This window comes from Anabrus simplex, chromosome 1 (genome assembly GCF_040414725.1).
Source record: "Anabrus simplex isolate iqAnaSimp1 chromosome 1, ASM4041472v1, whole genome shotgun sequence".
NCBI lineage: Eukaryota > Metazoa > Arthropoda > Insecta > Orthoptera > Tettigoniidae > Anabrus > Anabrus simplex.
Genome location: NC_090265.1, coordinates 1,533,626,060 through 1,533,770,238, shown reverse-complemented (window position 1 = coordinate 1,533,770,238; position 144,179 = coordinate 1,533,626,060). Strand labels below are relative to the sequence as shown.

Sequence of the window (144,179 nt, the reverse complement as noted above, 5' to 3'; positions counted from 1 at the left end):
TATGGGAATTTACAGCTAGATAACAACACCTTGGTATATATCAATATATCGATCAATCAATCAATCAATCAATCAATCAATCAATCAATCAATCAATCAATCAATCAATCAATCAATCAATCAATCACTGATCTGCATTTAGGTCTTTTGCCCAGGTGGCATATTCCCTATCAATTTTTTAACTAGTCTTTTAAAAAATTAAAGAACTTGAAAACTGATCAAACGTTTCCTTTGATGAGTTATATCAATACCTAATTTATCTTCCTGTAATTGATTATTTACCCCCAATTTGTGCCCTTGAATTCCAACTTTATCCTCATATTAAATTATATAATCTTTCTTATTTTTAAAAGCTCCACTACTAAAGTCATTCCTCTCCATCTATCGACAGCCTGGAACATACCGCTTAGTCGACCAGCTTGTCTCCTTACTCCTGAATATTCCGAGCCCAAAGTTCGCAATACCGTATTTTCATAACTCTACTCTTGTTGGAAATCACCCAGAACAAAACATGCTGCTTTTAATATCACAAGCATGAGTTTCGGTATCACATCATCCATTAGATTAACATTTGAAGTTGTTACAGACAATACCTTCAAATATTTTGAGAAAAATGTCAAGATTATTGTTGTTGGTGATATTTTTCATTGGAGATTTGGGCGACCTTGGTCATTAGCACAGCATTAATAAGTATAGACAATATGTAACAGAATATCCGAAAGCTGTTTCACTGAAATGGTCAGTAATAGCGTGTGTGCAACTGAAATTACTCGGGATCAGGACTGGGTCAGGTGTCCCAGAATCAAAATGACCTAGCACAGGACTTCCTGGAGAGAATGTTTTGAAATTGAATCACCCATCTTTATAGTTATACCCTGAATTTTGCTGGATGGCAGAGCTGGGCAACACACCATTTGGGTATTTGAGGTCTGATTAATAATAATAATAATAATAATAATAATAATAATAATAATAATAATAATAATAATAATAATAATAATAATAATAATAATAATAATACAATTTGGTTTAACGCCCCACTAATTGGTATAACGGTTTTTATAGACTCCGAGGTGCAATAATTTTGTCCCGCAAGTCTTCTGTTATGTGCCCGTAAATCTACCAGCACAAGCACGACCACCTTAAAATACCACCAGACTGAGATGGGATCGAACCCACCAACTTGGTATCAGAAAGCCAGTGCTCCCCTCTCAGCTCTACTTAGCCCGGCGATTTCAGGTTTGAATCCAGGTGTTAACATAATTATCCTGAGAGTGGAATTCCCTCACTCATTTCAATTAATATTCTGGACTATACTTATTTAAAGTCCTGAGATACTTAACCAGGTCTTAGATCAAGTAACTACAGTTTAAATACCACAAAAAATTACAAAAGAAAGCAGGTTTTCATCTGCAGATTTGATAAAGACCAAGTTTAGTCAAGACAATATAGCAGACCGCCCGACTCGCCTGAACGGTCAGCGTACTGGCCTTCGGTTCAAAGGGTCCCGAGTTCGATTCCCGGCCGGGTCGGGGATTTTAACCATTAGTTAATTCCAGTGACTCGGGGGCTGGGTGTTTGAGCTGTCCCCAACATCCCTGCAACTCACACACTTCACATAGCTCTTATCCTCTAGCACAATAACACCTACACATGGCAGATGCCTCCCACCCTCATCGGAGGGTCTGCTTTACAAGGGCTGCACCCGGCTAGAAATAGCCACAAAGCAAAGTCATCTCCGTACATTCCATCAAGGCCCTTGGAGGAGTGCAAGGTAAAGGCTTCTACTATCCGTAACCTGGTACTCATTTTTGGTGTAGGCTGAGTGAACCTCAGGGCCATGTGCACCTCCGGAAATGGAAATCTCCTTTCTTAAATTTTACGACTTCCTGACGGGGATTCGAACCCACGTCCTTCCGGGCGAGCCGAGTACGCCTTTACCGCCTCAGCCAGAGAAATAGCCACACGAAATTAAAAAATATATCAGACCTTAATGCAGCTATCGATATTCGCTAAAATGGTACCCCGATCGGTTTGTTCAAATGTAAACATGAGTATGTGCGAAGCCTCTGTTTAGTTCTTTCTGTTGATTTGGTTTGATTAGGAAACGTTACTGTAGTGATGTTTTTGCTGACATTTGGTTTTAAAACTATTTTGATATATTAGGACGTGATCGTATTGCATGCCTGGATGTAATTCATATTACAACAGATGTACTTACATTCAGATTAAGTGTACTTAATGCATCGTGACGATTTCGTAGTTTATGAATGAAGCCCCATCTTGCGGCTAGGGTAGGAACTGTGTCGGCTGCCGAGGCCTGTGGCACTCCTCGGGGGCAATGATTAACCCTCAAACACACGCGTATGGGTTGGAATCCACCCCAGGTCATATTATTTCCTAGTGAAATGTACAAATAACTCTTCTGTGCTCTCCCCGCTCTTGTACCTTTCTGGCTGGATCCCCGCAGAAACAGTCATCCTTACATAATCTACCTTAAAATCTCCAATTACTACAGTAATTCATATTTTACAATACAATGATATGAGGGGTGGAAAGCACCCCCACGCGTGTGTCTGCGTCCTGGCGCTTGAGGGTTAATAACTGACAGATGAAATGAAATGATAATGGAGAATGTTGCTGGAAGTAAAGATCACAGGGAAAACCGCAGTAGCCGGAGAAAAACCTGTCCCGCCTCCGCTTTGTCCAGCACAAATCTCACATGGAGTGAGCGGGATTTGAACCACTGAACACAGCGATGAGAGCCACGGAGGCTTCATATTTACATTCTAGTTGATTATATTAAAATAATATCCATTACAATAGCAAGTATTTGTAGCAACGATGTAAGCGAATCCAATGTTTTCGTTTTCATTTATGATTTATTTTTTGACAAATGTCTTGTATCACATTTTGTTGTTTGACGTTTATGCGCTTGTATATTTACTCGATTTATCTTTATTTTTAAATTGATTGATATCTTTTGAAATTCAATAAAATTGAGAAATAAATAAAATCTCTCACATTTTTACCAAAAGAAGACCCAATGTCCATTTAAATGGGCAGTCTTCATTTAAGCCTATGGCTTCAATATCAAAAAATTACTCAATGAAACTTCTTATTAACCTATTTCAATATATATAAAGAAGATTCATCAAAACTCTCAACCTGTAGTACGTTGGGCCTCAGGAGGATATGTGGTAGACCTGATTTGAAATGAACTTCCATAATTCCGATATTATATACTGCAACTAAAAATAATTCACCAACTGACTTTCTCACTCGGCTAGAACTTCGTAAAACCTAAGTGCTACCAGATATCCGTCATTATCTAAACATACAGCTCCATTCTGAACCTTGATGCTCATAACTAATTTACGCTCAGCATTCAGAGTTAATAATTAACTGCCACTCCCGGAGGTCCGGGTTCGATTCCCGCCGCTGCCACGAAATATGAAAAGTGGTACGAGGGCTGGAACGGGGTCTACCCATCCTCGGGAGGTCAACTGAGTAGAAGGGCCGGGGGGAGGGTCTATTTCCGCCTCAGCCATCCTCGAAGTGGTTTTCCGTGGTTTCACACTTTTCCTTCAGGCAAATGCCAGGATGGTGCCTAACTTAAGGCCACGGCCGCTTCACACGTCTTTCTCTATCCCTTCTATCTTCCCCATCCCCCCACAAGGCCCCTGTTCAGCATAGCAGGTGAGGCCGCCTTGGCGAGGTATTGTTCCTGTTTCTCAGCTGTAATTCAGACCCAAAGTCTCACGCTCCAAGTCAGTGCCCTTTAGGCGGTAGAGGTGAGATCCCTAATTGAGTCCGGTGGAAAACCATCCCTGGAGGGTAAGCAGATTAAGAAAGAAAGAATAATAATAATCGTTTGACCTCAGCTACTATGAACAATAATTTTGAGTTGACTCCATCCGGAGTGCCTGGGAGTAAATTTCAATATTCCGTCGTACTCTACGAAATGGCCAACCAGGTATCATTGGCAAATCTATGGATGAATTTTAATTAACTTTATAAAGTAAACACAAGATGTGTCACCCGAATTCTTTTTCTTAACGACATCGTACGACGTAGTGTCGAATGGACTTTCTGCCGACCTTCAAACAACCTCTGCTCGGTTTGAATCCATGACTTTGCGTTAATATAATGTAAAATAGGCCCACGAAAGAGCAAATATGGCGGACCTAAATAAGACTAGTTATGTATAGCAACGTGAATAATTATGAAAATCACCAAATATAACCAAAATAAACAAACTCTCAGTACAAATAGTAATAATAAAGATCCCCTAAATATAATATTCATAAATATTAAGATATAATCCAACAGCAACTATTTTGTTATATTTATTCTCGCATTCCAGTATTTTACTTATCTGGTATTACCCTAATCGCCTTACCATCATAAAGGAATATGAACGTGTTGACGGGTTGACAGTAGGGCCTACCTCACGTTAATATAAGAAATGATCTTCATTGGGGTAGTCAAATTAACTAACAAGGTTATAAAGAAAGGATACAGATATCTTCACATTGTTATGAGGGTAATTAATGGCTGTAATAAGGATGTAAATAAGATGGCATATAAGACTCTGGTAAGAACCCAATTGGAGTATGGACTCACAACAGGAATACTTCATACGAGAACTGGAAAAGATCTAAAGAAAAGCAGTAAGATTTGTTCTGGGTGATTTCCGATAAAAGAGTAGTGTTACAAAAATGATGCAAACTTTGGGCTGGGAAGACTTGGGAGTAAGGAGACGATCTGCTTGACTAAGTGGTATGTTCCGAGCTATCAGTAGAATGACGTTAGTAAACGAAGCTTGAGTGGTAATTTTAAAAGTAGAGGAGACCATAGTATGAAGATACAGTTGAAATTCAAGAGGACAAATTGGAGAAAATGTTCATTTATAGGACGAGGAATAAGGAATTGGGATCATTTATCGGGGGAAATGTTAGATAAATTTCGATTGATTGATTGATTGATTGATTGATTGATTGATTGATTGATTAATTGATTGATTGATTGATTGATTGATTGATTGATTGATTGATTGATTGATTGATTGATTGATTGATTGATTGATTGATTGATTGATTGATTGATTGATTGATTGATTGATTGATTGATTGATTGATTGATTGATTGATTGATTGATTGATTGATTGATTGATTGATTGATTGATTACATTTTGGAATGTACCAGGACCAGGACTTGCAATGATTTTCACCGCACGAAGATATGTATGTTGGCAATAGTTCAACTCATCGCAAATCACGAAAAATGCTATCAACATGCAAGTTAAAAGGTTACAGTAAAATATTTTAGTGGAAAGCAGAATGTCTTGAGCAAACGACCAGAATCACTACCTTCCATTGTAACGGGGAAGAAATGACAAGGTTTCTGCCTTAAGAACGACACCGACTTTCATAGTAGGACACTGTGTTAGTCGTTGACATCCTGGATGTTCAATATGGATGACGTCGGTGACATTAATTTAAGGGTGTTGTTTAGGGACAGCTCCATGCCGTTAAACAGCTAGCAAAAATCCACAAGTTCAGACGGTTGAGACGCTGGCCTTCCGACCCCAAATTGGCAGGTTCGATCCTGGCTCAATCCGATGGTATTTGAAGGTGCTCAAATACGTCAGCCTCTTGTCGGTTGATTTACTGACACGTAAAAGAACTCCTGCTGGACTAAATTCCAGCACTTCGGCGTCTCCGAAAACCGTAAAAGTAGTTAGTGGAAGAATAGCCTATAACATTAACAAAATCCACAAGGAGACGAGGAAGTGCAAAAATATGTTTGTCACAATTTTGATCCTCAAGCTGAATTAGCCACCAACCCATACATATTCTTCGGAAAGAGAGAAAGAGAGATACTATGTCATTTAAGAAAAATCTCAAATTATTTTCTTGTAATTATTTCACTTGGAGACATATGGCTTGATAGTAAATCAGTTTCGTGTACGTGAAACCACGTGAAAATTTAATAAGATGTACTTCTGTACATCGTGTATTTGTAAGTAAGTTCATAATAAAAATAAGAAGAGGAAGAAGGAGGAGGCCAAACGCAGACACTGCACCATAAGAGTAGGTCTATGTCGAGTGCTTGGATCTCACTCACCAGGGTGGGATAGAGAGGTTTCAAATTAAAGAGAGGAAATACCTAAGGCAGATCCTCGGCTACGTCCAAATTCTAAGGGGGAATATTGCTTGAGGTCAAATTCATAACTGTAGTCTAAATTTGGAAATGTCTCACTCGTTATGTGGAAGCGCCCTCTATGTTTTGCGGTTCTCTCTATTGAATGCCTAAAACCCGAATGTCACGCAGAATTCTCGATATTATCATGACTTGGAAATGTACCACTCCATGGTCAACTGCACTGAAGGAGGATCTGACAGGTGCTTTTGATATACTGGCCTAAGAAAGAAGTAAGTTCAGGACCAGAGTGTACGGGATAAAAGATCTTCAGGAAAGTTTGAGAAGAACAGGCAATAAGTTGTCCAAAGGGCGAAGAACTGTATTCTCCACTGAGAAGAAAGTGTACTGGAATTTCAGGAAGGCTCAGTATATTGAAACTAATATTATTGTAGGCATGATGCTGTATAGGCTTTTGGGCTTATGCCGTGTCAAGAAAATAAGGTGAAATTCGTAACGTTTCGCAGAGAACTGTGCTCTGCATCCTCAGAAGAAATCTCGACTGTCCACGAGAAAGGCTTCTTAAACAATGAATTTGGACGTTATAAGAGAAGTGGAAATGGTACGTTCATTCGCCACCAGATGGCCCCCAGGACGTGGCACAACGCTAGCGTTCGAAACGGAAGCCGACCGAACCATCACATTTGGACTAAGTGGTTCACATAACGTGTTTGCGTAACATATGATATTGAGAGGTGTATGATGTAGACGCAAGTCTGGAATGAAACATATGGCGACGAGGAACGCACGAATTTGGAAAACACCGTGACGAAATAACAATAGTGAAGGGACAGGGAAGGGAACTACCTACGTAAATTCTTAATGGCTGGCAACCAAGTATTACTTAATTGATAGCCGGTGTTAGGATTTATACGTATTTCCACAGCTTCCGGTATAATCCTGGACCTGTAGTGTCTAGTGTGGGTAAGAACTCGAGCATCTTGGAACATGACATCGTGACCCGACGATAGAGGTGCTCAGCTATTGCCGATTTGTCTGGTTGGTTGAGACGAATATTATGTTCATGACCTTTGATACGGGTACCAATGGACCGGCATGTTTGGCCGATGTATACTTTACCACACGTACAGGGAATTTCGTATACCCCAGGATGTAAAAATGGGGACAATTTGTCCTTGGTTTTACTCAGACTGTGAGCAATTTTAGTGGCGGTGCCAAACACGGTATTTATATTGTGTTTGCGGAGGACCTTGGCAATTCGATCTGTGGTGTTGCGGATGTAAGGCAAGTAGGCAGTTCTTCCTTCTGTGAGCTTTTGCTTGGTCGTTTCTCTGGGATGTAGGGCTCTATGAATCTGCAAATCGCTGTAACCATTACCCTTGAACGCGACTTTGAGCGTGTCCATCTCCACCTGGACATGTGATGGCTCACAAATTCGTCTCGCCCTCTTGGCGAGTGTCGTGAGAATGAATTATTTTTGTGGTGGATGGTGGTGAGAATCTGCATGAAGATAGCGATTTGTGTGGGTAGGCTTACGATAGACGGTATGTCCTAAGAAGCCGTCCGGTTTCTTTCTTACTAGAACATCCAAGAAGGGAAGGCATCCGTCCGACTCCATCTCCATAACTAGTGGACAGCAGCATTCCTTAAAAAATAGGTCAGATATCTCGTCTTGACATGCCAGCCGCAGTCATATTGTTTTGCCTTCCCTATTCAATAGTTTCGTGAACATTTAATACCGGTACATAATGCTTGATTTGTTCGTAATTTGGTTTATAACATTTATTTCCATACAACATTCTCCGTGCTTCGACCATTCCACCGTATCTGGATCTTAACATTTTCAAACGATCTTGCCCGAGATAGTGCAACATACAATATTGGCGGTGGCTGAATACTGATTCGGGTAAGTAAACACCCATTTTTTCAAGCGTTTATCCCCGCGTTTTATTAACGGTCATACAGAAGGCTAGTCGACTTGATACCTTCCCGTCTGTGCGTACGCATACTGCTTTCTATTAGCAGCGTACAGTCGAATTTTCAGTATCTCGAAGTAACTTAATCTTCCCGGCCGTTTGTCCTGTACATCGGATGTATTTAATTTATTTGTCTATTACTCGAAATTCTGGTACACAAATTTCTCGATATTTGGAAGCAAACATTTTCTTCCTTGAAGAAAAAATACTCTGTAACTTGAATTTTGTGAAACATTAACTGTGAAATACGGCATTTATGGTTTGTGAGGAACAGTTAACAAGTAAAGAAAGGGTTACAGCAATGATGGGAGCTAATATGACGGGAACAGAAAACTTAAAACTTCTAATGATCGGAAAATCGGCAGAACCTCGCTGTTTCTCGGGTGTGAATTAATTACCGGTCACGTACGAAAGCAACCTCCGAAGTCACGGATGACAAGCTCCATTTACGAATCCCGGCTGAGTGGTATTGACGAAAAGTTTCAACGTGAAGGAAGGAAAGGTTAACAGTAACAGACAGAAGAGACTAAATGGATGTTTTCCAAAGGTGTTAACCGAGGTGTCTTTCTTGTTTCACTACTGAATGTACTGCATCCTATCTTATGAAATGTTACTGTAATAAGGGTTATAATTAAACTCTTTAGTTTGTTTGTGTATTTTTAAATGCTGTTAAAAATAATGTATTCAGTATAAGCCCGTACATACAAATAATTCAATTATGTGATCCATATGCTCAAAAACAGTATTCTCTATATCTCGAAATTTCGATAACTTGAAATTAAATTTAGCACCTGGGGGGATTGCCAACGGCCGTAGCCGTGTTGAAACACCAGATGCCGTGAGATCTCCGAAGTTAAGCAACATTGGGCGTGGCCAGAAGTTGGATGGGTTGCCACGCGCTGTTGGTGGGGGTAAGGGAATGGAACTGGCCACCCTACCGCACGTAAACTCCGGCTCAGGAACACCTCTGCGGAGGTGCAGAATAACCCTTACCTACCTGAGGGGATTCGAGATATCGAGTTTCCACTGTATAGGTTTTCTGGAACGCTGTGACATCTGTTGAGTATATTCAGAAGCTGGAACGGTCAGAGAATCAAAGAGTATCTAGCAGAGAATAGTGTTGCTTCCATCATCAGAGGAAGTGTATTTATTAAAGAAAGCGTTAATCGTTTAGCAACCTGCTAAGTACAGAATGTATTTCAGGTTAGGGTAAGCCCTCTCCTGCAATTATTGGAGTGATCATTTAATTATGTGATCTTGAAAAGAAAACTATTACCGTTGAATTTTCAAGAAATGAAAGATTATTTCTGTACTGAAAATGAAAACCTACAACCTGTTTTCCAATCATTGACCGGGTCAGGGATGTAATGAATGAAACATATATAGGCTGTTATTACAATGGGGTCGCCACTCCCAAGGTGATTTATTAATGAGTGATAAATGCTATGAAATGATAATGGAGAGTGTTGCTGGAATGAAAACCGGAGTACCCGGAGAAAAACCTGTCCCGCCTCCGCTTTGTCCACCACAAATCTCACTTGGAGTGACCGGGATTTGAGCCACGGTATCCAGCGGTGAGAGGCCGACGCGCTGCCGTCTGAGCCGCGGAGGCTCTTTTTCTGTACTATTGAGACGATTTAAAAGATTTTGGTACAAACCGCTCCTTTTAACTCCCTTCGGTTTAAGAGCTTGAGTTTTGTGAAACATGCACGTTAGCGTTTTATATAGATAATAATAATAATAATAATAATAATAATAATAATAATAATAATAATAATAATAATAATAATAATAATAATAATAATTTTATTTGTTTAGAGTTCCGTACTTTTAATGCTACATATTTTAAGAGACGCTAGGATAGAATTTCGTCTCACAAGCAGTTTTCTAAGTTCTAGAAGGCAATGATACATATTTGGCACATGTAAGCAGCCTCTAAAGCCACGGAAGGACGACTAACGAATTGCGCCACTGAGGTCAACTAATTACTATAATTTGTAATTAATTTAAACCATATCAAAAGTAAATGACGTTGACTTTGAATCCTGCTTGTCTACTGTGGCCGTGAGTGCTGTACACATCCGCAGTGTAACGGTTATCGTTATTAGATGCTGTCCTCGGTGGCTTGGATTCGATTCCAGGTACTGCCAGAAATATCAGATTCAGATCTCGTTAACAAAATGAATGAAATCATATGTACTGCCGAGAAGGTAGCATGCAAGTGGTGGAGGTGAAGAATGCTATGAGCTAGCCACGAAGATTGAATAATTACTTTTTTTTTTTTTTTTTTGCTATTTGCTTTACGTCGCACCGACACAGATAGGTCTTATGGCGACGATAGGACAGAAAAGGGCTAGGAGTGGGAAGGAAGCGGCCGTGACCTTAATTAAGGTTCAGCCACAGCATTTGCCTGGTGTGAAAATGGTATACCACGGAAAACCATCTTCAGGGCTGCCGACAGTGGGGTTCGAACCCACTATCTCCCGAATACCCGACACTGGCCGCACTTAAACGACTGCAGCTATCGAGCTCGGTATTTTTAATAACTTCAACAATACCACTTGTTGCTATTTAATGATGGTACGATGTAGTAGTGTTTTCTTTTTTCATGTGACTCTTCGTACAAACAGAGTTAAATATAGTATCCACCGAAGTCGCAGTCTCCTTTATATCTCTAGTATAGAAGCTGCTGAGGTATGGATGGTGCTGAGTAATGACATTCGGAGCACGGCCAGCGCATCTAAGTGTAATGAAAAGCGCTACTCATGGAATCAGTAGCGCTGCAATAATGCATACTGGTCCAGTGAGGAAAGCAATGGCAAATTATCTCATTCTCATAGTGCCTAGTACGCTTGATTTCAGCACCACAACCTTTTTTTTAATTTTTTTGCTTTTTTTCCTGTAACCGAATAAAATTTCCAGCCAACCTTTGGGATCATGACCTAACAGTTTTGAATGTCTATTTTACGATCAGAAAAAGATACGTGACGATTATGCAGCTTTCTTCACATTTAGAAATACAGTTCGGTTAAATTTTAATGGAGTAAAGTGCTGTAGAATTATAATTCCATACATCCATCACAACTAATCGTGTTACTGAAAATAGCGACCATGTGCACTGAGAGAGAATTCTTATTCCCGAAAGTACTTACTACTACTGATATATTCAGTGGTATAGTGAATACAGTGATGTGCCCCGCTGGGTGATTCAGTCAACGTGGTTACCAGAACTCTAAATTGTTTCATATTTTGCCGAGAGATTTGTCTACATGGTATGGATTTTGTAGATGTGGGCCTGCATTCTGGAAATACTGGGTTCGAACCCCCCGCAGCCGTGAAGATGATGGTTTCCCGTTTTCAGTCCAGGCTAATGGCGAGACTGTACTTTAAAAGATATGGTCACTAACTTCCCTACCTTAGTCCTGTACGATCTCTCTTTGTCCTGTACGTGGAGCGTGGAATATATCCGCGTCTTTCGTAATACGCGTCAAAACTCTATTTGGAGCGTGGTTGGTGACCCAAAGGTTTCCCAACTTATTCTCACATTATTTGCGCTTGTGGAACAATTTTCTTATCTGGTTTCCCTTGTTCTCATCCAACTTGACGATGTTGGGTTTCCGAGGTCTAGGGACTATTTCAATTTCACCCCCTTCGTGGTCCTTCACTGTTTTGTCGATACTCTCATTCTTATGTTTTTACAGTTGGTTTTACGTCACACCGACACAGATAGGTCTTATGGCGACGATGGAATAGGAAAAACATGGTTTTCCGTGGTTCCCCACTTTCACACCAGGCAAATGCTGGTACTATACCTTAATTAAGGCCACTGCCGCTTCCTTCCCATTCCTAGTTCTTTACTATCCCATCGTCGCCACAAGACCTATCTGTGTCGGTATGACGTAAAACAGATTGAAAATAATAATAATCTTATGCTAATTCAATTTCTTCCATTGAATTCAGCGGTAATTCCCCGTCACCTAGCTTTAGAAAATATTCAGCAAACTGGCATTGCGCCGAATTAACACGCATGTTGAATGGTGACCATAAATAACATATTTTAATGGAAAGATCTAAAAACTCATTTCTGTTTCCTCGTGACTGTACAGGAAGACATTGACAATATGCTTCTCCCAGTACCATCACTTTGCCACCAAAAGGTAGATTCCGACCACCAACTCTTCGTAAGATTTGATCCATGAAATTCAACCGTATTTTGGAAGCATTGGAGTTTCATCCATAAGAAAAATATCTATTTTTGCTAATTACATGGATTTGAACGATCTTGGTTTGATACTCAAAACTGACTCTGGTGTTAGTGATACTTTGAGTCCAAAGGTTATATGAAAAGTACAACCATTAGGTTGTAGTATGGATGCCATACCGGAAAATGTCGTAGATTTTACGTTAAGATGTATTCCAATAAGCTTGTAAGAGAGAGTTTTATAGATAAATGTCTTCCCAGTGCCACCTGGACTTTCAACGAAAAAGCATTTTATTTCAGCATCTGCATAATTTACTGCACGAAGTATGGTATTGACGATTACCATTTGTTTCCCTCTGAGAATCCGATACATTTGCTCTCCCAGTGCCGCTGATTGGTCGGCATTCAGAATATCCTGATTTATTTCATTCTCGTAATCGCCTATGTCCTCAAAGCCAAACGCTTGTACCCAGTATGTATATTCCTTCCTTTTGTTGCTTCAGTGTTTAATTTATGTGCAATAATCTAATAAGCGCGCTTAATTGCGTCTTCTGTAGACTGTCCTTTTCACCGAGCTATATGTATAAAATCTTCTGCCAGATTTTCTTTAATGTTTCCCAGAGCCACTTAGGATTTTCGAGAGATACAAAGTTTAGTCTAATATTTATATGTAATAAAAGACTTCGCATCGTTGTGGGCATTTTATATGGATCAGATTATCGTAATCCTTCAACCCATTGCTGATAATCGTAGGCTACACTACGAGCTAACGAAGCTTGTTTGTATGTCTCACATCGGACACCGTTCACAGTTCGATGGTCTTCAAAACTTCCTGCGACTTTTACATGATAATGTAATATTCGCAAGTGGTATAGTTCCAATTGTGCAATGTACATTGTGAATCCTACTAATGACTTGCAGCTGGCGAACTCTCTGCACTCGATCTTCCAATCCATCTGAAATTGTCAGGCTTCTGCCTGTATTAACAACAGGGAACCAGACAACGAGGACGAGTACCAACGCGATGGATTGACATGGTGAACGGCCCTCTACAGTGTTCTCTCATAGCAACCACATTGAAAGCTTTAGATAGGGAAGAATGGCGCAGTATGGTTCATCAGCTAGAGGGCTGAATATTATGATAGTCACGACGCCTCAGTCACGAGGTAAAACGAAGAAGAAGACAGTTTAAAAATGTAAAATTAATCGATTGATCTCTTCTTGTTTGATGTTTGTATTATGTCTGAAGTAATCTTCCAATGTTGAACTTCTTTGACCAGTAGCGGCTAAATCTTCCTCAGCTTGTTTAAAGTTTGCGATTCCATATCGACCTGGTAAGTGTATGTTCAAGCTTTGAACACCGTGACTGTTCATTTGAATTTCAAACGAAAATAATCGCCAACATGCTTCTGGTGGTGACACACCGTCCTTCAATGTATGTGTTCGCTTTATTGTAAATTACTCTTTGTTCTTAAACAACTTTAATTGCTGTACTGTCATGTCCCTCATATATGAACGTAGTACTTCACAGCCAGAAAAAATCCCCAGGTACTCAACGTTAATATGATACACGTTTTCAGTAAATATGCATTGTAAAGGGCTACATGGCGATCATGTCTTCTTATTCAACGACTGTTTATGTCCCTGCCGTAAACGGAATGTTCGTGTGAAAATTCGGAACTATGAGACTCCAACTTCGTGTGTTAGCGTCGCCTGAAAAATTTAGGGTAGTCGAATCGACACTCTGTTCGTCTACTTCTGTTAAGCACAGCCTACACGTCACATTTGGATTTAAGTCTCCACATGGATTATGAATCATACACTTGAGTACGAATTCTCATAACTGTAAATCACTGTTTCTGGGTATTACAGCTGATATCAAATTGTCTAGTTCCTCTGGTCATCTGCAGTCATATTCATAAGCAAGTGCATATGCGGGGGTCCTCCCTTTTGGAATTATATAGTACATACAAAAGCGGCGACACTTCCAAAGGCGTGACGTTCGTCGAAGTCCTCTATTATGTGATCGAATTTCAATTTAGCAACTCTGGCCACGATATCAGGACGATTTTGTGGCAGCTGCTCCAAGATAGTCCCGTCTTGTAAAGAAATTCGCAACCCTTGTTTTATTTCCCGCCTGCTAGGATTTGACGTCAGTGTGACAGAGAAATCAGGGGTCCAATCCGTCGAACGATAGCCATCGCATCTTCAAAATTCTCCAGGTTATATCGAGTTGATCCTGAAAACGAAGATGGTAACATATTTTTTTCAGCTACTGTGGCATTCTTTTTTTTCGGGTAGTTCATTAATGAAAGCCATTGCACCAGAGGGAAAAACCAACCCTGGAGGGTAAACAGAGAAGAAAGAAGGAAAGAAAGAAAAAAATAACTCCTACCGGAAACATTTCTGGCACATCAGCGTCTGCGGAAACTGTGAAAGTAGAAAGAAAGACATAACACCAATTACATTATTATTATTATTATTATTATTATTATTATTATTATTATTATTATTATTATTATTATTATTATTTATCATTATTATTATTCCTTTCCAACACCTGTGGGGTCTCGGGGGCGAACTGTGCCGCACATGTTGATTTGGTCCTGTTTTACGATCGGATGCCCTTCCTGACGCCATCGCCAGCCCTTATGTGGAGGGATATAACCACTGTTGCGTGTTCTGTGGTGCTTGGTAGTAAGGTGTGTTGTCTGGATATGAAGAGGGTGTTGGGAAAAACACAAACACCCAGTCCTCGAGCCAGAATAATTAATCAGACTCGATTAACATCCCCGAGAATCGAACCAGAGACTCTCTGAAACAAAGCCCTCAACTCTGACCATTCAGCTAAGGAGTCGGACATTATTATTATTATTATTATTATTATTATTATTATTATTATTATTATTATTATTATTATTATTATTATTATTATTATTATTATTCATCATCTGTTTACCCTCCAGGTTCGGTTTTTCCCTCGGACTTAGCGAGGGATCCCACCTCTACCACCTCAAGGGCAGTGTCCTGGAGCTTCAGACTCTCTTGGTCGGGGATACAACTGGGGAGTATGACCAGTACCTCGCCCAGGCGGCCTCACCTGCTATGCTGAACAGGGGCCTTGTGGAGGGATGGGAAGATTGGAAGGGATAGGCAAGGAAGAGGGAAGGAAGCGGCCGTGGCCTTAAGTTAGGTACCATCCCGGCATTCGCCTGGAGGAGAAGTGGGAAACCACGGAAAACCACTTCCAGGATGGCTGAGGTGGGAATCGAACCCACCTCTACTCAGTTGACCTCCCGAGGCTGAGTGGACCCCGTTCCAGCCCTCGTACCACTTTTCAAATTTCGCGGCAGAGCCGGGAATCGAACCCGGGCCTCCGGGGGTGGCAGCTAATCACGCTAACCACTACACCACAGAGGCGGACATTATTATTATTATTATTATTATTATTATTATTATTATTATTATTATTATTATTATTATTATTATGAATTCCACAAAACATTTGTCCTAAACGATGATGGAAATAATTCAGTAGCTACATTTCTATGTAATTTATTTATTTATTTTTTATTTATTTATTTATTTATTTATTTATCTATTTATTTATTTATTTATTTATTTATTTATTTATTTATTTATTTATTTATTTATTTATTGCACGATTTTGCTCGCTTCTTGTAGTCTCCCAAACGAAAAAACATCAATTCGATAGCCTTTTTTTTTACAACTTGTTTTAAGTCACATCGACACAAATAGGTCTTATGGCGACGATGGGATTGGAAAGGCCTAGGGGTAAGAAGGAAGTCACCGTGGCCTTAATTAAGGTACATCCCCAGCATTTTCCTGGTATGAAAATGGGAAACCACGAAAAACCATCTCCAGGGCTCCGGACAGCGGGGCTCGAACCTACTATCTCCCGGATGCAAGATCACAGCTCGATGGCATTTAAAGATTCCTAAAAGGAGATAGTTTCATAACGATTCCCCTACCAGCATGTAAACAAACGCCTAATAGTGCGTTTTCCAATGTGCGATTGTAGCCGCAACGGTGATTTAGCCGTACGGCGACAGCAGTCTCCACCTCCGCGCATGCGTAGGTTGAGTTTGCAGTTTGCAGTGAGCAGTGCTGGCGGCCGCAGTCTCTGCGACAGTTGATATAGGTACCTGTTATATGTAGTAGTTAATTACTGATTTTGGGTACGATGTCGAACCGAGGAAAAGTCGAGGGAGTGTTCAGTCACTCGCATGATATAGCTCTTTGCCACTTAGTTGTTTCCGAGCATAAATGTGTGTACGACTTAAAAAAAAAAAAACTTGTTCATGTCTATTACGATCTTAGGTTTACTGATCGTTATGTCTTTCTGTAAAAACATTTATTCAGCTGAGCTAAACACTGTTAATATAAGATTAAAATGTCCGTACCTAGTAGTGAGTGCAGGTTTCTCAGCTGGGCTGATAAGCTTCTTGTAGGCCTACCGATTGCTCATTTTATAAGTTCGAGAATATAACTAAACTGACTAACTCAGTCTGAAATACTCCCTGAGCTTTGTCTCATCACTTAAAAGATGCTGTTAATTAAAATGTTATAGCATCTTCCTCATAGTGCGATGCAAATATACTGTTGACTTTCCTTCTTTTCGTGCCGAGATACCACATTAACAATATTTCGTCATCTTCTTCCATTAAAATGTCAAGGAAAGCCCTGCCACTAACGAAATCGCCCGTGCTCTCGTCCATTTCTGACGGACTGGGCTGCGCGACTGGTGGCTGGAGTCGTGTCTAAAAGAAAATACCCCACATGCCCGTCGCTTGCGGCTGCTGTCGCCAACGTATATGGCGACCCCAGTCGTGCTGCTCTGGCCGCCGTGGCGGCTACAGTCGCACCTTGGAAAACGCACCTTAAGGGAGTGCATTCCAATTGCTTGGAGAGTGTGTAATCCGTAAATAGATAATATGACGATTAACACCTGTCATTGATTATATGTTTAGTACATCTGAAGCTTGCCTGCTGCCATTTCTTGATGGATACAGTACTTTTGTATCCATCTCGTAGCACAGGCCAGAGTAAAGTGTAGCTTCCACCGAAGTCCCAGTCTCATCCATGGCTGTGACAATATGGAAACTGTTGGGGTATGGGTGGTGCTGAGTAATGACATTCAGAGCACGACTAGTGCATCTGAGTGTTATGAAAGGTGTTGCTCGTAGGGTCAGTCGTGCTGCAATAGCACTTTCTGACCCAGTGAGGAAAGCAATGGCAAACTACCTCACTCCTCGTCTTGCCTAGTACGCCTCATTTTGATACTGCCATTGGTTTTTGCGGTTTCCTTATAACCACATAACCTTTGGTGGTGCTAGTTGAGGATCCAGCCAGCCTCTGAGCTCATGATCTAACAGACAGACAGACAGACAGACAGACAGACAGACAGACAGACAGACAGACAGACAGACAGACAGACAGACAGACAGACAGACAGACAGACAGACAGACAGACAGACAGACAGACATTGGAAGCATTATATATATATGATGAAACGGGAACGCCATACGAGCATTCACGTTTCATTCTTTTATTATGAGGAGCTCGCTAACACCCGGCCGTAAGCATTTAAAACTTGCGCCGAGCGCACAGGCATAGTGGGAGCTGCAAGCTCGCGATGTTCTAGAACACCGGCCAAGGACAAGCGACGTCACGCAGAAGGTTCCTTCGTGTTCCATAGCATTGCTGCATGAACGAAATATAATATCAATATTTCAATAACGTCACCTTGCAGGCAGGAATAATGAACGCTGCTAGCCGAAATTTCGTGTCAATCGGTGTGAAGATGGCCAAGATATAAAATTTTCTTGGGGCCCACATGTGTAGCCACGCCCACCGGCCTTCGGCAATATAAGCGAGTCGCCAGCCTGGGGTAAGGCAGAGAGAGAGTGTGCAGTGTGCCGTAGGCAGTGAGTGAATGGAGTCGGCAGTAAGCCGTGAGTTCAGTGAGTGTGTGCAAGTAAGCACGTCGCGACATAATCGTCACTCGGTCCGGCTGTATACTTGAGTTCAGAACGTTCGTGTTAAAAGCTTTCTCCGTAGTCTTGATTTCATTTAAAGACTGTGTTCTCGCATAAACTGTGACAGCCTTGATTTCATTTAAAGGCTGTGTGAAAACAGCGGTAGTGTTCCAAGCCAGCCTTGATTTCATTTAAAGACTGTGTTCTCGCATAAACTGTGCCAGCCTTGCTTTCATTTAAAGACTGTGTGAAAACAGCGGTAGTGTTTCTAGCCAGCCTTGATTTCATTTAAAGACTGTGTTCTCGCATAAACTGTGCCAGCCTTGCTTTCATTTAAAGACTGTGTGAAAACAGCGATAGTGTTTCTAGCCAGCCTTGATTTCATTTAAAGACTGTGTTCTCGCATAAACTGTGCCAGCCTTGATTTCATTTAAAGACTGTGTGAAAACAGCGGTAGTGTTTCAAGCCAGCCTTGATTTCCTTTAAAGACTGTGTTCTCGCATAAACTGTGCCAGCCTTGATTTCATTTAAAGACTGTGTGAAAACAGCGGTAGTGTTTCTAGCCAGCCTTGATTTCATTTAAAGACTGTGTTCTCGCATAAACTGTGCCAGCCTTGATTTCATTTAAAGACTGTGTGAAAACAGCGGTAGTGTTCCAAGCCAGCCTTGATTTCATTTAAAGACTGTGTTCTCGCATAAACTGTGCCAGCCTTGCTTTCATTTAAAGACTGTGTGAAAACAGCGGTAGTGTTTCTAGCCAGCCTTGATTTCATTTAAAGACTGTGTTCTCGCATAAACTGTGCCAGCCTTGATTTCATTTAAAGACTGTGTGAAAACAGCGGTAGTGTTTCAAGCCAGCCTTGATTTCCTTTAAAGACTGTGTTCTCGCATAAACTGTGCCAGCCTTGATTTCATTTAAAGACTGTGTGAAAACAGCGGTAGTGTTTCTAGCCAGCCTTGATTTCATTTAAAGACTGTGTTCTCGCATAAACTGTGCCAGCCTTGATTTCATTTAAAGGCTGTGTGAAAACAGCGATAGTGTTTCTAGCCAGCCTTGATTTCATTTAAAGACTGTGTTCTCGCATAAACTGTGCCAGCCTTGATTTCATTTAAAGACTGTGTGAAAACAGCGACAGTGTTTCTAGCATAGACTGTGCCGATCTTCATTTCATTTAAAGACTGTGTCTATCCGTTGAACTGTGTTCATAATAAACTGTGTCAACATTCCCTCTTAAAGACAGTGGAATGCAGTATCGTGATTTCTTTCCGAGGAACCATGTCAATTCCCATCATAACCTGTTCAGAATCACGTATGATCTTAAGTGCCAGTGATAATCTTCTAAAATTTACGACGTAATGGAACTTGGACTGTCATTTATTTCAACAAGTGTATTGTGCTGATGGAGTACAGTGCAGAGACTGTACCCGGTAAATTTACTTTTCTTTATGAAGTGCTTAATCACTGCACCTCGGAAGGTCCTAGATTGTTTTCGTTTGTTTATTATTCCAAATACGATAATTCCTTCCATCTTATCCTCGTGGAACTGTAACCCTAACTTTATCCTTGCTGCTAAAGTGCGTTCAACATCATTGACTGTGGGAACTATTTCGGCGTGCTTCGCCTTAGAGAAGTGTCACACCAGTGTCCCATGACGTCCAATGTGGAAGCTCCACATTTCCCCGTTCCTGCCTCAGGTTCGAGTCATCAACACTAATACAGAGAAAACCCCAACAACGGAAGACAACGCCGACGCCGACCGCAAGACGACGCAGCCGCCGCAGGACGACGTCCTCTCCAGGCCTTCAGGGACAACTCCACGATTCAGCTGTAAAAGGTGACATAATTCTTGCATATCTATTGAATAAACTGAAGGATCCACTTAATCATGATTTTTTTTTCACTACCCTTCTCTCTCACTCTCTTAGCATGGGCCGTACACGCCTTGTCGTTCCTCATGCTCTCCGATAAACTGAAGTACGGGCGTTCCTGTTACAGAGAGAAGGTAGTGAATAGTGGCACCCGTGACGTTGGGGCCAGATTAAAGAGAGTAAAGTGATAAAAATGAAATCAGTGATATCTTAACTTACCAATTCAAATAAAAGTGCATAGTACATACGTTAATTCCAGTTCAGTGAATGTGTTAAAATTTTACGAAGATCAATTCAATGACTTTGACGAAATTTTAAACTTTTGGCACAGAACTCTGATTAAGTTTATGGCACAAGTGATTATTTTTTTTTCTTTCTCTTTCTCTTCTTATGTAAAACATTTCAGGCATACTATTCATGCACAGTCTCATATAAAATTTTGATATTTATGTCAGTGAAACATTGAACTTTACCATTGGACAATAATGGTGATATTTAACTTTATACACAAGTGTTTGATATTTTGTGTTGGTGAAATTTTGAACTTTACCATTGGACAATAATGGTGATATTTAATTTTATGCACAAGTGTTTGATATTTATGTCAGTGAAACATTGAATTTTACCATTGGACAATAATGGTGATGTTACGTATGAGGTGAATGATTGTATTTTCTGCATTTTGTGAAAATAACGACATTAATATGGAAAATATACTAGCTGCCATTGAGGCTTTAAAAATCAGTCTAAATGACAGGATTACGGAAAGTAACACTAATCTCGGGCGTAGGATTGCTGAATCTAATAATACTTTAGGAGCTCAACTTAAAGAATCTAACGCGGCCTTGGACTCAACTAAGGGAGGCTAATGAAGTAACTAATCGTAGTATCACTCAACTAAGGGAGGCTAATGATGCCAACATTGTAAAATTGACAGAATCTGTTGATCAAAAGTTTGCAGAGGTTAATAATAATTTGGAACGTAGGCTCAATAGTGCAGGTGCCGAAATTGAAAAACGATTTAAAGAATCTAACAAAAGAATGGATTCTAAGTTTACGGAAATAAATGAAAGATTAACACGTGACTTAGAAACCATTAAGCAAGATATAAAATCACAAGTGGCGGAGGACTTAAAACTTGCTTTCCCGTCTTCTTCTCAGGAAGTCCTTAAAGAAGTAGAAAGCCTAAAGGAAGAATTTCAAGAGTCCCATGCTCAATTATCTCTTGCGCAAACTAAAATCGCTGCTATTCAAGACAAACTTCATGAATCTGTTAAAAATAATTTCATGAAGTTGGGAGACGAAATTACTCTTCTGAAAAGTCAGCAAGAGGAGGCCGATAAACGTGTCAAGACTCAGTTAGATAATGCTCACACACAGATTACTCGTATCTGTCGCGATGTAGCGGAAGTCAAGACCGACATAGAAAAGGAGGTCAAGGAAATTGAGAATTCCGTACAGGGGAAAATTAAAACCCTAAAACTTGAACTCCAAGGAGGTATAGAAGCTCTCAACAGCAAAGTATCGCAAATCGAACAGGATGTTTCATCATCTAGCCTTCACAACACTAGTGGAGAATCCATGAATGTTTCCACAGTTTTTAAAATAACTGAGGAAAAACCAGCCAAATTTTCGGGGAAGGAGGAGTATACTGCTAAGGAGTTTCTCCTCAACCTCGAAGAGTTCTTTCAAGAAAATCACGTTAAGACCGACCGTCGTTTACGAATAGCATCTCGATTGTTAGAAGGCAAGGCGTTAATGTGGTTTACCGCTTTTAAATTCAGTATTAACACTTACGAAGAGTTTAAGGAAGCCTTACTTAGACGATTTTGGAGTGCTGAGGCTCAGCACCTGATAAAACTTCAATTATACTCCAGAAAGTATAACACTTCCGTTAATTCCTCGCGATATTCAGATTATCTCATATCTCAGCTTAAAAAGATGCAGTTTTTCGACCCTCCTTTGCCGGAGCAAGAACTTATTCAGGACATAACGCTGCAATTTCCACCAAATGTTCAGGAAATATTGGTGGCAGCAAACGTCCAGGACTTGGAGCAGCTCGATGATGTCCTGAGGAAACTCGATACTGCGCACACTCAGAGCGCAGCAAAAGCAGGTCGAACCAAAGAAACTACGACCAACTTTACGGAAATGAAGACTCCGGTTCAAGTAAATCCAGGACCGCGAGAAGAAGGAGTAACTCGCCGAGATATTCCGTTTCGGTACAGAAGATCTAGGAATCGTCCCTACGAAGGGAGGGCTAAGTTTCAACCTGGACCTTCATGGAGGCAGGCAGCTAACCAACCCAATGATAATAGGAACTCCCAGCGGGAAGAATTAGAGAAACGTTGGAGAGAGACTACGGAATATGTAAGGAATAAGAACAGGGAAGAGGGCTTACCTGGAGCAGCTTCTTTGGAATACCAGGCTGAGATGCAGAGAAGAAATGAGAGAACGGAAATGGATCCAAGAGCTACGGGTACCAAAAAAAAAACTTTGTCGAAGCAATAAAGAGATTGCCTGAAAACCCGGAGGGAGGAGAAGTAGTATGTAGTGCACTCATTAACCATTGGTATTTAGAGGATGCAGATTTACTATATGAGGATTCAACGCCACGACAGCCTCAGATACAACGCGGCTTACCGACCATTATCATTAAGTTAGGCAATATGATTGTCCACTCTTTAGTAGACTCAGGATCGCAAGCCTCACTAATTTCGCAGAAATTAATAGATGTGGCGCAGGAGACGACCTACATCTCCATCTTGCCGGTTGCTCAAGTTAATGTTAAAGGCATAGTTCCTGACAAAGCTATTAAATGCAAATTCCAAGCGTTTCTTGAGTTAGAAATTGGTGGTGTTAAGTTCCAACATCTGTTTTTGATTTTGACACAAATGAAATTTGACTTAATTCTTGGATCAGACTTTCTCATTCAACATGGGGGAATCATTGATTATCCCGCTAATGTAATTAAATTTTTTCACGTCGAATCTGTAGGGATACATTTGGTTACTTATAATGACGTGAAGAACCCGGAATGTGAGACCCCGGTGGACATAGTAGAAGGCAAGATGAGCGAGGCTCCGCCTGTCGAAGAAAGTGTCCACGAAGAGGGGCGACCCGAGGAATTGGGACCCGTAGAGGACCAGATGGCGTCCATTATCGATGATGAGTTTAACGAGGACCACTACAACTTCACGCTTTACGCCAATGTACCTGAAAGCCCAGATTACGATGTTGATGAAGTAATAAAGGCAATCCAAGAGCTTTTCAAGAAGTTTCCAGATGTATTTTCCGAGAAACCTGGAGTCATTAAGGGTTTAAAGCACCACTTAGATGTTACTGACACTTCACCTTATAAGAAACGGCCTTATCCGGTACCCATGAAGTACTTGGAAGAAGCACGGGTCATCATTAAACAGATGGAGAATGATGGAATCATATCAAAATGCGTCACACCTTACATCAATCCTCTGGCTATAGTAAGAAAACCAAATGGTAATCTGCGCATATGCCTCGATGCGAGGGCTTTGAACGATAGGCTTGTGCTAGAATATGACCACCCTCCCCTACTCCGGGATGTAATTAGGAGATTTCATAACATGAAAGTATTTTCTGCTATGGACATGGCTTCTTCATATTTTCACATTTTATTGGATGAAGATAGTCGGAAATTTACCGGATTCATCTTTGATAATGTCACTTATGCCTTTAACAGACTCCCTTTTGGCATTAAGAACTCTGGTGCAGTTCTTATCAGATCCTTAGAGGAACAACTCTCCGATGAAGTAAAGGCAATCATCACCATTTATGTGGACGATATCATCATCGCGTCCGAGTCCCTGGAACAACATGTACGAGATGTTCATAAGGTGTTGGAGGAATTACAGACCAAGAACTTTAAAATTAACGCCAAGAAAAGCCAGTTTTTCAAAACTGAAGTTTTGTTTTTAGGCCATCTTATTGGAGGGAATGGGATCAAGCCCAATCCGGCTAAGATTCAATGTATTCTAGAATTTCCCAAACCCACAAGAATGAAACACATCAGGCAATTCTTAGGCCTCTGCCAGTTCTTCGCGCAGCATTGCCCTAATTTTACTGAAACGGTAGCACCCCTGCAGCAGTTATTGAGGAAGAACAACAGGTGGAAGTGGACTGATGTCTGCGATAAAGCATTTGTGGCGACAAAACAGATGTTGAAAGACAATGTTCAACTGGCCTATCCTAATTATGAGCTACACTTGTATATTGAATGTGACGCCAGCCGCATAGGGATCGGTGCAGCTCTTTTCCAAATTGATCCAAGGGAACCTGAAGTTCGCATCTTTCTCTCGTTCATGAGCCGCAAGTTGAGACCCCATGAAAAGGCTTATAAGATAACAGAGTTAGAAGCCCTTGCCGTAGTACATTCTCTCATTTACTGGAAGAAAATAATCTTTGGATATCCGGTGATTATTTGCACAGATCATCAAGCACTGACATTTATTCTCAAGTCAGACATTATAAGCGAACGGATAACTCGATGGGCGCTGTTTATACAGCAATTTGATATCACTGTTGTTCACAGGCCTGGAAGGAAAAATATCCTAGCCGACGCATTAAGTCGGAATCCGACAGATGAGGTTTCGATCCATGCGATTGAAGTCATGAATGATGAAGATGAAGAGTTCTTGCGACGACTAAAGTATCTAGCGCAAGCTCAAGGAAGAGATCCTCTAAGCCATGAGCTGATTCGTTTTTTTAAAGGATTTATCCCTCAAGACGACGACGAGTATCCTCGTATATCTAGGATAGCTCAAAATTTTTGCTACCATGATGGCCTACTTCACAAGTACGTCGGCCTCGCTAGAACAACAGATCGTATTTATGCCCCTCCTCGAATAAGGACTGCTATTATATGGCATTGCCATTCCATTTCTGGACACGCCGGTACGGACAAAGTCCTAAACCTGATTAGAGAAAGGTTTACGTGGGAATACTTACGCCGTGACATCCGTAACACCATTAGGACTTGTGATATTTGTCAAAGGATCAAGCCCAATAACAGGCTCCTCCGGGAATATCCACGACCTTTAATACCTGAAAAACCTGGCCAGATCTTCGCAATGGACCTATATGGACCTTTGCCCAAGGCGTTACGTGCCAACAGATACATTGTTGTCACCATAGATGCATTTTATAAATACACTATGTTGCTTCCAATTCAGAAGGCAAATACCGGGAACATTCTCCGCAGGATTCGTCGAAACATCATTCCCGAGATGGGCAAGCCGGAATTTCTCTTAACAGACCATGGAAGTCAGTTTACCTCCATGGAATTCCAAGTTGCACTGGAAGAACTTGAGATAAGGCATATCATGAACTCCATCCGACACCCGGAAGCCAACCCAGCCGAACGGGTTATGCGAGAAATTGCCAGATTCTGTAGATTGTATTGCGGACAACAGCATTGGAAGTGGGTTGAAGTTCTGCCCATTATGCAAAGGATCGTCAATACCACCATGCATGAGTCTATTCAGGACATCCCTTTGAGTGTACATAAAGGCCTAACTCCTGACAGACCTTGGGATCGAGTTTTGCCTGATCAACCCGACGCAGCAGTGAGCCAACAAGCTCGCATTACCAAGGCACTTCGGCAATAACGACATGCTGCTCAAATCCGAGAAAAGAAGTTACGACATCACAAGTTTCGACAACCCTTACAAGTGAATGACCTAGTATTAATACGCAAGCCTGCAGTTTCGCACCCCGACCAGGGAATTTACGCCAAATTTTGTCCCTTATTCATAGGACCCTTCAGGATACTTACCGCACTAGATAATGATGCCTATGAAGTAGGAAGGGCAGATAGCGACATTGAGGGAATCTTCAACTCAGCCAATTTCAACAAATACTTTACTAGGAGATGAGCGAAAAGAAAATCGCCCAGCAATTTTCTTTTTCCCGAGCAGGGGGGGAGATGAAACGGGAACGCCCTACGAGCATTCAAGTTTCATTCTTTTATTATGAGGAGCTCGCTAACACCCGGCCGTAAGCATTTAAAACTTGCGCCGAGCGCACAGGCATAGTGGGAGCTGCAAGCTCGCGATGTTCTAGAACACCGGCCAAGGACAAGCGACGTCACGCAGAAGGTTCCTTCGTGTTCCATAGCATTGCTGCATGAACGAAATATAATATCAATATTTCAATAACGTCACCTTGCAGGCAGGAATAATGAACGCTGCTAGCCGAAATTTCGTGTCAATCGGTGTGAAGATGGCCAAGATATAAAATTTTCTTGGGGCCCACATGTGTAGCCACGCCCACCGGCCTTCGGCAATATAAGCGAGTCGCCAGCCTGGGGTAAGGCAGAGAGAGAGTGTGCAGTGTGCCGTAGGCAGTGAGTGAATGGAGTCGGCAGTAAGCCGTGAGTTCAGTGAGTGTGTGCAAGTAAGCACGTCGCGACATAATCGTCACTCGGTCCGGCTGTATACTTGAGTTCAGAACGTTCGTGTTAAAAGCTTTCTCCGTAGCCTTGATTTCATTTAAAGACTGTGTTCTCGCATAAACTGTGACAGCCTTGATTTCATTTAAAGGCTGTGTGAAAACAGCGGTAGTGTTCCAAGCCAGCCTTGATTTCATTTAAAGACTGTGTTCTCGCATAAACTGTGCCAGCCTTGCTTTCATTTAAAGACTGTGTGAAAACAGCGGTAGTGTTTCTAGCCAGCCTTGATTTCATTTAAAGACTGTGTTCTCGCATAAACTGTGACAGCCTTGCTTTCATTTAAAGACTGTGTGAAAACAGCGGTAGTGTTTCTAGCCAGCCTTGATTTCATTTAAAGACTGTGTTCTCGCATAAACTGTGCCAGCCTTGCTTTCATTTAAAGACTGTGTGAAAACAGCGGTAGTGTTTCTAGCCAGCCTTGATTTCATTTAAAGACTGTGTTCTCGCATAAACTGTGCCAGCCTTGCTTTCATTTAAAGACTGTGTGAAAACAGCGATAGTGTTTCTAGCCAGCCTTGATTTCATTTAAAGACTGTGTTCTCGCATAAACTGTGCCAGCCTTGATTTCATTTAAAGACTGTGTGAAAACAGCGGTAGTGTTTCAAGCCAGCCTTGATTTCCTTTAAAGACTGTGTTCTCGCATAAACTGTGCCAGCCTTGATTTCATTTAAAGACTGTGTGAAAACAGCGGTAGTGTTTCTAGCCAGCCTTGATTTCATTTAAAGACTGTGTTCTCGCATAAACTGTGCCAGCCTTGATTTCATTTAAAGGCTGTGTGAAAACAGCGATAGTGTTTCTAGCCAGCCTTGATTTCATTTAAAGACTGTGTTCTCGCATAAACTGTGCCAGCCTTGATTTCATTTAAAGACTGTGTGAAAACAGCGGCAGTGTTTCTAGCATAGACTGTGCCGATCTTCATTTCATTTAAAGACTGTGTCTATCCGTTGAACTGTGTTCATAATAAACTGTGCCAACATTCCCTCTTAAAGACAGTGGAATGCAGTATCGTGATTTCTTTCCGAGGAACCATGTCAATTCCCATCATAACCTGTTCAGAATCACGTATGATCTTAAGTGCCAGTGATAATCTTCTAAAATTTACGACGTAATGGAACTTGGACTGTCATTTATTTCAACAAGTGTATTGTGCTGCTGGAGTACAGTGCAGAGACTGTACCCGGTAAATTTACTTTTCTTTATGAAGTGCTTAATCACTGCACCTCGGAAGGTCCTAGATTGTTTTCGTTTGTTTATTATTCCAAATACGATAATTCCTTCCATCTTATCCTCGTGGAACTGTAACCCTAACTTTATCCTTGCTGCTAAAGTGCGTTCAGCATCATTGACTGTGGGAACTATTTCGGCGTGCTTCGCCTTAGAGAAGTGTCACACCAGTGTCCCATGACGTCCAATGTGGAAGCTCCACATTTCCCCGTTCCTGCCTCAGGTTCGAGTCATCAACACTAATACAGAGAAAACCCCAACAACGGAAGACAACGCCGACGCCGACCGCAAGACGACGCAGCCGCCGCAGGACGACGTCCTCTCCAGGCCTTCAGGGACAACTCCACGATTCAGCTGTAACAGGTGACATAATTCTTGCATATCTATTGAATAAACTGAAGGATCCACTTAATCATGAATTTTTTTTTTCACTACCCTTCTCTCTCACTCTCTTAGCATGGGCCGTACACGCCTTGTCGTTCCTCATGCTCTCCGATAAACTGAAGTACGGGCGTTCCTGTTACAATATATATATATATATATATTGAAAATCCACAGCCCGTTTCCAGTGATTTGACCGGGTCAAGAATGGAATGAATGAATTTAGCGCCGAGGATAGGAATCGTGCCGGCTGCCGAAGCCTGTCGCACTCCTCTAGGGCAATGATGAATGAATGATAGACAAATGAAATGGCGTATGTCTTTTAGTGCCGGGAGTTTCCGAGGATAAGTTCGGCTCTTCAGGTGCAGGACTTTCCAACTGACACCCGTAGGTGACCTGCGCGTCGTGATGAGGATGAAATGACGATGAAGACTACACATACACCCAACCCCCGTGCCAGCAAAATTAACCAATGATGGTTAAAATTCCCGACCCTGCCGGGAATCGAACCCGGGACCCCTGTGATCAAAGGCCAGCACGCTAACCATTTAGCCATGGAGATGAATCATGATAGATAAAATGAAATGATATTGGAGAGTGTTGCTGGAATGAATTATCACAGGGAAATCCGAAGTACCCGGAGAAAACCGGTCCCGAATCCATTTTGTCCAGCACAAATCTCACATGGAGTGACCGGAATTTGAACCACGGAACCAGCTGTGAGAGGCGGGCGCGCTGCCGCCTGAGCCACGGAGGCTTAATATATAGACTATATATACTTCTACTCATCTACAACTTCAATAAATCCCACTATATGAAACTCTCATATCTAGATCGGGGCTTCATTCATTCCATTCCTGACCCGGTCAAATGACTGGATAAGTGTTCAGCTCCATGGCTAAATGGTTAGCGTGCTGGCTTTGGCCACATGGGTCCCGGGTTCGATTCCCGACTGGGCCTGGAATTTTAACAGTAATTGGTTAATTTCGCTGGCACCGGGGCTGGGTGTATGTGTCGTCTTCATCATCATTTCATCCTCATCACGACGTGCAGGTCGCCTACGGAAGTCAAATCAAAAGACCTGCATCTGGCGAGCCGAACTTGTCCTCGGACACTACCGGCACTAAAAGCCATACGCCATTTCATTTTTCATCCGAACAAGTCATGAAGGACTATCGAGTAGGGGAAAGTAAAGGTTTCGACTGCAATTAATTTCGGAATTCAGTAGGATAGAGCATTCATTGCTATGCCTCAACCCCATTTATAACCTAGAAATAATCTTGTGTCCGCCTCTGTGGTGTAGTGGTTAGCGTGATTAGCTGCCACCCCCGGAGGCCCGGGTTCGATTCCCGGCTCTGCCACGAAACTTGAAAAGTGGTACGAGGGCTGGAACGGGGTTCACTAAGCCTCGGGAGGTCAACTGAATAGAGGTGGGTTCGATTCCCACCTCAGCCATCCTGGAAGTGGTTTTCCGTGGTTTCCCACTTCTCCTCCAGGCGAATGCCGGGATGGTACCTAACTTAAGGCCACGGCCACTTCGTCCCTCTTCCTTGCCTATCCCTTCCAATCTTCCCATCCCTCCACTAGGCCCCTGTTCAGCAAAGCAGGTAATGCTGCCTGGGCGAGGTACTGGTCATACTCCCCAGTTGTATCCCCCGACCAAGAGTCTGAAGCTCCAGGACACTGCCCTTGAGGCGGTAGAGGTGGGATCCCTCGCTAAGTCCGAGGGAAAAACCGAACCTGGAGGGTAAACAGATGATGATGAAATAATCTTGTACTCCTTTTTGTAGTAGTAGAACGGACTCCATATTACCAAGAAAGTGGTTTGCATGGTTTGGGTCACGTAGCTTGCAGCTTGCATTCGGGAGATAGTGGGTTCGAACCCCAATGTCGGCATCCCTGAATATGGTTTTCTGTAGTTTCCCATTTTGACACCAGGCCACGATCGCTTTCTCCCCCTCCTAGCCCTATGCTATTCCATTGTTGCCATAAGACTTATCTGTGTCGGTGCGACGTAATGCAAGTAGTAAAAAAAAAAAAAAAAGAACACCACATTCTTCTGGGCAAATCGAGTACGTGTAGACTGCCACGAGAGGCCCTCAGATCACACTACTATTTCTTACCGGAAGAGTTAACCACTGTATCCTACTTTATGCCGAGATTACGGATGGTGGAAATCTTCACAATGCACTCCTTCAAGGACCACCATAGCCAACACGTAGATTGCTTTGCTTACCATGCTTTCTGTTTCGACAATGGTCCCAACTCCGGTAAATGGAAAGCAATATCCTAGTGGTTCACATTCAAGTTCTTTTTTTTTTAATTTCGTGTGGCTATTACTATGCGAGTGCAGCCCTTGTAAGGCAGACCCTCCGATGAGGGTGGGCGGCATCTGCCATGTGTAGGTAACTACGTGTTATTGTGGTGGAGGATAGTGTTATGTGTGGTGTGTGAGTTGCAGGGATGTTGGGGACAGCACAAACACCCAGCCCCCGGGCCATTGGAAGTAACCAATGAAGGTTAAAATCCCCGACCCGGCCGGGAATCGAACCCGGGACCCTCTGAACCGAAGGCCAGTACGCTGACCATTCAGCCAACGAGTCGGACCACATTCAAGTAAAGACTATGCATCCGATGATTTATGGATTGAAATAAATATACACGAAACGCCGAACGAGATGACTACGCGGCACGCGTCGTTACATTGCAGGTTCAAACTCGCATTCGGGGGATGGTATGATCCGGTGCCATCGTTCACAGGCGGTGGTGTAGGTGGTGGTGATTGTTGTTATAAGAGGAAATAAAACTAGGCAACCATCCACTTATCAGAGAGAAAAAGGGAAGGGACAGGGGTCACCGAGGGCGTGAAAATGAAAGACTCCCTAGTCAACGAATGCTCTAATAGCGTCGGAGTCGGAAATGAACAAGAGTTAACCTAGGGAGGACAGATAGGATGTATGAAAGTGAGGAGCCTGACACATTTAAGTGGAAGCAATGCCAGGACTCAGCTAAGGACCCATCGTTCACTGACCCGAAGATGATACTCTGTGGTTTCTCATATTGACACCAGGGAAACGCTGAGTCTGTACCTAAATTAAAGACCTTGCCTACTATTTTTTTCTCCCTGTTACTCTCCCAGTATTGCCGAATCCCTGTCTGTGTTCGCGCGAGGTTAAACACATAGCAAAATTTAAACAATTATGGAAGAAACCAAGCTGATAATTTTCCTTTCATGTCATTTCCTTCCTTTTTTAAATATTGTTTTTTATTTGTTGCTCCATTCTTACCGGCTTCTTGGCTGAATGGTCAGCGTTGTGGCCTTCGGTTCGAAGGGTTACGGGTTCCACTCCTGGATGGTTGTGGATTTTAACTGTAACGGTTAATTTCTCTGTTTTGGGGACTGGTTCATTTTTTGTTTCCATACACCCATCTTCATCCATACACATTCCACCACACTACCAACCACTACAAAAACACGCAATAGTGAACACTACGTAGAGTTGGCGTCGGTCATAAGAAACATCCGCACCCATGAAGTGGCGGAAAATGAGATGATTATTTATTTCTCCATAATCGAGAGTTTCCTTACCTAGAATTTGACCAATTCACAATCGTTAACGGGTCCGATATTTTTGTACGTTACTTACATATTTCCTGTTCGAAGCATGATCGTTTTTCCTGAATACTTGGCAAAATTAGGAAACGAGAGAATTTTTTTGCTAGTGGCTTTACGTCGCACCGACACAGATATGTCTTATGGCGGCGATGGGACAGGAAGGAGCAAGGAGTGGGAAGGAAGCGGCCGTGGCCTTAATTAAGGTGGTTCGAACCCACTATCTTCCGAATACTGGACACTGGCCGCAATTAAGCGACTGCAGCTATCGAGCTCGGTACGAGAGAATTTAAAGACAATGAACAGTAAACAATATTTCCATACGAAGTGTCTAAATGGAGGCGGGACGACTATTTTAGCAGGAAGTCTTTGAATACAGACACATCCTCGCGGGAAATTTCCTGAACATAAATTCGATATCACGTGACAGGCATCATCATTCCACTTCTTTCAAAAGATCTTGAAACGATTTCATTAAATACAGTGGGTTTGTTAAGTCGTCGAATGACATAGTCTGCTGAGGTGGCACTTTCTGTACATGCGTGGATACACAGCCACCGGAGAAAATGAACAATTAGTGAGGCTAATGACAATGCAGAATGTAAACAAATGTTTTCGGTAGTAAGCGGAATGACTCAAGAGGAAGGAACTGATAACAGAGGGAAAAGAAAAGGTAAAATTGGGCTGGACAGCAAGAAGCCAGTTCACATTCTCAGGACAGGTTTCCAAGGGCACCGTGCGCCTTAAGTCAGTTGCTTCGTCGTAGCCAGCGGAATGAGCACTTCACATCAGTAAGGCTTGAAATGGCCGCGAGAACGTGCGGAAGGTAGCGTGTGAGTGTGCGTTAAATACACACGAGGTACGTACGTGAATATTTTGTATGTATACGGTTTCAGTGATTGCTGTGTAGACAGGTGTGGTGTTGGTGCCTTTGTGTTGACATGTAAGTTGTGATACTTCCACCTTACCAGTCGGTTATGGATGCAAGCAGTGTATCATTCCTTTTGAATATCGAATTCTCAATATAGTAAGTTTTTATACCAAATTAGTAACATATATTCGTGTTCTGTGCTGTATGAAGGCTTAAGCTGAGTGGGGAAGGCGCAATATAGCAACTTAGTAGTAAAACTGCGTGATCTCTTCATTGTAAAATACGACCTTTGTTTATCTGGAAATAATTGTCTAGTATTACAATGTATGTATATTCAGTCCTCTGGTTGGATCCTCAACACCTCCGCCATCAGCTGTCATACAGTAAATGGCCTAGGCATCATTCAAAAGGAGTACTAGGGAATTGAGGAGTGATATTGTTTCCAGTTGCTTTCCTCGCCGAGCCAGAAGTTGCTATTACATTTCAGTCTGCCAAGAACACTGAAATGAATGCATCAACCGACCCTACATTTTTACACCATTCATAGAAGGGGCTGGCTGCATAAGGAATGGCATTACTAGCATCGCTCATACCTCAGTCACTTTCATAGAGTCAAAACCAAGGATAAGACTGAAACAGGTCAATATATTATTCATTATATGTTGTAACACTACGCAAGGGCTTTAATATACAGTAATCGCCGGTATTCGATCCGCTGTAGGCCTAATTGTAGAATATCAAAGGATTGTGTCAACATGTTCTCAACAGTGTTATCAAAACTAAAGCAGTGATTATTACTATATAATAATCATCATAATGATAATAATAATAATAATAATGAACTAAGCAAGTAAGTAGGGCATAACGATGTAATAATAATAATAATTGTTGTTGTTTAAGGCGGCTTTAACTTCTATTTATTTCAACATACACCAGCGTTTCGAAATATTGTCGCGAAATAGTCCTTAGACGTTTCCTTTTTTGTTTCTTTCTTAATCCGTCTACTATCCAGGGTCGGTTTTTCCTCCGGACTCACCGAGGGAACTCACCTCTACCACCTCACGGTCAGTGTCCAGGAGCGTGAGACTTTCGGTCGGGGATACAACTGGGAATGAGGACCAGTACCTCGCTCAGGCGTCATCACCTGCTATGCCTTATGGGGAGTTGAAAAACTGGAAGGTATAGACAAGGAAGAGGGAAGGAAGCGACTGTGGGTTTAAGTTACGTACACTCCCGGCATTCACCTAGAGAAGTGGGAAACCACGGAAAACCGCTTCGAGATGGCTGAGGTGGGAATCGAACCCCTTCTACTCAGTTGACCTCCCGAGGCTGAGTGGACCCCGTTCCAGTCCTCGTACCACCTGTCAAATTTCGTGACAGAGCCTGCATTCGAACCCGGGCCTCCGGGGGCGGCAGCTAATCACACTAACCCCTACACCACAGAGGCGGACCATTTTAATTATTTATGTTTAGTTAATTATTTATTTTTAGTTAGTCCTTGGCCAGCAAAGTAGCTATGTTGAAAGTAGATCGCATGATACCCTCTAAGTTTATTTATTTATTTATTTATTTATTTATTTACACACGACAATATTTATTCGCCTCCCTTACAGCATGTTACTTTTACATTATGTCAGTACTATCACGCCTTATTAATATTAATAATATACTATTTTAATAATACTAATCATTCATCTAGAAACATTTTAATGGTGTTAACTAGCTGTTGTACCAGTGATTTGGTACGGCATTCTACACTGTATACGGAATTCTAAGTGGAATAGTGTACACGTTGTAAGATTCTTTAAATTACATGGCTTTTGACACTACCCGAGAAACACGACGTAGCGGTCGTCATGCGTAAAAGCTGGGTCGGGGAGTTTTCATTTTAATTATAGGCTCCCTTGTCTACTACCTGTTGCAATCGACTTGTGGAGTTTTCATTATAATGGCAGACACTCGCTGCTGCTGCTACTACTACTACTACTACTACTACTACTACCAAAGAATTCGTTCCGACCCTGATGGAATCGGCGGGCCTCCATCTTTCAGGCCAGGGAAGTTTGTATCGGAGGTGTCATTTGCGGGGAAGGTGTGGTGGTAGAATAGGAACTGACCAGGAACTTGCCTTAGTGCAAAGAATGGAAAACCACGGAAAACTACTCTCAGGATTACCCCTTACATACAAACAAACTCAGTCCCTCTTTATGTATTAGTATAGGTTTAACCTAAATTTCACTTTAATCTTTTAAGACAATAGTACAGTAATGGGGCAGCAGTTTATATTTTATGTAGGCCTACGCCCTGAAGGGAATTTTGCATTATTCTGTTTTTAGAAGGTCTTTGTACAGTTATCTAAAATTTCATCCTTCGAGAATCGTGAGTGGTCCGCCTCTGTGGTGTAGTGGTTAGTGTGATTAGCTGCCACCCCCGGACGCCCAGGTTCGATTCCCGGCTCTGCCACGAAATTTGAAAAGTGGTACGAGGGCTGGAACGGGGTCCACTCAGCCTTGGGAGGTCAACTGAGTATAGGTGGGTTCGACTCCCACCTCAGACATCCTGGAAGTGGTTTTCCGTAGTTTCCCACTTCTCCTCCAGGAAAATGCCGGGATGGTACCTAACTTAAGGCCACGGCCGCTTCCTTCCCTCTTCCTTGTCTATCCCTTCCAATCTTCCCATCCCCCACCAAGGCCCCTGTTCAGTATAGCAGGTAAGGCCGCCTGGGCGAGGTACTGATCATTCTCCCCAGTTGTATCCCCCGATCCGATGTCTGAAGCTCCAGGACACTGCCCTTGAGGCGGTAGAGGTGGGATCCCTCGCTAAGTCCGAGGGAAAAGCCAACCCTGGACAATAAACAGATTAAGAAAGAAAGAAAGAGAATCGTGAGTGGATGCAATGTTTTGTGCAATTTCTAGACGCTTTGAAGTTTACTTTTATTTTTTGCTAGAGGCTTTACGTCGCACCGACACAGATAGGTCTTATGGATGAAGTTTATTAAGAAAGCGAAGGATAGTCATTATTGCGAACTGCACTGTTGTAGACAGTAAATAGTCAGCGGAGAGAATAATTAGCATGCCATAAATATGTTATTGGTTTCAATTTTCATTAACTACTTTTACTGTTTTCGGAGACGCTGAGGCCCGGGAGTTTTGTCCCGCAAGAATTATGTTACGAGACTGCAAGCACGCCGACATGAGACTGGCGTATTTAAGCACCTTCATATACCACTGGGTTGCACTAGGATCGAACTTGCCAACTTGGAGTTAAAAGGCCAGCCATCTATCGTCTGAGCTACTGAGCCAGGCAGAATTAGCATGAGCAGATGTTCTATCTCCGCTTGATACCTACTGTATATTTATTCTGGAAATGGCCTTCAAATGTGACATTTTAAAGTGTGTCAGAAAATCAGATTTATAAACTCTACCATTTAGAGTTCTGCAGCTATATTTCATGAAATATTCGGATCTCTAGGTTACTCAAATTTGAAATTTAAAGGAAATTCGTTATAAATAGGTATGGTGACATTTGAGGTTATACTGCAGACCTTTTCTTGTTATTTTCAGAACTCTGAGTAATAGCTTCTGCAATTTTTCGTAAACGTGGTTAGTTGGACGTGTTTTACGTGCCTGGAAATGAAAATAGGAAACTACAGGAAACCATTCTCTGAACAGCCGACGGTGGGTGTTCGGATATACGCGTCTCCCGAGTGCACACCTTGGCTTCGTAGCCATAGCGTGTCAACTCGCGCCGCCACTCCACTCTATAATAATAATAATAATAATAATAATAATAATAATAATAATAATAATAATAATAATAAAGCTACATTCTACATTCAGTACAATAATAAACTAAAGTGGAGTGGAGAAATATGTAAGACATTTTTATACATTAAATTCAACATTATTTTCATTTCATCAACGTGACTGATTTTCATACATTCACTTCCAAACAATTGTTAACACTATATTCTTTGTTCCAGTGTTGTGTTTCAGTTGTAGTGGTAATAAACATAATTAAAATACCGAGAGTCCGCCTCTATGGTGTAGTGGTTAGTGTGATTAATTGCCAACCCCGGAAGCGCGGGTTCGATTGTCGGCTCTGCCATGAAATTTGAAAAGTGGTACGAGGGCTGGAACGGGGTCCACTCAGCCTCGGGAGGTCAAATGAGTAGAGGTGGGTTCGATTCCCACCTCAGCTATCCTGGAAGTGGATTTCCGCGGCTTCCCACTTCTCCTCCAGGCAAATGTCGGGAGATGGTACCTAACTTAAGGCCACGGCCGCTTCCTTCCCTCTTCCTTGTCTATCCCTTCAATTTTCTCATTCCCCCACAAGGCCCCTGTTTAGCATTGCAGTTGAGGCCATCTGGGCGAGATACTGGTCATTCTCCCCAGTTGTATCCTCCGACCCAATGTTTCACGCTCCAGGACACTGCCCTTGTGGCGTTAGAGGTGGGATTCTTCGCTGAGTCCGAGTGAAACACAACCCTGGAGGGTAAGCAGACTAAGAATGAAAGAAAGAAAATACCGAGAAATTGCATTTGAATAACCATTCTTAAAACAACAACCAACCACCACCCGTTTGATGAAATCTTGCATACGCCACTGGGTAAGGCATTTAGATTTCATTTAAGTTGTCCATTAACTTTAAGAACATCATGAAAGGAAAGTTAATTCCAAGTATGGCATTATTTGAGCAACAATTTTGTCTACGTCAGAGAAAGTTTGACCTACGCCACTAACTTATTTAGAATTCTTTCTTTTTGCTAGTGGTTTAACGTCACTCAAACACTTCGAATGTTTTCGACAAAGCTAAGATGTCACAGGGTTATGTTTGGAAAGGTAGTGGCCGTGACCTTAAGTAATTAAGGTACGTCTACTTTAATATACCTTTTCACTTTTATTGACAGGCTGTACATTCATACTCTTTTTTGTACTGTACTGTGACTGAAGGATTCTGGGTTACCTAAAACCAGACCCCAAGTTGGTTTGGATATAAATAATATGTTACTGGTACACATATTTGGCACTTTTTCCCCATCGTTCAGTATTAAACTCATGGCTTCAATCTGATCTCATTAACCTAAGTTCATATTTTTTACACATTATCTTCCTTTTTTTTTCATTACCGTTATAAGCAGAAATTTTATCCTTGGCTTTGACAAAATGAAAATGACTGAGGTATGAGTGATGTTAGTAATGCCATTCCTTCTGCAGCCAGTCCCTGCTATGAATGGTGTGAAAATATTGCTCATAGGGTCGGTTGGTGCATGCATTTCAGTGGGCTTGGCAGACTGATATGTAATAGCAACTTCTAGCTTGGTGAGGAAAGCAACGGGAAACTACCTCACTCCTCCTTTCCCTAGTACGCCTCTTCAGTGATGCCTAGGCCATCTATGACGGTTGATGGCGGAGCAACATTACTTGCATAGGTTGGACCAATGTGGTTTAATTTATAACTTGAGCGCTTTTTTTAGGCCAGGGTCTGAACACCCTACACCATTGTGGCCCTAAAGACTTTCAGCGGGGCAGATGACCTTAGATATAGGCCCCTTTAAACAACAAGCATCATCAGCATCGTCAATACCTTTAGCTTTGTCTTGAATTTCTGGGAGCTACCCTTCGTCAGGAGTTTAAGGTCGGATATCATATTTTCAGGTAAAAATTTCACTCCACAGTCTATGTTCCGAACCTTAATCTTCAAGCTGGAATATCGCCTGTTTAGATAATAAGGTGGGTCATTGCGGGTCGGATCCACTGATTGTTTTAAGATTATAATCATTGTTCAACGTCGTCTTTTTGAATTTGCTTATCACACCGTCCCGTTCCCTAATTTGTTAATAAATAAATAAATAAATAAATAAATAAATTAATTAATTAATTAATTAATTAATTAATTAATTAATTAATTAATTAATTAATTAAATAAATATACCAAATTGCATAATAATAATAATAATAATAATAATAATAATAATAATAATAATAATAATGATAATAATAATAATAATAATAATAATAATAATAATAATAATAATAATAATAATAATGGTGGTGGTGGGTTTGCCTCCCACTAGCTACTTTTACCGATTTCGGAGACGCTGAAGTGCCAGAGTATTGTCCCACAGGAGTTCTTTTACGTTCCAGTAAATCTACCGGCTAAAAGTTGGCGCATTTCAGGACCTTCAAATACCATCAGACTTAGACGAGTTGAACATTCCAACTTGAGTTCAGAAGGCCAGCGCTCTGCACTCTGTCGTCTGAGCTTCTCAGCACAGGGTCGATGACGTAGATGTTAGGCTTCTTTAAACAATCATCATCATCATCATCATCATCAACTTGTCAGCCCAGTCATTACCTTACACGGCATGGTCATACAACAGAGAGTTACAATAATTGAAAATTGAAAAATTGATACAGAAAATGAAGCTGATTTCTTGCAATGGTATATGGTGTAACTAAACATTCCGTGCTCCAAATGATTTCAGAGTCGAATACTGGAAATGAAAGATAATTTGAATATACTGCAATCATTAAGAGAAGAGAGATAATCCGAGGAAAATTCTTCTTTTTCAACTATCTCTTCTATCGCTCACCAAAGGACTCATTATTTAAACCTTTTTTGTTATTTGTTTTACGGCGCATCGACATAGTTAGGTCTGATGGTGACGATGGGATAAGAAAGGCCTAGGAATGGGAAAGAAGTGGCCGTGGCCTTAATTAAGGTAACCCCAGCATTTTCCTGGTGTGAAAATGCGAAACCGCGGAAAACCATAAAAATTAAAAAAACGTTGTATGAAAGGAATCGCGCCAATAATACACAGTTAAAAAATTAGAGAAACATGTTTTTGAACGTATACCTTGCTCCACAAAACAATACCTCACACCCAGGCATATTACCAACTAAACATTTATTCTTTACCGTAGAAGTATACGAAAGAACACCGATGGATTCGCGTTCATTTTCAGAACACAAATGGAAATGTCCAAATAGGGGCGAAAACAAAGTGATAACAGTCCTCCAGGGTGGATTTTTATCACAGTTGGAGAGCTTCAGTGTGGTGTATGTCCTCCACGAGCATTTATCACATCTTGGCACCTACGTGGTATGCTCCGTATAAGTCGACGGAGGTCACGTTACAGTATCAGGTCCCATTCTTGAATGAGAGCCTGTTCAAGGTCTTGGAGAGTCTGTGGTGGTACAGGACTCCCACGAACACTTCCGTCAAGCCTATCCCACACATGCTCGATGTGATTAAGATCAGGATTCACTGCTGGCCACTCCAACTCTTGAATGTCCAGTTCTCGCAAGACAGCTCTGGTGATGCGCGCTACATGAGCCCTGACATTGTTGTGCATGAGTACGAATTCAGCGCCAACACCGTATGCAGCAACCAACACATGCTGTAGCAGTATCTGCTCGTTGTACCCCGTAGCGGTAAGATTACCACGGACGACAACAAGATCCGTACGGCCATCAATATTGATGCCACCCCACCCCATCACAGAACCTTGTCCGAATTGGTCGCCTTCCTGGAAAACATTTGGCATGTACTGCTCACCGTGGCGTCTCCATACACGTTGACGTCCATCACGCTGTGTCAGGGGAAATATGGACTCGTCTGTGAACAACACAAGTGTCCATTGGTGAAGTTGCCAGTTGACGTGGGTACGGGCAAACAGAAGACGAGCTGCCCGATATTGCTGCGTTAAACGGTGTAGCTACTCGAACAGGACGTTCTGGGTCGTAAGGACACTGCTCATAACCTGTTCCTTACTGTCTGGTCAGACACCGTGACTCCAGTGACCCTCCTGAGGTCTTGTTGCAGTTCTCTGGCAGTTGCTGAACGACGCCGCAACGCACAGATGGTCAGATATCGGTCATCCTGTGGAGTTGTCATGCGTACATGACCTTATCCAACACTCCTTCTGAACTGGCCTGTATCACTCTAGTGATTCCTCAAGCGGTGAATAACTGACGGAGAGTGAGATCAACAGCAACACGACGAAAAGTCCATCCTTCCTGGATCAAAGTGACGGCCCTTGCGACTTGAAACTTGTTAAGATATCTCGTATGTCTCACGTACAACGTGCTCAAATGACCGCAGTAGTCTGTGTACCTCAGAACGACAAACCGACGCACCACTATTCACTCTGAGGGGTCACCTGACAGTTTAATGCATGGCTACGCCTACAGATTGAGTATAACTTCGACCATTGGAACCCCATTTACCAAATTAACGTTCACATACTAGACGTTACAAAACATGTTCCCCTAATATTTTGAACTGTGTATAATCATTAGCAATTCGTATACACCATGCGATTAGGGTGGAGAGCTTGGAGAAATGTATCTTTAGGTAGGTAAATGGGATGCTTTTAGAAAAGACCGCATGCAGAGAATTAGCAGCCTAGATGAACAACTTGGAATAAGCCATTCGCATAATGATTAGTTGTATCGCCGTGAGGGCTTAGGTGAGGTTAAGGCAGGTCCGAACCTTCGCAGAGGTGTACCTGAGCCGGAGTTTACATGCGGTAGGGTGGCCAGTTCCTTTCCTCTCCTCTCCTCCATTCCCTTACCCCCCACCAACAGCGCGTGGCAACCCATCCACTTCTCGACCACGCCCAATGTTGCTTAACTTCGGAGATATCACGGGATCCGGTGTTTCCACACGGCTACGGCCGTTGGCTGGGTGAGGTTGGCTAGGTTAAATACAGACTTTTTGTTTGGATAACCTCAGTGACTTTAGAGTCACTCACCGGTGAGTGAAGAAGATTTATGGAGGAAAATATGGACAAATTTGAAGTTAACTATCAATGAAAAAATCTTAAACAAGCAAACAAATAAATCCCACGGTGATGAAGCCCATACGGGAATTGGTCTACGAAGAGACTACTGCTCTGCCCAAAGGCCTGCAGATTACGAGGTGACGCGTGGTCAACGCGACGAATATCATCAATAGTTATTCTTGACTTTCTTGACCGAGGCCGCTGTCTCACCGACCGATAGCTCCTCAATTATTCCCATGTAGGCTTAGTGGGCCTCAAACCAACCCTCAGACCCAGGTAGAATCCCTGGCCCATTCGTGAATCGAACCCCATCCTTACAGGTACGTGGCAGGCTCTCAACCCTTAGACCTGGTGGCCAACTGGACGAAGACTGAAGTGCTCTTAAATGCCAACTAAATACGCTGGAATTCTATCCGGCAACATGGATACTACTGACCTTCAGTGTAATTCAAATTCAAGAGGAAGTCCCCAAGGTCTAGCACTCTTGAGAACTGCTTGTATGAGCCCATTACACACATGACAATTTGGGCAACACCAAACTTCATATTGATGACGCTCTTCTGCAGTACTTCGGACATCACCTGTCATATCCAGAATTAATAGCGTACCTCCCTAAACCGTTGACAGGGCAAGTACACGGATGCGGAAAAGGCTTGGAAACGAAGATTTTAAGATCTGGAAAAATCACTCCTAGAGCGTAATTCCGTTTTCAGATGTCTTTAAGACGAATTAGTAGAATCTCTTCAATCTGTCTGCGTCGACACTAAAATAATTGGCTTCCTTCTTAGCATACGAATTAATACTGTAGGTAGACAGCAACGAAGGGTTGTGCTGATCTTAGTGGACGAATATTTTGAAGTTCCCAAGCACACTTCGAGATGTAGTAGACGAACTTCGGCCTGAAGGTTCCTAGAATTTCCGATGGACGTTTAGAACGGATAATACTGTGCAGTTGACCGATGCATAGGAAAATCAATGGTACTGACCCCCAACTACCCGTTTTAAGAAAGAACAAGATCAGGCGTCTCAAGTGAACTTCGAAAACAAGTTATCTGCGAACCTTACTTGCCCTAAATCTCGAACCATAAAATCTGGTCTGCAATAGAAGTACTATTTGAAAGTAGAGAAACTGTTCCTAAGAATATCTTTAACTAGGCTATATAACGAGCCATCAGATATAATTAATTATATAATTCTATTGTTTAAAATGATATTGTTAAGAATTTGCTGTGAATACTTCACCAACGTTTGTATTTCAAAGGATGCTAGGGGCTTTACGTCGCACCGACGCAGATAGGTCTTATGGCGACGATGGGATAGGAAAGGCCTAGGAGTTGGAAGGAAGCGGCCGTGGCCTTAATTAAGGTACAGCCCCAGCATTTGCCTGGTGTGAAAATGGGAAACCACGGAAAACCATCTTCAGGGCTGCCGATAGTGGGATTCGAACCTACTATCTCCCGGATGCAAGCTCACAGCCGCGCGCCTCTACGCGCACGGCCAACTCGCCCGGTTTTCAAAGGATGAGTCACCCTGCTATAATCGCGTACACCATGATAACAAAGACATTACTCCATGGTTATCAGTTCATGATATACAAGCTACGCTAATGTGAAAGGAAAAGAATAATTTAGACCACAAGATTTAAGATATGGTGTGAGACCTAGAGAAGGAGACCAGAAGCGGTGTCTGGTCCGAATGGGGAGTGTGCTACTGCGAAGAGGTTGAGTGCTATGCTACTCAAGTAACAAGGTAGATCTTTCATCTATAACCAACATATAATTCTACAAAACTTCTCCCTAGCGACAATTACGTTAATCATTTACTATTCGATGCTGATCTTTGATCATATACTAGTACACAGTAATGCAGGTACTTCTGTGGATCAGTAGTAGAGTGTCGACCGGATCCCAAGATCATGAGTTCAAACTTGCAGAGATCCTCAAAGCATTGAAAGCTCCATTCAGCAGTCCATGTCATTCGATGTCAGCATGAAACATTCGTGAATTAAATTTCAGCCACCGGGCTGAGTGGCTCAGATGGTTGAGGCGCTGACCTTCTGACCCCAGCTTAGCAGGTTCGATCCTGGCTCAGTCCAATGGTATTTGAAGCTGCTCAAATACGTCAGCCTCGTGTCGACAGATTTACTGGCACGTAAAATAACTCCTGCGGGACAAAATTCCGGCACCTCGGCGTTTCCGAAAACCTTCAAAAGTAGTTAGTAGGACGTAAAAAATATCATTATTACTAAATTTCAGCCATGAATCATCCCACAGAGTTCAGATTTCTCTTCTGCAGCGTCAGGGGACTGTTTCCTATGTTATATATTGAAATATTATTTTATTATTATTTTATTGTTATTTGCTTTACGTCGCACCGACAGAGATATGTCTTATGGCGACGATGGGATAGGAAAGGCCTAGGAGTTAGAAGGAAGCGGCCGTGGCCTTAATTAAGGTACAACCCCAGCATTTGCCTGGTGTGAAAATGGGAAACCATGGAAAACCATTTTTAGGGCTGCCGACAGTGGGGTTCGAACCTACTATCTATTTGCAATACACTGCTTGCTCAGTTTACATTATAATTCCGCCCATAAACGCTCTATGTGGCTGAAGCCTGGACACTGGATTGGTGTCTGCAGCACATGAGGTGTACTGTAGAGTAGCCATTCCCTAACATCACACGCAGTGTGCGTAGGGTCATTATCTTGCTGGAAGAAGTACCCATTATCAAGACCTAATTTTGCTACGCTGGGTGTTATGCGTTGCTTTAAAATATTCAGGTACAACATCTTATCGATCTGTCCAGGTATTATATGGCAGTTAACTACCCCAGCCGCCGACATACACCCCCATACCATAATGCAGGGCCTCTTAGAGTGCATGCGCCCGTGCACTGCACGGCGCAAGGTGCAGGAGACGACTTCACTAGTTTGACCAGAGTGCAAACTCTCACTCCAATTCCCCTACACCTGTCTCACACATTCGGCCTGCCTTCGCCTTCTCCACCTTCTCCACTGAATCTCACCTAGCTGCGAAATGTTCATGTGCTGTGAACGGTGACACTGTGGTATGGAACAATGTTACCGGTGTTAAAACACTCTTCTTTCAATTTGGTTTAAGCAGACAATTTATCTTCTCTAGCTCTTCTTTTCCTTTACCTTTGCAATGATACCAGTTATGCCTGGAACAAGGGACTGGCTGACAGCAATTCTGAGAGCCTTCTTTAAATTACAATCAGAAATTATTCTACACGCACGTAATCTAGTTTTCGTTAAGTCAAAACAGGAAAAAATACCTTTCACATATGCATGTGGAACCAAACTTAGAAATAATCTTAGCTGCTTCTGGATGCAGCTTAGGAATAACTTTCTTCGACGAATTCTCGTAGTATTTGAGCAAAGCCTTGTATTGGAAAATGGATCTTTTTGATTAACTTATCACATAATTATTGTCCACAGATTAAGCATTTGGCTTTATCGTCACGACTGAGAAAAATACGAACGTTCCCAATTCGATTGAAATGAATTTTTGGAAGTCTTTGCTTTCTTCGAAACAGGTTGCTCCATTTTATGTTGTTGTCTTGCGCTTATCCATTTCACTGACAAACAAGCCGTCTATCACCGAACGCTTCGTCCCCCTCAGCACTACACCATCGGAGCCAAGCCGAGTTGAGCCGAGTCGGACCGATTCACAATGCACGGAGCTCTTGCGCCTCGGTATGCACGCGTGAGATTTTGGGCGTTTAAGAGGCCCTGCCATAATGGAACCTTATCCATATTTTACGGTTGGTTGCAGACTTTGATTTTGGAGCTCGTTGTTCTTCTTTCACCGTACACGTCGCTTTCCAGAGCAATCATATGAAGAGAATTTGCTCTCCTCAGTAAACAACGTGAGTTTCCGAAACGGCGGTGGCGTCTAACGTTACTCTTGGTGAACGCCAGCCTCCTCTTACGGTTCACCTCACTCATCCAGGGGCTTCTTCCGTCTTGTACGGCCCAGCAAACCAGCTCTGTGTAACAAACGTCGTACGATGTTTGTGCTGATGTTCTTCCCACTGTAAACTTGTACGTCTATTCGAAGCACAGGTCCAGATACATGAGGATTTTGCTGGACGGTGCGTGCATTGCTTCGCTCTTCTCGTGCTGTCAGCTTTCTTGGCCGCCCAGTTCCCGTTGAGTTCAATACAGTTGCACAGGTCTTACTGTATATAGCTGAATGATACTTGCGACTGTCGTTCGCGGTATTCCTATTTTCTCAACAATTAGGTACTCTATAAGAATTTGGTGGAGTTGGATAATTCGTTCGGGTTCAAGCCGGACGAATTATCTGACTTGATATTTTCTTCGTACTTCCTTCCAGCATTACGCCGATCTTAGGCGCACTTAATTGTGGATTCTGTTTTACTTGTTTCACAATATAACGTTCATCTCGTCTATTCAGTACCTTTTCTATTCTTTTTCTTGGCAAATTATATGTGGTTCCTCTATATCTGAATTTGTTCAATACATAGTGTATTGTGGAATGCGGTTTATTTATTTTGCGTCCAATTTCACGGAGAGAATAACCTTGCAACCCGAGAGATACAATTACATTTTTTAGTCCGTCACTTAACTCTGTTCTTTTACCTATTATGTAATACACGGCCGGGTGCACTAACTGCAAAACCGTACACCCTAGCACAGCATAGATACACACCAGCTAACTAGGAGTGTTCCCCAGTGAATATGAGGTAGTGAACGTGTACATACAGGACTGTTGCAAGCAAAAATGTGGCGTATGTCTTTTAGTGCCAGGAGTGTCCGAGGAGAAGTTCGGCTCGCCAGATGCAGGTCTTTTGATTTGACTCCCATAGGCGACCTACACGTCATGATGAGGATGAAATGATGACTAAGACACTCAGCCCCTGTGCCAGCGGAATCAACCAATTATGGTTAAAATTCCCGACCCTGCCGGGAATCGAACCCGGGACCCCTGTGGCCAGGCCAGCAGGCTAACCATTTAGCCATGGAGCCGGACTGTTGCATGCAAATAGGCCACTACACAACGTATTTCACTCCTATTCTTTTAAAATGATGTACCGAGACTTTTGATCACTAAAATGAGGTTCTCAACACCTTGTGCAGTAACTTATCTAAGTCTCGTGCATTGGTTATGTACTGTTTAGAAATTACAAAGACATTAGTCCGCCTCTGTGGTGTAGTGGTTAGCGTGATTAGCTGCCACCCCCGGAGGCCCGGGTTCGATTCCCGGCTCTGCCACGAAAATTTGAAAAGTGGTACGAGGGCTGGAACGGGGTCCACTCAGCCTCGGGAGGTCAACTGAGTAGAGATGGGTTCGATTCCCACCTCAGCCATCCTGGAAGTGGTTTTCCGTGGTTTCCCACTTCTCCTCCAGGCAAATGCCGGGATGGTACCTACCTTAAGGCCACGGCCGCTTCCTTCCCTCTTCCTTGCCTATCCCTTCCAATCTTCCCATCCCTCCACAAGGCCTCTGTTCAGCATAGCAGGTGAGGCCGCCTGGGCGAGGTACTGGTCATACTCCCCAGTTGTATCCCCCGACCAAGAGTCTGAAGCTCCGGGACACTGCCCTTGAGGCGGTAGAGGTGGGATCCCGCGCTCAGTCCGAGGGAAAATCCGAACCTGGAGGGTAAACAGATTTAGCAGTCCATATTTTTCTTTATAATACGAAACTGTAGGATCGTAAATACCCTTCTTCTTTAATTCCACTTCTTTCGGTTGACCAGAATGCGATTCAAATCGCACAGTCGGGTCAATGATCATTTCGTTCTTGTTTCCCGGTTTAAACGCTATGATCTTTACTCGTCTGGTGCTTCCATATCCCGCCAATCCAGACACTTCCTTGTAGACTGTATAGCCTCATACTTTGAGGGCGCCGGCGATCATATGTCGAATCTTGCGGTGTCGATTATTCCTTAAAACATCTCCGAACGGACAAGCACCCAGGGAATGGGCAAGTGTTTCGTGCTCCCTGTGGCTACGCCAACACAGGGTGCTGTTCTGGGACCTGCCTGATAGGGAGCGACCTGTGACAACGTTAGCTGTCATTATGACTGCTTCCCGCCATTCTGAACATGACAGACCATGGTGATCAGATATCCACTTATTAGTTAGTGTGTATTCCTTAAATAAAGTTACACCCTCATCTTTATGGTACAATTCACACCAGTGAAAATTTTCGCATTCTCTTAACAAAATGCCAACTAACTTCTGATGGTAGGATTTTTAAAACCGTACGAATACAAAAAAAAAAAAAATAAATAAAAAAATAAATAAATAAATACAGTAAAATTACGAAGTGACAATTAAATGTGTTGCTATGAATATCTCACTTTTAAGCTCTGCAGTCTCCTTCAGAATGTAGTTATTTATACATCTTAAGATTCAACTATTTTACCATTAATCTGAAATTCTTAGTGTGAGGGACACGTTATTAATGGGTGGTTAGATGCACGATGAAAATATATACAGGAAAGTTTACCACACACACACACACACATTAGTGCTTATAACCAGATTCGAATTGGCATCCTACAGCGAACTCAGTTATGAGACTAATGCCTTCACTGAGAGCTATCTATGTGTCTTCAAGAACATATCGACTCTGTAAGCAAGTCGTAGCCCACCTGAGGTAATATTTGATTAATGATTACCTGAACCAGGTACGTGAGTCTAAGTCTTTGAACCCGCAAGGGACTTCAACTCTAACCTCAACTTTTTAAATTGGGTCTTAGGACATCCTATACCCTGTGAGTGGAGACAGTATTGAACACCCACGGTATTCCCTGCCTGATATAAAAGGCGACCTGCCGGGCTGAGTGGTTCAGACGGTTAAGGTGCTGGCCTTCTAACCCCAACTTGGCAAGTTCGATCCTGGCTCAGTCCGGTGGTATTTGAAGGTGCTCAAATACGACAGCCCCGTGTCAGTAGATTTACTGGCACGTAAAAGAACTCCTGCGGGACTACATTCCGGCACCTCTGCGTCTCCGAAGACCGTAAAAGTAGTTAATGGGACGTAAAAGCAAATAGCATTATTATTATTATTATCATCAAAAGGCGACCTAAAGGGGTTATCTCTGAGGCTCTCAAATTGGGAGTGTGGGTTGGCTACCCCAGCAGTGTGCCCACTTAATTGTCTCAGGGTACTTACTTTCATTTCTTCCACGTGACCTTCCTTGGTCAGCTCTTGTTCTCTTCCAACCTCTCTCATTCTCTCACAATTTGGGACCTTCTCTTTCTTTCACAGGTGATCATATACTGGCGGTGCTCATATGGCAGTTAACGACCGTATAAATAGAATATATCCTGATTCTTGTATTTATTTTTCGATATGTTACTGCTCTAGGTAGAGAAATTAACAATGTAAATATATAAGCGATTTAATGCATCATAAAACGAAAATTCTGCATTTCCAACGCCAAGGGCGTTGATTCGGTGCACAGAACATTACAAGCAGAGAGAACTACACAGAGTGTATTTATTCTTATTAATTTACTGGTCTCCATGAAGGAAATTTAAGGCGATAAATGCCAAAAGAAGTTAACACTGTCCCTTAGAAACTTTTTATGTACCAATCATTTTTCAGTTTGATTTTTTAAGTCGCACCGACACAGATAGGTCTTATGGCGACGATGGGATAGGAAACGGCTAAGCGTGAGAAGGGAGTGGCCGTGGTCGTAATTAAAGTACAGCCCCAGCATTTGCCTAATGTGAAAATGGGAAATCGCGGAAAATCTTCTTCAGGGCTGCCGACAGTGAGGTTCGAACCCACTATCCCTCAAATGTCTCTGGACTACATATATTAATTATTTACATATGTTACATATATACATATATTAATTATTTACTGACTAGTCACACTACAATACCCTCGGAACGGCAAAACATCGTCATAGCAACGGCGCACACTTTTGGAACCACTAGCTTTCGAGAATCCAAATGAGCTAGGTCCTAACACTGTTCTAGCTGTTCCATCTGGAACGATGGAGGATTTTTTCTGTCTCGGTGCAATCACTCACCAAGGTGCTTCCGGCCCGTTTGACTCACCTTTGAAACCACAGCTGAAGGATATAAACTCGATTGACCTAATTGATCACGTCTTAAATGTACGAACTTATTCAGCCTTTTCTCTGAACTATCTATTTTACATCCCACCAAGTACAGTCACGACGAAAGCTCCTGCAGGATTTGAGTTATATATGTGTCGGTAAATCTACTGACACGAGGCTGACACATTTCAGCACCTTCACATGCCACCTGACTAAGCCGGGTTTGAACCCAGCAACTTGGGCTCATAAGGCTGACTGCATCTACCGTGCGAGAATTTTATTGTGGTATATTTGTGTTAACTGCCTTGTGTATATAATTCTACGTCATTTTGTTCATCATTAGCCTGTCCATAGGCAGTACTACTATCTTTCAAATGAGGGAATTAATTCAATCTATTGCATGTGGGGAATTACAGGAACTGTAACTGAGAAATGAAATACGGAAGTTTGCATCATTACACGAATACCACGCTATTCTTGACAGGCTATTAAATTTGTTATAGATACGCGTCAAGAAATGTATTGAAGATTACTTGAGCTCCAACGTTTGGTCACTACAAAGTGCCTTCTTCATAACAGCAATCAAGCAGTCGGGAGCCTTAATGAGCTTCTACTCTCCTAATAGCCTTAAAAGTGTTTGAGATACTATTTCTAATATTGTAGAATTACGCATGTGCATTTATGCGTCACAACTGTCCTTCAATTAACAACATTTTTGCCTCTGGGCTACTCCTCAATCGACCGGGAAAGGTGAAAAAATATCATAATTCCGTGTTGAAAGCCCCCGAGTGTTATTCCTTAATAGTTGTTATCAGAAATAACATGTGGGCGCGAATACGTTGTGTCTGAGATTGCAAAACATCTTCATAGCCGTTCTGATGTTTGTTCGTAGAATGTCGATTGAAATATTATTAAAAAACGTTACTAAACCAATTGTCTTTAGCTTATTCCAGGTTTTCTGGGGCATTGGAGCCACCTGGATCATTTTGGGTTTTGGCCGGGGATTTAAGGTTGAATGCCCTACCTGGTAACATGTGATTTTTCTGGTGAAAGTTCCACCCCCAGTTCCTATTGGTAATATATAATGATTTTCGAGTGCTAAGACGGAATGAAACTGATGTTAACCTTTACAGCCAGACAAGCGGTTCATGACTGCGGTGCGATTTTCGAAGAACGACGTTAGCAAGAGGACCCAATCTTGGACTTCGCGCTATTATTCTGAAATCGGAAATGAGCAATGTAGGTTTGTTGCACCTAGAAATATTTTAGTACTTTAGGCACACTATCCCCGCTAACAACCGGAAGGCCTCTGATAACGGCAAGTGACAATGTTACCTGAGAAGTGAAACCTGTTCTTTTCACCGCACCAATAAGCTGCGTTCATTTGCCTCAATCTCTAATAGCTCTGTTACAAGAGTATACAGTACTGTATTTTGCATGTACAGTATGCTGAGGGAGCGTTGCAATATTACAGGATGATTGAGGGGCATATAGCGGTGTCCACAGCAGCTCCTTCTTGTTGATTGCCTGGCTCTACGGCTGAAAGGTCAGCGTCTGGGCCTTCTAGTCTTGGGACGCCGGGTTCTATCCCGGCTTGGTGGAGGGATTTTAATCCTGAAAGTTTAGTTCGGGGACTAATTATTTACGCTGTTACCAACATTCCGGCAATTCATATACCACATACAATACTATCCTCCTCCATACCAATGCGCAGTTTCCTATACCCTCGCCGGAGGGACTGCGCTCGGCTATCGGTAGCCAACCGAAATAATAACAACAACAACAACAACAATAATAACGTGGCCATTTAGACTTCTTGTTAACAACCGCATCATATGAAAAAATCAGAAACGTTTGCAAGTTTATAAAATGAAAATCGGAGATAGACAAATTCTATATACTATGAGGTTTCTGCAGACAAAATTTCATAAATTTCCTTCACCTTTTAGCCCATGGCTCCAGTGATTAATCAAGCACGTATAAGAATATTAGAAACTTCAACCAGTCAACAGCTTTATTTCGTGACACTATTATCGATTTCGAATTATCGCAAATATGCACGTGTTCTTTCATGAACCGGGAGAGTTGGCCGTGCGCGTAGAGGCGCGCGGCTGTGAGTTTGCATCCGGGAGATATTGGGTTCGAATCCCACTGTCGGCAGCCCTGAAGATGTTTTTCTGTGGTTTCCCATTTTCACACCAGACAGATGCTGGGGCTGTACCTTAATTAAGGCCACGGCCGCTTCCTTTCAATTCCTATGCTTTCCTATCCCATCGTCGCCATAAGACATATCTCTGTCAGTGCGACGTAAAGCCCCAAGCAAAAAAAAAGTTCTTACATAAATTCATCAGAATATCGCACTCTTTATAAATCTATACGCTCCTTTCTGTAATATAGTGCTTGTGTTTAATTCAATAATACTGAGCTTGATAATTGCAGTCGCTTAAGTGTGGCCAGTATCCAGTAATCGGGAGATAGTGGGTTCGAGCCACACTGTCGGCAGCCCTGAAGATGGTTTTACGTGGTTTCCCACTTTCACACCAGGCAAATGCCGGGGCTGCACCTTAATTAAGGCCACGGCCGCTTCCTTTCAACTCCTAGGCCTTTCCTATCCCACCGTCGCCATAAGACATATCTCTGTCTGTGCGACGTAAAGCAAATAACAAAAAAAATCAATAATACGCACATCCAGCATACTACATTTGCATACTGCCACCCTATGAGTTTATATGTAAATATTTATTTATTTAATAGTGTAGTTATTCGCTAAATAGTCACAATAAATACAACTGGAGCGTGTAAAATTTATAACAATAACTTAATCCATCTAAGTGTTGTTTAGAATTACTCTGTCGATATTTACCTTTAATGTGGCGTGCAATATGCCATTGCTGGGGAGACCTAGTGGGCTGGAGCCTCATTGAACTGTCTCACTGTTATCCTTGGCTGACAACATGAAAGTGTCCGGCTCCGTGGCTAAATGGTTAGCATGCTGGCCTTTGGACACAGGGGTCCCTGGTTCGATTTCCGGCAGGGTCGTGAATTTTAATCATAATTGGTTAATTTCGCTGGCACGGGGGTTGGGTGTATGTTTCTTCTTCCCATCATCATTTCATCCTCATCACGATGGGCAGGTCGCCTACGGGAGTCAAATCAAAAGACCTGCATCTAGCGAGCCGAACTTGTCCTCGGACACTCCCGGCACTAAAAGCCATACGCCATTTTTTATTTTTTTTAACTTGAAAGTGACTGATAAGAGCGATGCTAATTCCTTATGCAGCCAGTCACTGTCATGAATGCTGTAAAAATTTTGCCCATAGGGTCGGTTGGTGCATGCATTTCAGTGGGTTTGGCAGACTGATATGTAATAGCAATTTCTAGCTTAGCAAGGAAAGCAATGGGAAACTCACTCCACATTTCCCTAGTACGCCTCTTTATTGATGCCTAGACTATCTATGACAGCTAATGGTGGATCTGTTGAGGATACAACCGGCCTTCGGGCTGGTTTATAATATCTCCTTATTACGATTATTAGGAAAATAATTCCAAACCGATGACTACGATCTCAGAACCACGTGTTGTTTGAGAGAGTACCATTACCATTCCTAGGGGTAAACAAGGTTTCGGACGTAACAGTTTAAAAATAAATTGAAAATAGTAACTTAATACTAGAACTGTATCAAGTGTAGAGCCAATGAATATACCAGTACCTGCGCTGGATATTTTCTTGAAATTTAATACACATAGTGTATTTTGATGTAGAATATTAACCATACAAATAATGAATATGTGGACAATAGGATTGGCCCACTTCGCTGACCCACAATGAGTCCAGTTCTAAGCCCTTGCTCCTATGGCACCGCGAATGTACTAAAGCAAGAAAGGGTTCCATCTCCTCCATTTGTGGAGACCAATCCTCTGACATCAGTACACACGATGTACATTATGCTGCATATAGCTTATTTGTAGGAATGGCACTTCACACGACACACACGTTGAGAATACATAATATTCCGTGGCTGTACACATGCCACATGCTATATATATATATTTTTTAATATAGCAGATAGGGAAGAAAGAAATGACCCAGCGGTTCGAGTGTTAAGGTGCGAGTACCGTTTGGAGAAAAATTGCTTATAGTATCTGTGAAGTAGTGCAGCCTCCGCGGCTCAGAGGGCAGCGCGTAGGCCTCTCACCGCTGGATACCGTGGTTCAATTCCTGGTTTCTCCATGTGAGATTTGTGCTGGACAAAGTGGAGGCGGTGCAGATTTTTCTCCGGGTACTCCGGTTTTTGCCTGTCATCTTTCATTCCAGCTACACTCTCCATTCTTAGTTCATAGCATCTATCAGTCATTAATGATCAATAGATCATTTGTAGTGACCGATGCCAGACTATGGAATTCCCTGCCAGCTCAGGGCAGAGAAACTAGCTCTTTGTCAAGATTTAAGGTCGCCTGCCGAGACTACCTGCAGAGGACAGCTGACTGATTGCTTGAAGTATGAATGTGTGCGTGCCTGAAGATTAGTCATTTTGAAGAGTTTTAATATGAATTAGTTTTATATTAATTTAGTTCGTAATTTATTTAATTCGTTTTTCATTTCTATTAATTGTTGTAGGTTTAACTAGGCCTATATTAAGTATCTCAGTATTTTATTTAAGATTTTGAGTAGAATGTGATTAAGTGTATAAGAGGGCCTCGAGCTCTAACTTCGTCACAGTAAAAAGGCACTAATAAATAAATAAATAAATAAATAAATAAATAAATAAATAAATAAATAAATAAATTAATTAATTAATTAATTAATTAATTAATTAATTATTATATCACATTTGGAGTGGCGACCCAGGGTATTAATAGCCTATATATGGTTCATTCATTACATTCCTGACCCGGTCAAAGGCTGGAAAACAGGTTGTAAGTTTTCATTTTTTTCGTCTGTGAAGTAGCGACCCGTTACACTTGTAACCGCACCTTTCTCCGTGCCGCTATAATCAGGATGGACTCCTCCCCTGCAACTTGTGACTTTCTATTTCTCCTGCTGTGCCTTCTGAATAGTGTTTTGCCGGCAGAATAATTCAGTGCAGGGAATCCCTGGATTTGATAGATTTGAATTACACTACCAGGTGTTCTTGAAATCTGTATCCATGGTTTGCGCTTCAACTCCATTCAAATGCTGGGATCATATTTTTCTTCATAAATCTCGTATTAAACAGAGACGTATGTTAACACAGCTATACCATCAAACGTATTTATCATATAACTGGAAAGAGCAGCTCAGAGCAACCTTCTGAACCAAAGATTTGGGTTTGGACCCGGCTCAGTCCATTGCTATTTAAAGGTGCTACAATACATCAGCCTCGTGTCGGGAGACGCGTAAGGTAACTCCTACGGGAAGAAATGCAGGCATCTTGTCGTCTCCGAAAACCGTGAAAGAAGTTAGTGGAACGTAAAAAATCAATGTAGAACAAACATTCAGGATTATTTCATGCAGAGACCGTATTTATACGATTGTAATACACACCTTTTTTGAGAAAAAGTAATGTGGAAAACTAGAGGTCTTCTTCCTGGCGTTTTTCCAATTCATCGGGGTCTCCACTTGCTGTGGATTTTGTCCAATTTTACGGCCGGATGATTTCTTTGCCTTCAACACTTTGCGGGGGATGTATTCATTATTGCCTGTTTCGGCGTGGTGACTGGTGTGTTCTGTGTTACTGAAGACTCGTGCATGAAGACAAATACAAACACCGAGTCCTCGACCAGGAAGAATGAACAGTACGTAGTAAAAATCCCCGATCCGGTCAGGAATTGAACCCACGGCCCTCAGAACCAGAGACCAGTATGCTGACCAAGAAGCCAATGAGGCGGACAGAGTCACTTCTCTCACAAGGAAAACCTTTCATCTCTAATCTCTGATCTCTCGTCGCCATAAGACCTATCTGTGTCGGTGCGACGTAAAGCCAATACCAAAAAAAAAAAAAAAAAAAAAAAAAAAAATCTCTGAACTGATTGAGATTTGGTACGACTTCAGTAGGAATGTTTTATTCAGCCATATCAAAATTAGTTGCCCAATCGTATATTTAGTACCTGCCGTGGGGTGTTAGAAGTTCGCTCATTTGAACATCGCATATACAGGAGTGAGCGGCGGGAAGCAGGTAAAAGCGGCGCGGCCGGCCATATCATCTGCCACGCTCTCCCTCTTCCTCGCGCGCACATTACTTCCTTAAGACTCGTCCAGACTTGCAACAGAAACTCGTAACGTAACCGCGTCGCGCTCCTGTCTGGACGGTACTGCGTAACTTAATCGCGTAACCTTTGCCCGCAACATGAACGACACGGAACGAGGTTCCCTGCGTTCCGCTGCTTGTCGGTTTTTCCGCGTCGTATCCAAGAGCTACACGCGAGGAAGTTACAGCAAGCTTGGACGTACACAGCACCTCGACGCGCAACACGCGTTCGCCTTTGTTTGATCAGGAAACATGGAGTAGACCGAACAGAACCCACTGCATTTTATTTAAATGTACAGATGTAAGGAAATTCTGTGGCTAGCTGGCCATGCCAGGCATTTCAACAAAATATTAAGGAATGATGATTTGGAGGAGCTGGCGACGGAACTGAACACGATGACGGAGGAATGCCAGAAGAAAATGACGTCCTTGCTTCCTTCACTTCGAAAGCGATAAAGGAAAAATAAAGAAGAGCGTGGGAACAGCGCTAGGTGTGTATAAATAAAAGTGTATAATAGTACTGTACGTATAAAATATGGCATCAGACTGTAATGTGACACTCCGGTAACATTTTTATAATCCCTATTAACTGTCTGAAACTTCATGTCAGTCAGCAAATTTGCACCACCATGTGTAGTTCTTTCTTTCTTTCTTAATCTGTTTACCCTCCAGGGTTGGTTCTTCCCTCGGACTAAGCGAGGGATCCCACCTCTACCGCCTCAAGGGCAGTGTCCTGGAGCTTCAGACTCTGGGTCTGGGGATACAACTGGGGAGGATGACCAGTACCTCGCCCAGGTGGCCACACCTGCTATGCTGAACAGTGGCCTTGCGGGGGGATGGGAAGATTGGAAGGGATAGACAAGAATGAGGGAAGGAAGCGGCCGTGGTCTTAAGTTAGGTACCATCCCGGCATTTTGCCTGGAGGAGAAGTGGGAAACCACGGAAAACCACTTCCAGGATGGCTGAGGTGGGAATCGAACTCACCTCTACTCAGTTGACCTCCCGAGGCTGAGTGGACCCCATTCCAGCCCTCCTACCACTTTTCAAATTTCGTGGCAGAGCCGGGAATCGAACCCGGGCCTCCGGGGGTGGCAGCTAATCACACTAACTACTACACCACAGAGGCGGACCATGTGTAGTTCTACGTGTATATAACAGGGTTGCCAACATCACCTGTGTTTCCGTCTCGGTTTGCTTACATAATGCAAATAAATATAGGTTCTTGAAGATATCTGCATGTCTGAAAGCTGTACTAGCGCAATTGGCAGAACGCTGCGCTGGTAGGTTATGAGTTTGCGCGGTGGAAAAGTTTACCTCGCAACTGCGATGCGTATCACTGCCCCGTTTAACCTTGGTGCGCGACGAGGTTACGTTACAGAGTAGGGAGCGCATGTCTGTTACCCCGTCTTGAAGCCTCGGCAATCATTCCCTCTCCGTGCTGTGAATGGGACCACGCGATCCTGTGTACACATATAGTATGTAAACACTGGCACACTAACGTGTAAGGCAAACAACAGTTATTGCCGTACAATTATTATCACTTTTTTGCTTTACGTCGCATCGACACAGATAGGTCTTACAGCGACGGTGGGATAGGAAAAGGGCAGGAGTGAGAAGGAAGCGGCCGTGGCCTTAAGTAAAGTACAACCCAAGCATTTTCCTGGTGTGAAAATGAAAAACCACGGAGAACATCTTCAGAACTGCCGGCAGTGGAGTTCGAAACCACTATCTCCCGAATGCAAGCTCACAGCTGCCCAACCCTAACCGCACGGCCAACTCGCTCGATACGTAGAAGACTGTTTTACTTGGAATAAGTATTCTATTGCAAAACACTTCCATTACACATTCTGTTACACATCACATATTTGAATACTGTAGAAAAGAAATGCATTTCCATTTTCCTTTTTGTAGGAAGTAGTGATTAAATTGAATTTATTTTTCGGCAAGCCAAGTTCTTCACCGTTACTCCCCGCAAATTCAATGGTATCAGCATCGGCAGTATGATCAGGAACAATAAAGTGTAATGAATCCACTGGGCGAGTTGGTCGTGCGGTTAGGAGCGCGTAGCAGTGAGCTCGCATCCGGGAGATAGTGGGTTCGAACCACACTGTCGGTAGCCCTGAAGATGGTTTTCCGTGGCTTCCCATTTTCACACCAGGTAAATGCTGGGACTGTACCTTAATTAAGGCCACGGCCGCTTCCTTCCCATTCCTAGGCCTTTTCTGTCCCATCGTCGCCATAAGACCTACCTGTGTCGGTGCGACGTAAAGTAACTAGCAAGTGTAATGAATCTTCTGTTAACACGTCAATGGACGCGTTGTCCTTAGCACGTTGTATGTCCTGAAAATAAATAAATAAATTAATTAATTAACACGATTTCTTTTCCCTTGTTATTGTTAAACGAATATTCGCAGAAATCTTACTGTATATCTCAAAAGCAAGATCAGCCTCTGCTTTGTTTATTGTAGTTTCCTGCCTGTCTTCTTAAGCAAATCATGTCGTTAGTTTTTGAACAACCGGGCAAGTTGGCCATACGGTTAGAGGCGCGCGGCTGTGAGCTTGCATCCGGGAGATAGTTGGTTCGAATCCCACTATCGGCAGTCCTGAAGATGGTTTTCCGTGGTTTCCCATTTTCACACCAAGCACATGCTGGGACTGTACCTTAATTAAGGCCACGGCCGCTTCCTTCCAACTCTTAAGCCTTCCCTATCCCATCGTCGCCATAAGACCTATCTGTGTCGGTGCGACGTAAAGCCACTAGCAAAAAAAAAAGTCTTTGAACAACGTTCCAGCCATTAACAGATAGCAGGATGTGGTCAATCGTTGTGATATCTGTTCGTAATAGAGCCTCCGTGGCTCAGACGGCAGCGCGTTGGCCTCTCACCGCTGGATACCGTAGTTCAAATCGCGGTCACTCCATATGAGATTTGTGCTGGACAAAGCGGAGGCGGGACAGGTTTTTCTCCGGATACTCCGGTTTTCCCTGCCATCATTCATTCCAGCAACACTCTCCATTATGATTTCATAGCATCTGTCAGTCATTCATAAATCCCCTCGGGAGTGGCGACCCCACCGTACTAATAGCCTATATATGTTTCATTCATTACATCCCTGACCCGGTCCAAGCCTGGAAAACAGGTTGTAGGTTTTCATCTGTCCATGGTCAAGAACAACAGTAAGCACTCACGAGGATAAATAGAAACGGCACAAATAATGCAAAAATATTGCACTGAGGGCCACGCAGACCCATTCACCGCATTTCCGAGTCTAGGAGGGAAATGAAAATGAAATGGCGTATGACTTTTAGTGCCGGGAGTGTCCGAGGATAAGTTCGGCTCGCCAGGTGCAGGTCTTTTTGATTTGACTCCCTTAGGCGACCTGCGCGTGGTGATGAGGATGAACTGATGATGAAGACGGCACATACACCCAGCCCTCATGCCAGCGATGATGGTTAAAATTCCAGACCCTGCCGGGAATCGAACCCGGGACCCCTGTGACCAAAGGTCAGCACGCTAACCATTTAGCCATGGAGCTGGACAGGGAGGGAAATAATGTGTGCACACACCGCTCACTTCTGTCTATGCGGTGCTCAAATGAGCCAACTCTGACGCCCCAAACAGGTGCTAAATATAGGCTACGATTGGGCATCCAATTTGGATATGGCTGAGTAAAATATTGTGGCGGCCCCGCGGTGTAGGAGTAGCGTGCTTGCTTCTCACCCGGAGGTCCTGGGTTTGATTCCCGGCCAGTTCAGGGATTTTAACACGGTCCTGACGGTTCGGTCGTGATCCACTCAGTCTACGTGACTGTGACATGGCGACTCCGGTCTAGAAAATTAAGAATAACGGCCAAGAGGATTCGTCGCACTGACCACACGTCACCTAATAATCTGCAGGCCTTCGAGTTGAGCAGCGGTCGCTTGTTAGGCCAAAGCTCGTCAGGGCTGTAGTGCCATGAGGTTTGGGGGTTTACTGAAGTGATTGTACTAAATCTCAATCAGATCTAAGATTTACAGGTGTAAGGTTGTCCTTGACAGTGTTAACGATAATCAAAAGAGCACAACTTCTCAGGTTATCAAATGACCCTGACATACGCTAAGAACACAGGGGGCTACTGACCACGATATCCCAAGGTGAGCATCGAACGTCGTGTTAAACTGGCTTCCTTTATCAAAAACGAGTCGTGCACGTGTTTTGTTGAAGAAGTTCAGTTGATAAGTGGTGGCTAATGTCTTCAGCAGATAGTGTCAAGTATAGTAATTGCCACGTAAGGAAATACCCCAGAAAGTATTATAAATATCGCCGCCCGATGCTCTTCTTTTCTCTTTTTTGTAATGGCTGATCACTGCTGCCAACCTGCCTGGTTACATATTAAAATCATCAGACATTACCATAACAAACTAACCTCAATGTAAACACCGATAATGAATGTTTCCCTACCCTAGTAAATGATAAAAGATAAGATGAAATAAATCAAGATAATTATGAATATCTCCTCAATGAGGAATTAAAGAAATAAACACACTTTCTCACTTAAATTATCTGACTTTATTTTGATATACAGTAGGCGTACTATAACCATATTCTTGAAAAGAGGGGCGTGTTAAACGATGCAATTTATTTAATAAGTCTTTGCAGTGCGATTTTCGAAAGTTCCAGACATCCAATGACTTTCCTTTCTTTTGCGCGAATATTTCCTTCTCTCTTCAATACCGGTAACCAGTAAGGAGAGAGATTATTGGGCATATTTTCAGCCTGCAGGCTGGTTATATCTTCAAGCTTATCAGGAAACATATAGGAATACTAATGTGCCAAGCTCCGTGAAACGGAATTTAGGTCAGCTTTCAAGTTCACTGCGGATTTGAAAATAATAATGTTATAAGTTCTACTGCCAAAATTTCGTCCCGCAAGAGTTATTTCATGTACCGGTAGATCTAGACATGAGACTGACGTATTTGAGCACTTTCATCATTTCACACAAACTATGTTATTAAATGCATTATCCGAACATGCCACAATCCTACTTACCTGGTATTAGCCAAATAGATTTACAATCCCACAGAAAAAGAAAATATGCTTTAAATATTCTCGCAAATGTATCACTACTGACTTTAACGGCGATGCGGTGGCAACACGCACTTCACGCTAGAGCAGTGATTGAACGTTGCCAACGTGCCAGATTAACGGTAAATGTAAGACGTCGTATCGGCAAGTAGGGTCCCTAAACTGTATGGTTAGCGACACTGAAAAAGACCCAACAGCAAGAAAAGTAACCATAAATCAATATCTTAATATTACAGGGGAGAAAGGGTAAGGTTGCACCCTTAGGGTACGTCCTTACACGGAGAGGACTATACTGTATTCCCTTATCACCGTTGAGTCATACATTTGAAACAATATCATGATATTACCCTAACAGCCTGAACCTTGTCTTACCCTACCATCAACGAATGTATGCCACAACAGAGCAAAATTCTATTTACACTTATCACATTTCCTTGAATTTATCGTCGGTGGTGACGCGAACATCCCTTAAACTCCATCATGCCAAGGCCAAGGCGTTTCTGTTTCCCACTTAACGACGTTATTACAAAATCTGCCTGTAGAAAAGTTTCATACAGAAAATATCTTTAGTTTTCTCACTGATTTGTGAAAAGAAATTATTATGATGTGCTGTAATTTATTCGGAAATATAGTTATATACATTCTATTTTATTCGAATTTGTTGGTTCACAAATTGATTATTTCGACTGAAACAGAATTGTAGATTAGGTAGCTGTGTTACATCACTTCGAATTTTTTGAATACATTATCCATACGAACTGTGATAGTTTATATAAGGCGAAAGTAGTTTAACTTGCTAGATAGCAAACGGAGCAAATCGAGGGCTTTAAGAAAACATTAAAAGATGCAAAAGAGGAGGCCACAGCACTATCCACAAATAGGGAATTAGGGATGCATTTAGTTAATTTTCTTTCATAATATGCTACACCCTAAACGCTACCGAGTTCATTGATGCAGTAAAATGTTTTTTTTTTTTTTTTAACTTTCTGTCCCCAAGAGTTGAGTCTCTACTCAGGTCAGTGACATTTGAAGGTGTTTAAGTAACTCCGAGTCGTTGGTTTCTGACGTGTTAAAGAGCTCGTGTGGGATTTATGGTATGAAATTATTTATATGAATACAAACACACATCAAGTCTATACATGTTGAGTAAGACTGATGACATCTGTAACCATACAACATGATCTGGAATTCAATAAAAGACCCTCGAATGTTTGTAGGTGCGATATTAAAGAAATCGAATATTTTGATATTTGAAACGACCGAGCGAGTTGGCCGTAGGTTTAGGGGCACGCAGCTGTGAGCTTGCACTCGGAAATATAGTGGGTTCGAACCCCACTGTCGGCAGCCCTGAAGACGGTTTTCCGTGGTTTACCATTTTTCTTGCTATTTGTTTACGTCGCATCGACACACATAGGTCTTATGGCGACGATGGGATAGGAAAGGCTTAGGAATGGGAAGGAAGCGGCCGTGGCCTTAATTAAGATACAGCCCCAGAATTTTCTTGGTGTGAAAATGGGAAACCACGGAAAACCATCTTCACTGCTGCCAACAGTGAGGTTCGAACCCACTATCTCACGGATGGAAGCTCACAGCCGCTGGGCCCTAACCGAATGGCCAACTCGCCCAGCATTACCATTTTCACACCAGAAAAATTCTGGGCTGTACCTTAATTAAGGCCACGGCCGGTTCCTCTCCTCTTCTGGTTTTTCCTATCGCATCGTCGCCATACGACCTATCTGTGCCGGTGCGACGTAAGGCAACTTGTAAAAACAGAAAACAAGCAGAAAAAAAGTATTTGAAACGAAAAATTATCATTGTGACTTTGGAATTACGACGAAGGATGAGACTTTGAAACACGTTTGAAATGTAGCTTTAGATATTAAAACAAACGTAAAAATGAATTTCTCGGTATGGAAAGCTAAGAATAACGGCCCAGATGAACCGTCGTGCTGACCACACCACACCTCGTGCTTCAGAAACAGTTCTAATATAATACGAAGTTAAGGTAGATAAGCTGTGGCCTGTGGTTGTTTGGGTTTAAATAATCTGATAAACTCACCAACATTCCAATCATGCTTAAAACCAAACCACCGGGCGAGTTGGCCGTGCGGTTAGGGGCGCGCAGCTGTGAGCTTGCATCCGGGAGATAGTGGGTTCGAGCCCTGTCGGCAGCCCTGAAGATGGTTTTCCGTAGTTTCCCATTTTCACACCAGGCAAATGCTGGGGCTGTAGCTTAATTAAGGCCACGGCCGCTTCCTTCCAATTCTTGGGCCTTTCCTATCTTATCGTCGCCATAAGACCTATCTATGTTGGCGCGACGTAAAGCAAATAGCAAAAAAAAAAAAAAAAAAAAAAAAAAACAAAAAAAAAAAACCAACATGACACTACAGCTCTTGAAGGGCCTTGGCGTACCAAGCGACCGTTGCTCTGCCCGAAGGCCTGCAGATTACGAGGTATCGTGTGGTCAGCACGGCGAATCCTCTCGACCGTTATTCTTGGCTTTCTACACCGGGGCTGCTATCTCACCGTCAAATAGCTCCTCAATTCTGATCACGTAGGCTGAGTGGACCTCGAACCAGCCCACATGTCCAGGTAAAAATCCCTGACCTGGCCGGTAATCGAACCCGGGGCCTCCGGGTAAGAGGCACGCACGCTACCCCACTCAGCCTCGGGAGGTCAACTGAGTAGAGGTGGGTTCGATTCCCACCTCAGCCATCCTGGAAGTGGTTTTTCGTGGTTTCCCACTTCTCATTCAGGCAAATGCCAGGATGGTACCTAATTTAAGGCCACGGCCGCTTCCTTCCCTCTTCCTTGTCTATCCCTTCCAATCTTCCCATCCCCCACCAAGGCTCCTGTTCAGCATAGCAGGTGAGGCCGCCTGGGCGAGGTACTGGTCATTCTCCCCAGTTGTATCCCCGACCGAACGTCTCACGCTCCAGGACACTGCCCTTGAGGCGGTAGAGGTGAGATCCCTCGCTGAGTCCGAGGGAAAAGCCAACTCTGGAGGGTAAACAGATTAAGAAAGAGAAAGAAAGAATAAGAGGAATTTTACTTTTCTTAAATAAATGGAAATACTGTCATTCCCATCCAAGGAATTGTAAATCGTAGCTTGTGCGCTTAAACCCTGTACCTTCGTAGACTGTAACGCAAAAATTGTAACGTGTCAGTTTTCTTGGAATGAACACATATAAGAAAATAAAACTGAGTCCGCCTCTGTGGTTAGTGTGATTAGCTGCCACTCCCGGAGGCCCGGGTTCGTTTCCTGGCTCTGCCACGAAATTTGAAAAGTGGTACGAGGGCTGGAACGGGGTCCACTCAGCGTCGGGAAGTCAACTGAATAGATGTGGGTTCGATTCCCACCTCAGCCATCCTGGAAGTGGTTTTTCGTGGTTTCCCACTTCTCCTCAAGGCAAATGCGGGGATGGTACCTAACTTAAGGCCACGGCCGCTTCCTTCCCTCTTCCTTGTATATCCCTTCCAATCTTCCCATCCGCCCGCAAGACCCCTGTTCAGCATAGCATATGAGGTCGCTTGGGCGACGTACTGGTCATCCTCCCCAGTTGTATCGCCGACCTAGAGTCAGAAACTCCAAGACACTGCCCTTGAGGCGGTAGAGGTGGGATCCCTCGCTGAGTCGGAGGGAAAAACCAACCCTGGAAGGTAAAGAAAGAAAGAAAGAAAGAAAAAATAAAACTGACTGTTTATATCGAGCGCAGTATAAATCAAACCGGAATATCTTGAAAATGTCAGTTTTCGTTGTTCCGATTATATGGTTTTATTTTAAATAATGTACCCCAATCAGCACTTCGCTGAGTAGTAAAGGAGAGCTTCGTAATCACAATCGAACGTCAATGCTCCCTCGTTTCCCTGCAGTGTGTTCGTTCTCTCGCTTCACTGTGACGTATGCTTTGTACGTAAGCTATCCGCATTTACGTCACGCCAGCCCAGCCGCACTGGGCTAGCCTCAACGGGCGCCGATACTCCACATACTCGGGCCACTGTGGACACTGCAGAATGCACGAAATACTACCTCAAGTGCTGGAACGTTGCAGAATTACTTCTCATTATAATTTACGTCACAATATAGTCCGACATTTGAGAGCGAATGGTGTCCGATCTAAAAGCCGTGAAATAAATAAAGTAATCCATTTCATAGCAGAAAATGGACGTTACCACAGACATGACGTAACTTCTAAAAACTGTAGCGAAGATAAAATATACTATGATCCTGCGATAAGTTTCGAAGACACTGCTACTCTACCACAAAAAATATGTCAGCCGGCAATATCCTACAGCCTCTAACGTTAGTGCTATCAGAAATAGAGGCCTACTTTTGAGGGCTAGAGGAGCGATGCGCAAGAATTTCGTAGAATGGTGGCAGGAGTATAAATTGAAACAGGGGCTTCAATATCGTATAGTACTATAATAATAATAATAATAATAATAATAATAATAATAATAATAATAATAATAATAATAATAATAATAATCTAGCTTATCTTAAATTCTTGGTGCTAATAATTACATACAAAGATAACGTAGTACGTAAATTTCAAAATAAGCTCTAGTGGGTTATTAAGTATTCCAGAATAATTAGTCTATTCGAAAAAAGAGACGAGTTATTACATGTCTTTAAGCAAACATAAAAGACTCGTGAATAAATGAATGAAGTATATTATTATTATTATTATTATTATTATTATTATTATTATTATTATTATTATTATTATTATTATTATTATTATTATTATTATTTAACTGGGGTACAAACCACATCCTAGATGAACTCACAGACATCAAAGTATCAGAAATGTATGGTTTTCAATTGAGTCCTAACACTGTACCTTTAACATTCTTATGCTTTGCCGACGATCTGGTGATCATAGCTAAAGACCAAGCAGCAGCTTCAATCCTAGTTACTTCTGTCATAAATCTGCTTCAAGAAATAGGTTTGCATATAAATGCAGACAAATCAAATGCCATTATTGTAAAAATTGGTAAACTTCATTCTGATGATATCGTGACGGTCTCCGGAAACATTACAAGTATAAATGATAGTGAAGAAATAAAATATTTAGGGGCAATTTTCAGACAGACTTTAGTCTTCAATGAAAATCAGGTACTTAAAAAATGGAAAGCTAACTTAGATCAGATTACTAGGACTCACTTACTCCAACCGGATCAAAAACTGACTGTAATAAATCAGTTTATTGGCCCTACACTGATATACCCCTTCCAGACTGTTTCGGTTGAGAAAATTCCCAAATCAAGCCTGTTAAAAGCCGACAACATGATCAGAAGTGCACTTAAAGAAATTCTACAACTTCCGAGTGACACGCCGACAAGTATGATCTATTCGAGCCACAAATATTAAGGGTTAGCACTAATGCGCGCTACTTGGGAAGCGTACCTTCAACAGCTGAACATCAATCTTAAGCTAGAAGCTATGAATGATTCGCACGTAAATGCTGTTCGAAATTTCACAGCAATAAAAACTCGCTGCCTATCTGAACTTCAACTCAGTGAAGAGACATCAACGAAATCTGTTAGACAATCCGCGATATACTTAGAACACGCGAATTTGAAGCTTGGTGTGCATATCCACAGAAAGGAAGAAGTGTTGAGTTATTTGCTCAAGTTCCTGCTGCTAATTCTTGGGTTACCAGAAGAGATGGTTTAACTTGTTCGGAATGGAGGGAGATGTTGAAGATGAGCGCGATGGTTGCACCAGTACATACTCTGCCGGGACATTCTACCAGCCCAGGCCACTGCAGACACTGCAGTGAGTATGAAACCTTACCACATGTGCTGGGGAGTTGCCCTCAAGAGGAACTGCTTAGGATCAAACGCCATAACATCATCAGAAACCTGATTGCTAATGCTCTTCGTCTCAAAAATCTAGAAGTGTACGAGAAGTCCAGTGCATCGCCGAAGGAGGCAGCACTCACAGGATTGATATTATAGCGATTGACAGACGGAGGAACGAAGCAGAAATTATTGATCCTACGGTACGCTCTGAATATACAGCCTCTCAGCCGACTGAGGTAGACAATGAGAAAAAGGATATCTATAATCCAATCATCCCTTTCTTTCTTGAGTCGTATAACCTTAAAAAAAAATTACGGTGACTGGACTTTTCTTTGGTGCGAGGGGAACAATTCCCAAATCTTTCGTCACATGGCGACAAAAATATAAACTAGCAAGAAGTCTACATGATAAGATAGTCGTCTCACTCATCAAATACTCCGTTTCGACTCTTCGTCACCATTTATATGGAGTTCATGCCATTTAACATGGTTAATTGTAACCTATCATGTTTTAAACATTAATCTTCTTTATCTTCCCTCAAAATTGTTATTCTGTATTATTCTGTGTCTTATAGCAAATCTAGGGTGTCCTGGATCAGACTAAATAAATAAATAATAATAATAATAATTATTGTAATAATGTGTTTACTCATTTCATATAAATGGTTTGTAAAACTGAAGTACGGATTAATACTCAACAACATCCAATCTGGTTCAGCTGTTCATGAAGTGCGGAATACAGTATGAGGCATGTGGCGAGGATGCCGAAATATTTTAACTGCTTTATACATGTAGGCCGCTATTAGGGAATAATATAGAAGTTGAAAGTACAATGAGGCAGATTTTTATATTTTTTATTTTATTATTTGTCGTATTTCCATTAAAGCTCTGTATTTTCATAAGGGTTGTCGAATGAACGAGTTGGCCGTCCGGTTATGGTCATTCTGCTGTGAGCTTACATTCGGGAGATGTTAGATTCGAATCACACCGTCGGAAGCCCTGAATGTGGTTTTCCATGGTTTCCCATTTTAACATCAGTTAAATTCTGGGCTTGTGCCTTAATTAAGGCCCGTTACCTTCCAAATCCTAGCCCTTTCTCATCCTTCCGTTGTCTAGAATCTTCCGTGCTTTAGTGTTAATGCGACGTTAAACCGAAAGAATAATAATAATAATAATAATAATAATAATAATAATAATAATAATAATAATAATAATAATAATAATAATAATAAGAAGAAGAAGAAGAAGAAGAAGAAGAAGAAGAAGAAGAAGAAGAAGAAGAAGAAGATGAAGAAGAAGGAGAAGAAGAAGAAGAATGGCTGTCCAAGTGAAATTGCGAATTTTATTGGTTTCTGTAAGGGCCTTTTATGTGGAATACGCGAACATACAGGAAGTTAAGAGTGATGTATGGATAACATGAAAATGAAAAACTACAACCTGTTTTCCAGTCAATGACCGGGTCAGGGATGGAATGAATGAAGCCCCATCTTGCGGCGAGGATACGAATTGTGCCTGTTGCCGTAGCCTGCCGCACTCGTCTGGGGCAATGGTTAATGACTGACACATGAAATGATAATGGAGTGTGTAGGTGGAAGGAAAATGACAGGGAAAGCCGGAGTACCCGGAGAAAAACCTGTCCCGCCTCCGGTTTGTCCGGCACGAATCTCACATGGACTGACCGAGATTTGAACCACGGAACCCAGCGTTGCGAGGCCGACGCGCTGCTGTCTGAGCCACGGAGTATTATGGGTAACAAACATATCTGACTAAATGTAGTCACCTTGTTGATTCAAGCTATCGTCCCAACGGTCTACTTGTTGACGGATATCACGAACGAACATCGTCCGTGGTTGGCGGCGGAACCATTCTTCAACGGCGTCTTGGAAACAGCATTGCTTGCGAACTGGCATCCCTTGACCGTTTTTTAAAGTTTTATTTTCTCACCAGGTTGCCCACTGTGTCTGATCTTGTTGGTACGTCCTTAACCGTCCATGATGAAATTCCATGTAACTTATTATATGAACAATGTACACCCCGAAACTTATTCTTTCCCTTCGTTCGTTCGTAATCTGTTTACCGTCCAGGTTCGGTTTTTCCCTCGGACTCAGCGAGGGATCCCACCTTTACCGCCTCAAGGGCAGTGTCCTGGAGCTTCAGACTCTGGATCGGGGGATACAACTGGGGAGGATGACCAGTACCTCGCCCAGGCGGCCTCACCTGCTATACGGTAGAGGGGCCTTGTGTGCGGATGGGAAGTTTGGAAGGGATAGACAAGGAAGAGGGAAGGAAGCGGCCGTGGCCTTAAGTTAGGAACCATCACGGCATTTGCCTGGAGGAGAAGTGGGAAACCACGGAAAACCACTTCCAGGATGTCTGAAGTGGGAATCGAACCCACCTCTACTCAGTTGACCTCCCGAGGCTGAGTGGACCCCGTTCCAGCCCACATACCACTTTTCAAATTTCGTGGCAGAGCCGGGAATCTAACCCGGACCTCCGGGGGTGGCAGCTAATCACACTAACCACTACACCACAGAGACGGACTTCATTTTCTTCTAAAAATGTTTGAATTGTTTTATTTTTTGATAAATTTAAATTTCAAATTTGACCTAATTTTTACTTATATAGTGTATTTTTATCACGCGTGTATCTGCCTCTGTGGATCAGTGGTAGAGTGTCGGCCTCCGGATCGGAAGATGGCGGGTTCAAACCCGGCAGAGGTAGTCGGATTTTTGTAGGGCGGAAAAAGTCCATTCGGCACTCCATGTTCTATGATGTCGGCATGTAAAATATCTCTGGTGACACATTTGGTGTTTACCCGACAAAATTCATTAAATCTCAGCCATAGATGCCCAAGAAAGTTTCGGTTTACTCGGTCCGCCATCTATTAGGCCAAGAGTAAAACGGAACGTCGAAATTGACGAGTAGACAGCGAGATGGCGTCAAATTGAAATGTCTGCACCCGGTAGCTGAGGCAATACGATTATTATTATTATTATTATTATTATTATTATTATTATTATTATTATTATTACTGCTACTACTACTAGTAGTAGTAGTACTGTGTGCAGGCTTTTTAATCTGACTGAAACCACGTGACTGCCTGCTCGTCAATTTCGACGTTCCGTTTTATTCTAGGCATACTAGATGACAAGGGTAAACCGAATCTCTGATGGTCGTCTATGGCTAGTTTTAATGAATGTTGTCGAGTGAACAACAAATGTGTCACCAGCGATCTTTTATATGCCGATACAGTACGACATGAAGCGTCAAATTATTATAAAAGTTATTATTATTATTATTATTATTATTATTATTATTATTATTATTATTATTATTATTATTATTATTATTATTATTATTATTATTATTATTATTTTCATCATCATTATCATTGTTAGACTCGTGGCTCAGGTGGCAGCGCGCCGGCCTCTCACCTCTGGGTTCCGTGGTTCAAATCCCGGTCACTCCATGTGAGATTTGTCCTGGACAAAGCGGAGGTGGTACAGGTTTTTCTCCGGGTACTCCGGTTTTCCCTGTCATCTTTCATTCCAGCGACACTCTCCAATATCATTTCATTTCATTAATCATTCATTAATCATTGCCCCAGAGGAGTGCGACAGGCCTCGGAAACCGGCACAATTCCTATCCTCCCCGCTAGAACGGGGCTTCTTTCATTCCATTCCTGACCCGGTCAAATGACTGGAAACAGGCTGTGGATTTTCATTTTCAGTATTAGGCCTATTGTTATTTTATTATAATATACGTCCCTCCAAACGTATTGAGTTTAAGAGATACCAAGGTGTAAAGATATCCCGCAAGAGTTCCTCAACGTGCCGAGAGGCAATGAAAAAGAGTTTTCACAATATAACACTTTCAACTCTGATGAAACCCGCTATCTTGGAAACAAAAGAGCAATGACTAGAAGACCACGCCACTGATTGTGAGATCGCGCTTAATGAGAAAACTTGTGAAGGAAGGCACGGGACGAAAATATCTTACTTGAAATTTCTGTAACAAATTCTGTTTAAAAGAGTACGTTAAGAAAATGTTCGCTCTCTCACAAGATGAACATCAACACAGCTTTAACTACTTATCACACAATAAGTAGACGCCTAAGTTCAGGGACAACCATTGCATGGGTTTATCCCCTCCGCTCACACATCCTTCTAACTCCTTGCTCCCAAGACCATTAGATCATTGTCTTCCTTCTACGTAACGTGCTCTGCCGAGAAGTCACGAGCGAAGACGCCGACGGGGTCACCTTTTTTTGTCTTAGGCGTAAGGAAACGATTGCATGGATGTGGCAAGCACACAATTAGCTTAAGTACTGCATTTTCTTGTAGCAATTATCTGTGGTGACTAATTTCTAAAAAATCCTTCAGACAGTTTAGAAGCTAGTGTTGCTCAACTAGAATCAGAACAGTTGTATGAAATTCTTAGTCGCCCACCGCGTAATAAGATTCCAGATTACTTTCTTTAAATAAGTGACAAGAAATATTGGTCTTTAATGACCTAAGTTGTCCGCTTCTGTGGTGTAGTGGTTAGTATGATCAGCTGCCACACCCGGAGGCCCGGGTTCGATTCCCGGCTCTGCCACGAAATTTGAAAAGTTGTACGAGGACTGGTACGGGGTTCACTCAGCCTCGGGAGGTCAACTGAGTAGAGGTGGGTTCAATTCCCACCTCAGCCATCCTGGAAGTGGTTTTCCGTGGTTTCCCACTTCTCCTCCAGGCAAATGCAGGGATGGTACCTAACTTAAGGCCACGGCCGCTTCCTTCCCTCTTCCTTGCCTATCCCTTCCAATCTTCCCATCCCCCACCAAGGCCCCTGTTCAGCAGAGCAGGTGAAGCCGCCTGGGCGAGGTAATGGTCATCCACCCAAGTTGTATCCCCGACCCATTGTCTCAGGCTCCAGGACACTGCCCTTGAGGTGGTAGAGGTGGGATACCTTGCTGAGTCCGAGGGAAAAACCAACCCTGGAGAGTAAGCAGATTAAGAAAGAAAGAAATGTCCTGTTACCAAATCTAGAACTAGTAGCCTGTCCCAGCTATAGCCGCAAATAGAGACTAAAAATGAAATTGATGATAAAAGTAACGGAAAATGTAATGAGCCCCGGAAGACCATTTGCCTTTAAACTTACATTTCTGTTTTGACTATACATATGTATTTTTTGAATCACTTTCAATCACTTTAATAATTTGAGCTCTGAAATCTGCAATGCTTCGTGAAACAGCACGCCTTCTTGGCGACATTTTACAAACGAAAATCGAAAACTCTCTTTGTATGTGTGTGTGTGTGTGTGTGTGTGAGGGAGAGAGAGAAAGAACTCCAGCGTCAGAATAGAATAATAATTTACTTTCTGTTAGGTAGCAGGGCATTCAATAACGAAAAAAGTAACAATGAAAAGAAAACGGAGATCATATAGGACAGAAACACAGAAACCACGTCCGACTCCATGGCTATATGGTTAGCGCGGTGGCCTTTGGTCGGAGGGGTCCCGGATTCGATTCCCGGTAGGGTGGAGAATTTTAACCATCATTGGTTAATTTCGCCGGCTCGAGGGCTGGATGTATGTGTCGTCTTCATCATCGTTTCATCCTCATCACGAAGCGCAGGTCGCCTACTGGAGTCAGATCAAAAGACCTGCACCAGGCGAGTCGAACATGTCCTCGGACACTCCCGGCACTAAAAGCTATACGCTATTTCATTTACAGACTACCAGTTAGGGCCTATCGATAATATATTCTTTCGTCACTACATTCCAAATTTATGTCAATGGCACATTTGCTACGAAGAAATAATCAAATGTGTAATAATGGCGCTGTGGTATAAAACAGCTAAGATTCGACGTGCCCTTCAGTGTTGTTTACCCAATAACGGTAGTTCATTTGATACGAAGAAGAAAATATGTACCCATACAAGTGTGCTCCTGACCACTAAAAACGATGCACAGAATCAATAATTAGGTTTCTGTTAGGCAGGCTATGAAATAAGCAAGTGCAGTTAACTGTATGTACTGAAGGAACCACAAACAAAATCACCGTCTGAGAGAATAGCAATTCACTGGTACAATGGCCCTGTGTGTGCGTGTAACGAAATGCCAACATTGTGCATGTACAACACACTTCCGTCGCAGTCGATGAAACATAGCACTGAAAGATCAGCAGCCCACGCGGACATATATCTAAATATATATAAAATAACTTGTCCTGATTGACTGACTGACTGACTGACTGACTGACTGACTGACTGACTGACTGACTGACTGACTGATTCATCATCGCCGAGCCAAAACTACTGGACGCAAAGAAATGAAATTTTGGGGATACATTCATATTAACATGTAAGTCCCTTCTAAGGGAGTTTTTTTGTATATTCGATCGCTAATGGGGTGAAAATGGGGGGAGGAGTGAATTTTTAAAATGAGGACATCTATATCTCAAAAACTTAAAATTTAACAGACTTTAAATTGGTATTCGGAATCTCCTTTTAAAAATAAAGAATCACATATTTTTTGTTCTCGGCAAATCCCATTAATGGGGGGGAAGGGGAGGGGTGAAAAAGGGGGGAAATTGGTTGAACACCTTTTATGAGGAGACTTTTATCTCAAAAACTGAAGATGTTACAGACATGAAAAGTGAAATTTGGAATCACCTTTGAAAATAAAGAAACACGCATTTTTGTGTTTTTGGATAATCCGATGAATAGGGGGTGAAGAGGAGCGACAAACGGGGTGAATTTTTAAAAAGACTGTACACTATCTGCAGATTATCTCAGACACGTAACATATTACAGATTTGCAAACTGGTATTTGGAATTTCCTTTAAATGTAAAGAAACATAAATACTTTTTTCGGAAAATCCACTTAAGGGGAACTGAAAAAGGGGTGAATTTTTAAAATTAGTGTACCTACAGTATATCTCAAAAATTTAACATGTTGCAGACGTGAAAATTGGTATTTGGAATCTCCTTTAAAAATAAGAAAACACGCATTCCTTGGTTTTCGGAAAAACCCTTAACGGGGAGTGGGGGTGAAAGAATTGAAAAAGTTAAATTATTTGTATGAGAATGTATGTATGTATATATAATTACCAAAACATCTAAAGATGTTACAAACGTGAAAACTGGCATTTGGAATCTCCTTTAAAAATAAAGAAACATGCATTTGGTGGGGGAATCAACTTGGTAATTGGGGGGGGGGGGATGAAAATGGAGATGAATTCCTTTTACGAGGATACATATATCTCAAGAACTGAAGATGTTACGGTCGTGATAATTGGTATTTGGAAGCTCTTTATAAGAAACGGGTACTGTTTGTTTTAAGAAAATTCACTTGAGTGGGGAGTGTGAAAGGAAGTAAAAACATTGAATTCTTTTTCTGGAGAAAGTTATATGTCAAAACTGAAGGTTACAGACGTGGAAATTGGTATTTGGAATCCTCTTTAAAAAAGAAACACGCATTTTTTGAGCGGGTGGAAACCAACTGAACGGGCGGGTGTGGAGTGAAAAAGGAGTTCAATTATTTTCATGAGGATACTTATAACTCAAAAACTGAAGATGTTACAGACATGAATATATGTATTTGGAATTTTCTTTCAAAATAAAGAAACACGTAATCTTTTGTTTTTGGAAAATCCACTTCAGGAGGGTGAATTAATTGAAAAATTAGCTGAATGCGCATTTTGGGGCGGGAGGAATCAACACGGGGGCGGGGGCTTTGTAAAAGGAGTTTAATTCCTTTTCATGAGGATACATACATCTCAAAACTGAAGATGTTACAGTCGTGATAGCTGGCATTTGGAAGCTCCTTTATAAATAAAGAAACAAGTTTTTTTTTTGGTTTTCAGAAAATTCACTTAAGAGGGGGAGGGTGAAACGAAGTGAAAATTTTAATTATTTTTATGGAGAAACTTATACCTAAAAAACTTAAGGTTACGCACGTGAAAATTTGTATTTGGAATCAACATAAAAAATAAGGAACACGCATTTTTGAGGGGGGTGGGGGGAATCAACTTAACGGGCCGGGGTGAAAAAGGAGTAAATTATTTTTATGAGGATACTTATATCTCTAAAACTGAAGATGTTAGAGGCGTGAGCATTTGTATTTGGATTCTTCTTTCAAAGTAAAGAAATACATGTTCTTTTGTCGTCGGAAAATCCACTTAAGGGGGGTGAATGTATTAAAAAATTACTCTAATTCTTTACGCGAGGCTACTTATATCTCAAAAACTAAAGATTTTAAAGACGTGAAAATTGGTATTTGGTATCTAATTTAAAAATAAACACGCACTTTTGGGAAGGAGGGAATAACTTAACGGGTAGGAAGGGGGTAAAAAAGGAGTTGAATTACTTTTATGAGTATACTTATATCTAAAAAACTGAAGATGTTACAGACGTGAAAATTAGTATTTGGAATCTCCTTTAAAAATGAAGAAACGCGAATTTATTTTTTCGGAAGATCGAAGTAAGGGGTGTGGGGTTGAAAATAAGTAAATAAGGAGCTGAAATATGTTTATGAGGATACTTTATCTTAAAAACTGAAGATGTTACAGACGAGGTAAGTTGGTATTTTGAATTACCTTTCAAAATAAAGAAACACATTTTTTCTTGTTTTCGGAAAGTCCAAGTAAGGCGGGAGAGGGGTGGGGGTGGGGGGGAAACAAGTGAAGAAGAAGAAGAAGAAGAAGAAATTGAAATATTCTTATGACTATACATTTATCTCAAAAACTGAAGGTGTTACAGACCTACAGGCATGAAAACTGCTAATTCGAATCTCATTTAAAATAATAAAACAGAAAATTTTTTGTTTTCGGAATTTTTTTTTTTTTTGCTAGTTGTTTTACGTCGCACCGACACAGATAGGTCTTATGGCGACGATGGGACAGGGAAGGGCTAGGAGTGGGAAGGAAGCGGCCGTGGCCTTAATTAAGGTACAACCCCAGCATTTACCTGGTGTGAAAATGGGAAACCACGGAAAACCATTTTCAAGGCTGCCGACAGTGGGATTCGAACCTACTATCTCCCGAATACTGGATACTGGCCGCACTTAAGCGACTGCAGCTATCGAGCTCGGTCGGAAAATCTAGTTTGTAATATTTACGTACTCACACAGCAATCTACCGGCAAATGCAGTTAAATGAAGCGCCTACAGCATCACATTTTGCGAATAAATGATTATTTCAATCAATCAATCAATCAATCAATCAATCAATCAATCAATCAATCAATCAATCAATCAATCAATCAATCAATCAATCAATCAATCAATCAATCAATCAATCAATCCCGATCTGCATTAGGGCAGTCGCACAGGTCGCAGAATCCCTATCTGTAGTTTTCCTTGCCTTTTCTTAAATGATCGCAAAGAAATTGGAAATTTATTAAACATCTCCCTTGGTAAGTTATTCCAATCCCTAAGTCCTCTACCTACAAACGAATATTTGCCCCCATTTGTCCTCTTGAATTCCAACTTTGTCTTTATATTGTGATATTTCCTACTTTTAAAGACACCACTCAAACTCATTCGTCTACTGATATCATTCCACGCCCTCTCTCCACTGACAGCTCGGAACACACCAATTAGTCGAGCAGCTCGTCTTCTTTCTCCGAAGTCTTCGCAGCGCAAACTTCGCAACATTTTTGTAACGCTACTCTTTTGTCGGAAATCACCTAGGAGAAATGGAGCTGCTTTTCTTCGGATTTATTCCAGTTCTTGAATCAAGTAATCTTGGTGAGGGTCCCATACACTGGAGCCATACTCTAGTTAGTGTCTTACCAGAGACTTATATGCCCTCTCCTTTACATCCTTACTACAAAAACTAAATACCCTCAAAACCACGTGCAGAGATCTGTACCGTTTATTTACAGTCAAACTTATGTGATTACCCCAATGAAGATCTTTCCTTATATTAAGACCTAGGTACACACAATGATCCCAAAAGGGAATTTTCACCCCATCAACGCAGTAATTAAAACTGAGAGAACTTTTCCTATTTGTGAATTTTTTTTTTTTTGTTGTTGCTATTTGCTTTACGTCCCACCGATACAGCTAGGTCTTTTGGCGACGATGGGACAGGAAAGGCCTAGGAATGGGAAGGAATAGGCCGTGGTCTTAATTAAGGTACAGCCCCAGCATTTGCCTGGTATGAAAATGGGAAACCATGGAAAACCATCTTCAGGGCTGCCGACAGTGGGGTTCGAACACACTATCTCCCGGATGCGAGCTCACGGCTGCGCGCTCCTAACCGCACGGCCAACTCGCCCGGCATTTTTAAAATTCAGAACCTAACTTTTAACCCCGTTTATCATCATACCATTGCCTACTGTCCATTTCACAACTTTACCGAGGTCATTTTGCAGTTGCTCACAATCTTGTAATTTATTTATTACTCTGTACAGAATAATGTCATCTGAAAAAATCCTTATATCTGATTCCACTTCTTTACACATATCATTAATATATTATATAAGAAAACATAAAGGTCCAAAATACTGCCTTGAGGCTCTTAATTAATACAGGGACAGATAAAGCTTTACCTACCCTATTTCTCTGAGTTCTATTTTCTAGAAACATAGCCACTCATTCAGTCATTAGTTTGTCAAGTCCAACTGCACTCATTTTTGCCAGTAGTCTCCCATGATCTACCCTATCAAATGCCTTAGATAGGTCAATCGCGATACAGTCCAATTGACCTCTTGAATCCAGGATATCTGCTATAACTTGCTGGAATCCTACAAGTTGAGATTCAGTGGAATAACCTTTCCTAAACCGAAACCGTCTTCTATCAAACCAGTTATTAATTTCGCAAGCATGTCTAATATAATCAGAAAGAGTGCTTTCCCAAAGAGTACATGTTATGTATGTCAAACTGACTGGCCTGTAATTTTCAGCTTTATGTCTTTGACCCTTTTCTTTATACACAGGGGCTTGTATAGCAACTCTCCATTCATTTGGTACAGCTGCTTCATGCAAACATTAATCAAATAAGTACTTCAGATATAGTACTATATCCCAACCCTTTGTTTTGAATTCCAGCTGCTTTTCTAGTTTTCAACTTTTGTATCTTACTGTGAATGTCAGTGTTGTCATAGGTAAATTTTAATACTTCTTTAGCATTAGTCATCTCCTCAATCTGGACATTATCCTTGTAACCAACAATCTTTACATACTGCTTACTGAATACTGCCTTTTGAAGATCCTTGCATACACACTCCCATTGTTCATTGATGATTCCTGCAATATTCTTCTTGGAACCTAACTTGCAAACTAAAATTTGTATGATTGCCAGTTATGCTTGCAATCATGTTATCCAGTTGACTTCTTTGCTAGATAGAATTTCCTAGTAAGTTCCTTCAATTTTTCCTTACTTCCACAGCCATTTCTAACTATTTCTTTTCAACCTTCACCTCCTTCTTAGTCTCTTTACTTCTCTGTTGTAATATACTGGATCTTTACCAATCCTTACCACCTTTAAAGGTACAAACCTATTTTCACATTCCTCAACAATTGCTTTAAGCCCATCCCAGAGTCTGTTTACATTTTTATTTACCGTTTTCTACCGATCATAGTTACTTTTTAAAAACACCTTCATGCCTGTTTTATCAGGATTATGGTACATTTATGTTTAACTACCACAAAAACAGCTTCGTGATCACTATTACCATCTATTACTTCGGTTTTGCTATAGAGCTCATCTGGTCAAATAGACGTTTTGAAATTCAGCATGTCCTGAGATGGATTCCTTTATGTTTCTCGCTAATTTGAACCGGCGTGGAGCAACAACTTAACACTCTAGTGATAATTCGATTTGACAGAGCCATATGTCGTACTAACATAGAAAGATCTGCATATCTGCATAGACAACTTTTCCAGAGCCCTATATCTGGCTGGCATAGAAAGATCAGGCGAGACAGTGTTCATAGACCCATCTACCTGCGAATATATAACTGCAACAACCTAAGCATAATATTCTTCGAATAAATGACTATTTTATGTAAATAAAGGACCTAATGAAACAACATTTTTCTGGTAACCTTGAGATGGAGACCTTTCTTTTGATGTGTAACATATAGACGTTAGTATTGCGGCTTTCACGTTCAAATGATATAGCCTACTATAGACATTTCTTACGTTGGCCAACTTAAAAACCAATTATTACTTTTAATGTCGTTCTTGGGATGTCCTCAACAGTCACGAAGGACGATAATACAACTATTTCCTGAGAAATTTCGACAATGACTCAATGTTAAGAAGTAATTCCTTCAGCATTCCAAAGATATCGTATCAAAGTACGTTTGTTTCTAGGCCATTGTGAATGTTGTGAAGTGTTTAAGCGAGTATTGTGAGACGGTCTTGTGGAGTCTCGTTTTTCCTTTGTTTACACTTAATTTTCGTTTTTCATGAATATTTTCGTTTGATATCCTTTTATCCATTTGTCTGTTCGTCAGTTTTGATCAGCCTACGTGATGATTATTGAGGAGCAGTATGACGGCGAGATAGTGGCCCCAGTCTAGAAAGCCAAGAATAAGGGCCGAGAGGATCTGAAGGCCTATGACCTGAGCAGCGGTCGCTTGGTAGGCCAAGACCCTCTGGAGCTTTTGCGCCATGGGGTTTTTACTTTATTTTCAAGAGTTCCGAAATTTAGTTGGGTTGTAGAGCAAAGTCCAGGAGGACAGCAACAGTCACTGTCCGATTCAGATTCCACGTTAAAGTGTATATCTCGTATCTTGTAAAAGCATGGTTGACAGCCACGCAAATTGTTAAGTTAGCTTATATTCTGATCCCAAATACACTCTAATGTACGTTGTAGCTGTATGGTACTAAATAGACGTAATTTTTTTTTTTTTTTTTTTTTTTTTTGCTGTTTGCTTTACGTCGCACCGACAAAGATATGTCTTATGACGACGATGGGATAGGAGAGGCCTATGAAATTGGAAGGAAGCGGCCGTGGCCTTAATTAAGGTACAGCCCCGGCATTTGTCTGGTGTGAAAATGGGAAACCACGGAAAACCATCTTCAGGACTGCCGACGGTGGGACTCGAACCCACTATCTCCCGATTACTGGATACTGGCCGCACTTAAGCGACTGCAGCTATCGAGCTCGGTAAATAGACGTACTAAGCTAGATCCAAATTGAAGTGAGGTGACGATTTTCTTTTTTTTCCCCCTCTATTCCCTAGACCTTGACCGTAGATAAGAGTGATGTGGCATGTCCTTCCTCGTTACTCCGTTGGTAAGAGGATTGTAATTCATAATTTGAAGGAACATTTCATAAATATGTGGAAACAACTGCTGAGAACTATTATGTAAAAAGTATCATCTTTCTTCTTTTCTACTTAAACCAGTGGTTTAATACACTACTTGTTGGCACGACTGATATTACAGGAGAATTGTGTGGTGATAGGGCGGTTACTGTAGATATTCAGTGTTTTCTGAAGATATCAATCATTATAATTAATATACTTTTATAGTTAGGCCTACTCCATTCGTGCCACTTTTGACATTAGAACTAAGTAGTCTAACATCTTTCAGTCAATCAGAAACTTCCTTCCCTTTCCTTAGTTTCGCTGAGAAAGTGTATTAGGGTCTCCGGTGGAACATTATGTAATGAAACAGGATATATTATCATGTTATGATATTGAGACGGCCCCGTGTTGTAGGGGTAGCTTGCCTGCCTCTTACCCGGAGGCCTCGGGTTTGATTCCCAGCCAGGTCAGGGATGTTTACCTGTACCTGAGGGCTGGTTTGAGGCTCACTCAGTCTACGTGATTAGAAGTGAGGAACTATCTGACGGTGAGATAGCGGTCCCAGTCTAGAAAGCGAAAAATAATGGCCGAGAAGATTCGTCGTGCTGACCACACGACACCTCGTAATCTGCAGACCTTCGGGCTAAGGATCGGTCGCTTGGTAGGCTAAGGCCCTTCAAGGGCTGTATAATGCCATGGGGTTTTGGTTTTGGTTTAGGTTTGCTTTGGTTATGGTATTGAACTCCCATCTCTCTTCTCAAATATCTTCTGATTAGTTGAAGATAGCAATATGTTGTTTTTCCCTGGGTAACTAAAATATCGTGCTTTTTATAATAATAAGCGAGGTAGTGATACCAAGTTGTTGTTTTTAAATGGAACTGTGCGTATTTCTGTCCCGTGATTGTAGGCCGCCACGTTCATTATGAATATGCAACACTACGGAATTTGTACTTGAGTGTGCACGTTTTCAAAGTTAACGCGCCAGGTGTTAGTTGCCCGAAGGTCAAGTAGGTATTTAATTAGCGTATGGCTTTTAGTGCAGGGAGTGTCCGAGGAAGTGTTTGACTCGACTGATACAGGTCTGTTTGGCGCTCAAAGGTTGCCTGCGTGTCTGGGTATGAGATAGTGATGGTAATGAGGTAAGGAGAGGATGTGACCCGCTGTCGTCACCTAACCTGCTCCTGTCAAATAATACTGAGAGGTCTGTTCAAGGCTTAATGTCGCCATCCGACGTACGGTACACCATCAACGGCGTCATATGCCCTCACATGTGAACACTGTGGAGAGGTTTGAAATTGAATCCAAGCTTTCAACAAGCAATCAAGTGATTAGCAATGGTATGTAATCATATCACATACTGTATCTTACCCTCACAGCCAACGTTTTCATAGCGAACATTTTCTTTCCCAGCGGGACTCGAACTTACTAACCACGGTGTCAGACATGAAGATCTGACTCCTGAACGATCATAACCACCACGTGGGCTAGGTCAAGTAGAGAAGGGATATGTACAACTCACTGTCGGCAGCCCTGAAGATGGTTTTCCGTGGTTTCCCATTTTCACACCAGATAAATGCTGGGGCTGTACCTTAATTAAGGCCACGGCCGCTTCCTTCCAACTCCTAGGCCTTTCCTGTCCCATCGTCGCCATAAGACCTATTACTGTCGGTGCGACGTAAAGCAACTAGCATACTTCTCCTCCTGTGGGTGGGGGGCGCAGACGAAGGATACACCCACGATACACTCTGCCTGTCTTAAGAGGCAACTAAAAGGGGCGACCTAAGTGCGGAAGTATATTTTGGTTTCGGTATCATGAACTGAACCCCTGTGAATGCTAGGGGCCGAACACGTCCACAGATAAGCCCTGCCTGCCGTACAAGGCGACTAAAATGGTCTTGTGACCATGGGTCCCCTCTTTATTTTCTATTATTTTCTTGAGGGTCAGTTGTAGACCGAATCAAAATTTGATGTGCGTGCTGCTTGGGGAGAGGCCTCTTACGTGTACGACTCCGCTCGAAAGCCCAGACGGTATCCACAAACCGTTGGGTGGAAGCGCCATGTAATATCCGCCTGACAGTGCACTGCCGTATACCAGAAGAACATATTCTTTAAACCTATAGTTATCACTCTGTATAAGCTAAGGGGTACACGCTTTTATGGATGATATGAGGAGAGAGTAATGGTGCTCATTGCCTCAGTCAGTCCATATTAGGCATAGTCAATCATCGGACCGCGGTTAATAATGGCTACGACCAGGTGGGTATTAACTTGGCTGCTTGGTTCGGCTACAGAAGCCTCTGATCGGAGTACGTGGCATTCGGGGATGAAAATTTCGGACATGGCTTTAGAACGACCTAAAAACCATTCCAGAGTGGTCCACCATCCTACCCTTTTCCTTTCGATACCCTGAGAGGGTGAACCCCGTAGGAACTAGCGCAGCGTGACAGTATGGGATCCAGCTCCCCAAGGTACTTGGTTGCTACCAGAACAGGTGGGCTTGATTTTAAGTGGTTAAATCCATTTCTTTTAGTAGACACATTGAAAGTGTCCAGGGCGAACTTGGGAACCTCGAGAAAATGCGCAACGATGGTTTGCTTTTGAAGACGCACACTGCAGTTCAAGCTGTTCAGTTGCTTAAGTGCGATCACTTTGGCGAAATCCCCGTCAAAGTGGAAAAGCACAAATCTATGAATCGGGTTCGCGGCGTCATATTCCACCGCGAATTCACTTTGTACACTGACGACGAGCTGATGGAAGACCTGAAGAACCGTGGCGTGACACTCATCCAGCGCATTACATGCGAAGTCAACGGTGAAGACGTTGCTACGGGTGCATTCATTCTCACCTTCACATTGTCATTGTTACTAGAAAACGTTAAGGTTACAACCTACCGTTGCGATGTGAGACCGTACATTCCTCCTCCCATTCAGTGTCATCAATGCCAAAGATTCGGACATATGGTATCTCGTTGTTCGAATCCGTGTGTATGTGATAACTCATGGCGCGGTAGAGTGCACACCTCCGAACAAGTGCACTAACTGCCCTGGTATTCATTTTCCTCGTGATAGAAACTGTCCAGTGAGAAGAAGATCCAGGAGATCACGTCCCTGGATGGTCTTTTCTACCAGCAGGCACATCATATGTTCAATTCTATGAATGCACCTGCCGAGGCATTAGACCAGCATGATAGTTGGTACAGAGTATACCAGATTCATCGTTGCCTTCAACAACACTTGTGAAGATCGCTCCACCCAAAGCGGCAGTTGCTCCCGTCAGCAAAGTCTCAGAGTAAAAGCTCGAAGGTAGGGACAACCCAAGCCGACACTGCAGGGAGCGAAGCCAAAGTCTCTGCCCCGGGAGCTCAAGCCGGCGGAGGTGGCAGCACCGACCAGGGTTGGGAATCCATCTCCAAGCCCGTCTAAACAAGAAAAGAAGTTCGGGAGAATCGACGCCATCACACACTGACGTAGCCAGGATTTTAGTTTGGGGGTGGGGGTGAGGGTGGCATTATGGTAGGACTTCATCCAGAATTTTATTTAGGTAGGTGTTCAAACATCCAGATAGTTTAGGTGGTATAGATTACCTAATAAAGGAATGAGTGTCCTTGGGTCCAATAAGAGTGGTGGATTCGTGTGGATTCCGGAAGCTAATAATAATGTATAGTATATATAAAATGCTTAATAAAAGTACATTCGTTAAAACTCTTTGGGTGTCTGGACTCCTTGGACTCCCCACCCCCACGGCTGGACACACCATTTTCTTCATCTGTTATTCCCATTCCAACATAACTGCAGGATTTCATATATTTCGAATACAAGTGAAATGAATGCAACAATAAAAAGTATGAGTGAAGATGCAGTATTCTGGTTTAGAATAAATACTGTATTTTTAATGTAAAATGGTCATGTGATAAGCTATAAAAAGTGACAATTTATAAAAATAATGCGACGAAGAAATACAGTATACGCACACACACAACATGCATATAGAATGTAAGGGCTATGGGTATAGATATTTTGTTAGTTGGTAAAGAAATATATATATGTCACAACATATGCTAGGTAGGGTTTACCTTGTCCTATTAGTTTCCCTCTCAAACCTGGGATACAGAATATATGATTAAACAATTGCAGTTTTTTGACGCTAATACACGTATGTATAATTTTTATTAACGTGCCAGAAACCAACGACATGGAGCTGTTGCCATTACAACACACTTTCAAGGGCCACCGACCCAAACTGGGATTTGAATCTGCGAATTCACGGCTTGTTAATAAAAATCGCTGAAAATGGTTTTCCATGGTTTCCCATTTTCACACCAGGCAAATGCTGGGGCTGTACCTTAATAAAGGCCACGGCTGTTTCCTTCGCACTCCTAGCCCTTCCCTGTCCCATCGTCGCCATTAGACCTAACTGTGTCGGTGCGACGTACAGTAAAGCAACTTGCAAAAAATAAAAACAAAAAATAAAAAAAACGCTTCCAAAACCGGCAGAAATTGCTGCACTCAGTGAATGAAGATCCATCGCAACCTGTCAGCGAGAGAACATTGCAACAGGATCTGCGTGCAAAGAGCATTTGGAGTCGGTCACCTCGAGAGAGGCCGTTTTTCACATAGGCACATAGAGCTGCGCATATGCAGTGGGCTAGAAATCATCGAACGTGGACAGCATGTGATGTGATCTGATGAATCACATTTTTGCCTGCATTCCGATGACTCACGTCGGCGAGTGCACTGAAGGCCAAATGAAGCATTTCATCCTGGATGTGTGCAAGGTCAGAGATGGATGTGTGATGTTTTAAGGGTGTTTTTCATATCATGGATTGGGCCCGCTCACTGACGTTACCACTAACACGAACCGGGATATTTATTCAAACATTCTGGATGAACAGGTGTTGCCTTTCAGCCAACACCTGTATGAGAGTACGCTATTGATACCGGGAATTTTTAAGATGACAACAGCAAAGTTCATCGCGCTGGACGCATATGTGACTGGTTTTGTGAACACTCTCCCACTCTGTTACATCTCGATTGGCCTGAAAAATCACCTGACTTCAACCCATTGAAAATCTGTGCGACTCGTTGGAAGAGCGGGTAAAACGACGACATCTGCATTTAGGGCAGTCGCCCAGGTGGCAGATTCCCTATCTGTTGTTTACCTAGCCTTTTCTTAAATGATTTAAAAGAAAATGGAAATTTATTGAACATCTCCCTTGGTAACTTATTCCAATCCCCAACTCCCCTACCTATAAACAAATATTTGCCCCAATTTGTCCTCTTGAATTCCAACTTTATCTTCATATTATGATCTTTCCTACTTTTAAAGACGCCACTCAAACTTATTCGTCTACTAATGCCCTTCAACGCCATCTCTCCACAGACAGCTCGGAACATACCACTTAGTCGAGCAACTCGCCTTCTTTCTCCCAGTTCTTCCCAGCCCAAACTTTGCAACATTTTTGTAACGCTACTCTTTTGTCGGAAATCACCCAGAACAAATCGAGCTGCTTTTCTTTGGATGTTTTCCAGTTCTTGAATCAGGTAATCCTGGTGAGGGTCCCATACACTGGAACCATACTCTAGTTGGGGTCTTACCAGAGACATACATGCCCTCTCCTTTACATCCTTACTACAACCCCTAAACACCCTCATAACCATGTGCAGAGATCTGTACCCTTCATTCACAATCCTATTTATGTGATTACCCCAAAGAAGTTCTTTCCGTATACTAACACCTAGATACTTACAATGATCCCCAAAAGGAACTTTCACCCCATCAACGCAGTAATTAAAACTGAGAGGACTTTTTCTATTAAGAAACTCACGACCTGACTTTTAACCCCGTTTATAAATATACTATTGCCTGCTGTCAATCTCACAACATTTTCGAGGTCACATTGCAGTTGCTCACAATCTTGCAATTTATTACTCTCTACAGAATAACATCATTCGCAAAAAGCTTTACCTCTGATTCCACTTCTTTACTCATATCATTTATATATATGTATATATATATATATAAGAAAATATAAAGGTCCAATAATACCGCCTCTAGGAACTCCCCTCTTAATTATTACAGGGTCAGATAAAACTTCACCTACTCTGATTCTCTGAGATCTATTTTCTAGAAATATAGCAACCCATTCAGTCACTCTTTTGTCCAGTCCAATTGCGCACATTTTTGCCAGTAGTCCCCCATGATCCACCGTATCAAATGCTTTAGACCGGTCAATCAAGATACAGTCCATTTGACCTCCTGAATCCAAGATATCCGCTATATCCTGCTGGAATCCTACAAGTTGAGCTTCAGTGGAATAACCTTTCCTAAAACCGAACTGCCATCTATCGAACCAGTTATTAATTTCGCAAACATGTCTAATATAATAAGAAAGAATGCCTTCCCAAAGCTTACATGTAACGCATGTCAAACTTACTGGCCTGTATTTTTCAGCTTTATGTCTCTCCATTCATTTGGTGTAGCTCTTTCAAGCAAACAATAATCAAATAAGTACTTCAGATATGGTACAATATCCCCACCCATTGTCTTTAGTATATCCCAAGAAATCTTATCAATTCCAGCCGGTTTTCTAGTTTTCAAATGTTGTATCTTATTGTAAATGTCATTGTTATCATATGCAAATTTTAATACTTCTTTAGCATCAGTCTCCTCCTCTATCTGGACATTATACTTGTAACCAACAATCCTTACACATTGCTAACTGAATACTTCTGCCTTTTGAAGATCGTCACATACACACTCTCCTTGTTCATTAATTATTCCTGGAATGTCTTTCTTGAACCTGTTTCTGCCTTAAAGTATACCTATACATACTCTTCCATTTTTTCACTAAAATTTGTATGACTGCCAGTTATGCTTGCCATCATGTTATCCTTAGCTGCCTTCTTTGCTAGATTCAATTTTCTAGTAAGTTCCTTCAATTTCTCCTTACATCCACGGCCATTTCTAAAGGCTATTTCATTCCAATCCGCACCTCCTTCTTAATCTCTTTATTTCTCTATTATAATAAGGTGGGTCCTTACCATTCCTTACCACCTTTAAAGGTACAAACCTGTTTTCACATTCCTCAACAATTGCTTTAAACCCATCCCAGAGTCTGTTTACATTTTTTTTACCGTTATCCACCGGTCATAGTAGTTTTTAGAAACTGCCTCATTTCTGCTTTATAAGCCATATGGTACTGCCTAACAGTCCTACTTTTAAGACCTTCCTTTCAATCACATTTATTTTTAACTACGACAAAAAACGTTTCATGTTAACTAATACCATCTATTACTTCGGTTTCTCTATAGAGCTCATCAGGTTTTACCAGCACTACATTTAGGATATTTTTCCCTCTAGTTAGTTCCATCACTTTTTGAATCAGCTGTCCTTCCCATATTAACTTATTTGCCATTTGTTGCTCATGCTTCCTATCGTTCGCATTTCCTTGCCAATTGACACCTGGTAAATTCAGATCTCCTGCTACAATCACATTCCTTTCCATGTCGTTTCCCACATACCTTATTATCTTATCAAATAATTCTGAATCTGTGTCAGTGCTACCCTTTCCAGGTCTGTACACTCCAAAGATATCAAGTTTCCTATTATCTTTAGAAATGAACCTTACACCTAAATTTTCATGCTTTTATCTTTAACTTTTTCGTAGCTTACAAATTCTTCTTTCACCACAATGAATACTCCCCCACCAACCATTCCTATCCTGTCTCTACGATACACACTCCAGTTTCGTGAGAAAATTGCTGCATCCATTATATCATTTCTCAGCCATGATTCAACTCCTATTACAGTATTTGGTAAGTGTATATCTGTTAAATTACTTAATTCTATTCCTTTATTTACAATACTTCTACAGTTCAACACTAACATTTAATGTCATCCCTACTTGATTTCCAGTTCCCTGTTCCCTTATCACCGCTCCCTAGGCCACCCCGTTTCCCTGAATGTACTTCCCTATAACCCTTCCAAACAAACATCCTAACTTATATGTACCACTGCGGTTTAAGTGAAGGCCATCTGAGCGCAGATCCCGATCTCCTACCCACCCATTAGGATCTAGAAATTTCACTCCCAGTTTCCCACAGACCCACTCCATAGTCTCATTTAAATCTCCAATCACCCTCCAGTCAGTATTCCTCCTGCACATTATTCCACTGGTAACAATCTCAGCTTTCTTAAACTTTACCCGTGCTGTATTTACTAGATCCCACACATCTCCAACTATGTTTATACTTATATCAGCTTGCCTTACGTTGTTGGTACCAACGTGAAACACTACCACCTTCTCCTTCCCCTCCTCCCTCTCTTCTACTTTCCTCAACATCTGCCTCAACCTAATTCCTGGATAACACTCTACCCTGGTTCCCTTTCCTCCACACACTTTCCCGACATGTCTAACGATGGAATCCCCCATGACCAGAGCCTCAACCCTACCCACATCATTTGATCCCCTCCCCTCCTGGTTAGCCCTATCTTTCCTGATAGCTGCAGAAGCTCCTTCCTCCTCTTTTTTCTCCTTCCCATGACCTTGTTCCAACTGTCTTTTCCTGTCCTCTACTCTACATTTCCCTTTCCTACATTTTCCCTTCCTCCTACTTCCACACATCTCAGCAACAGTTCTCTGCACCGAGCTCGATAGCTGCAGTAGCTTAAGTGCGGCCAGTATCCAGTATTCGGGAGATAGTAGGTTCGAACCCCACTGTCGGCAGCCCTGAAAATGGTTTTCCGTGGTTTCCCATTTTCACACCAGGCAAATGCTGGGGCTGTACCTTAATTAAGGCCACGGCCGCTTCCTTCCAACTCCTAGCCCTTCCCTGTCCCATCGTCGCCATAAGACCTATCTGTGTCGGTGCGACGTAAAGCAACTAGCAAAAAAAAAAAAAAAAAAAAAAAAAAAAAACAGTTCTCTGTTCCTCATCTTCCCCCTGTTGTTCTACCTGGAGTGACTCGTATCGATTTCGCACAGACACTTGTCCTGAATTCTGATCCTGAATAGAGCCCTTAGAACATTAGACCACCTGTCTTCTACAGCTCCCCCGTTTCTTTCCCCATCCTCTTGTACATCTACTGTAACCTGTACATTGTTTGAGGGAGGCCTATCTTCCTTCCTGTCTTCTGTGAGAATCCTAATTATCTCCCTCAAACTCTCCAACTCCTCCCTCACACCCCTCAATGTCTCGCCATACCCACTGTTCCTGCACTTGCACTCCTTAGCCATTCTTTACGGAAAAAATGAAAATGAAAATAAAATAACTTATGTGGCAAAAAATGAACGGAGGGATATGTTGTGTGGGATAGTACTAAAATTCACACGACAATAATGTAATTAATATACGACTACACTACAATACTACTTAGTCTTGCACTATTTGTATCCTACAACACCCTGGCAGGATAAAAACTGCTTTTAATTACTGAATACCGAAAGGAATACACAAGAATTACACAAATCTAAAATGCAATTAAGCCTATCCTAATTACAACTACAGAATTTTAGTAAGAGAGTTTCTACGGATACCTCTACTATACCGGTACTACACAAATATTTTACAATAATAAAATAAGCACGCTAAATTCTAATAAGAGATTACTCGTATACTACTGTACAGTCCACTTCAATAATTTTAAACTAAGTTCAGATGTATCCTAATTACAATACCGGTAGCCTACCGTATGTCACTACTAAACACAAACAGAAATGAAAATTGCAAGTTTGAAATTAGCAAGAACTACTGTACTCAAAGATTACCAACAAAGCTAAATGCTTAGACAGATTATTATTAGTACTATGCTCTAACAGATACACACGAATATAGCAGGTAAGATACGGTGCTATCTATATATACTGTATCTACACTACAATTCTGAGCTGGGATGTGGTTATATTAATTTTTACCTCTGATTGATTACTATTATTTTCCCTACTACGCGGGACAGAGAATAAAGGTGTCCTTAAATGCTTAAAAATAAGAGGTTGTCTACAATAATTTCTGTCAAAACTACGCCGGGGGCTTGAACTGCAATATTATTGGGATGTAGTAATTTGATTATTTGACTATTAACTTTTACTCGATGAATAAACGAAGGTGGAAAGTACAAAGTATGTAGGGAACTAAGACTACAAATTATGGGAAAAAAGCAATCGGCTGATTTTGTATTTATTTACACAACTACCATGTGCATGTAGCAACAATCGTCAACAATCCAAAAACTGTTAAGTACCGTACCGTAATTATCCAGTGAAATGACCGTGTATTATCTTTAACTTCTTTTTAAATCGAAGTTTACAGGCGTATCGTGTTATTTAATTTAATAAATTATTACCTTCGTTTTAGTTTGAACGGATATGTATACGAAAAATCAGAAAAGTTGCGGCGGAAGTTACAATGAGTTACAACTCCTTATGATCTGCCTTTGTAAGTAATATACCAACGAACCTAAATATTGTTTTAAAAAGTTAATATTATTTCCTACCTAAAATATTTCCTAAACCTAAATTCGAAACAAGGTCCACCTAGAATACGTAATCTGCTGAACATCAAGTGAATTACTTGTTATAAAATTCAAATGGAAAACACACACATACACACACTCTCTCTCTCTCTCAACAGGTTTTAACTACTTTATCATTACAATAATGCAAGAGCTCTCTCAACAGCCAACCGTTCACAAGGGCATCCCGTTCAACTTGGTGGAATTGCGCGATCAAATCCTCAATGACTGCCTTGACTTGGATGCGACATACCTGCACAAGCTTGTGGACTCACTTACGAACCAAATCCAGGCGGTTATCAAGTCCAGAAGTGCAGTTACACAATATTAAACGATGCTTGTAATGATTTCTCCAAGTGTGACTAATATTTTGTTCCGTGAGGTAATTCATACCTTGGTCTACTCCTTCCATTCTTACCACCTACACTTCCCTCAAAAACCAACTGAACAAATCCTGGGTGTCATTAAGATATGTGTTATTTCTATCGCTTCTTCTCCTCAAATTTAGCCTAATATTTTTCCTCTCACGAAGTCGATTTTGAATCACGTCATTCGTGATTCGATCTACCCATCTCACCTTCAGCATACTTCTGCAACACCACAATATTACACTACAAATTAAAGTGTATTATAGTGTAATATATTACTAAAAGACCCCTACCCGAACCCCTCAATATATGTTTTTATCCTCCAAGTGATTGAGTTATTTATTTTATCCCTCACTGGTTTATAAATTTGAATTTCTTGGTAGTTAGATAATCGAGCCTCCGTGGCTCAGACGGCAGCGCGTCGGCCTCTCACCGCTGGATACCGTGGTTCAAATCCCGGTCACTCCATGTGAGATTTGTGCTGGACAAAGCGGAGGCGGGACAGGTTTTTCTCCGGGTACTCCGGTTTCCCTGTCATCTTTCATACCAGCAACACTCTCCATTATCATTTCATTGCATCTATCAGTCATTAATAATCACCTTGGGAGTGGCGACCCCATTGTAATACTAGCCTATATATGTTTCATTCATTACATCCCTGACCCGGTCTAAGACTGGAAAACAGGTTCAGGGGGGTGAAACTCTAATAGGGCTTTTGGTTCCAATCTGTAGCTAGCTTCAGGTAGTTTCAGTCTCTTTTTCTAGATGACGCTGGAGGTCATTCATAACGTGTAAATAGTTATATGCACGTTCTGTAGATGGCACGCAAGTAAGCATAAAATGAGCGTTGTTAATAATTAAAGGCACTTTGTCTCGAAGTGAAGTATTTAAAGTTTTTCAAGTCTAACCTCAATCAGTGGGCACTTCTCGCAAATTAATTAGTCATAAAATGTCGAGCATTGTGGAGATAATATTGCTGAATTGCATCGAATTCGACTTTACCCAATCGATTAACCTTGTTCAAACGTATATCGATTTTAATCGATAGTTCCCATGATGCTACAGTATTTGTGTTGTTTCAATTCCAAGTGCTCATGTGCTTGTGATGTAAATCTTAGTTCCTTGTGCTTATTTATTTGAAATATATCTTCGCCAGTCCTCCTGAAATCCTGTATTTCCTGTTTGAGTACACATCAGGGGCTGAAAGCTGAATGGTTGTATTAATGTAGTTCTATATATTTCCTGTCTCAGTGCATTTAATTCTGTTATTTTTATTTTCATGTGGTACTTGGATATTGATGTGATACCCCATTGTCTTGTGTATGGTGTGCTCTATTGTCTTGCTTTCGAAGGGATTTCTTATTTGTTATAATATCAGCTTTGTGTTAATGTGTCAATCATTCATTTGAAGTTAAAGCTGCTTTGAGGTGTGTGGTTATGTTCTCAGTAACATAGTATGCCATACAAACTAGGGGTATCAGATCATTATTTGCAACGTAGTAAGTACTTGGAAATAAAAATATATGAATTAACAATGTATTGGGCATGGAAGTAGTAGAACTGCATTATTATCGCCGTTTGAGGGGGGGGGGCGAGGGGCAGGGAAAGGAGGGGTGAGGAGCCGTAAGCATACCCGGACGTGCGTCACTGCGCCGGATGTTAATTCTCCGCGCTATCTGTTGAAAGTAATACTAAGGTATTGCACCAGAATGCACACTGTGGCGCTATCTCGGAAAAGAGACTAAAACTACTAGCGCCAAGTGGCTTGGAACCGAAATTTATCATTGAGTTTCATCTCTATTCTATTCTATCCTCTTTGAACAGGTTGTAGGTTTTCATTTTCAGTTAGATAATCGCCTTTATTTATTTTTTATTTTCTTGTAACGAGTAATTTCACTATTGTTTAATCACCCGGACAAGTTAATCCGGAACTTCTGTCAAGTGTTATCTAACTGGAAAGCTGAAAAATGATAGCTCTCAAAGTAATTACTTCTGCTGGTTGAATTACCAAACTGATTGCAGTTTGTTTTACGTTCTAGTGCTGTTCCTGCACGATGCCGTGCCTGAACGCGAATAGCACAGCCGATCGGGTGGGAGGTCTTTATCTCCTGTCATTCCAAGCTAGCCTCGACATCTTCATGCTGATGCTTATAATCGTCATCAACACATTCATCATCTTCAGCGTACTTAGCTGCCGCCTGATGAAGTCTGGGGAGCTGTGGATTTCCCGAGCCTCCAGCAGGTTCATTGTGAACTTGGCCGCCGCCGATCTGTGGGTGGCTCTCACCACACTCTACTACTTCTCGTTCCGCTACGTGTGCGAGCTCTCTCAGGATCACGAGCGATGGTCCTGTCTTCTGCGCTTCTTTTTTATCACCAACTCGCTCCTCACGTCAGCCTGCAGTATGGTTGCCATAGCGGTAGACCGATACGTAGCTGTGGTCCACGCGCTAAGGTACAGGGAGCTCATGAGCTACAGGTAACTATCAACAACTCTTCACTCAGTGTACTGCATTATTATTATTATTATTATTATTATTATTATTATTATTATTATTATTATTATTATTATTATTATTATTATTATATAATTCGCTGGGGCCATCAAGGACCACGTTAAGTCTTGTTGCATTTGACACTGAACTTGGCCTTCTTTAGAGCCCAAATTTCCCTCATTCTTTGTGAGTGGGCCTGCTTACGCTCCTCTGTCCAAGGGGCACCGTGTCTTCTCTTCGGTTGCTCGTCTCGGTTTAGCCCGTTCGTCAATATTTTCTTGCGGAAGAGATCTCTGTTAATGGCGTCTTCAGCTGAGATATGTAGCATTTGCAGGTCTTCTTTGGTATTTCTAAACCAGGGAATTGTGGTTTTGGGGTTTGAATAAAAAAAAAGTGAAAGATTTCTTTAGGTAACTTTCTTCCGTCCATTCTTTTCAGATGAGCGTAAAATCGTGCCCGTCTTTTTCTGATTGTGTCGGTGATTTTCTCTAATTTGCTGTAGACTTCCTTGTTGGATCTCTTTTGATGGATTCCGTTTCTGTACTTTGATCCCAAGATTCCTCTCACAATTTTGCGTTCTCTTTTCTCCAGTTCTTCAAGGAGTCCTTTGTTGGCATTTAGAGACAGGGTTTCGGCTGCATATAGAACTACTGGCTTCAGAACTGTTTCATAGTGACGTATCTTGGTGTTTTGGGAAAGGCATTTTTTGTTGTAGATTGTGCGGGATGTTTGGTAGGCTATTTCCAGTTTGCGTATTCGCTCCTGAAGTGCTTCTTTGTCCAGTCCATTTTTCATGATGATCTCACCCAGGTATTTGAATTTGTCTACTCGGGTGATGTCCCCGTATTTTGTATGGAGTTTTTGGTGGAGCCTCTTTGATGTTAGTCATTACTTCTGTTTTCTCAAACGATATCTGCAAACCAGTTTGTTCGGCAATATCCTTTAAAATTTCAACTTGAGCTCTAGCGGTTTCTATGTCGTTTGAGAGAACAGCAATATCATCGGCAAATGCAAAGCAGTCTGTTGCGATCCCCTTGGATTTGGTTCCTATTCTCAATGGACTGTAGTTGGTTTCCTGTAATCTCACCCGCCAGGTTCTGATGATCTTATTATGATGATGATGATGATGATGATGATGATTATTATTATTATTATTATTATTATTATTATTATTATTATTATTATTATTATTATTATTATTATTATTATTACGAGGGTAAGTCAGTAAGTATCTGCAATTTTGCTCTAATTGTCTTTAGGTTGGCTCTGTGGCGTTGTGTACTCACCAGCCGCTAGATGGTACCGTTGTCTATGTATGTGATAGGTTTCAGCGTTATCAGATCAGTACAGCTTGCGCCGTTGCGACGTACAAAGGACCGCGCCACTCTTCACTTGCACCAAGGAAGAATAGCTTTCCTTAATCCGTTTTCTGTGGTCTGACGCTGTATCACGAGCAGAAATTCATAAAAGACTTTCAGCACAATGCAGGGACAATGTCCAATATTAGCATCAGTTACGGCTGCAGATGGACGCCCGGATCGTTCCTCATCCTCCCCCCCCCCCCTGAGGGTGGGGGCGGTAGAATAACACCCACGGTATCCTCTGCCTGTCGAAAGAGGCGACTAAAAGGGGCCTTAGGGGCTCTGAACATTGTAGCGTGGGTTAGCGACCACGAGATCCTCACCTGAGTCCTGGCATTGTTTCCACTTACTTGTGCCAGGCTCCTCACTTTCATCTATGCTATCCGACCTCCCTTGGTCAACTTTTGTTCTTTTCCAACCCCGACGGTATTACGTAAGGAGGCCTAGGGAGTCTTTCATTTCCATGCCCTTCGTGGCCCTTGTCTTCCTTTGGCCGGTACCTTCATTTTTCGAAGTGTCGGATCCCTTCCAGTTTTTCCCTCTGATTAGTGTTATATAGAGGATGGTTGCCTAGTTGAACTTCCTCTTAAAACAATAATCACCACCACCACCATTCCTTCACCCTAGTGCGACCGCTTTTGAACTGTTCAGTCCACTGGTAAACACTTCGCTGTGGCAAAACATTGTCCCCATATTGTGCTGAAAGTCTTCTATGGATCTCCGCTCCTGGTACAACCTCAGACGACAAAGAAATGGATTACAAAACGCTGTTCTTTCTTGGTGCAAGCAGAAAGTGGCGCGGCCATATTTTCGTCGCAACACCGCAAGCTGTACTGATCTGATAATGCTGAAACCTACCACTGACTCAGACAACTGTGCGATCTAGTGGCTGGTGAGCCCACGACGCCATAGAACCAGCCTAAAGACAATTACAGAAAATTGCAGATACTTATTGACATCCCTACGTATTATTAGAGTAATATTAAATATTTTCATCATCAGCTCCTGAGGGCTAAACGATTGAAGGTTGAGACCATCTAATTCCCTCTAAAACAATAAGATCTCGATGCAATCGATTATGATAAAAATTCTGTCTTAATCTGTGTACCTTCCAGGGTCGGTTTGTTCCTCGGACTCAGCAAGGGATCCTACCTCTACCGCTTCCAGGGCAGTGTGATGTAGCGTGAGATTTTGGATCGTGGAATACAATTGGGAAGGAGGACCAGTACCTCGTCCAGGCCGCCTCACCTACTATTGTGAACAGGGGCCTTGTAGGGGATAGGAAGATTGGAAGTGATGGGCAAGGAGGAGAGAAAGAAGCAGCCGTGGCCTTAAGTTAGGTACTATCCCAGCGTTAGCCTGGAAGAGGAGTAGGAAACCACGGAATCCCACTTCGCGAATGGCTGAGGTGGGAATTGAACCCACCTCTACTCATTTGACCTCTCAAGGCTGTACCACTTTTCAAATTTCGTGGCAGAGCCGGGAATCGAACCTAGGCCTCCGCGGGTGGCAGCTAATCACGCTAATCACTAAACCACAGAGGCGGACATGATAAAAATTACTCATAAAAAAGGTTAAGCATACTTGTAGTTTACTCACTATTGTCTAATATTTGTTTCATTTATGGATAAATATGGCAACCTAGCCTTCATCACACCAAGGGGTATTCGCGACTGCTAAATAAATCCTGTACACTAGAACTGTGGTGACGCCCAAGCAAGTTTGTCAGTGTGCCTCGCTTCCATGTACTGTACACTAAAATGCCTCGGTACACGCTGTCTGTGGCAGATCGCATCAATATCACTTTGATGCTACAAAAGATGAGACACGTGGACGTTGCCAAAAATAGTTCAGGTGAATGCTCTCTTCAGGTTTCGGAAGAGTTCAAGAAACCCATTGGGTAGCAGATCGACATAGCGGGATATACGCATATCTGCACGTAGACATCCTACACGCACTCACGTCACGTGCTTTCAACGAAAATAAGCCACGAAATGCTCATGAAAATTCTCCGCCACATCATTTATTCATTGGTGAATATCTTTAATTGTTCACTGCAACAGGGGACTTATTCGGAAATATGGAAAATGGCCATAGTTCGCCCGCTTCCGAAAATGAGACTGGCAAAGGACGTCGGTGACTATCGGCCGATTAGCATCTTATGCATATTGTCAAAAGCTTTAGAATTCATAGTTCACAAGCAGACTACCAACTATCTTACTCAACACATTCTCCTAGATATCCACCAGTCCGGCTTTAGACCGAGACACAGTACTTGCAGTGCATTAACACATATGACTGGTGACATTAAGCATGCTATGGACAACAAACAACCGACAGTTCTTAGCGTTATTGGACTTAAGTAAAGTTTTCGACATTGTTGACAGAGACATACTTATATCCAAATTAAATAGTATAACTTTCTCCGCTAGTGCAGCCCATCTCACCGGTCGCCGGCAGTGTGTACTTAATAATAACAATGAATATTGAGATTGGTGTACGGTTGACGTAGGAATACGTCAAGGATCTGTACTGGGCCCCCTATTTTTCTCCTTGTATATAAATGGCATAGCTTCTGGATTAAAACACTGTAAATACCACTTATACGCAGATGACTTACAGATATATATACACAGCAAACCCGAAAACCTCTAATTCAGAAACATTTCACCTGTGTGAAGACTTGATGAGCATAGATATAATACAGATTAAAATTAAACCCATCAAAACCCCAGGCAATAATATTGGTTAACCTAAATTATTTTCCAAACTCAATTGAACAGCGTTACCACAGTTGTCCACAAGTGGGACCCCCATACAGTAGGCCTATAGCCAAAAATGTAAGGAATCTTAGTATAATATTTGACGAACATCTGTCCTGGTCTGCCCAAACTATATCTGTGTGTAGAAAATTATACGGAACGCTACACTCTGTCAGTAAATTCAAATTCACTTTCCCTTTTAAACTAAAAAAAATTCTTGTTGAATCACTCGCAGTACCTGAAAACACCTCCTCCTACCGCCTCTTCGTCAATATTTCCCTCTTCCTTTCACAGATCTTCTTATTTTCCTTCATCATTATCATCATCATCATCATCATCATAACCATCTTCTTCTTCTTCTTCTTCTTCTTCTTCTTCTTCTTCTTCTACTCACCAATCCTTCTCTTCACCTCTCAATTGCAGGCGATATTACGGTGTACTGTAGAAATGTATATATTTTCTATTCTCTTTAGTTATAGTACTCATTATCATATACATTTAATGTACTCTACGTACGATCTGTATTATATAGATGATATGATTTTTTAAAGTTGATTACTTTTGTTAAAACTATTTCTGATATTATTGTTAATATTATCATATTATTGTCATCAGTAGTTATAATTAAGTGTTCTAGGTTAAGACTGGTTAAGTGTAAGAAAGAGAGTACATCCCTAACTTTGCCAAAATAAATGAAACATATTATTATTATTATTATTATTATTATTATTATTATTATTACTTTCGCTAAGATGATTATTACGAACCGAAACCATCTCTGTACAGACCATGATGACCCTGGTGAAGTGGAAGGCAAGGGCTTCCACTTCGCGTAACCCCGGATGGTTAGCACTATGCTTTACCGCTATGAATTGATATAGATTCCTGGTGTAGGCTGAGTGAACCCCATGTGCATGTACATTTATCAATATTTATTACGCTCAGTATGGAGTGATTTTGTTCGCCTTTTTGGCTGAATGATCTGCGTAGTGGCCTTCGGTTCAGAGGACCCTGGGTTCAATTTTCAGATGGACGAGGGATTTTAAACGTGTATGGCTCGAAGGCTATTACATGTCTATGTTTTACTCCGACCACGACAAGAAAATAGGAGTAGAAGAACAACAACGTCAAAGAAGAAGAAGAAGAAGAAGAAGAGGAGGAGGAAGATGAAGTAAGAATAAGAAGAAGAAGAATGTCGAGAAGTACACAGCTGAAACGAGAACGTGAAGCCGTAGCAGCCATATGCTTGTATGCGATATTTTTATAAGTACATGAAACCGACGGTAGCGATATTCTTGGACTCCATAGTGAAGTGACATTGACGATCATCTAATTTCTCAGAACTTAGAGTCGAATAAATAGTCCTAAGAGAGTAAAAGGAGGGCTTTTTACTACTGCTGAATTGCATGAGGGCACGTACTCGTGTGAACCAAGACATGCGAAGGTGAGGATACGGACAGTGTAAATTACGGTTTGTCCCAAGGCTGAACATTCTTCCTTCATTGTTCGGTAACATCCGGGTTTCATGACATTATACTGCATCCTACTTGAAACAGCCGAGTGTAAGAGGCCAGGAAACCGATTTTTCTTTAATAATACGGGCGTTGGACATATTTCTGGTCATCACTTCCGTATAATGTTATAATTTTATAAATTTAATAACATATCAGTTTGTGGTATGTAAGACGGTAATTATCATCGAGATAATAATAATAATAATAATAGTAATATAATTATAATAATTCTTAATAATAGCGATAATAATTATTATTATTATAAGCCATCTTTGGTGGTGATGTCAAGTGAGACAAACTGAGGAGGATAGATGACCTAAGGAAATAATCGACTCAGCCATAGAGGGTAAGGGGAACGATGGAAAAACCAAAGCGATGATTGTTATATTAACGTTTTCATTATATAAGAGATGCAGAACGAAACGAGGCCACAGAGGTAGTTAAAAATAAAGCGTTGGGAAGGCACATTGTTAATTCACAGATGGTTGCAGACTGAACGCTGATAGATATAACGTGTTATACTGTAGATGTGTATATATGTTATTATTATTATTATTATTATTATTATTATTATTATTATTATTATTATTATTATTATTATTATTATTATTATTATTATTATTATTTGTATTATCATTGAATTTGGTCGATATCGCATTTAAACAGCCTCAAAAGCCATAGAACTCAGGATTGCTACCTGCTATGCCGGGAACAGAAGAACAACGTCTAATACTGGCAATGAGAGAGTTTCAGAAAGAAATGCTAAATTTATGACATGATTTCATTTTTTACAATTTTGCTTTATGTCGCACCGATACAGATAGGTCTCATGGCGACGATGGGATAGGAAAGTGCTAGGAATGGGATGAAAGCGGACATGGCCTTAATTATGATACCACACCAGCATTTGCGTAGTGTGAAAATGGGAAACCACGGAAAACCATCTTATGGGCTGCCGACACTAGGGTTCGAACACACTATCTCCCGAATGCAAGCTCACAGCTGTGCGCCCCTAACCGCACGGCCAACTCGGCCGGTCACTAACATGTTAGGAACTTTCAGTATCATCGAATTAAGGACGTTCTCTTTTAATCATTAGCCAAATACAGTCATGGATTATATAAAGGTATTTAATTACTTTATAATTTAATATAAATCTGTGAATAATATGGCTTAACGGAATTTTGAACTCCTTTCTTTTCTGTAAGCATAAAATTTAGTATGAAACGCTTTCCTACATCGGTATTATAATTCGTAATCATTTATTAATATATTTATTTAATTTATTTACTAATTCAATGATGTATTCTTACTGTGTACGTCAATGTGAAACTGATCGACATTCAACTATGGTGGGATATTTATGTAGGCTTACTGGAGATTGGAACTGCTTTGCACGATGTAGTTTGCAGGAGAATTACGTTAACTCCCGCAGTAGGTGCTATGGCAGAAAGCTTAAAATTAGTTTAAGGAACGAACAACACATACGTGTACGTAGTGATTACTACAGCTAAAGGAAACCCATAAACACAGTCTACTTGGCAGAGTTCTCGCATGAATAGGAATCTCATCTTATGTATTGTTCAAGGCTTGAATTCCCTCTTTAGCAGCTCGGGTTATCCCTCATACTCTTAAACGAAATACCGCGTTGTATCTTGCTCACAATGCAGGGACTTTTCATTTGCTCGAGGTTGCAAGATCAAATTTCGGTACATTCACTTGGTGTTTAAGTCGTCTAAAGTGGTAGATCCCCATGTCAGTAGATTAAACTATTATCAATTTGAATTCATTAGTAACAATTTGCTGTTACTGATAAATATCCCATTTATGTAACGTTTATACTGAAAAATATAGAATTATTTCAGAACAAAGTGAAAGAGAAACTTGACACAGGGACATATTATATTTAATCAGTAATAAGAACTCTAACTAGAAACCTAAATAAGTGTGTTTTATAAACAGTTTATTGCGACATCGCTTTTAACGGCGTATTGGATATAACGACGAAATCTCACGCTCCCGTCCAAATCCTATATAAAAACTGTATTTAAAAAACTCGCTTAGTACGACGTCGCTTATTACGACATATTGCATAAAACGACGTATTTTTATCCAATTTTCGGAGAAATATATCGGCCATAACATCCAATGTTGATTTTTGTTTGTTACGTATTTGGCGATTGGTGACAACAATGTAACGCTTATTATTCTAGTTTTCAAATCACTCTCTCTGTTAAATGGCCAAGGCGATTATCACTTTAAGGCCGTCGAAAAGTAAAAAATGAAGTGTTTAATACTGTAGAAAATTCCCACAAAATATTACAATTAGAAAAATTGGGAAACAAACGTCAGTATCGCGAAAGAATTGTGTTTCATACTGAACTATGTCTATAATTTCGAAGGTTAGAGAGAATATCCAGTCTTTTCGAAGAAAATTATTAAACAATCAAGCGTGCCACAATATCTGAACACAAGGATATTGAAGAATCTTAACTTAGATGGCCTAAGCAGCAAAGAACAAATAAAATTCCGATCAGTGGACTTATTCTTCAAATGAATGCCAATGAAATTCCTCACAGTCTCATTCTATAAATACTGTTCTATAAATACTCCTTTCAGTTACGTTTTATGAAGATTTAATTTAATTCCGTTAATAGACCATGTAATTGTGCAACCTAAATCTTACAGATATGACATTTTTAGCAACAGAACAAAAAACCGGTTTGTGCGACTGTTAGCTATAACGACCGTAGATTGACGGTCCCTTCGGTGTCGTTATAATCAATTCCGGCTGTATTTGTAAAAGTGGACAATTACAGGTATTTCATAGTGTTCTTTGTGTTATATTTCGTGTTTCGACAGCTGAAAAGCTTACAAATTATATTAACTAAGTCGACACTGAAACAATGCATCCGTTTTAACAAAAAGCAAAGACAAAAAGGAAAACTCTACAAACATACGTAAGTAAATTTGCAGACGATTAGTCTCAAGTATTATAATGATTACGGAAATTCAAATGGGTTTACTTTTTTCCAATAAAGAGCGCTGTTGATGATGGGAAGAGAGAACGGTGGAGACCTGTTTAGTTATTGCCTTCGCAAGCGTGTTTTAATTGGATCATTTCAATACCTTGCTTTCCTATTTTTAAGATGACATTCCAAAAATAGAAGAAGTGTTTATTTGTATGTAAAACCAATAATATAATTTAAGGAAACATGTGGTTCTGCATGTCTGATTTTGCAAACACTCGCCGTACATAAAATGTTATATAACTTCGTTCTTTGTAGAAACTAATAGTCCTCCTAAGTAGTTATTTCATTTCGTTAGTAACTACGCGTAGTTTTGACCACAAAATTTAAAACATGTTCTGAGGTTATTTTCTAATAGTAGTTAGAAGAATCATAGGATTTGTAAGTAAGAATGACTGGAATGGAACCCGTTCAACAAGAGGGATGAATCTTTATTAAATGAGATTAAAAAAAACAGTAATGATTCGGTTGCGAAGGTGGAAACAGTGTTTCTTAAACGGGAATGTTACCACGTGGGTTTTCCCCAATAAAAATATCACAGTAATACCCATTATTTATTCGGTCTGTTTCTCAGCATTCATTAACTGAAGACAACAATCTTACGGACATTCATTCTAGGAGTTCATAAACTTCTTCATTCGACTCTCTTTTTCTTTTGTTGGAGAAAATTTCTCTACAGAATATTTACCTACTACCGCGCGAAGCGGCCATGCGGTAAGGGGCGCGCAGCTGTGAGCTTGCATTCGGGAGATAGTGGATTCGAACCCCATTGTCGGCAGCCTTGAAGCTAATTTTCCTTAGTTTCCCATTTTCACACCAGGCAAATGCTGGTGATATACCTTAATTATGGCCACGGCCACTTCCTTCCCAGTCCTAGCCCTTCCCTATCCCATCATCGCGATAAAACCTAACTATGTCGGTGCGGCGTAAAGAAGATTGTAACACACACCTATTCATCTCTCTCTACAGACAATGCCCTATACCATAACGGGATTTCAATGCTGCTGTCCCAATACCTTTAGAGTTTAGAAGTTCCATAATATCGAAAATATCTTTCCACCATCTCTTCCATGGTCTACTTCTTTTCACATTTCCGAGGAATTTGCCATCAAGAATGGTTATTTGTTATTCCCAATCATACAGCCTAAACAAACAGTTCAGCTTTTCTGAAGCGTTTCTATCGATGTGAAAGTGCTCTAATTAATATTCGTATTCATTAATCATAAAATTGTCGTTCTACATTTCATAACTCTTTCTGCATAATATATCTCAAAATCCACTTCCCGGTGACTTCTAGGCATTTTTTCTTTTGTTTGTCTATAGTCTGACTCTCACTCCTATAAAGCAGTACACTTCATAAAAGTATTCTATCAGAACATTTTCCTATTCATTTTTTTTTTTTTTTTTTTTTTTTTAGAATTTGCTAATGCCGTATACATTTTCTTCATTTCTAGTATTAATAAAACACACACTTGACATTAACATGTACGTTGCTGGGGTGATAGTATTTCTCCATTGGTCGTAGAAATAACCAGAACAAGCTGAAAATTCTTTATTGTTTTGAAATTGTCCTGGTTATTTTTTGAAATATTATGAAAGCATATCTCGTCATGTCTTTCCATATTCCTCCACCTGCATGTTTGTTGAGTTTCCAGCCTGAAGCCTGGTTGGATCCCCATTACCTTGACCATTAGTTGCTGCAGATCACCTAGCCGTCAATGAAGAGTAGAATTAGGATAATAAGGAGTGGTGCAGTTTCTCGTTTCTTTCGTCACTGAGCTGGACTGCTGTTACATATTGATGTGCTATGTCTACTCAAACGCACAAACCAGTCATCCTATGAGTGAAACGTAAATTCTGTTCATAATGGAGTCTCTATACATAAGGAATGGCACTACTATCATCCCTCACAGCTCAGTCACTGAAATAATATAAATGCCGAAGAAGAAATCTGAAGAGAAGAAGAACTAAAGTAACAAGTAGGAATACATCTGGGATTAGTTCATTAAATCTTAGTTTGGCTCATAAATCTAAAAACGCAAATGAACTACGCTTGGTTATATATGGCGGTTACTAGGGAAGGACCCACTTGGCTGAGGAGTGAGTATAATGAGTAAATAAAGTCACTATTTTGGACTTACGGAGTAGATGGCTCACAACAATTCACTACAAAATGTGGCACCTCGTCACTGAACAGTATAAAAGTATGTTGGTTGTAAGAATATATCCATTTATTAACAGCAGGAAGTTCACCTGAATAGGAAACGAACAGCATCCGTTTATGCTCATGATATGTAAGAAATCTTGAAAACTATTCTTTGATAAAGGGAGAGGTAACGAATACTGAATATGTAATTGAAACTACGAGAAAATAAAAGTTATTTATATAATTATCACTACTGGCTAATGAATAATAACTCTAGAGTTCTGTTACCATTAACTGTATTTTAACTAGCCAGAGTAAGTTGTTACTTCACTAACAGAGACGTCAATAGCTTAGTTGTAGTCTCATGCATTTGCTTCACATGTGTGTGTATTCGTGAAAAAGTGTTCATTCCTTCAAAGTGTGTAATTATTTGGGGGAGCAGGGACTAAAACTTAGGAACAAACCCAAGATCCTTGCGGAAAAATCTACGAGAAATCCTTGCAAGTTGATATCCTATGGTAGATGTGACCACACCGATGCAGATATCAGATAAGGCCTTACTGTGCTTGTTACGCTATTACACAATAAATGAATCCCCTCGATTCGTGTCCGAACTCCAGCGATTTTAAGTTACGATATTGTAGGTTGTGGCACAGTTTACACACGTCGAGGTCAGAAAGTAGAGAAAATGAAAAATGATTCAACTTGAACTATCATTGAAAAAGCAGCTGCAATGAGCAACATAAACATGACCAACATTACCAGAAGCAATGAGTAGGAAATAAGGGCACAGGGCGAGTTGGCCGTGCGGTTAGGGCCGCGCAGCTGTGAGCTTGCATGCGGGAGGTAGTGGGTTCGAACTCCACTATCGGCATCCCTGAAGATGGTTTACCGTGGTTTCCCACGTTCCCACCAGGCGAATGCTGGGGCTGTACCTTAATTAAGGCCACGGCTGCTTCCTTCCCACTTCTAGGCATTTCCTACCCCATCGTCGCCGTAAGACCTATCTGCGTCGGTGCGACGTAAGGCCAATTGTAAATAAATAAATAAGGTCAATATAGCCGATTCGAGTTGCGTCGTCGCCGCTCTGTTTCAGAAATTCCCTGGTCCTATTCCTGACCGAACAGGGAACTTTACATCTGGTTAATTCCTAGACTTTGGTGATTACTTTACACTTTAAACACTATTGTAGGCACCAAAATGAGGCAGATTTTCACACTAATCTCACATACATTCATGGTACTGATGACCAAAACGTTCCTAGTCCCTAACATAACGTAAGAATAATTTTTGTTCTTCTATTTGTTTGTAGTTTTTACCGAGCGAGATGGCCGTGCGGTTACGGGCTCGCAGCTATGAGATTGCATCCACTGTCAGTAGCCCTGAGGATGGTTTTACGTGGTTTCCCATTTTCACACCATGCAAATGCTGGGGCTGTACCTTAATTAAAGCCATGGACGATTCCTTCCCACTCCTAGCCCTTTTCTATCCCATCGTCGCCATAAGACATATCTGTGTCGGTGCGACGTAAAACAAGTTGTTGTTCTGTTTGTAGGTTTCACGATTTACTTTATCATCTATCCGTCGCTCGGTAACGTTTAAGATATACATGCTATTCTCTCGTTTGAAAATCGAGTGATCAATTCGTCGCTGTACAGGCAAATAGCCATATCTCACAGTGTTCCTCCTATCCATTATTTTCCTTAAGACTGATCACGCCTCTCAGCCACATATGGATATTTAGTCCATCAGAAGAATATTCGTTGTGTTCATTTTCCTATGCTTACGTGTAAAGGAAAATGAACATTACCGTACCGCTCTCTACGAACGTATGTCTGCATGACTTATTTACACACTCCTACAGTACAATGTACTTAATGCTCGTTTTCCTTTGCACGTTAGCGTAGGGTAATGAACATAACGAAAGTTGTTCTGATGGACTGCACATCCATATGTGCCTGGAAGGCGTGACCAGTCTAAAGGGATACGGAGCCGCCTATCTTACCAATGTTAAATTTGTTTAATTCTTGTTCCTTTTCTTAGGATCTAATAAAGTTATGAAAATGAAATTTATGTCACATTTTATTCAAACCTTACTTGACATACTGACGGAGCGTGTTTGTAATTGGACTTAAGGGGACTCAGATATATATTTTTTTAAACAGTCAATAAATAGAATAATTTTTTCCTAAAAAACAGCCAAATCTCAAATAGTTTTATATAAATCAGGAAATCCCTCCGTTAAAATGTTAACCAATATGAGACAAATTAATGATGAAAATAACACAGCTCTGTGATAAATAGTCACCTAGAAAAAGGAACATACATTTGAAAAAATTGGAAACTGAGAAAACTGCAGTTAAAACTTTCCACAGTTATGATTTTTCATTGTTAGCGCAAGTTTAAATTAAAATTGTGGCAACTTTTAATTGTTAAACTATAATGTATTATACATCATTTTAAAGAGCAGACTTCAGAGATTCGTAAAATATAAAACACATAAAAATTATATTTTTGACCATTTTAACCGTTCCGTATCCCCTTGGAAAACAATGGATAAGAAGAAAATTTTGAGATATGAGGTTTTGCCCTAACAGCGACGAATTGGTATCAAATGAAAATTGTACTATTCGGATATGCTCAAAATCCTGGAAATCTCAAAATAATATCTGATTATGAGAACAATTTTGCTTACTGTTGATAGAAGTAAATAGTCGTACAATGAATTCTAAACTTGTTCTTTCTCTCTGTTTCAGACGATCAACGTTCATGATTATTTTCGCATGGTGCTTTCCAGTCATCACATCATCACCTGTGCTATATTGGAATAATTGGTCACCACAATTGGACTGCACTGTAGAAAATGTGGTACCATTCCTTTTGGTTTGCTGTGTGGGAATCTGCACTCACGGCCTGGTCGTAACTGTTGTGGCTGTGACTCACTATAGAATCCACAGAGAAGCGCAAGAAATCAACAACAGACGTCGAAGTACAGAATCTGGCAGTTCCTTCTACTCATCAGCGGAGACCGTTCCGAGCAGCACGCCTTTGATGAACAGCAAGTCAGCTCGTACTGTGTTGCTAGTGACAGGTTGTTACTTGACGTGCTGGTCTCCATACACTATCATGTACTTCATCCGCATGACTGGTTACTCAACTCCTGTATTCGAAGTGTGTTACAGTTTCTCTCATACTTTCGCTAATATTAACTATATGATCAATCCATTTATTTATGCTTGGAGGAATACATCTGTAAAGTGTGCAATTATACGGACGTGCAAGAAATTGAGAATTTTTAAAAGCCCTTCTATTAATGGTAATCGAAGGATACCTACATTGCGACCACTATAGAAGGGAAAGATTCCTACCTTTTCCAAGAAATTACATATCATCATGTATCAAATATTGAATAATTGTCGTACTCGTAAAAGATTATCAGAAGAATCCAAGAATGCGCCTACTTTCCAAAGTTGTAGTAAATCTAATCTATCTAGTTGAGATATGAATTGGTTTATGTAGGAGATTGTTTTTTTAAAGTGATGAACATCAAACTCAAGTGAAAGCTATACTTCTTTGATTCTCATCTTAATATGTGACAAGTTGCAAGAAATTGTATCTAAGAAGAGATTTTCGTCTTTTACGCACTTTAGGGTTCTAAAATAAGCACAATATCTTTAAATATCGATGTGTGAAGGTGTTTCAGTTTGAAATATATTCCATATTGAATTATGACGTTAAGAAAATATAAATTTTAAGAAAATGTGCTTTTTTAGGATGAAATTAAGTTTTTCACTCGTTTTATTAGCAACTGTAAAATTGGAATCACAGTTTTAAAAATACTATGCAATTATTAAGTATTATATATTGAGTAGGTATGAATGTTTATTCTACATATTGTTCTGAAAAACTATATTTTATGCTTTTAGATCATAATTTTCACGTGTTTTCGTAGGAATTGTATGATGAACTTGACTGTTTTAGAAATTCAGTACATTTATTATGAATTATATACATGAAGTAGGAATGAATGAATTAACAATGTATGTTTAATATACGTTTGCTTCTTCTGTAAAAATATATTTTTCTGACTTTAGGCCCATTTCCACGCAACGGGTCATATATTTAGAAATTAATTTGTAAAATGGAATAATTAATTATTGAAAGTGCGAAGATCATGCAAATCTAATTTAGTGATACTGCAGAATTCTTCATATATTTTTATTCTATATTTTATATGATCTTCATTTCGGGGAGTTAAGAAACAAAACATCGTATCTCACAATGCTCCTCCTAACCATTATTTTCATTAAGACTGGTTACACCTCCAAACCATTCCATAACACAATTTCCATTGTGTTCATTTTCCTATGCTGATGTGTAAAGGAAAATGAATCTTAAATGTATTATACTACAGGAGTCCGTAAATACGTCTTGCGGACATGCATTCCTACAATACGGTACAGTAAGGTTCATTTTCTTGTACACTTATGCATAGGAAAATGAACACAACGAAAATTGTTCTGATGGGATGCATATGTGGTTGGGAGATTTGACCGGTCTTAAGGAAAACAATGGATATGAAGTGCATTGTGAGATACGACGTTTTGTTACTTAGACCCCGATTTATTGTGGTTTATTCGTTAGCAGAATACTGTAAATAAATATTTTATTAGTAAACTTTCTGATCCTATAAGTTACACATTTTAAAAATATTTCCTTTGTAGAAGAATATTTGTGACATGACCGTCAGTTACACATTTACCCAGAATAATTTATTTTAATGAAAGTAGAAGAATAAGATGATAAATCATGAATGTAATTATAATTTTATCCCATATGTTCTGTTATTTATATTATAGAATGTGAAAGAACAGTTCACTAGACTGATGGTGTTCAGAGTAGAATGTCTCGTTTACGATAAATCCTTGAACATTTATATTCAACTGTTAAACACCAACATTCATAAGAAATAGCTTTAATACAACTTTTTCTAACATAATACGACCTTAGTGATACAGAGAATGTTAAATTGATAATTATACTTAACATTTATTAACGTTCATTTGTTTTAGAATGAGCATAGTCTTCATCGTTTGAGGCCAGGTGTTATCAGTTGTTATTCTAATTGGAAACGTAGAAATTGATCGTAACTACAGTATATTGATCTTAACAGGCTCAGAAGTATGATGAAGCGGCGTTGGGAGAAATAATGTTTCTGCTACAAGAAACTGCTGGAATGGAGTAATCAGCCGGCGTTACATTGGGTTATACGATAGTTATTAGAGCACCAAATGTTCAGGATATCGTTGGAGTTGCACAACAACGAAAACGATACACTTGGTAACATTTTGTCGTTATTTTAAAAAACTGTTCGCTAAGGACGATTTACAGAAAGAGTTGTAACACTGAAATAGATAAGAGAATATAGAAGAAAACTAATACTTTCTGGAAGTATAAATTAATTTTAGTTTCTTCGTTTTCAAAACATGTTTAGACAGTCATTCTATAGGTTTTCTCCACAGACTTCCATTGAGAACGATATTTTCGAAAGACGCAGTGAATGTTACAGTCTGTTTCAGTATTATTTGCTTCAGTTTTATTTCCTGTTCATTTTCACACCAGGCAAATGCTGCGCTGTACCTTAATTAAGGCCACGGCCGCTTCCTTCCCACTCACAGCCCTTCCCTGTCCCATCGTCGCCATAAGACCTATCTGTGTCGGTGCGACGTAAAGCAACTAGCAAAATATTTCCTGTTCATTATTGTATATGACAAATTGTATTAATTCTACTGAACTGTTACATTAATACATAAATACATTATTTACTAAAAAAATATTGAAAAAATAAAGGGCTTGACTGAAACAATATTAGAGAAGGACAAATGACTTATCACTTTGGATTATTAAATCACTATTCTTATGATTCTTATGAACACGTGCAGTGAACTGAATGATTGTATATTATGGTAATACACTACACTGATCTATTTTCATATCACCTACACTACAGAATTATTTAACAGTGTAATTAATGTTGTCATACGTTCGTTTATTAAGATTCTTAATAATAACGTACAACTCTAATTAACACACTCCACACATTGCGCATGGAGACTCGGCGGAGGGTAATGCTCTTTTATTTTTATTTTCTGCTTAGCTCGCTGGATTACCGATTAGAGCATCTTTATGTGCTACGAACTGTCACCAACTGTTACGAAAGAGCTCCCAGAGTTGTTGCGATTGCGTGCAAAGAGGTTCTGGAGATGTAAGTCCCCAGGTTAGGGGACAGAGATTGGTCTGAATTTACAAAGATAGGTTACATGTACTAAATTCTCTTTTTTTCTTGCCGTACGAGCAGTATGCGCCACGGCTAAAGGAAAAGATGCTCGAAGAGAGTGAGTGTGGTCCATACCAGAGATGGGCCTGGATTTGGAAAGATTGGTTGCAGCGACTACCAGAGCCTTTACTTATGTTTTATTCTGCGCAGGTTGGTAAAGGAAGCTGTGATTTATGAATTCTGGGAATGACGTCATGTCGGCCAGTGGCAGTACTATTAGCTGGTCGACTAATGGAAATGTTTCATCAGGTTATAAAAGTAAATGTGCCTTTTAGGGATTGTGGGCGGGTCCCTGGTATTCATAATGAACACATCTCTCTTCTAAAAGCATTTTAAAGTAAGATTCATATACATTTACTCGCGAACTTGTGTGTGTGTTTTTTTTGTTGCTATTGGCCTTACGTCGCACTGATACAGATAGGTCTTATGGCGACGATGGGACAGGAAAGGGCTAGGACTGGGAAAGAAGCGGCCCAGCATTTGTCCGGTGTGAAAATGGGAAACCATGGAAAACCATCTTCAGAGCTGCCGACAGTGGGGTTCGAACCCACTATCTCCCGAATACTGGATACTGTCCGCACTTAAGTGACTGCAGCTATCGAGTTCGGTCTTATGTGTTGCATGCTGGAATGTGTTAACTGGGGCGCTACCAATAAGGGTGCCAAAGGGACTGAGGACTCGTAGAGAAGAGCAGCTAGAGGTAGATCCACGTAATCAATAAGGATACTGTTTCTAATCCAAAGAATACGTTTTGCACTTCTTTTTGTGTTCTATATTTACATAACTTAGCTAAATATTGGTCTAATCCACTTCATATAACACACAGTACAAACTGAAATGGAATGTGAAAGCTTTGTTATATCACAACTTGCATATGGTTCGCCGGGCAGAGTGGCTCAGTCGGTTGAGGCGCTGTCCTTTCGGCTCCAAGTTGGAAGGTTCGATCCAGGCTCAGTACGGTGGTACTTGAGGTGCTCAGATACGTCAGCCTCGTGTCGGTTGATTTACTGGCACGTAAAAGAACTCCTGCAGGACAAAATTCCAGCACCTCGGCGTCTCACGAAAACCGAAAAAACAGTTATTGGGGCGTCGAAACAATAACATTATTATTTTATCTCGTTCATGTAATGCAAAGTTACACTTTCAACTTGAATGATTATTCCAAAGAAACATAATTTACTTCGTTAGTTTTCAAAACATCGTTGTTTTTATCTTGTATTCCAAGGAAGTTTCATTCCAATACTTTTATATAACCTCCAGGAAACTATGAAGAATAGTAAAACCAATAGTGATGGTATCTGAGGCTCCTATAAGAACATAATTTTAATCGTGTTGCTGTAGTAATATTTAGATACTCCCAGCAGACAGTTCTGGCAAATTCTAATAATATGTAGGTGACCGAGTCATGAGGCTAATCAAGTGAACGTCGCACTGTCGAATAAGCTCTCACCGAGTTTCTTTGTATTAAGCAGCTAAACATATGAGACAACTGTTTACATTACAAAAGGCTTCAGATTTCTGTGTGTTAAAATAGGCAATTCTTGTTTGATCAGAACATTCTCTGGAAGGTTCTAATGAGAGAATTTATTATATTATATTATATTATATTATATTATATTATATTATATTATATTATATTATATTATATTATATTATATTATATTATATTATATTATATTATATTATATTATATTATATTATATTATATTATATTATATTATCATTAAAATGTATAAATGTAATTTCATATTGTCTAATTGAAAGGACTCGATTATTTGCATAATGAAGGTACATTACGTATGCGCAAGTGTGAGAGTTTTTGATTAGCTAGAGGGAAGTTTTCCAGATAGAATATTTGAAAAATATAACCTGACACTGAAAATAAATCACTGAAAATGTTTTTAATTAAGTACGCTTTCTACCTCAAATAGAGAATATTTTGTGATACCAGTCCTTTTAATTTTCGTATCCCCTAATTTTTCTGCATATTACCTGACACATATTCTTACGCCGATACCCCAATTTGTGGTCCATACATCTTCATCTTCAGTGGTGCGTCATACGTCTTATCCTTGTGTTGTGAATGGAGCATTACTCTGATGAATACTGAGTTGGTAGTATACATTCCATGTCTTCTCTGACAAGATTATCTTTAGTTTACTTTATCTGAATGATCCTTGAAAACATTAAAACAATTACCTACTTATGAGTTTTAACTTGGTAACAGATGTTTTATAATTCGTATCTACCTCTGGACGTTGCTTGCCCTTGCTATTAATTATTTTAAATATACTAAATTGAAATAGTATTTGTAATATATGGACAATATAGTATTACTTTATAGAGTTCAAATATTTATCGCAAGTATCGAAGTATTATGTATTTTTTGTAAATAAAACACCGTGATTTTAAAGCACAACGTTTTCTTTAATTTCTTGCTCCCTATAGTATTCCTGTAAACCAGCAGTTTCCAATCTACTTCAGTTTTGATCCACCTTTTGTCTCTGCAAATACCATGCCTCCCTCAAAGACTATTATTAACATATATTTTCGTCTTATATTTGAAATATGTTGAGAAAGTGAGAGGATTTAAAAATACATGCATGCGCAGTAAATAACTTTCTAAATGAGTGAGTGAGTGAGTTTGAAGGAAGTATGCAGGTTTTGTATCGTCATTGAAGAAAAATTACCTGATGGACTCCATATCTAGTATGTGGCTGGGAGGCGTGACCAGTCTTAAGGAAAATAATTGGTAGGACGAACATTGTGACATGTGAGGTAATGTTTCTTCAAGGATGATATGTAAAAATAATCATGGTAGCAGTTAATATCAAAATGCTGCTTCAAATGTGAAATACAGTATTGGTCCTAAGGAAAGTTTAAATACACGTGTGTCTAAATAAATTATTTCTGCTCACATTAGTTTACTTGACAATTTTTGAAAACGGTAATTTGCTATTAAGAATTGAACCTGTGCTTTAGTAAATGGCCCTTCCAGCTTGGTCTTTGAGGATCTGTAGTGGGAGAATGATCTGAATGAAGGTACTGAAACAAACCTTACAAAATGGGCCTATTGGTAAAAGACGAATTAGGCGTCCGATGGAAAGATAGACTGAGACCATAACAGATACATGGTCTGATACTTATCTGAAGGATAATAATAATTGTGTTGATAATGATGATGAAGAAGTGAAGTGCACAGGTACGACTCTTTACACTCCTATTTATCAAATTTAACCAGCAAGAAAACAGAATATCAACGGGATCGAACACATTGTTTTTCTTTATGACCTCTTTTATTTTCGGAGGAAAATTGTTAAAACACCTTACGTCACTTTCCACTTTCAACCATTGCAAACTCTACGAAAAGAAAATGATCTTACGAAAAAAGTGTTAATATCAATCTGTTACAAGTTTCAATAATGAGTATTTATTAATTTCTCTATTAATTTTTCTTCCAACTATATGGTCTTTCCCCCCTCTTCTAATTAGTTCACGGCCGCAGATGGCTCACGCACCTCAGGTATGACGCCCCCCGCCACTTTGGAAAAATCTGCTCTAAAGTACTTAAATAAAATTTTATAAGTCAATGTAGTTGCAAGTATGAAGAGACGTGTGATAATATAATCAACAGACTTGAATTGTGATAACATCGCATAGAAATTCATAAGACAACAACGGAAGAAATGGGAAGATCGTGAAAAGACAAAGTATAGGTCGCACAGATTCCCAAACCTCGTATTGTTAGAACAGGCTCTAAACTACATGACATGCAATTATATTTATTGATCCAGATCCTAAATAGGAAACATATATTCTTCATACTTCTCCCAGAATTTTCTTTTCGATATGGTAATTACATCAACGCAATATTTATTATTTCCCAATCACGCAACATTTCTCAATAAGAATTAATAATTCTAGAACTGATGTTTGAAGAATAACATCTGCAGTTACTAGCATTTACATGTTATAGTATAGTATATAGTTAACGTCCCCTTTCTGACCTAATAGCCAGGTGGAGATGTAGAAGTTCAGGTTCCACATTTCTTTTATGTCACTGAGGAGGAAAGGTTGACGTCGTAGACATCACGACTTGATCGGCTATTTCTCCCAGTGAGAAAACACTGTCATAGGAAATTCCTCCAGTACATATTTAGATAGTTGGCTTAGCTGATTGGACAATAATTGGCTGGAGACAATATCGGAAAAACTCTGGGAGAGCTGCAATTACGCAGTAAATGTAAGTTCCATTGATAAGAAATACGAATTTCCTAACGTAATCTGTCCTTCAGCACACTTTTACGTATGTTGACGAAGGAGAAATAAATTATATGGCAGTCAGTTTTCATAGCTTTCGGGAAACCTCTGATAACTTAATTCCATTTTTCTTTCAGCACACACTTCCGCTGAGGGAGAAATTGCGCGGTAAAGTAAAGTAAACTTGTGTCCTCATCCCGAGGGTGCAGTTATTTTCAGGAACACCCCTCACTGAGGTGAGCTGCATGTCCCGTTTTAACCACATACCATCCCTCCTGTCATTCTTAAATTTCTTACGGTAGCGGGCATCGAACCTCAGCCCCCGAAGACGGAAGCTAATACTACTAATCGTTACGCCACGGAGGCGAATATTTGCACGGTGATAAGCTGTCACCGTCTTCTGGATGACTCCTATGTCGTAATTCCATCTTCTTATCAGCGCACTTTTCTGTTGGGAAAGAAGGAAGAAATTGCACGGTGACCAACCGTCATGTAAGAAATGTTAATTTTGTTGAAATGACAGACAACTGTAAAGAGATTTCCAGTTATTTAAAATCTGATTTCTGAATGGAAGATTTAAGTCTCCCAAAATAAGGGCTATCAAAGAGAAAAGCAAAACATAGACCTTTTTGATAGAATACTAATTCAAATATGTCATGGCATATACATTAAAAAAATTAACCTGAATCTAGTGATCGTCAAGGTCCAGGGGACCGAGCATCGCCGTTTAAGAATGATGAAGAGAACAGGAGGAAGTGTAATATTTCACAGCGTTGTTACCTCACCAATGTCTTAAAAGTGTTTGAGAAGCAAGGGAATATTTAGAACTCTACAATCACTCCATTTTCTTCTGAATATAGAACGGAAATCATCATCCATGTTCCGGGTTTAGTGTCTCAGAATGGTTAAGGCGCTGGCTTTCTGAGTCCAAGTTGTCATTTTCGATGCTGGCTCAGTCCGGTGCTATTCGAAGGTGCTTAAATACGTCAGCCCCGTGTAGGTAAATTTACCGGCACGTAGAAGAATTCCCGCGGGAAACGATTCCGGTACTTCGGCGTATCCGGTAACCGTAAAAATGGTTAGTGGGACGTAAAAGCAATAACATTAAAATGATTATTAATCACCCATGCTTTTAGTAATACAGTACCTCTATTTCTTTTAAGGAAAATGCTGTAACTTTCTTTGCTTAAATTTTGAAGTACTGTAAATGCTTCCTTACGGTAAAGGTATTCTACTGGCAATTCCAAGTCCGCGAGTACAAGTACAGAAGAAAGGAGTGGTGGTAATTACAGTTTTAAGAAGTAGTACAATTGGACAACTAATCAGAGGGAAAACCGAATGGGTTCAACACTTATAATAATGAAGGTAGTAAATGAAATGGAAAGAAAAGGAAAGGTGTGGAAAGGAAAGACTTTCTGGGCCTCGCAAACGTAATACCCTCGGGGTATCAGCCGAAGGAAAAGAGTACATTACCAAAGAGTTTTTTTGACTAGTTAATTCACGGAGGTTTATCTACGCTCAACCCATACAAGGGTGCACTTGCATGCTGTTAGAATGTGTTGGCTACAAATACTGGTTATCACTTTCCTAACATAAGGAACTACGTGGGATTATAGGCAAAATGTGTATTGAAAATATATATTCAAAGTAAGAAAATAAATACTTAATTACGAAAGACCATATCACGGGATTGGGTATATAACTTTGACAATGATTCTTCCGTACAAAAGTTCACCCACTTAATGTGTCAGTTAGTGTACGTACCACTTACGTGCCCATTTTCTCTGCATTATATACACTTAAACTTTCTTCTTTGCAATATAAATGTCAATTGACGGAAAGGGTCCACTAAGTTTTAAAAATATCGCAATTTAAAGACACAATAAAACCGGATTCTCTTATAGGAGGAAGTACGGATAACTGATTTATGGTGTGGTGTCTTTAGAGGCCGGGGTAGCGTGCCTGCCTCTTACTTGGAGGCCTCGGGTTCGATTCCCGGCCAGGACAGGGATTTTAACCTGGACCTGAGGGCTGGTTCGAGGTCCACTCAGCCTACGTGATTACGATTGAGGAGCTATGTGACGGTGAGATAGCGGTCCCGGTCTAGAAAGCCAAGAATAACGCACGAGAAGATTCGTCGTGCTGACCATACGACACCTCGTAAACTGCAGGCCTTCGGGCTGAGCAGCGATCGCTTGGTAGGCCAAGGCCCTTCAGGGGCTGTAGTGCCTTGGGGTTTGGTTTTTGGTTTTGGTCTTTAGAAGCCATAACTTTCAGTGTTACTTGTTTCAGTTAATATAACGATTTGTACTCAACACTTCATCAATACGTGTTCAATTTTCAGATTAATCATGTGGGTTGTCGACTTAAAAAAAACTAAGAAGAGAATATTTCCACCATAAATGCATGCCTTTCGTTTTCGTTTTGTACCAGTATTCTAAATAGTTGATGTGTATATATTTTATTATGCCTAACATGAGATTTTATATTTGCTGAAATTGATTGCCGGCTCAGTCTAACTCTTTGGTTGGATGGTCAGAATATTAGCCATCGGTGGAGATTCCCAGCCGGGTCCAGGATTATATTTACGTATAGTTAATTCCTCTGGTAAGCGGACTGAGTGTTTCTGTTCGTCTCATTATACTTCTTTTCATATACAAACAACATATCACACCACCAACTACCACAGAAAACACACAATACTGAATACCTCTTTCCACATAGAGTTGGCGTCAGGAAGGGTATTCAGCCTGAAAACTATGCCGCATTTATACAAGTTCCGAATACAGTATATTGGAATAATGGCCAATAAGAATTCATCAAGCTTTGACCGACTGAAAAGTCCAAGTTATTGTAGAAGATTTATTTCAGCTTTATGCGTCATTCATGATAGAGGTCAGCACTCGTGCAATAATATTTTCAGGGGATCTTGAGTATCTAGTGAATAAGCGCTGTAGGTCCTCACAACGCTAACTTGCTAAATTGGACAAGTCTGGCTTATGGTCGATTTGTCAGTGAGTTACACAATATATGCTTCTATATGCCAGTCTGCTAGTAAGAATAGAAGACGACTTCATCTAATTTTGGATGTCAAACAGCCAGAATGTAACTTCCCTTCTGAAGATGCTAGTAACTGTGAAGAAGATTAGGGGATTTAATCTTACAACTCAGTTTGTTACAAATCTTTAGCCCAGTAAAATACTTTATGTGCTTAAAAGAAGTTAGGATTATTGTTGAAGTCCTCTTAAGCCCACATTAGAATTATGGAGGAATATTCCATTAAGAAAGTAAAACTATCCGAAGAGGTGTGAGGCCATTAAAGAACTTCAGCAATTATTCTCTCCATCATTTCTTTTCCTGCAGATTCTAGTTATTTCTGCCCGAAGTTCTTATTAACAACAGCTTGTCAAGACATCACTCTCTGTAAGAACAATCTTATGAGCAAGTGGTCTGTCTGAGTATAAAATTGCCAATTCTTGTTGGTAATTGAGTAAACTGGAGAGAGAAACCCGTGTTGCGTCGAACATGACATGCTATACTTTTTAAGCGGGGAGCTATAAACAAAACATATACTGTACTTGAAATGCGAGGACAGAAAGAGCCATTACCGTTCACCGCACACAGCTCAAAGAATGACAGCGGTTACCGGAAGTAGTCAAGGTTTATTGGTACAGTATTCCTCGCACAGTAAAATTATGTAAACTTGACTTCACAATGTGCGCACACTACGACACATACAATCTGTTGATGCGACAGGAATCCTGGCTTGAGTGGTATGATCGTGAACCACAGTAATTTTCGGCGGCTGTAGTCTAACATTGGTCTTTAACGGAAAATTATGCCATCTCTCGTCCATTAGCACTACAGCTAGTGATAATATAATGAATTATTTACCAAATGTTGGATTGCATTTTGCGTTGCCAGCTACGCAATTGCCGATACAACATCTTCCAGTAAACATTAAACCCGTATTTTGGCAGCATTTTTCGTGATTAGCAATGAGTTGAACTATTGCCAACGTCCATATTTTTAATTAATGTAACTACTGGTATATTTTATTTTCCTTTAGTATTCTAAGAACTAAGACTATTAGGATGATATCACGTAAACACAATATTGGCATGTACGAATAACGGGTGTAAGAGCCCAGTTCTAGCTGATGTACAATTCCTATTAAGTTTCATGAATAATTTATTCATGTGCGTGAATTTTAGTTATTACCGATTTTGTATTTCTGAGTAGATACAACGTAGTTCATGTCTCCGACATTTAAGAGCACTTTTAATTTCTATTAGCTTGTATGAATAAAACGAAAAATTCTTTATAATAAGGATTTAGTTTTAACTACACTTCTGTTGTTTCAGTTAACCCGTTGTAATCAAGATACGTCTAAACGCAGTTTAGAATTGTCGTAGTTTAGTTAGGCTATATTGATAGAAATCATCGTGCTTACTGTTTCATTTATCTAGTAGGGTAAAAATATCTATTCTGCTAGAGCGTAGATGAAATAGAGTCAGGCATTTAGTAGTTACTTAGTTTCAACTCCAGTTCTGTTGTTTCAGTTAAGCTGTTGTAGTTACGATACGGCTAGGTGCAGATGAGAATTGTAGTCTACCGTATTGATATCATTAGATAGTATCTTGTCTGCTATATTCGTGTGCTATCCTGGTGTATGGTAAACGGTTGGATATTTCAACATTTAACTAAATATAAGTTTTCATTTCTATTAAAGCATAACAGTGTAAAATAATTGAAACAATCATCCGTCTTGGCACTTAGCTTTGTTGTGGAATCCTTCAGTAGTTCTTCCGAATTTCAAATTTTAATTGCAATTTTCATTTCTCTTTGCGCGTAGCAATAACCTATTGTAATTAGGAAACGTCTGACCACGGTTTAAAATTAGTATAGTGCAGTTATTTTATTAGAAATTAGCTTGTTTATTTTATTATTGCGAAATGTTTGTGTAGTAGGAGAAATATCTCTCTGAAAACTTCGTTCTTATTAGAATTCTATTGTTGTAAATAGGATAGGCTTAACTGCAGTTTAGAATTGTGTAATTCTTGTGTATTGTGACTTTTTGCACAAAATAAGTTATTTTTTAACCTTCGATAATTTGTCATTATTCCGTAAAGAATAGTTTAGGAATGCAGATGTAGGAATTTTAGGTGTGGCCAGGCATTAAGGAGTATGAGGGAGAAGTTGGAGCGTTTGAGAGAGATAATCAGGATTATCTCGGAGGACAGGAAGGAAGGTAGGCCTCCCTCAAACAATTTACAGGATACGGTAAGTGCACAAAAGGGATGGGAAGGAAAAGGGTGTAGAAGATAGGTGATCCAATGTTTTAAGGGGAAGGAAACTGCAAGCTAAAGACTCTATTCAGGAGCAGAATTCATTACAGGTGTCAGTGAAAAATTGCATGAGTTAGTGCAGGTAGAACAGCTGACGGAAGATGAGGAACAGGGAACTGTAACAGAGGAGTGCCGAAGTACGAGGAAAGGAAAAGGTAGGAAAGGGAAAGTAGGGATGACGAAACAATGTTCTGTTCAACTGAATTATTATAAAGAAAGGAATAGACTTAAGTAATTTAACAGATATATACTTACCAGATACTGTAATAGGAGCTGAATCATTGCGTGGAAATGATATAATGGATGCAGAAATATTCTCACGGAACTGGAGTGTTTATCGTAGAGATAGGATAGGAATGTTAGGAGGGGAGTATTTATTCTGGTGAAAGTAGAATTTTTCAGCTACGAAAAAAATGACAAACATGAAATTCTAGGTGTAAGGCTCATCTCTAAAACTTGATGTTTTGGAGTGTGCAAACTTGAAAAGAGTGACACTGACGCTGATTCGGAATTATTTGGTAAGATATACTGTACTATGTGGGAAGATAAGCTATGTGAGAAACGATACGGAAAGAAGCGTAGTTGTAGCAGATGATCTCAATTTACCAAATGTCAATTGGGAAGGTAATGCGAACGACAGGAAGCATGACCAACAAATGGCAAATACAGTAAGTTAATCTGGAAGGGAGAGCCGATTTAGGAAGTGATGGAACCAACTAAAGGGCAGGATATTCTGGACGTGGTGCTAGTAAAACCAGATAATAATAATAATAATAATAATAATAATAATAATAATAATAATAATAATAATAATAATAATAATAATAATAATAATAATAATAATAATAATAATCGTACGGCCTCAGCTACCGTATGCAGACATTTCGATTTGACGCCATCTGGCTGTATGCTCGTCAATTTCGTCGTTCCGTTTTACTCTAGGTCCGCTAGATGGCACACAGAGTAAACCGGATCTCTCTTGGGCGTCTATGGCTGAGATTTAATTTTGTCGGGTAAATACCAAATCTATCACCAGAGATCTTTTACATGCCGACATCGTACGACATGGAGTGTCGAATGGACTTTCTTCCGCCCTTCAAAAATCCGACTACCTCTGCCGGGTTTGAACCCGCTATCTTGGGATTCGGAGGCCGACACTCTACCACGGATCCACAGAGGCAAAATATATAGGTAAACTCTAGTAATATATGGTGTAAATGATCACAAAAGTGTTTCCTTAGTAGTTAAAAATGAATATAATAGAATGGAAGGCTGTAAAAATAGGACTATAAGGCAGTACGATGTGGCTGATTAGGCAGGCTGAGGCAGTTTTAAGCTTTAAATTATGATCGGTAGAAAATGGTACATACCATGTAACCGAGCTGTCAGTGGAGAGATGGCGTGGAATGGCATTAATACACGAATAAGTTTGAGTGATGTTTTTAAAAGTAGAAAAGTTATCAATATGAAGACAAAGTTAGAATTCCAGAGGACGAACCGGGGCAAATATTCATTTATGGGAAGAGAAGTTGGGGATTGAAATAATTTACCAAGGGAGGTGTTCATTAAATTCCCAGATCCTTTGCAATTATTTAAGAAAAGATTAGGTAAACAACAGATAAGCAATCTGCCACTTGGATGACTGCCCTAAAGGCAAATCAGTGGTGATTGATTGATTGATTGATTGATTGATTGATTGATTGATTGATTGATTGATTGATTGATTGATACTTTATTTATTATAGCGTTCATTCGTTTATTGCGTAGTGATACTTTGCCATACTGCAAACGCAGCGGTAAAAGCGTGAGGACTACTTGTCAGGAACAAGGTAACTTAGCTCGATTTCAAAAAAAAAGTCTTAGTCGGATGTACATACTGGTATGTCGAAATAAAATAAATAGATGACATACGATAAGTCGTAAACACGTATCTGCAAAAGCAAAATGGTCCATACATGCTACAGATATAAAAAAATATATTTCTGATTGTGATATTCTTAGCCTCAAAATGAGAAAATTAATTAAACAATTTTCATTAAAACTTTATGCTTAGAGCATGTTCTTACAACAATGAAATATCACACACATGGAGATGATACAAATATTTATGATATTCTGTAGTTGACTTTACCCACTCCTTTTTAGAATAACATCCACTTTTCGGCCGTTGTTGTTTCATTAATACCACGACACGTAAAATAGAAATTTACAATGTTTCATTATTTCTATTGTTATTATTTTATAGCAATTTTCAATTATTGTTTGCCCTTATAGTGATTAAAATGTAGAAATAGATAAACGAAACATGTAATATGTAAAAAGGCTTATTTTTCACACACTGAAGTTACTTAACAATACTTTCTGTAAACTATGAGCACGGCAGACTACACGTAGGAACTATGCGACTGTTCGGGGGTGCCGCTTTTGACGAAGTAGACCAAACCAAACCCCCTTGGGGCCACGGCCCCAAAGGACCATGGCCTACCAAGCGACAGCTTCTCAGCCCGAAGGCCGAAAAATTACGAGTTGCCATGCAATCGGCACGACGAGTCCTCTCAGCCATTATTCCTGACTTTCTAGACCGAGGCCGCTATCGCATTGCTAGATAGCTCCTCAATTGCAGTTCCGTAGGCTGAGTGGAGCTCGAATCAGCCCTCAGATTCAGGTGAAAGTCTGTTATCTTCCCTGGAATTTAACCTGAGACCACCGGGCAAGGAGTAGGCATGCTACTCCTACACCATGGAGCCGGCTTTGATCAAGAAGGTCTTTCGAAAATAAGAACGTATTCTACACTAATAACAATAAAATAATAGTCTAACATACTTTAAACAATCAGATGAAATCTAAATTAAATCTTTACTCACAGTTCGGATATATCCTGCTGAAACTCATTATGGACACTCAGCACAGTTCACGTCTTATTTTTATTTTTATTTTTTGTTAATCAAGCAGTCAGAAGGAAATTTAAATAAACTGACGACAGCAATTAAATGTGCACATTAAATCGTCTATTCTTGCCGACTTTATTTTACAGTGCCCTTGTTCTGCCGTGAACACAACACTAATCATAAACTGACAGCCAATGTTTTTGTTAGTAAAAACCATTTTTGTTTAATATGATTGTATAGTAAATGGGATTTTAATTATGTAAATTAATTGAGAATAAAGGTCCTCTGGGTTATAATGATTAGAGTATAACGTAAAGAACAGCAAGGTGACATCAACAACTGGAAGGATGTAGTGCCTTGATCGCCGACGAGGTGATGTATTTTCCTTGAGGGCCCACGATATTTTGAACAGCAACGAAAATATGAGTCTGATCGAAACAAATCGCTGAATAGAAGGAGAAAATCTGATAACAAATGACTACTATTCTACAACAACAAGGATCTTAGGCAAATATGAACCTATAGTCGGCGACCTTGTTGCACCAGAAGGAGATCGTTATACTCACCAACGAGTGAATATCTATGATGAAACATTGTTAGGGTATGAACATACCGAAGATGCATCGCAGCTCGCGATCGCGGTCGAGGTTTACGTCGCGGTCTATTGCTGAGCTGTTACAAGTATAGAGTATGTATTCAAGTGACAGTGGGGATAGTGATTCATTGTGCATAAGCACACGATGGTGGCTACCTTCAAATCAGTCACCCCGCCAGTGGAATGCTCATCCTATAAATCAAAGAAGGCAGGCGCTGGGGGAATATCACAACTTATTTGAAGAACTGAAACACCACCCGGACAGATTCCATTCATACATGAGAATGTCCCTTGAGACGTTCCAGTACGTATACTAAAATGTGGAATCAAAAATTGATACTGTGAAGTACGTACAATAACTACCACACGAATACATTCGCGGGCTCTGTGAACACCTGGATCAAGGGCACAGTAGAACGGGGGGATATATCACGTGATCTCAATCCGGACAAGCCAATCAGGAGCAAGCTACATCGATGCCTCCCGTTCTAGAGCGATGAGAACACAAAATTTCTTGTCATCGCGCTAGACCTTCTGGTAAATCGCGATGGTGAATGGAAGCGAGCACCTTTGATATGAACTGTTCCATTTAAAACTGTGTTTGTGTTACCAGGAGGTGACATCGAGGCATCGACCGCGATGTAAAAAGCGACTGCGAGCTGCGATGCATCTTCGGTATGTTCGTACCCTTAGTATGTGTTAAGAATGTGTTGTTTGAAGGGTGATATCTAGAATTTTCATATTAGTGTTAGCGTTCAGTTGTGTAAATCGGGTGATCTTTTCCAAAATAGCAGTTGGATCATTCACTGTAATTCAGTTTGTAAACACTTTATACACCGAATGGCCAAAAGTCACGGGAATGGAGAATGGGTATCCCATTAGAAAATGTGCTGTGTATGACCCTTTAGCGTTGCGGCTGGTTGCGGTGTAGCTGAGCAACCTGTCACAGACACCAGTATCGTGAAGATGGCAACACGGCACCGCGCAAGGGTCATAACATTGCGGAAATTACACGCGAATTTGGGTTTCTGAGGTCAGCAGTGTCGAGGGTGGATCTTATATATCGCAGAGAGAATGTTACCACCCCCATAAATCGCCGCACGTAAACACCACAGGTGTTTAACGCACGGACATCACGTCGCCTCCGCAGAAACATACTGGACTCTGGACAGGTTGCTGTGAGTCAGATCACCGCCTAGTTGAATGTCGGGAGTCAGGAACCCATTTCTACAAAGTCTGTAAGAAGGTGACGACCAACTCGTGCCCCTTTCCTGATACCTGTCAACGACGTGCACGGTCCCGTGAACATCGGCAATGGACCATGGAACAGTGACGGCGTGTGGTACGGTGCGATATATCCCGGTTCCAATTGTATCGAACTGATGGGCGTGTGAGAGTGTGGCGTATATCCCAGGAAGCTTTGGATCCTGCGTGTCAACAAGGTTGTGTCCAGGCGGGAGGTGGATCAGTTCTGGACTGGGCGGCGTTCTCATGGTAGCAATTAGGCCCCATTGTTCGGCTGCAGGGAGCGCTGACGGGTGCACGTTATGTGGACATTCTTGCAGACCATCTACATCCCTTTCTGGCCCTAGAGTACCATGGATTGACCCTCCAGATCTCCCGATCTTAATTCATACGAGTATTTATGGGATGCTCTCGATGCTGGTGTACGCTCCATGAACCCCGCACCAACTGCACGATACAAATTGTGGGTAACAGTGCAAAATGTGTGGGTTCAGATCCCTCCAGAACGATTCCAACACCTTGTAGAGTCGACGCTTAGCCGTATGGCTGCCGTTTGTAGGGCTCGCGGAGGAGCAACTCGTTATTAACATCACATTCAGTGTCTGCCCATGAATTTTGTCCACTCAGTGTAAATTGTACTTGTCTGTGTACTGGATGCAACTTTTGTGATTGTCTTCTGTGAAGAATGTTTTACCGAGCTCGATAGCTGCAGTCGCTTAAGTGCGGCCAGTATCCAGTAATCGGGAGATAGTGGGTTCGAGCCCCACTGTCGGCAGCCCTGAAGGTGGTTTCCGTGGTTTCTCATTTTCACACCAGGCAAATGCCGGGGCTGTACCTTAATTAAGGCCACGGCCGCTTCCTTTCAATTCATAAGCCGTTCCTATCCCATCGTCTCCATAACACATATCTGTGTCGGTGCGACGTAAAGCAAATAGCAAAAAAGAAAAATGTTTTATCGTACGCTGTCTTTTAGCAACTTCCCAAAAATCTGGTTATCAGAATATCATTCAAGGTAGTTTGAATAAATAACTGAAGTCGGTGTAATTAACTGAAAATTATAATCTCCATGCAAAGAACATTGACATTCAACTCATCTCATTCTTTTGGAACGAATACTGCCGTTGGCAGCCCTGAAGATTGTTCCCGATTTTCACTTCAGACAAATATAGGGTTTTACCTTAATTGATTCCACGGTCGCTACCTTGTGTATCCTATTCCAGTTCTTTCGACCTATGCGTCCTAGAAAACCTGTGTGTGATAATGCCACGTAAGACCAGTACTAAAACACAAACTGCGCATGCATGTACTCAATACACGGACATGACGGCTGCGATGACTACTCTCTCAAATAAAACAACAAAATTGTAATTCCACCTTTGATAAAATGGTCAATATAAATCATTCCGCAAAACAGAAATAAGCTACGACTACTTCATGCAGTCCAATAAAAGACAGAGCTGCTGTCTGTCAGGGCATGACTATACCCACATAACCCACGACTAAGAGCGGATAGAGCAGTGTCTGTTGAAAATAAATTATTCAAATGATTAAACTGAATGTTTAAACTTAAGAAAAAGTATCAAGTCCTCCTAAACAGGTCACTCGGAAAGATGTAGATTAGATTTTTATTAGGAATTTGAGAAATTAAGATGAGAGATATTAACTTCGGGAGAAGTACGTGCACTTGGTATTCACTCATCCTACAACAATAATGATTATTAGGTTAACCCCTGATAGTAAAGGCTACCGAATATAGAACTACTATTCGCTAAATAAGCTTGCTAGGCGTAAGTTACTAATTCTATTACTTTTAAAAAATATTTTACTCCTGCCTTCCTACTGTATTCTATCGAATCGCATCCACACCTGCTGCTCAATGGCATTGCAAGTTCTTCACTGTTCTGTCCACTTTCTGAACCTCATGCTTTGTCAGTCCATCTTTAATTCACTGAATATTGATATACACAACGTAACTGCAAATTACAACATATTCCATCCTTCCTATGTTTCTCAAAGATAAGAGTTCGTTCACTGTCATGACGCAAACGATGTCCATTCACATCTACTTCCATTTCTGGCGTCCATTCCACACCAGTTTAAAATTTGTGACAATCGCTACCCATTGCGCCCCCGGCTATATCTCCTAAGGCTATCACCGCTGGAATAATAGCGGCAAATTCCGCAGGACCATCCCCTCAGCCCGGTAGTCCCGTTTGCTCTTATTATTGTTCTGAGTGTCATATTATTCAGATCATAATTATTTAGTGCATTCTAGTTGTGCTTGATATGGAAGTGTCAACGAACAGTCGCGGGAAGCCATGCGCCCACTACGAAGGTCACACGTACAACGATAAAAGAATCAAAAAAGATAGGAGTGTAACTTGGTGCTGTTCAAGACAGAGATCGACACGTTGCCGAGGATTAATCAAGAGCCAACATGGTGCAGTGCTGTGTACGAGTCAGCATCAGTGTGGACCTCTGGATGATTGAAAGCATCTCAGTCAGGCGAAGAAGCGAACGCGCCACGAGGACACGCCAATTTTTAAAGTAGACTACGAACAAATCAGCAAGTTACTACCGAGAGGTCATTATATTGTCACAGCGCCAAATTACAAGGTAATCAGTGAGAACCGGAATCATCTGAAGAAGTTGTTCTGGAAAGGGGAATGCTTCCCATGACAGATGAAAGTAGTTTTCTTTTGAAAAACGACTACGCAGGCGACTATTTTTAATTTTCAGTGGAGCATTAGGAAAAGAAGCCTTGAGAAGTAAGTAAGATATTTTTATGGATGGCACTTTCAAGAGTTGCAGTAAGCAATTTTCGCATGTATACTTTCCAACCAGACTTTGGAAGCTCAAAATACGAAACAAATATATATCCAGTTATATCTGCTATTTTTCCAAACAAAAGGAAAGGAATATATATTTGACATTTCCACCTTCTTACTGAGGGCATACCAGAGTAACATCCAGCGACGGTGGCAGTCGATTTTGAATCGGCAGCAAATTCTTCCCGTAAAGTTTTATTTCCTGCAGCAGGGTTAAAAGGCTGCTTTTACCATACGAGAAAGTGCATCTGGAGAAAAGCTCCAGATTTGGGATTTGTTTGTGATTATATAAAGAAGAAAGAATTGATATTCCGTATACATGATGTTCTGGCATTTCTTCGACCTGAGAATATTCGCAACGGCCGGAGCAACGGGAAACTAACTCACTCCTCATTTCCCTAATATGCCTCTTCATTGATGCCTAGACTATCTAAGACAGCGGTCGGTAGAGCTGTGGAGGATCAAATCAGCCTTCGGTCTGAATAACCAACTTACAACAATACACATTCTTTACTAGTGATCATCACTGCATTGAATTGTCCAGCTTTCCTACGTTCAGCTTTCCTGTACACACTGACAAAACACTAATCCTTAATCCTTAACCACCGAATATGCCCTCATCACTTATATGCCGAACATACTGCACGTTGTGTGATACGATTTTCAATATTTATTTATTTATTTATTTATTTATTTACCAGTAAATGTACCCGTGATTCGCTACGGTATTCTACATTGTATTCGAATATCGAAGTAAATACTGTACATGCAGTAAATAAGATTGTTTTAAAATAGCATGTCTCTTAGCGTCATCCGAGAAAGAGCATGGGGAGGTCCCTATACGTTGTTTCCAATGTAAAGTGAGTTGTGATATAACGGCAGGCTCACTTGCCTACTGCCATTCACAATCAATTGGGAAGTTTACATTATAATTGCAGGCCCCATTGCCTACTGCGTGGACACAATCGATTTGGGGAGTTTTCTTTAAAATGGCAGCCCCATTTCCTACTTCCAGACAGATTACAGTTGAGGTGTTTTTATTATAATGGCAGTCAATTACCCTACTATCACTCGAAATTGAGTTGTGCAGTTATCATTATAATGTCAGGCTCCTTTTCCTACTTCCAGCCAGCTTACTGCCAGTCACACCAAGCTGGTGAGTTTCCATCAAAATAGCAGGCCACTATGCCTAATGCCAGTCACATATTAGATGAGGACATTTGTTCATAATGGCGGGCACCCTTGCCTACTGCCAAACACAATCGGGTAGGGGAGTTTTAAACAAAACTGCATGCTCCCTTGCCTTCTGCAAGTCAAATTGAGAAGTGAACAATGGTAGGCCTTCCTTACTAATGACAGTTACACAGGAGTTGGAGAAGGACCTGTTTCCTACTGCCAGTCGAAGTCGGTATGGGGAGTACTGATTACAATAGCAGACACCCCCTTTCTCGATCGCTATAAATCGACATCAGTGAATATATATAGATCGACATACGAAAGTATATGCGTGTTTACAATATTGAAGACCATTTACAGATTAACTGCTGCTAAACGTACGTCATATCGAGAAAGGATTATACCATAAGACGCCGGATTTAGTGGCCTAAATGGCTGGTCCTATGATATATCATCTATTCTTGGGTCAGATTGAGTTAGAAAGGTTGAACAGGGTAAAGGTTTTGTAAGATTATCTCACATTGCATTACTTTTCGGATAATTATGTGACAGCTACATACATAGCATTTGGCTTACATATGGCTACTGGGTGGGCCAGTTTTCGTGAAGAGTTTGATGATTCTGTATTTCATACAATTGAAAGTATGAATTACGCACGTGAAAAGTCCAAAGTTACTTCACATCGATTAATAGAGAGAAATCAAACGTAAAACGAATACAGATACGGCAAAAAGCCATAAGACCAAGGTTGTTGATCATTCCAAATTGAACGGAGATTGTGCAATTCGTTATGTGATAGGACTTTCCGAATTAAAATTGCCTGCATCTTTCGATATTCTTCGGGGATTAAAAGTGAAAAATTTAATGGCCTTGGAAGTTTTCAGTCCGTTACAGGCTAAAACGTATAATTTTGTCAAATTTTAATTATCTTTTTTCTTCTGGCAGATTATGCCGCAATCTGGATTTTGGGCGAGGAGCGTAAAAATTAGGACTTTCAGGAAACTAAACCAAAAATTATGCAGATGGTCATTATTACCCCTTAAACGGAAAGCTGTACGAAAATTTTTCCAAAATAGTCAATGTAGAGGCACACAGTCGTTACGATTTGATTTATATAGATAAGGAATCTGCTCCTTGTACAACACTTTTTGGGCTATGTCTGCTGGACTTAACCTGCAAAACTGACCATTCATGATATCTCACTTATTAATCCTCCTGACGAAAAAATGCACGTGAAAAAAGTTTTAGAGGTGGAATTCCATCACGTTTGGTCGATTTCCAGTCAGGTGGGTCTTGTTCTGTATATATTGTGGAAGAGTAAAATCTCCATTTCGGTTCGTTATAAACTGCCAGTACATTCCGGAACATGAAATGTTATTGATCTCTAAAACATACCTTTGGACAGGTGGATGCTAAATATAAATTTTGGTTCGAATATCTTCAGTAGTTTTCAAGTAAGGAATACGCTTTACACGCACCCGCTCGTGAGTTAAGTCCGATGGGACTTCCCTTATCAATCCTCGTATCGAAATGATGCACATGAGAAAAAAGGTTTAGAAGTTAATTTCCATTAAGGCAAGTAGATTTCCATTAAGTTTGGTTGTGTATATTGTATGGAAGTGCAAAATCATTGTTTCGGTTTCGTATAAACCCCCGGTCAGTTCAGGGATTTAGAAACGATATTTGCCCTAAAACCTATCAAGGACAAGTGGAATCTAAATATGAAGCTTGGTGGAAATCACTGATCTCTATACCTGGATGGCTGGTAGCTTGGGTAGCAGTAAGCCGAATAGAAGATGACTGGCGCAGTAAGATGGCAGTGAGTGCACGGTGCAGTAGACCACGAGGAGCGCGCTTGCTTTGTTTATGCTTAGTTCAGTGACGCCAGGCCTCTTGATTGTAGTTTCACGAGTGTTCTGTGCTTTGTTATTGCAAAGTAAATGGTAGTGTATTTTACGAATTTAGGTTCGTTGCCTTGTAGTATACTTGTGGATTACAAGATTCAATTTAAATATGTATGTGTTTATCTGAGTCCGCCTCTGTGGTGTAGTGGTTAGCGTGATTAGCTGCCACCCCCGGAGGCCCGGGTTCGATTCCCGGCTCTGCCACGAAATTTGAAAAGTGGTATGAGGGCTGGAACGGGGTCCACTCAGCCTCGGGAGGTCAACTGAGTAGAGGTGGGTTCGATTCCCACCTCAGCCATCCTGGAAGTGGTTTTCAGTGGTTTCCCACTTCTCCAGGAGAATGCCGGTATGGTACCTAACATAAGGCCACGGCCGCTTCCTTCCCTCTTCCTTGCCTATCCCTTCCAATCTTCCCATCCCTTCACAAGGCCCCTGTTCAGCATAGCAGGTGAGGCCGCCTGGGCGAGGTACTGGTCATTCTCCCCAGTTGTATCCCCGATCAAGAGTCTGAAGCTCCAGGACACTGCCCTTGAGGCGGTAGAGGTGGGATCCCTCGCTGTGTCCGAGGGAAAAAGCCGACAGATGATGATGATGTGTTTATCTGAAATATGAATGAAGAAACATTCTACGGGGTATTAACATACCGCAGTGTTCAGCTTATGGATGTACAAACAGAACTGATCAGTAGAAGAAGAAATCATTTCATCGGGGAGTTTTATACTGTACATAAGAATCTTCCTAGGGTAGTGTTTTGAGTTTTAGGTTTATTGTATCTTATTTCGCATATTCCGGGAGCAAAATGGCAATTAATTTTTGTAGGTTTCCTTTCTCGAGACCCGAACATCTAAGATCATCGATTAGGAGTATCAGGCGGGAGAATTGGGAGCCTTCTAAAACAGCTGTTCTCTGCTCGGATCACTTAGAGGAAGACTGTTTTGATAGAAATGGACAAACTGTACACCTTAGATGTGATATACAGCCAACTGTTTTCAATTTTACTGAACATTAACTGCAAGTAAAAATTTACTTATATTTTTTTTATTTCTCGTAATTAAACTGACGCTTTTACTGAACATTAACTGCAAGTAAAAATTTACTTATATTTTTTTTATTTCTCGTAATTAAACTGACGGTTTCGATGAAATAATTGACGTGACCTTATAACAATCTTAGAAAATGAAGTCTGGGGGAATTCTAGACCTTATTTACATCAGTAATAATTATGGGTGGGAGAAGGGAAAGTGTGGTGGGTGTCTGGGGCTATCCCATTATACAATTCGTGGTATTTGGGACTCTTAACTGGTGTTACATATATCTGATGATGACTATCAATATCGCTTTGCTAGCTGAATTTAATTAAAGAGGTCTGTAATAGTAAATTAAGCTGCAGGTAATGTGATATATTGACAAGTTTTGAATATTTGCTGGTTTTATAAATGTGTACATTTGCTTCACTGATATTTTAATTTGATAATATGCGCGTTATTTCATAGAAACAGGAATTCATTATCAAGCACCGATTGTGGTATGTCGAATCTAGGCCTGTATAGTGAGTTACTTTTATAGGTACATCATTTTAAGAATGCATAATTTCGTGGCATACATGTATACAATTTACAGTAATGTTTCCAGAAACTGGTTTTCACTTGTATTGTGTTACCGATCGCTAATTGCATGTATTCAGCACCTAAGTTAATATTTGTCGGCCGTTATTATACACTCATGTTTATTGCTATCCCGGAGATTTAGTGACCTCGGAATGACGTGTCAGTGATCCCAATGTCCTTATGCTTTGAGTGAACATGTCTCTATATTTTTAATTATTCCAATGCGCCATTAATTGCGACTTAAAATTGACTATATTATCATTGCTTCCCCATAAGGAGAGCTCTAGGTTGGGTACGCCAACATGGCGAACCGCGCACTCAACTTGGCGTACTTTCTCCTGCAGCGGAGACCTGCCATCAGCGATCCATGTATAGAGATCAGTGGTGGAAATACATCCAGTAGTTTCTAGCACTCGCGTACGTACGGCGTAATTAAGGAAGAAAATAATACAGTTAAGAAAGTTGAAATTAATAGAAAATGGATTATAACTGAAGACAGCTGTATAACGACAAATATGTAAATGCCAAGTGAATGTATTGGAAAATCAAATGCCCCTCAATAAATTATGCTGGTGTGAGTTATGGATATAATAAAGCGGTAACAGAGGAGAAATTTAGGTGCAGTGATTCTTAGGTAAACAAATAAGAAGATGACTGTGTTATTACTTAATCTATTCGAGGGCGGTTGTAACCTCCAACGATATTCCGCCAATATCCCGCAGATAGGCCGATTGACGCCTCTCTTGCCTTCTACCCAAGTAACAACCACGAATTTAAAAGCATGATGAGGAAAATGGCAATTCGTTACTTCCCTGCTGGCATGCAGTTATTGTTGCCATGGTAACCTGTAGGTTCGTTGTCGGTCTGTCGGTCACACAATGCAGAGCATGATACCAGCAGAAAATTGTAAATTTCTCCGTCATGTGAAGAGTAAGGTAAATTATGCACATAACGAAAGCTGTTTATAATAAAGAGGCGTTTCACGTACGGTAAACGGAGTTTACAGAAAATCAATAGTATAAGAGAAAATGGAGGAAAACCATTCGGGTTTTCCTATAAACCCCCCGTCTATTCAAAGATTTTAAAATGATATGCATACCGAAACCTTCCCCGGGATGAGTATACTCTAAATATGAGGTTTGGTTGAGATCTATTCAGCCGTTTTGACGTGATGGTGGAACAAACAAACAGACAAACAAAGACACGAAAAGTAAAAACCACCGATTCGGTCTTGAGTTGACCTAAAACGGATAAATATCTGAAAAATTGGCAAAACAAAATAAATTACAGACAGCGGACCCCCTACAATTTTATTTATATTGATAACAAACATTTCAAATGAGTAACAAGATCAGGTACATAGAAATAACAACTTCCAAATCTAAGTTCTCAAGAATATCCATGCCCGTAGCCAAGCCATCGTAAATCAGGATGATAGCAAAACACTTCGCGCTAATTTATTCTTAATATATTATTTACACTCCACTGGAATATATAGTTACCGCTGTATGTCAAGCCCTTACAACAAACATTCTAATGAAACTAAGACGGGAACTGCTCTTGTCCTCAATAGTAAGGTATAGAGCAATTTTCTAATTTAATCATGACATTTTTGTGGTAAATGACCCTTATGTGAATAGTATTCCCGCTTTGCATTCGAAGAGGGATATAGAGTAACGGTGCGGTTGAGTCGTAAAATTCTATTAAACTGAGGTCATAAAATCCTCATAGGAATATGTCTTTTCATGATAATGCTAAATAAAATGTATCCAAGCCTGGAGAAGCTACACAATGACATAAAATAGAATATATATTAAAGTAGGAATGGGCTATTACATGCTTCGAGATTACATTGAGGCATGGTATAACAGAGGCTTATACATTGTCATGTTACGGAGAAGTAGTCATGCTTTACATCTGTACTGTTCTGCACGCAAGATATTACGTGCTACACAATCCACTAAACAATAAAGGACTTCTTAGAAAATTAAAAATGCTTCTGGAGGATGGATCTCGCTAATTGTAATATTTCGTGCAGAAGTAATTCCAAGATATTCTTAGGTCTAGAACCAAAATATCCCTTCTTCCTCGCCTGTTGTTTATCTTGTGCCCTGCACCAACTATACGTCAGGTAAACCACACCAAATCAAACTCCATGGCACTACAGCGCTTGAAGGGCCTTCGCTTACCAAGCGACCGCTGTTCAGCCCGAAGGTCGATTACGAGGTGTCGTGTGGTCAGTATGACGAATCCTCTAGGCCATCATTCTTGGCTTTCTATACCGGGGCTGCTATCTCACCGTCAGATAGTTCCTCAATTCTAATCACGTAGACTGAGTGGACCTCGAACCAGCCCTCAAGTCCAGGTTAAAATCCCTGACCTGGCCGGGATTCAAACCCGGGGCGTGCGGGTAGGAGGCAGGCACGCTACCCGTACACCATGGGTAGGCTACATGTCAGGCTAGTTATTAAAAATTACAGGAGATCAAAGTCATGGCATTTCCACTTATTATTCAGTTAGAATGAATTACATTTAGACACTTATCGAAGAATCGTAAACAGCCTCTCGTGGATTTCTAAATTTCACTCTTTACAGTATTCCCAGAAAGTTTTTGATGTCATTTCCTATGCCAATTACTATTTTGAGAAACATTGAACAAAACTAAAGCAAAGCAAAAAAAGCAAAGCCGTTTCAATGCAGGCCGTGAAGGCGCCGGAGGAGCAGAATCTCAGCATTCCAGTATTTGTAACTTTGGCACTAAGTGGAATGGAGTGATTGACTCTATGCTTAGCTATTTCTGCCCCAATAAATGAACCATCATTTCTGATGTAGGCTAGGTGAAGTTTGAAGCCGTGTGCCTCTCCAGAAGTGAAAATACCATTTCTACAAATTTTTGACTTTCTGACTGGTGTTCGAGCCCTTTCAGGGTAAGCCGAGCATGACTCAGTCACCTCGGAGAATATAGGAGAATAATGGACTCGGTCATGGACATTAGGTGAAAAAGCGAGGCAACAAGGTGATGGTTAGTTTTTAAGATGACAGGTAGGGCCTATAGTACTAAACGAGGCCATAGAACTAGCTACAAATAGACGATTGTCGAGGCACTTAATTCATAGAGCCTTGCAAAGTGAATACTGAAAGGTATAACTGTCTATAATGAAGATTAATATACAGTACGCACAATAATAATAATTATAACAATAATTCAGGCAAAATAAAACGAACAGAGAAATTCAAATACCTAGGCGAGTGGTTAGAATTAATATTTCTGAGAAAGAGGCAATCAAGATGGGAGTGGCCTACCAGCTCGCCAAAGATATCTACAACAAACGATCAAAATTTTTCAAATCCAAGCTTACGCATTGCCGTAGGGTAATTCGGCCTGAAGCTCCAGCTGAATGCCTCTCAGTGAATAAAAACAGTTTGGCAGAACAACTAGAAGCCAATGAAAGGAAGATTCTAAGGAAAGTGGAGAATATAGGAGAAGGCGCAATAATGAACTATATCTGCATATGGAGAAAATAACAGACACTATAAGGAAAAGAAGGATTTCTTTCTACTGTCACTTACGCGAATGAGATCAGAAAGATTATCCACTCGAATCTTTTCCTACGTTCTGAATATGAAAATGAAAGGTTCACCGAGGTGGGAAAGTTTTGCAAGAATTGAGGATCTTACGTGATGACATCTTGCAACGTGGACTTTAAGGAAACATGAATGTCTACAGAGTTTTCCAATCCCGTCATCGGCATAAGACTCGTCTGTGTCTGACCGACGTAAAAAAAAAGTCCTGGTAAGGATCAATAACAACTACTGGCCTGCCAACGTCCCACTGTATTCGAAACTTTGTATCTCCATTTATCTTCTTAGTACAGTTGTATAATTGGACAAAGGTCGATGGGAGTGAGTATGGATTATAGCTGAAAAGATAAATGATGGCCTAAGGGTAATAAATGCTGAATAGAATTTAAATTATGTCCTGAGAATGGGTAGGACTGAGCTTTGCGGGAACATTTAGCCTCGTAGTGGACGAGATGTTCATATATTACATTCTAAATAAATATATATCTTATTGAAATAGGCATGTGCCTTTGTGCATATCCTATATTGAAGGGAAACAGCAGGGATGTCAATAACTTTAGAATATAAACCTGCATTGTTCGCTGGCACCACGCTAGCTGTCTTATCTCTCTTACACACATATTGTGGTGGTGGGCTCGTAAATTATGGCGACCGCAGTGTTGACCTCGGTAATGGCTGAGCTTCTAGGGCAAGGTTAATTGTTCCTGTCCCCTGGCCATTGTCCCTTCCACAGCGCTTGACGATAACAATTTATTGCTGACCACCCTGAAGAAATCTCTGCCTTGTCATTCCCCAGCCCCCGCCCTCCACCCTCACACACCATCATTCACACGGAGGCGGGGTAATCTAACGTGAAGGGTACCGTCATGTTAACGCCGCTCTCTCTGCCAGGATGTGAACTCCTCTCAGGGGAAGCTTCAGAATCAGCTGAAGGACTGTTCTCTGACTGAACACGAGGTACAGAATCAGGAAGATGAGAAAAACATTTCTCTACACTTCTCTACACTAAAATATATTTGACCTCTACCCAGAACGTCTCAACCGTAGCCTATGTTCGGTGGAAGACACTGCCTTTGGGAGGCGTTAAAGGTGTACGTGTTTCACCTAAGAGGGCGTGGGATCGTTTCCCCGTCACAAGGTTGAACATTTTAGAAACGAAATTTGAAATTCTGGAGGGTTATATGGCTGTAAGGATGAATCATTCTAAACCAAAACAGAGTTCCAGGTGGATTTCTGAGGACAAATACTGCCAGGTATAGAGCTGATCATTCTATCCCAGTTAGAGCAATGTTAAGGCTAGTGGAAGCCTTCTCCAAAGACTTGGCTTTTTTTTTTTTCCTGAAAGAACATACCATTAAAAACATATTATTCTCATATTCGCGAGAACTTCCACTTCGTGGTCGGAAAAACAAAATTGTGGATACCGTGTTTCTCACCACATGACGTCTATTTAACGTGAAATAGCTGTTAATGGAATCCTTGTCTTCGGGGAACGATGTGAACTTTACTTTCGGGTGGTGTGACAACCATCTCTCTCTCTGAATAGGAAGTTGAATGTAGGAAGAGAAAGAGGCCAGTAGGAGAAATGGCGAGGCAACAAGACGATGGTTAGTTTTTAAGATAAGACGTAGGGCCTATAGTACTAAACGAGGCTATAGAAGTAGCTGCAAATAGACGATTTTGGAGGCACTTTCATAGAGTCTTGCAAACCAAATACTGAAAGGTATAATGAAGATTAATATACGGTACACACAATAATAATAATAATAATAATAATAATAATAATAATAATAATAATAATAATAATAATAATAATAATTCAGGCAAAATGAAACGAGCAGAGAAATTCAAATACCTAGGCGAGCGGATAGAACTAATATTTCTGAGAAAGAGGCAATTCACAATTCTCTGCAACTCATGTACAGCACGTTATTTCGTTACATATAGACTACTTTCATAAAGCGGTTATCATTACAGTTCATAAATGGACCATGAACAGCGTATAGAAAACGAGTCACTCCACGTTCACCCCATCTAAACCCAACAATGAACTCCTTCAGGGTGGTAAACCATTCAGAATGAACTTATTGACATAGCATGGTGATTCAATATGAGCTCTTCAAAAGTAATTACACAAATAGACATTGTATGACACTTCCATCGATATAAAAATAGTGCTGTCTTATCCTCTAAATGTGTGTGTGTTGTCGACGATGAGATAGGAAAGGGCTAAGAGTGGGAAGGAAGCGGCCGTGGCTTTAATTAAGGTACAGCTCCAGCACTTGCCTGTTGTGAAAATGGGAAACGACGGAAAACAATCTTCAGGGCTGCCGACGGTGGTATTTGAACCCACTATCTCCCGAATGCAAGCTCACAGCTGCGCGCCCCTAACCGCACGGCCATTCTTATATTTTTCTTTGACTTCCTTTCATCTTCCTGTCTTCGTTGTTTTTCATTTTCTTTCTCAACTGCAATTTGCTAATCGTAAAAGATTTGTTATTCTTGACCGAGTAATGACCGGACTTAGAACATAAAAGAGTTTGTGCTTCTCTGATGTAAGAAAGTTGTTACGCTTCTGATATCTGAGTAATATCATAAAGTAGACTGTGTGCGATTGTGAGTGGCTCGACCCAGCTTCATAAAAACCAGCCACGAGAAGGAAGTGAACGTTCTCAAAAAGTTTATGATACTCCTATGCGCCTTGCGAGATTTTGTGCTCCCCGCCCTTCGCCTACCTTTGTACTTTCCCAGGGATTTCCTGAAATGCTTACTTACGGACATATCGCAACATCATGGTATACAGCCGGCCACAGTCCTAAAATATTTGAGGAGATTGCTCGAGTTTTGTGCCATAGGCCTCGTGAGGAGGTGCACTAGTGATGCCCCGAGCGGAGGAAGAAGATGAAACCAGGCGGGAGACAGTAGCTAACGTATCCCATTTCCGCTGTGAACTGAATATTTTGAGCGAAAAGTTGACATATTATCTTTTATAGGCACACAATCAATCGTTTATGGTTTAAGTAAGTGAAATGAGTAATGCCTTATTTCAAGGACGGAATGACATTAGTAGACGAATAAACTTGAATAGGTTTTTTTAAAGTATGAAAGACCATAGTATGAAGTTGGAATTCAAGAGGACAGATTGAGGTTAATATTCGTTTATTGGAAGAGGAATTAGGGATTGGAGTAACGTACTAAGGGGGGTGTTCGGTAAATTTCCAAATTGTTTGAAATAAGTTTGAAGCATTTTACATGAAGCAAATGAAACTAGTAGATGCCATGTGCTCTATTTTCCTTGCAGAAATAATAATAATAATAATAATAATAATAATAATAATAATAATAATAATAATAATAATAATAATAATAATAATAATAATAATAATAATAACGTTTAAAGAAGGCGTTCTTAACTTTCTTCGTTTCACGGGCCCCTCTTAGAATAGACCCTTGCTATAAAAATAAATCAACACGACCTTTCACGCTATGAATACACTCCATTTTATTGAAAACTTATTGCTGTCGGCCTCTGTGGTGTAGTGGGTAGTATGATTAGCTGCCACCCCCGTAGACCCGGATTCGATTCCCGAGTCTGCCAAAAAATTTGAAAAGTGGTCGGGAGGTCAACAGAGTAGAGGAGGAGGCTCGACTTCCACCTCAACCATACCCGAAGTGGTTTTGCCTGGTTTGTCACTTCTCCTCCAGAAAAATGCCCGGATGGTAAGTAACTTAAGGCCTCGTGGGCAAGGTACTGGTCCTTCTCCCCAGTTGTATCCCCGACCCAAAGTCTCACGCTCCTGCACACTGCCCTTGAGGCAGTACAGGTAGGATTCCTCGATGAGTCTGGAGAAAAACCAACCCTGGAGGGCAAACAGATTAAGAAGTAAAGAAAGAAAGAAAGAAAGAAAGAAAGAAAGAAAGAAAAGTGATTGCCCCATACAGAGTAGAACGTACACAAGTAGGAAAAATAAACTAACTTAACCAAAACTTGTTTTTCATTCTTTATCAGGCAAAAACTAATGGCCACTAAATACAGAAATTAAATACAATCATCAAACAGCCTACAAAAAGAAAAGAAATGGCGTATGGCTTTTAGTGCCGGGAGTGTCCGAGGACATTTTTACACAGGAAATCATAGCGCTTAGTAGACGAGAGAGAGAGAGAGAGAGAGAGAGTGTGTACAGTTCTACACAGTAAAGCATAGCACTTAGTAGACGAGAGAGCGTGTACAGTTTCTACACGGTAAATCATATCGCTTAGTAGACGAGAGAAAGAGAGAGTGTGTGCAGTTTTTACACAGTAAAGCATAGCACTTAGTAGACGAGAGAGCGAGTACAGCTTCTACACGGTAAATCATAGCGCTTAGTAGACGAGAGAGAGAGTACAGTTTCTACACAGTAAAGCATAGCGCTTAGTAGACGAGAGAGCGTGTACAGTTTCTACACGGTAAATCATATCACTTAGTAGACGAGAGAGAGAGAGAGAGAGAGAGAGGGAGAGAGAGAGAGAGTGCAGTTTCTACACAGTAAAGCATAGCACTTAGTAGACGAGAGAGCGAGTACAGCTTCTACACGGTAAATCATAGCGCTAAGTAGACGAGAGAGAGAGAGTACAGTTTCTACACAGTAAAGCATAGCGCTTAGTAGACGAGAGAGCGAGTACAGTTTCTACACGGTAAATCATATCACTTAGACGAGAGAGAGAGAGAGAGAGAGAGAGAGAGAGAGAGAGAGAGTGCAGTTTCTACACAGTAAAGCATAGCACTTAGTAGACGAGAGAGCGAGTACAGCTTCTACACGGTAAAGCATAGCGCTTAGTAGACGAAAGAGCGTGTACAGTTTCTACACGGTAAATCATATCGCTTAGTAGACGAGAGAGAGAGGGTACAGTTTCTACACTGTAAATCATATCGCTTAGTAGACGAGAGAGCGTGTACAGTTTCTACACGGTAAATCATATCGCTTAGTAGACGAGAGAGAGAGAGTACATTTTTACACAGTAAAGCATAGCGCTTAGTAGACGAGAGAGCGTGTACATTCTACACGGTAAATCATAGCGCTTAGTAGACGAGAGATAGAGTACAGTTTCTACACAGGAAATCATAGCGCTTAGTAGACGAGAGAGCGTGTACAGTTTCTACACGGTAAATCGTATCGCTTAGTAGACGAGAGAGAGTACAGTTCTACACAGTAAAGCATAGCGTTTAGTAGACGAGAAAGCGTGTACAGTTTCTACACGGTAAATCATATCGCTTAGTAGACGAGAGAGAGAGAGAGTACATTTTTTACACAGTAAAGCATAGCGCTTAGTAGACGAGAGAGCGTGTACATTCTACACGGTAAATCATAGCGCTTAGTAGACGAGAGAGAGAGTACAGTTTCTACACAGGAAATCATAGCGCTTAGTAGACAAAAGAAAAAAAGGACATGTTCGGCTCGCCAGATCCAGGTCTTTTTATTTGACTCCCGTAGGCGACCTGCGCGTCACGATGAGGATGAAATGATGATGAAGACGACACATACACCCAGTCCCGAAGCAAGCGTAGTTAACCAATGATGGTTAAAATTTCCGGACCTGCCTGGAATCGAACCCTGGATCCCTGCTACGAAAGACCAGCGCGATAACCATTTAGTCATGGAGCCGGACACATTTAATACTTTTGTTTGTCATGCATAAGAAATACAAACTTCGGAACTCTTTCTAAAACACCCATAGCTTCATGATCATTACTACGCATTGCAAAAATAACGTTTCTCAGACACCCTACTGCTGTTCACGTTAAAACAATAGCGAATATAAATTTAAATTTTTTATTGGACTTCAACAACCCCCCTGAAACCCATCTATAGATCACAGGTTAAGAACTCCGGTTTTAAAACTTTGTTAAGAATATTTTGAGCGTACTCAATACATTCACGCGATGTACACGTAGACCCAGTGAGAGTTTCTCCTCTGAATGTGGATTGTATAATCCTAGCCGCTTGAGAACAAAGAAGGACACGACTCAGAATACATCCGAGATGCTCATTCCTATTCCTTGGTGACTGGTGACGCTCAGAGCCACTCACTAAGCCATTCAGCCATTGCCCATTGTTCCCGAACTAGAACGTGACTACAGTAACCCATAAAATCAGCTATTTGCAAATAGAGAATTAAATATTTCATTCACTGAGGCTTGCTGACTGAACGCTGACGGTTTTAACAGTCTATTTATAGTGAGGATGTATACTACCACTCAAAAGGTTTTGATCATCTCTCATTATAAGAATTTAATGGAAAAATGAGGTGAAGAAAGTTAATACGTATTCATAAATGGTTATTTAATGAAATAAAAATCTAGAAAGTATTATTTAGATCCATTAAAAGGTACTTTATGTATTAATTATGAATTTCCTTTACCCTATTCTAAGAATAAGAATTCCTATTAGGTGTGAAAATGTTTTCTCGGAAATGTTTCTCCATTCCTTCTCCAAATGGCTCCACAGTGCATTCACGTTAGTCAAGTGTCTCTTCCTGACCCCTCTTTCCAGTGATTCCAAAGATGCTCAGTCGCGTTGCAGTAGGGGTTTGAGGAGTCCATACTATGTTTTACAGTTTTTTCTTTTTTACTATCTGCTGTACGTCGCATCGACACAGGTATGTCTTATGGCAATAATGGGATAGGAAAGGCCTATGAATGGGAAGGAAGCGACCGTGGCCTTTAATAAACGTACAACGCCCTGAATTTCCCTGATATGAAAACAGAAAACCACGGAAAAACATATTCAGGGCTGCCGACAGTGGTGTTCGAGCCGGCTACCTCCCGAATGCAAGCTGATAACTATGCGACCCAAACCACTCAGCGACTTGCCCGGTATTCCTTTTTTCCAGTTCTTTCCACTCTTCTAATCGTTCCACAAACTTCTTGCATAGCGAAGATGTTTAGTATCATTATATTTTTTCAGTATGAAGTCCATGCCAATTAAGCGTATTCCAGATAGTTTTGCATAGCGTTGGAGATACTGTTCATTATTCATAACTCCCTCATTTGTGACGATATCACCTATATTAATGCCACAAAAGCAACCCACACTATCAATGAGCCCCTTCCAAGTTCGACTGTAATGTATATACGCTGAGGTGACGTGCCTTCCTTTTTTTTTTTTTTTTTTTTTTTTTGTACACGTCGAACAAACTTGTGCCAAATAGTCCGAATTTCGATTCATCCTACGGTGTACACTGATTACACTGAATAGCAGTCCAAGTTTTATACTTTTGGTCTTGCTGACGGCCCTTAGTAGGAGCTTCTTTGCTTCATCACATCCTTAGAGATTTGCAATCTGAAGTCACCTCTTTCCAGGAGAAACACTTACAGGGTAATCTCTCAACTGATCAATTTCTGTTGTGATCATGGGCACTGTTTTGAAGCAGTCACGTTCGCTAGTCACTATGGATTATTTATCTTCACTTTTGATGTCACCTTAGGGCTTGTCTTGCGATGGCAATCCTTATTACTCTTGAGTAGGCACGTACCTGTTGACAGTACAATGTACAGTCCCCAAGGACACATACTCTTACTTTGTTTGCTATTTTATGCATACTATGACCTGCTGCGTGTAAGCTAACCATTGCAGCACTTTCTTCTGTTGAAAGTCCCCTCTTTTTTCTAATTTAATATGTACTCTTTACAGAAAACAATGCCTACATTAAGTTTGACCTTGAATCATTAAAATGATTTTAACAGCTAATGCTGTATCTACAGTGTGTTTCTCTCATTGGTTGGCCCGCAGGTGCGCCCAGCTTATCTGCCTCCCCTTGACTCATCACTACCTGCTCCGCGCATTGCAACCAACACAGCACTTCGCTCACTTTATCCGTGCATGCCATGAGATAACAATTACAATTAAGAAAATAAAAATTAAGGAAATGAGAATTAAGAAAATTAGTAAGTAAGAATTAGCCTCCGTGGCTCAGGCGGCAGAGCGCCGGCCTCTCCCCACTGGGTTCCGTGGTTCAAATTCCGGTCACTCCATGTGAAATTTTTGCTGAAAAAAGCGGAGGCGGGACAGGTTTTTCTCCGGGTACTCCGGTTTTCCCTGTCATCTTTCATTCCAGCAACACTCTCCACTATCATTTCATTTCACCTATCATTCATTAATCATTGCCCCAGAGGAGTGCGACAGGCTTCGGCAGCCGGCACAGTTCCTATCCTCGCCGCTAGACGGGGGCTTCATACATTCCATTCCTGACCCTGTCGAATGACTGGA

General features: G+C 40.9%; 1 protein-coding gene across 1 annotated transcript; it reads left to right on the top strand.

The window, feature by feature from the left end:
- Window positions 1-32,725: 32,725 nt before the first annotated feature.
- On the top strand, window positions 32,726-109,587 carry LOC136880125 (melanocortin receptor 5). Its single transcript, XM_067153279.2, has 3 exons — window positions 32,726-32,773; window positions 92,896-93,335; window positions 106,920-109,587. Exons 2-3 carry the CDS (start codon window positions 92,911-92,913, stop codon window positions 107,512-107,514), a joined length of 1,020 nt encoding a protein of 339 aa, XP_067009380.2. The 5' UTR covers window positions 32,726-32,773; window positions 92,896-92,910; the 3' UTR covers window positions 107,515-109,587.
- Window positions 109,588-144,179: the final 34,592 nt, after the last annotated feature.

Bases quoted from the DNA above. Each gene is read 5' to 3' on its own strand.
- LOC136880125 (XM_067153279.2), top strand. From the start codon at position 92,911: ATGCCGTGCCTGAACGCGAATAGCACAGCCGATCGGGTGGGAGGTCTT. The intron at 93,336-106,919 runs GTAACTATCAAC...TCTCTGTTTCAG, and splicing joins AGGGAGCTCATGAGCTACAG to ACGATCAACGTTCATGATTA.